This window comes from Sceloporus occidentalis, unplaced genomic scaffold, assembly GCF_023333645.1.
Source record: "Sceloporus occidentalis isolate IW3139 unplaced genomic scaffold, rSceOcc1.0.p SCAF_4, whole genome shotgun sequence".
NCBI lineage: Eukaryota > Metazoa > Chordata > Lepidosauria > Squamata > Phrynosomatidae > Sceloporus > Sceloporus occidentalis.
Window position 1 is genome coordinate 71,773,852 of NW_028316984.1, and position 144,179 is coordinate 71,918,030.

General features: G+C 41.0%; 1 protein-coding gene across 5 annotated transcripts; it reads right to left on the reverse strand.

Moving 5' to 3' along the window:
* Positions 1–3,980: 3,980 nt before the first annotated feature.
* On the reverse strand, positions 3,981–60,438 carry LOC149313990 (ras-related protein M-Ras). Of its 5 annotated transcripts, none has more exons than XM_089520314.1 (6): positions 60,325–60,438; positions 27,802–28,012; positions 16,332–16,485; positions 14,774–14,873; positions 12,261–12,340; positions 3,981–4,989 (listed from the first exon to the last, which is right to left on the reverse strand). In XM_089520314.1, exons 2-6 carry the CDS (start codon positions 27,992–27,994, stop codon positions 4,890–4,892), a joined length of 627 nt encoding a protein of 208 aa, XP_089376440.1. In that variant the 5' UTR covers positions 27,995–28,012; positions 60,325–60,438; the 3' UTR covers positions 3,981–4,889. The 5 variants fall into 5 exon arrangements, with proteins under 5 accessions (XP_089376440.1, XP_089376441.1, XP_089376442.1 ...); XM_089520315.1 differs by having other exon boundaries at positions 60,246–60,326; XM_089520316.1 differs by lacking the exon at positions 60,325–60,438 and adding an exon at positions 59,503–59,690.
* Positions 60,439–144,179: the final 83,741 nt, after the last annotated feature.

The following is a 144,179-nucleotide window of genomic DNA, read 5'->3' on the forward strand; positions in this document are numbered from 1 at the left end:
GGAGGGTTCTGCTGGTGCCCAGTTGGCATAACAGTGTTTTGTTCCCACTCCACAATGGTGTGAACTGGGACTAGAGCACCAACCCCACACTTTTTAGTTTCCTGCCTTTTTTTTCCTGGTTTTTGCTTGGCATCCTGAATACTTCTCCGGCTCCCTTTGCAAAAGTCAATTCTGATTCTGAAGCATGCTGAAAAGACTGCTCTTGTACAAGAAGCATGAGCCCAGACTTTTTGGCGAGTTCTCACAGCTTAGCTATTGGGGCTGCTGACAGCAGAAAAGGCACTGTTGCTATTGAGATGCAAAGAGTGCATGCAATATTCTCACACTCCCGTGTCAGAATTCCTTGCTCTAATTGCCTAGAGGCAGAGAGCCGGTTCCCATAAGCTGCTGCATATTAACTACTCCTTTGTCTGGAAGAGCCATTGTTTTAAATGGATAGAGAAAAACAATCCTGAAATGTGTACATATCTCTCACATGGGCACTGAATACACCCTTCCTAGCCAGAGTCTTACTAGATTCAAAGCAGATGTACAGAAAAACAGCTGTAGCGTGGAAGCTGCTTTAAATTGTTCCCCGTAGCTTCTGTCTCCATGCAGAAAAACTATGCATGCATCAGCTCACTTCAAGGACTCAGGGATTTCTTACTAGGCAAAGCTCCACAAATGCCAAAAACAATTTGAGGTAGTCCACATAAATTCTCTGACCCACATTTTCAGTTTATGCACATTTTGTTATATGGAAATGTACCACATGGGCTAGGTATCGAGTGGCCATTATAAAATGGCCTCCCTGTTCTTTCTGTGCACAAGCCCAGAGTTGTAGTACAATATGGAGAGCAATGACAAGTCAGCACTCTGTTGAAAATGTCTTCCATATTTCTTCTTCAGTTTAATAGGAAAGAAATTGCTTCTGAGAAAAAGTTCTAAAAAGAAAAATGTTTAGTAATTCTTATGGATAGGGTTTCTGTGCTTATCTTAGTGAGTTGGCTGAGGAATGTGTGTGTGCATATACACACTTGTTTGTGTCTTGCCTTTTATTGTAGAAACATATTTTTAGGATCCTTCAAACTTCATGTACTTAGGGCCCTACACAATTATAGCACTATGATTCCACTTTAACCAAATTGGCTGAAGCCAAAGAATATAGGACCTTCCTCAGTAATTGTTCCAAGTCCATGATGTTTTCCACTAGTATTTACGGTGTCACCCTTATATCTAAGATTGTTGATGTTCCTTTCTCCTGTCTTCACTTCTTCTTCTAAGTCTAAGCCTGCTCTTCGTATGATGTTTTCTGTGTACAACTGGAACAAATAGGGTGATAGAATGCAGCCTTGCCTGACCCCCTTGCCAATTGAGAACCATTCTGTTTCTCCCTATTCTGTTCTTACAGTGACCTCTTGTCCAGAATATAGATTTCTCATCAGAACTCTCAAATGTAGTGGCGCTCCCATGTCTTTGAGAGTATTTCATAGCTTTTTGTGATTTATGCAAAGGCTTTTCTACAGGCTATAAAGCAAATGCTGATTTTCTTTTGGAACTCCTTTGTGCACTCCATTAATCATTGTATGTTTGCAATGTGGCCCTGCTTCTCCTTAAACTGCATAGTCCAGAATTCCATAGGAGGAAGCCATGACAGTAAAAGTAGAATTGTGCTATGCTCGTAAAGTATGAGAAGGCCCTCAGCCAACTTTATAACAATGACAGATAAGGCATAAAAACAAGACAAAAGCAGTCCTAGCAAAAACAACAACTGCACTGTACTTCAGCTAAAGTCAAGAGGATACATTATGGGGTAACTCCTGCCTTGTCCATCTTTTTCAGATCAGGAGGTCCAGGCAGCCAGGGAGGATATGGAATGAGGAATAATGTATTATAAATAGTGGGAAATATCACTCTTGGCCCATTTCGAATGATAAGGTAAGTATAAGAACAGAACTAAAGGAAAAATTTTAAAACACTTTGAAATGAGGCGTGAAAACAGAAACCTCTCTCATGAGGGAAGAAAAATGTTCAGGAAATTGATGGACTGATTTTGGCACAGCAAAACTTCACCACTTCCATGCAGGTGAAAAAAACCTCTCTCCTTCTCACATTTGGGACTACTGGGCAGAATTATTATAAACTTCTGCGTTGGAGTCAAAATTTACCCATGGCACTTGATGAACCAAGCTGCAATGACTGTATAATATGGATATACCCCAGATATTATACTATCCTAATAACTGGGGTAGAGAATTTTAGGCCCTTCAGGTGGCTTTGACGTCAGCTCCTACAAGTCCCAGCCAGCATGGTCCATGGTAAGGGATAATAGGAGTTGTAGTCTAAAACATATGGAAGGCCAAAGGCTTTTGCCTTCTGAGCTCCCATTTGGAATGTGCCAGAGTGAAGCAGTTTTAAATAGCACTCCAGTGTCAATAAATTTTATACTTGAGGCCAGTATGAGGCAATAAAAACAGAAAGGGTAATGCTGCTGAGTCATCTAGTCAGACATGGAACTGAAACAGAGGCAGCTCTGTGTAGTACCTCCTTACCCTCTTCATCTTGACTGAGAAGCTGTGGGAATCCATTTTCATGAGCTTTGTGTGTTATTCAAGTGCATTGCCACCCCCATTCTGTCTGTTCTCTTCTTTCTGATCACTAGAGGATTTCTCAAACATTGATTAATTCAGGCAGCTTGCAATGTCAGCCTTCTCCAACCTGATGCTCTCCAGATGTTGTGAACTACAATGCCTGGCACTTACAGGGAAGAGCCCAGGTTGAGAAAGGCCTCACTAGGACCTTTGGCTAGAAACATGTCTCCTTGAGTTCCAAGAATCAAAATATAATGGTCCATAGTGAGTTTATTTTGCTCAGCTAGTCAGAAGAAATGGCAAGAAAAATCTTGCTTCTCATCTTGCCTCTGTGTCTCATTGATTGCATTTGACTTTTATGCTCTAGGAAAGCCCATCATTTCTGGTTTATCTTTCCCAATATGTTATCATACTGTAAAGGTTCTGGAACGAAAGGGAAAAAAATAAATGTGATTTGGAAATTATATACTCTTACTAACAGGTGCTGGTTACAGGGAGCACCCAACTCCCTTGTTGCACCAGCTCCACTTGTTGCTGGTTCATTTACAGGCACAATTCAAAGTGTTGGTTATGATCTTTAAAGCCCTATATGGCTCAGGTCCAGGCTATTTGAAAAACCGTATTCTCCTTCACGAACCAGAGCATGCTCTGATATGTGATTGGGAGGCCCTTTTCTCTGTCCCACCTCCCTCACAAGTACATTTGGTGGGAACACAAAGAGGGCCTTTTCAGTGGCTTTTTCCAGGCTCTGGAACTACCTTCCCAGAGAAGGTAGACTGTCACCTTCCCTATTTATTTACTTTTCAACCCAAGCAAAGACTTTTCTATTCCGACAGGCATTGATGAAGGCCCATCTTACACAATACACTGTGTATGTGTTTTAATTATATGGTTCTATATTTTTTATTGTTTAACTGTATTTTAACTGTTGACTCGTGTGGATTTTAACTCTTTTTAATCATTGTAAGCCACTTTGAGTCACTATCTGAAAAACGGTGGGATAGAAATAAATATATTACTACTAGTACCATTACCAACACCACTACTACTAATACACTAACACTGTACAGATAAGGGTGTGCATTACATTAAAACTTTTAATTTAAAATATTTAATATTTTAGTGTGTTTTTTTTTAAAAAATAGGCAGGTTTATGAAAAACAGATGTAATGTGAGAACTTAATTTAGAAGAAATAGAGTAAAGCTCATTTGAATTTAGGAATGTATTCCTGGAATGCAAAGCAGCCACTACTTTACTGTCATTCCAAAAACTCTAAGGCTATTTTGTCTTAAAAATTAAAGTAAAGCAAAAGGCATCAAGATTCAAGTTTGGTGTCAAAAGGTAAAGGAGCTAATATGATAGCTCCTTTACCTTTTGACACCAAACTTCATAGTCAAGGATCCACTGTATTCAGTTTACATCTGCCTAACATTTCTTACATTAAAAATATATATTCTGACTCACATTTTGTAAATAATGTTTAATTTAAATATTTTCAGGATTAGCAAAATGGCTACCCCTTCCTCCCCTCCCACACGACAGCCTTGACATGCTAATAAAACAAAACAAGACAAGACAAGACAAGACAAAATTATACCCCACCTCCCTTGCGATTAACAACAAGGACAAGGACAACCAACCAACCAACTAACCAACCCCATTCCTCCATCCTCTTTGCTGGCGTTTTTACAGATGGAGAGCTGGCTCCTCTCCAGCCTCTGACACAATGTCTGGAGTCCCCAGAGCAGCTGGAATTCATTTTCTTGCTTCAAACCTATGTACTTTTTCATATAAAGTTGCAGTTTGGCATTACTGACTATATCTGGGAGTGTCCAATGCAAGAAAAAAAACACACACAAATCCCACTGTATTTCTTTCTCAGTTGCTGGCTGAGCAAGGAAGTACATACCCCCCCCCCCCCGTACAAAATCTAGTCAGTTCTCACTGTTTAGAAATGAGCCATGCTTAGAAATCTTGGCCTGTTAGCTCATACCCCCTCCCTCCCTATTACAAAATAAAGATTTTTGAGATGGTCGACATTCATAAAACTCCAGTCCTAAGTTTTGCTCCCTTCTTTCCTAGGGCACATTTCCCCCTTCTATAAACCATCCTTCACCATTTGCCAAGCAGTCATTTGGCCGAGCTTCAAGAAATGCCTGAGGCTCTGCTTCTTGTCAAGGCTCCCCCCCCCCCCCCCAGTGCACGAATCACTGTTCTTGAAATGTTAACACTGACGGTGTTTCAAGGGTTGGTTTTCTTCTTTTAGTTCAAATTAGGTTCAAGTTGGAATGAATACAGCAAAACAAGGAAGAGGCAGGTCACAAAATCACACACTGTAGTTTGTGGGAAGTGGCTGTTCTATCTCCTCGCCATTTTGTCTTTTTCTTTTTCTTCTGACTTTTCTCTGGGACTTGTTGCCTGTCAAGGAAAATAAAAGAAGCCATCAGTGTGTGTATATGTGTGTACCTCCAGGTTGCGTGTTGATTTATGGAAACCCCATGAATTTCATAGTCTTCTTAGGCAAAGAATACTCACAGGTGGTTTTGTCAGTTCCTTCTCTTGAAATATAGTCTACAGCACTTGGTATACATTGGTGGTCTCCCATCCAAGTACTAACCAGACCGGACGCTGCTTAGCATCCAATATAAGATGGGATCTGGTGCATTTAGAGTATTTAGGCCATGCTGGAGTCCTCCCCCCCACTCCTGCTTAAAAACGGAGATTTATATTAGTTATGTGTGCTTGGAACTTTGCATGCACAACTGCAACAATTGTATGGGAGAAACCTGGAGTAGGAAAATGGTGAACAAAGAAAGTGTGAGGAACTCTTCCATCTCCAACTCTCTTGAAATAGTTTTTATCTATTTAAGAAGTGATTGCCAGTGTTGGACATTACATGCATTTATACAAAATTTGGAAAAGTGACTTTTTGGGACTGCAACCCTCCGAACCTTTCAGCCACTGGCTCTACCGCCTGAGGGATTCTAAGAGCTGCAGTCCAAAAGTTTACTTTATCAAGCTCTGGCTTTATGTCTATATTTCTAGGGAAGCCTTGAGCCTTTTGTCCCTAGCATTAAGAGATGAAACAAATTTTCCTGTTTAACAGCTGGTGCAGAGTTGTGCCTTGCAGGGAAAACAGATTAATCTTTATGCTAAGTGCTCTACTAGTTAGATTTCAGCTCAATGGTAGTACATGCGGTGGTTAAATTAGCTCAATATGAAAAGTGTATCCAGTTTGCTCCCCTGCACTAGCTTTTTGGGAGGGAAAGTCCATCTTTTTAGTTGCTGGCATTACAAAATCACTTGCCCTAGCTGCTTTTCTCTGTATGGAGTAATAGCCTTGGGTACCATTATTTTTTTCTCTCTGAGGAAAAAGAAACTGGGATGGGACTTAAGAGCTATATTCTGGATGGAAAGACAATGAATTAATGAATCACCACCTGAGTGTGGTGTTTCCAAAATGTGCAAAACTGCTCCGAGCACCCATAGGACAGGCATACACCAAAGAGATTATCAGCTCTCCCATACTACTATCATTTACTACCATGTCTCATAAACATTGTTTTATGTGCTCCACCAACTTTTGTGTTTAGGTCAATATTTGAACACTGGCAATCAAGAAAACCCTATTTTATCAAGCCAGGGTTCTAATTTTGCTGGACTGCAGCTTCCATTGGCCGTAGCCTAGCCAACATAGTCTGGGATGATGGGAGTTGAAGTCCAACATCTTCTGGAGAGGCATGTGTTGCCTAGCTTTGTTGTAAGTTATGAGAGGTGCAATACTATCTATCACTACCCAAAAGTATGCCTCATCAAGTGCTGGTCCAGTGCTGTTGTTTGTAATGTGCTACAGCAAGCCAGCATCTCAAATTGTTTCTTCTTCTTCTTCTTCTAAAAATGAATGTACATATTCGAAGTGTATGCCTCTGACCTATAGCCTGTCCCTACCTGTTTTGTTCTCTGTCACTTAAACTTTTGTCGCTTAAGTTGGCCCAAGTACTTAGTCAATGGGACACATTAAAAATTTTACTGTAGACAATTTTATTTTGGGGGAGAACACTGAAGCGTGGCATGGCATGGCATAGCATGGCATGGTTACAGCTCTGGTTCTCAAATGTTATTTAGGTGTCAGTCTCAGAAAAGCATAATTTATCCTGCTTCCCCCACCACACCACACCAAATTGTCTTTTGCTGTCGTGCCAGGGGGAAAAAAATACAGCCGGAAGAATCTGTAATGACTGAAAAGCTTGTGTGCCATAGATGTCAAGTTTATGCAGCCTATTTTGTGCAACTGGGGCTGGCAGGCACACAGAGACCCTATTCTAGCAAGACTTCCTGGAGAACACAACTGCAAGGCAAGGATGGGTATCCTTTCCTGGCTGAATGATCAGGGTAGCATTAAACTTATAACAAACAGCCAAAGCCTACTGTATATACTATGATTCTATGTATAAGTCTAGAAATTTTAGTCAAATAATTGACCACAAAAACCTGAGTTGACTTATCCACTGGATTAAGATCTAGAGTGGATTCAAATGCACACACAACCACACATTGTAAGCCACCATCCACTACAGAGATCCCCATGGGCTGAATGGATAATCAGGGGTGAAAGGACTCAGCTGCATTGCCAAAGTCATGACGTATGAGAGTTAGGAATGGTGGCAGCCCAGAGTGATTCGTCTAGAGCAGTGATGGCGAATCTATGGCACGTGTGCCAGGGGTGGCACTCAGAGCCTTCTCTGGGGGCACTTGTGCCATCGCCCCAGCACAGAGTTTGCCAGAGTTTGTTACTAGAAAGCCAGAGGGACATGGCACTTTGCAATAAATAAGTGGGTTTTGGGTTGCAGTTTGTGCACTCGGCCTCTGAAAGGTTCACCATCACTGGTCTATAGTCTGGCAGTTGGTGTCCAAAAATATTACTATTTTGAGCTTTTGGTGGACTGTGGTGCTATTTTAGTACTTCAAGTTGAGGACACTGAAGAGCAACCTGGGTTGGCCAGGGACATTTTGCAGCTCAGGTAATGGTGTCCCCACTCCTCCACTCCAAAGGCAGACTTGACAGGCAGAGGGATCTTACTGGCAGCTGGGTAGCATACCCTGCACGAGGGCAGTAGAATAATTTACAAAAGGCAGCACAGGTGGCACACTGAGTTTTGTCTTCCATGAGAGGAAGTAGACCTCTCAAAGTGCTGTGGTTATGAGTGTTGAGAAAATGAGAGCTGTTGTTGCCCATCCCAAACTGCCACACAGGGTGCTTGTCTCACTTTATCTAATGGCATCATAGGCATGTTAAAGTGAAGACTGGCCTTTTAAAAAACCAAAACAAATATGAGAATGCATGAGATCTTTGTTAGCCGCAACCTAACCAGACAGGTGACTCTGATAAGCAGTGAATATAATTACCAGCTTGGTGTTAATCAGAGATACAGGGAAAAGCATGTATTCAGCATTGCTCCCAGTTCTTGTCAATTTTGGTGACAGATATTCTTTCTAATGGGTTCTGGGGGAAAATATTTCTATTTATGTAGTAGTAAGAAGTAGTCAGTTTTAGCCTCCCCTCCTCCACAATATTAGATACGTATTCAGAAAAATGTGATCGGCGAAACGCTCTTGCTAACCTCCCAACTGGATAAAAAGAACATCAACTGCTTGTCTTTACAGATACAGCAGAGCATTCTAATCACACAGGCACAGTATCAAATCCCCATGAAAATCTAATTGGATCTGTAGGAATTCTTGATGAGTCACATGGAAAAATAGGAGGACACATTTCTAGTATTTATATTCAGAATGGAATAGAGCTAGACTCCCCCCTCCTCCTGATCTTATGGATGAGAACAACATCTTTCACAAGCAGCCTTGTTGTGCTAGTATGATTTACTAAAGCTTGGGAAAAAATATTGGGGTGGGGATTGCAGCTCCCAGAACACTTCCCAGCTGCCAGCCATTCTGACTGGGAGCAGGAGTGTCACTAAGAGGGCATCTGGACCACACCAGATGACACCTTGGTGTGGGGGTGAACACCCCATGAAGCAGTCACTCCTGTCTGCTCCAAGCCCCCCTGCCACCCCTCTCTGCTAGCTAGGGTGCCTTCACCATCCAATGGTTGCAGTCACAGGTGGGGGTGAGGTGTTGGGAAAGGGATACAACTTGCTTTCATGATTGACCAGCAGCCCTACCAGACCTGCAAGAGGCTTTTGGGTAGCGTCAGCACCCCAATTCCAGCTCATCAGAGGTGGCCTGGCTGTTGGAAGGCAGGGCTGAGGTGTGTTCTAGGAAGCCTGGGGGGTGACAGCATAAATTACCTCATTGGGGTGACAGTGACCTTAGGGACTTGACTGGCTGGGAAACTTTGGGAATTGTAGTTGAAAGCTTTTCCAAGCTCTATATGCAAGCCCAGGGACTTGAGGAGGTCACCACACTACACTTTTATAGTGCCATTATTCTACTTTTACTTCTCTGGCTGCCTGCTGTTGCTTTCTGGGGTTTGTAGTTCAGTGAGGCCTAAAAGCTCTTTGGCTGAGAATTTTAAATGCTCCTCTCTAAACTGCAAATCTAAGGGCCCAAACAGACAGGTCAAAATAAAACTGCTTCGAGCCACTTTGGAGGAATGCTGTTTAAATGACACACACATCTTAAGAGGCCAGAAGCTGCACCAGAGTTGTGCTCCAGTCCTGCAACAGGAGGCACCAGAGCAGCTGAAGTGGAATAGCAGTGCTATAAGAGTGTTGTGTGGTAAATGCTTAGTCCCAGCTAGGGTAAACTAATTGCATTCCAGCTAGGGTCAACTTATACACAGCCCTTTAGACATTGTATCATCTAAAGAAGCCCACACAAGAGGGTTAAAGCTCTGCTTGCTTCATTCAGGTTTATGAATACAGTATTGAACTGTCAGTGTGCAGTGCTTCTTTGTGTTGACATATGAACATTGTTCTCTGTTGTATTTTCCTGTGCATGAACACTGAGCATATGTTAAAACAAAGAGGAGGCAGGAGACTCAAAGTGAATTTAAGGAGATCACATGAGGAAGCGGCCCAGGATTAGAATTGTCATGCTGGAGACTTGATCTCACTTGGAACCAGGACTGGCATCAAAGCAGCCATTTGAATTTCTCTTGCCATCTCTTGCCTCCTTCTTGCTATATTGCTCAGGACAGCATCTGTGGAAACATCGAATGAGTCAAGGCAACCAGGAAGGGTTTTTAAAAATCCATTTCTCTCCAAAACAGTACAAGTGTTACAGCAGAGAAAGGCTGCTGAAAGGCTGCTAAGGGATGGAAAAAATGAGCCAGCCTCATATCTCACTTTCTCCAGCACATGTTGGAGAATCAACCTAGGAGGAAGCTTCTTCAGGCAGAACTGAAGCACTCTGCCCAATTGCCACAAAGCCACTGGTGCTTCTGCAGATGACATATTATTTCAAAAGATTTGGCTGCACACTCTCAAATATGTTCTATTTCTTTGTGCCAGGTTTGATCTGAAAAATACTTGCATCTGTATTACCCAAGTGACTCCCCAACCCCTTTCCACTTCATTTTTGGTGAGATTATCTAAGTCTTGGATTCTAGAATGAGTGGGTAATACACCTGCTTTTCTGAAAAAGAGAAATGGCCAGGAAATCACTGCATATTCCTACTTCTAGGAATGGTTATGTCCCTAGAGCAAGGGCAAGGAAACATTGGCCCTCCAGATGTTGTTGAACTTCAACTCCCAGAGGCCACACCAAGCATATCCAATGATAAAGGACTTTGAGAATTGTAGTCCAGAACTGCTGGAGGGCCAATGATTCCTCACCTTTATCAGAGTGTATCTTCGTAGAATGACCAGGTAAGTTTCTCCTTATGCAATTCAACTGAATGCCATGTGGACATGCATTTAAAAAACAACAACAATTAAGCATCCCACGGTACTCTCATTTCAACTCTCTTGCACTTCCAATAACGAAAGATCAAAGGAAATGGTAAAAATGCAGAAGAACCAAGGTATCAACAGTGGCATTTGATCTAACATTTTAGTTTTACTAAACTCAACAAGGAAACAATCGTTTCACCACTGAACTATCATCTTAAAAGCCAACAAGCATGTCCCATGATGTGGAACAGCTGCTAAACCCTGTGGAAGAGCTAATCTGCTCTGTAAGTGACACTGGGATATCTAGTAAAAATGACAGAAACACATATCAGAAGCTCTCAAGGACACTGAGGCAAAAATAAGCACTAGGTGGTATGTAACAATTATGCCAAAACAGACCATCAAAGAAAACCTGTGGCCAAGATGGAAAAACTCTGAACACAGAAGGAACAGATGCAGTATTCCTCCCGCTCACCACAGTGATTTCTCAAGTGAATTGGGCCAGGTTCTGCCTCCTCAGTGGATAAGTAAATCATCAGTAAATGGACAAAAACATCCAGCACCTATGGACTTTGCCAAAAAATATTTTAAAAAGAGGAAAACCAGACACTGTAATACAAGTAAGAGTAATGGAAACTTAATCACCAAGCTACACTTCCAGGTTCTTCAGTAAAACTGAACTGGAAAATTTCAAAAGAGCAGGAGGGCTAAATCCATCTTTATGATTTTTCTGTATGCACCATCCAACTTTATTCTGTGCCCTTTATTTTGTTTGAGGAATACTGTTCTCTCATCATTTGGTACACTATGTTAGTCGGGTATTGTTACAAGGATGTGGCAATGCTTTAAGACACTGAAGAATGTTTTGAAGAAGTAGGTATTTGAAGTGTGGATAAACTCTTCAACACACTTTTTCAGAGAGTCCTTACAGGGAACTGTACTACCTAGTCACTTCTCTCAGAGCTTGGAAAAACATGGTCAGCAGGTGGATGATTCTGGAAGATTTTGTCCAAAAAGTTATTTCTCTGAGCTCTGAGTTTGCCATTGGCTTCTCTCCTCAGTTCCTTGTTTAAGGGGTTTCAGAAAGCAGACTGGCATAGAGCACCATTCCTCCTAATTAATGATTTATGAAACCTGGAGTTCCTCTGAAAAATGCCAGTGGTTTCTAGATGAGAATATCTACAAATGGGAATAGCCTTCACTGTAAATCAGCTTGCCTACCATGGATGATTTATGTGCAACCAGAAGATAGTGCTGGGAATGCTCTGAGGTACACCATAATTTTGGCTGGAAGTGATAGCCAAACATAAGAAATGTGAATAATGCCTAGTAAACAGCGATCATATATCTTAGATCCACCTTTTAGATTTTTCTAAAATCACCAAAGGGACAAGATTCCACAGACTGGCATGAAATAGGTTCCCAGAGAGAAGGAAGTTTTAAAATCACTATTGGAGACCATCTAAGGAGGCATCAGCTTCGAAGTCATCAGGTGATATAATGTCTTGAGCTAGAAAAGGTATGAATACTTATTTCGTGAAGCCATTTCATTTAAACTAAACTAGACAAGCTTGTTCAGTGCTGATCACCATTTGTGAAGGAGAAATGGATGTTTTCCAGAATAACCTCCATATAAGTTTGAACTGATCCTCTGAAAAAAAATATGATTACTTGTATAGTGAAATATATGTCTAAGTAGATGATGGTTGTGGGTGTTGTTGTAATAAACTGGTAATTACACGAGATGTAAGCAAGCTTTTGCTCCAGCATATGGCTACTCAATTGATTAATGAACTTTTTGCAAATCATGCTGGTTTTTGACCAACTATAGCTTACCTGATTACACGAACAAGATCATGGAAAGCTTTGTCAACATTTAGTGGGGGGTCCTTAGCACTGGTTTCTATATATGGAATCTAGAAAACAAAGGTCCAGTAACTTTTAAATACATATATTATAGGGAAAATGTCTTATTTGAAGATTCAAAAAAGAAAGAAAGAAAGAAAGAAAGGGGAAAGTTGAATGCACAGTAAGGATGCCATTACAACAGAGGAAGCAGAAAGGCTATGTTAAATTATCTGTATCATTATCCTTACATTTCCCAATAAATCTGAACACCATTAGATGACCGGAAATTCAGAAAAATGAAGTAATTATTTGGGGAAAGCTACATTTATACACAAAATGGGACAATGACAATAGCAGCAGCAGCAGAAGCAATACATTCAGAATCATTTCTGTAGTTACATAGCAGAAGATATTTTGATAGGACTTTGTTTATGCAGCACAGTTCCACAATAATTTTGAATCAATGTGATATCTGTGAGCATTATAACCCTCCAGCCCGCTCCCCTCCAGCCAAATCCTTGGAATGGTAGTTTGGTGAGGGTGGTATGGATCCCCCCATGAAATTACAGTTCCTCAGGTATTTTGAAGAAAAGGGATTTATTTATTTATTTATTTATTTACAGTATTTATACTCCACCCTTCAGCCCTAAAAGCTCTCAGAGCAGCTGTTAAGTCATTATAAAACCTAAATCCAATTGTTAGTTCAGAAATTTGGTAAGTCATGACTTATATAAAGTCCAGTAATTAAAAAAAAAAATTTTTTTTTTGAGTTGGGACTAAAAATTGTTTCAGGCCTAATTCTGTACACTAGAGATGTACTTACTCAAGGATATCCATATCAATAGAGGTAAAAAAAGGATATCATTCAAATATTTATATTTGGCACATACAAAGTAGTTCATATCCAAAGAATAACTCTCTAGGGTGCATCTACACTGCAGAAATAATGCATTTTGACATCACTTTTAACTGACATGGCTGCCTCTTTCAGAATTCTGGGATTTGTGGCTTTGTGAGACACCAGCACCCTGGCAGAGAAGGGTAAAGACCTTGCAAAACTACAAATCCCAGGATTCCACAGGATGGATCTATTTCTACAGTGTACACTCTGTTATCTGAGCATGGATATGTACTTTGGTAGGACTGATGTATAATTATACTTGTGTGCCTACACAAACAGTCAAATCTATTTATCAGAAAGTATTTTTTAATTGCAATCATGATTATCCTGTAGTATGAAAAAGACAACATTTTTTAAAACGTACTACTACTTCATTCAATTATATGGCCAAGTTCTAATAAATTAAGATCAATACAATAATTTGAATTCTCTCTCTCTTATATCTATATACAGTATGTCCATCATTCTGCTTGTTATTTTTTCCAAGCTAATCCCCTACTTCTCAAAGCTTTCTTAACAGAGGAGATGTTCTTTTTATAGATATCCTTTCTACACATTTTGTTCAGCTCTGATCTATCCCCTTCTAAAGAGATGGAACTATCACAAAAAGGCATTGTATCTGAAATGTGCTTACATATTTACATTAGGGTATTTGATGTTATTTTACATCTTCTAATGAAAGAAATCTTTAATATGTTTGACAGAGCCTTCCTCTACCCTGCAAATGTTATCCAGTACCTAATATATCCAGGTCTTTCTCCATCTTATTGATGTACAGTGTTTGCAGCTCTGTCAAGCTAGCCCTGAAGGAGGAAGTGTTAAACGAAGATGCCATTTTAGTAGAAATGAACTCCAGATTTGCCTCATGAGTTTATTACTCCACATAGTAATGCTTGAAGAATTTGATCTTTCTAGTTCCTATGTGAACTGACCTCTTGTTTACCTCTTGGATTAATGTCTTTGAATGCTGCAGAGTAGTTTGTGCCAGTTTAAATATATCCGAACACATATTAAACACTTATTTTGAGAGCAATTTGTGGCTTTTTAACAAACCACAGATTAATGTGAAAACAGAAGAGAATTATGAGTAAAACATGTGCAAGTGATACAGACTGAAAAGCAGTCTTATTATTCCATTCTGATTCTGGCAAGCAGCCAAATGTACCCCCTCCTCATTTAGTCCCTTCCTTGAACTCTATGGATGGGAGGCAAGTAGCCCTTTAAATGAAGTTGGACTGCAACTCCCATAACCCCTCAGAACTGGCCTTCCCAACTAGTGGGAATACAGTAACATCTCAAGGGCCACATGTTTCTCTATCTGTGCTGTCATAAGGTATCACAGTGTTTTGTGACAACCATGCAATGCACCGCAAAGCCAATATGCATAAATTCCACTACTGATTAACCCTCCTACTAGGATCCCACCAATAAGTGAACATCATCTCCTTGAGTGGTAGCTGATCTTATGCTAGAGTTTTATCAGCCCTGTTACCAGTGACCATGCTGAAGGGACTGAGTGAACCAGGGACTTTAGCCACTTAAGACTATAATGGCAATGTTACAAAATACAATTGTACAAGAAACTGCTGAAAGGACGTACATTGTGCTTTGCTGCCATTTCCTTTCCTTGTTCCCGAGTGATTTTTCTCAAATGCATTAGATCAACTTTGTTGGCCACTAAAATCATTGGAAAAGATTCTCTGGAAGGTAAAAAGAACAGGACAGCATCAATACAAAATTCTCAATTTCTGCTTTCTTCAATTACAACAACATGCCATTTGAGCAAAGAATCTCATACCCATTTCTATAGATGGTTGTGGTTTTAAATCTCACTTTCATTGGCCAATTTCTAACTAATGTGAGGGAATATGATCCATAGTATTATATTTAAAACATAACCAAAATCTAGTTTATATCAGTGAATCTATCCTAAGCACCACTAAAGCTGCATCTACACTACAGAAATAATCCAGTTTGACACCACTTTAACTACCATAGTTCAATGCTATGGAATTTTGAGAACTGTAGCCTGTTATGGCACCAGAGCTCTCTGACAGAGAAGGATAATAATAATAATAATAATAATAATAATAATAAAATTTATTTATAGCCCGCTAAATGTCTTGCAAAGCTACAATTCCCAGAATTCCAAAGCATTGTTAGAAGTAATTGACATCTGTAATATATTCAAAGTGCTAAGAGCCATGGCAAAGTAATGTCAAACTGGATTATTTCTGTAGTGCAGATGCAGCCGTTGACTCTTGATCCCAGTCAATGTTTTAAAAACATGGATAGTTTAAGAATGCAGATGCCAGGCACTTGACTTCGTCTGGGGACATAGCACAAATGAGGAGTGTTATATATACTGGAATCCCAGTGGTTAAATCTTAGCACTTTGAATGTATTATGGCTGTCAATTACTTCTAACAATAGATGGTAACTCTTGCTTATTTAATTTACAATATCTCACTCATTAAGACACTATCCAATTATATTAAAAATGTCAGGGAGATACCTATAAAAACCTCAAGAAGGAACTTTATTTTGGAATGTGTCGATTTAGTTTAATTTCATAATGGAGTGATTCTCAAATGGTGGGGTGGGATCCCCGAGGAGGCTCAAGGGGGGCATAAGACTTGTAGGTTCTAATCCCTCTTTGCCCCCCCCCCCCAACTTTTTTTATGTGTAAAATTGACACATGCATTGAATTTAAATATTGAATTTACTTAAATAAAGCTGATCTAATAAATGATGTTATTTCTGTATAAAATGTCAAAATATGAATATATATGAATGTGCAAATGAAAATATGCAACTAAATAAACAAAATATTTTAATCATGTACTACGCTGAGTAGGAGAGGTCATGATATCCATATATAGATATAAAGGGGGGGGGGGATCCCAAGGGTAAAAAATTTGAGTACCACTGTCATATTGTATTAAAATAGGCAAGTAATGGGTCATACCAAATTAAAGTCCTCTCAAGTGATGGCACGACTATCAAAAATATCAGAGATCAGCTCAGGAACTAAAATCAGTGACTTGCTCTATAGGAGTCATATAAGGAAAATATTTCAAAGTCAGATATGAAGAAGGTATTGACTCCTGAACATCACACATTTTTGTTTAAAGCCCCCATTGCTCCAAGACACCCACCTGTCTTTGACTCGGAGAATAAGTTGATGAAATCTGTCCACGTGCTCAAAGCTGGCTTTATCTGTGACTGAATAGACTATAAGGAACCCATCCCCTGTCCTCATGTACTGCTCTCTCATTGCGCTGAATTCTTCTTGGCCTGCAGTATCTAGGACTAATAAGAGCAAGGAAGTAAGGGAAAAACACCAAACAGATGTTTTAATTATCTTGCCCCAAATATCACCTTATACCGAACAATCCATCCCATTCAAAGTGTTTCTACTTGAAAGCAAACCCTGCCTCACACATATCCCCATCTGTATGCTAAGCACATGGAGGAAGATATAAGTCTTGTTTGCCCATCCACATGAAAAGGAAAGCCTGAATGTGTGTAAATGTACATCCACAGCAGATCCTTATCACAGGATGTGGGGCTATTGGGGATAAGGTGCTGTTTCACCTCTTCTAGGGGTTGGCTGTAAGCATAGAGGCATGTATAGAAAGGGCCTTTCAGCTGTTTAATCCTTCACAGTAGGCTGTGCTAGCTAGGATTGATAGGAATTTTATAGGCTAAAAGCATCTGGAGAACCATTAATGTATATTCCTGGCTACATAGGCAATTTGACCTGGTATAAGGCAGTTATCTAGGTTCCAAACTTGACATACTACTATTTTCAGTGGGATTTATTAAAATTGAAAGAATGAATGAGTGTGATTCAGTCATACTGAAATTAGTTGATGTTTTAGGACAGTCCATTTTCTTTGACTATGACAACACTTTTGCTCCTTTTTTGGTTTACAGATATAAATTCTCCTCCAAAGCCAGTATTTGGCTAGATCACACGTTGTGTCAGAGCTCACATGAAAGGCAATACAGTACTTCTGAATCTGGAGAGAAAGACATGCCAGGCTATTTGAGAGTGAGGGGTTGTCTACACTGCTGAAATAATCCTCACTTGCCCCTGGCTGAACATATGAGATTTTGCTCATTCTAGGGTAAATGCAAGTTTTTTCAGGCAAAATCCACAGTTGTGAGAGTGGCAAGGATTAAAAAGAAAAAAAAATCCTGCAGTAAAGGGTTAATAAGCTATAGAGAGAAGTGAATACTTGGTGGCTGTAACCTGAAGGCATAAGTAATAAATCTCACTGAAAATAGCAGTATGTCAAGTTTGGAACCTAGATAACTGCCTTATACAGGGTCAAATTGCCTGTGTAGCCAGGGATACACAGTAAAGGTTCTCCAGATGCTTTTAGCCTATAAAATTCCCATCAACCCTAGTTATCACAGCCTATTGTGAAGGATTATGGGACTGCAACCCAAAAACATCTGGAAGGTCACACTAGTTCACCCCCTTGGGCTAGCTCAATACTATTCTCTTTGATGGACAGCAGCCCTATATGTTTTCAGGAACAGGTTTTTCATACAATCTGCTATTTGATCCTTTTAAGCAGACACACAAATGCTCCTCTGCCTCCCTGTGATCTATCACATACTCTAAAAGTGTGCCATTATGCTGATTGCTTATATTTATACTCTTCAGCCTTTTCCCATTGAAGCTATAGGAGTTTTTTTTTCTACTTGTAGAAATGGCTAAAATGGAAGGCAAATAGTATTCTACTCATCCTCGCTATAACAAAATCTGATTCCATTTAACTTTTGAGGGATTGTGCCAAATGAATTCCAAATGCTTTTTGGAAATCCTTACATTTCCAGACTTGTTCTTACTGCCCTAAGGACCTCAGACATAAAAAAGAAGTAGAGAAATGTGAGAGACCCTTAAAAGATGATGGATGACCATAGGCACTTATCCCAGTATGCTCCATGAGTCACCTATCTTGATTTTTCAAAGTCATGAGAAACTGGTCCCTTGGGTCAAATAGGACTTACTAGTGCTTAGTGATAGGAGTTTCCACACAAAGCAGTGAAAACCAGTGTCAACAGGATGGATTGCAGGTGACATATCTTATGTGCAAACAGGATTACCTCTTCAAGAATATTCTCCCTTCCATTTATTATCATAACAAGTTTATCCTTGGCATATGATTTCCACTGTTTTAAGAAACAAGATTCCATTGTTTTAAGAAATTAAAACAATCAACAGGTATTGTTATTGTTTTTGTGTGCCTTTAAGTTGTTTCTGACTTATGGTGACCATAAAGTGAATCTATCATGGGGATTTCTTGGCATGTTTCTTCTACCATTTTATTTTAAAAAGGAACACATGGTGAGGAAATGGGGCCAGTTCCACCCTTTGCCATTCCAGGAAGCCACCAGGGACCCAAATGTTTTCTATTCTTAATGAAGGATGAGGCAAATGAATGATGTTTAGACCCATATGAAATATCTCTCCTATAAAGAATCAGTGTTCAAAGTTGGAATCTGATATTTTGCTATCTGAGGCAAAGACAAGATGACATTCTCCCATGGTTCCATGTGAAGAAAACTGACTAGAATGGCATTTAAATGTTACTTGAACAGTGACAATGGAATAGGGATGTGAAAAATTCTAGTCTATACAACATCACATTACACTGTTAGAGTGCTATTAGTCCACTTTAACAGCTGTGGCTGCCTTCTGTGGAATTCTGGGGTTTGTAGTTTATTGAGGCCTAAGTTGAGATTTTTAAATGCCCCTCCCTAAACTGCAAATCACAGGATTCTGCAGGAGGCAGCCATAGCGGTTAAAGTGGAATAGTAGTGCTATAACAGTGCAGTGTGAATTTCTGCATTTCTCTGTGTCACAAACCAATACTGGAAAGCACGTATTCGGCTATACAAGCAAAAGAAGAAACAGATCTCCATGTAATCAGAAATATGTGTAATCCTTTCTAAATTCTAATTTATTATTGTTATTTACGTTTACTTGTAGTATAGCCCCTGAAGAAGGCCATTCAGTATAGGCCAAAATGAGTTGGGATTATAACGAAACAAAATCATCATAAACCTTTTTAAAATAATAAAATACAGTAATAAATAAGCACATGAGGACTTGTTCCTTCTTTTTCTTGTGCACATCTCTAAATCCCATCTGCTTTCCTGTCTGATTTTGTTATCAGGTTGCATAGAAAGACTTTATTTTTAATTTCTTTCCTGGAAATCTGCATTTATTCACACACATTTACTGCATTTATTCACACACTTTTGTTTTCAGGTTACACAGACTTTATTTTTAATTTCTTTCCTGGAAATCTGCATTTATTCACACACATTTACTGCATTTATTCACATGCTTTTTCTAAACCTTTTTTGTACATATATTTCCCATTGGCTAAAGTATGTTTGTGTGCATCCATGTTTTTAAAATGAAAAGACTCTTGCCAGTCTTGCAAATGTAGCGATTTGTGAGGCCAGATGTTATTCCATGAGTCTCAAGAGGTGCAAAATGCAGGGACGTAGCCAAGGTGGGGGTCCTTGGGGTCCAGACCCCCCCTCCATTAGAAAAATGAATGGTGCGTGCTGCTGCGCCGCCGCACCCAAGCCCCAATATAATGGTGGCACTTAGTCTGGACCCCCCTTCCTAAAATCCTGGCTACGTCCCTGCAAAATGGATAATTGTGGCCAGAATCTCCAAAACAGTCACCTCCTTCCTTCTCTACAAAGGAACAGCATTCTTCACCATGACAAGCAGGCACACATGGGGGCTAGGCTGTGTGTCACACATAGCCCTGCCCTCCAGTAGAGGAAAACAGCTGAAAATTTCAGAGGTACAGCCAAAAGGCTAATCTCTGTGGCCCTCCAGTATCTGCTGTCTGAGGTGGCCAATACACTCTGCACAATGGTAGCACAGGCCCTGGTTCAGAGACAGAATCCCAGTTGTGACTGGAGAAAAGTCAGGAAGGGTTTTATGCTTCATGAATGCCAACCACCATTGGAAACACTGGTCTAGAGGTGAACTTTTTCAAAGAGGATTGTTCTTACATTGTAATTCCAGTGTGCCTTTGTAGAGTATTTTTCGCAAAACAAATGGCTACTATTATGATGATTAATTCTGTACGTTTAGTTTTCCCCCACTGAAACATGAGCTTTTTCTTCTTGCAGAAATGGCTGACAGGAAAGCAAATACTGTGCCATACATTAGCACTCTGCATAGGTCTGATTATAAGGCCACACTTTAGGGACCATGTGCTGAGAACATTCGTCCCTTGACAGAAAAGAAAGCAAAGGTCTTTCTGTAATTCTTCATCATTAGATTGAGGGGGGAACAATTCAAATGCCACACCTAAGCAACTGTTCTAAAGCCGTTAAGCAAAGCAAAGCATGGGAAGAGAAAGGGTTTACTATATATACTCATGTATGTCTAGAAATATTAGTCAAAAAATTGACCAAAAAAACCGGTCAACATCCACTGGCCAATGTTGGTATTATACTTTAACTTCTATATAAAAAGGAACTGTCCCCTGGTAAAAGCAAGAGGGTAATCTGTCCTGGAAACTGCCACCCCTTCTATTCTCTCATCCATCCAGCCTTTAGTATGAGCACAGGCAGTTATGCTTGCTGAAATTTTGTAAGTTCTTTTGCATTGTCTTCCTTTGCTCTTGTAGAGAATTTACTGGGAGACAAATACACAAGACAAAATGAGTCCCCATTTCTTTGAAGAACAAAAAGTCTCTCTTTTCCAGATTGTCAGGGGAAAAGTCCCTCTTTTCAAGACTGGAAGAAAATAGTATCAAATACAGAAATAAACCTTGGGTTTCAAGATTACCACTCTCTTTTATAGGCTGAGAAAGAACAGAATCTCTGTTGCATTGAGGTCCTTATGATACAAAGCAAAAGATTTGGGGAGCTATGAAGATATTCCTATCCCAAAGGGCAAAGTCTACTAGGCGTATTCTTGAAAGAGCTCACTGAAAAGAACAAGGGCTAAGAAAAGCAGTGAGTAGTTCATTTTAATGAGGCCTGTAGTGTAGAACTTCTGGGTATACTGTACTCCATGTTAATTAATGAAAGGGGTGGGGGCCTTTTGAGATTTTCTGCCTCAGTCTTACTTTGGCCCTTTTCTATGAAGGAACATTTCCTCCCCTTTTCTAAAAAATAAAGAAAAGAAAAGAGGGGAGGATGGCAAAGCTTTTACAATAAACCACAAGTGTTAATTTTTCTTTTTCAGAAGAACTGCAGAATATAGGCAAACTCTTGACTGAAAATACTGTATAACACAGGGAAAGTTGATTTTTTTCCTCTTCTTCTCAAGGAAAATAAAAACAAGCTACTCAGTGACAACTATGCAAGACTGGAGACTTTCAAAATGATCTTTGACCCTTTAGCTTTTGGTCAGTTCATCCCCAAGCTGTTTTTCCTATTTGTACAGACATGAACAGCCAAGACACTACAATTTTATTGTGAGGCATTAGTACAAATCGAGGTGGGCCAAGCAAAACACAGCAAAAAATGCTGACAGAGCTTATGGGAAGAATTTAAGCTACAACCTTATGTACACTTGTTTGGGACTTGATTCAGCCAAACAAAGTGGAATTCACTTCAGAGCAAACATAGATATATGTATCTAGTTCCTATGCTTCTGCCTAGTACAACAGCAGAAATGCCTATGACTGAATTAAATTTTACATTTACCATATGATTATGGTCTCAAGACAGAACAGCTTGCCCAGAATTACATACATTAAAGTTTGATTTATTTCAGTTAGGGTTGCCATAAGTGAGGACCTCCAAACCGGGACAAATGTAGGACAAATGCAGGACAACATTTTCAAATGTAGGACACATTTTTTAAAAATGGAGGACATGCAAAAAAATTGAGGCTTTTTTAGAAATGTTAATATAAATCCATGTTTCTTAGGCATGATCAAAATGGAGGACGTTTTGACATTATTCGTAGACAGATCACGGAAATGTACTTCCCTTTCTGGCCACCCCCCTCTCCCCATTCCAAACAGCACATTTGAGCATTGAACATGGCTTTATTTTAACATTGCCTCTTGCATATTTCAGAGGCTTATTCCACAAACAAACCCTTTGGTCAAGGGACTTTGGTTTTTCTTCATTTTGACTTGTTTTGTCTGTATTCCTCCCCACTAAATAAAGGAGACATGAAATGGAGTTAATGGGTACAAGTTGTTCAACAAAAAAGTCTTGTGAGACTCTGTAGGCAAGAGGTACACCATGTTAAGAACTGCATTAAGCACACTTAGGCTGCTGCCACACTGCTTTCACTCTCATCACTCCATCCTATGGAATCCTGGGATTTGTAGTTTGTTGTGGTGCCAAGGCTGGGCTTTGAAATCTCAGGCATAAGAGAGGCAAAAGGCTTGGGCTGCATCTACACTGGAGAAATAATCTGGTTTGAGACCACATTAACTGTCTTGGCTGAATGCTATGGAATTCTGGGAATGGTGGTCTGTTCCAGCTCCACAGCAGAATGGCAGTTAACCCCTGGAAAGCTCTCTGACCAAGGTGACCAATGCCCTCACCCCAAAATGTAGGGCACCCAAGCAAAAATATGTAGGACATGGCCAAAAATAAAAGCTAAAAACACCCATGTAATTATAAATCCATGCTTCTTAGCCATGATCCAAATGGAGGACATTTTGAAATTTGACAGAAGAGGACATGTCCTGGAAAAGGAGGAGGATGTCTGGTCACCTTGTCTCTGGTCCAAAACACACTGCAGAAATAAAACAATGCTGGACTGAAATGCCCAGAGTTCCTCACCAAAGCTGCATCCACACTGAGGAAATAATCCAGTTCGAGAGTGACTTAACTGTCCTGGGTTAGTGCTGGGGAATGCTGGGAACTGTAGTACATTGTGGCCCCAGAGCTATCTCTGACAGGGAGTCCCATAACCCTCCAAACGTAGTTGAACTGCAGTGCCCAGAATGCCTCCCCAGGTGCATCCACACTGAGGAAATGGTCCAGTTTGAGACTGCTCAGTGCTGGGGAATCCTGGGAATTGTAGTCTATTGTGGCCTCAGAGCCATGACTGACAGAGAAGTCTCAATGTCTCCCAAACACTCGCATTCCCAGGATTCCCTAGCACTGAGTTAAAGCAGTCTCAAAGTGGGTTATTCCTGCAGTGTGTGTGAGAGATATAAAAGCTAGGGACTGGATTCATTTGAAGGATCTCTGTGTCCAAAACACACTGCTTGGACTGCCAGGGCTCAGTGCTATGGAATCCTGGGAATTGTAGTTTATTGTGGCACCAGAGCTCTCTGACAGAGAAGGCCAAATGCCTCACAGACCCCAGAACTCCAGAGCATTGAGCTTTGGCAGTTAAAGGGGTCTCAAAGTGCGGGGGGGGGGGGGGGAGAGAAAAGCCAGGGAGTGTGAATGAGCTCTGAGAGGAGGAGGAGGAGGAGGAGGAGGAGGAGGGAGGGAGCCAAGGGAAGTGACCAGGACCACCAGAGGAGCCCCTGCTTTTCCTCATCATCGCAGCCTTCTCACTGCTGGCAAGAGGCTCTGCCCCCAGCCAGGCAACGCCTCCTCTGTGAATCATTCAGTCTCCTTTTGTCAAAAGAGCTCTGGTGCCACAAGAAACTACAATTCCCAGAATCCCATAGCACTGAGCCATGGATGTTTAAGGGGGGGGGGGTCAAACTATTTCTGCAGCCTTTTGCTATCCCAAAGCCCTTCCTATTTACAAGCAAGGCAAAATCTCTTCCTTCCAAGCCATTGAAAACCAACCCAAGGGGAGGGCTGATTGCTTCTTTCCCATTGGTCAGCTTCGGGAGAAATTTGCATATTACAAGTAAAGGTGTTTAGGGCCTCAAAAACGACCCTGTGATAAAGAATTACAATACTGAGTGGTAGACATTTAAAAGATGAGGCATTTAGACTCCCAGGGAAACAGGAACGATTTATGGCCTTTTTTTTTCCTCACTGTAACCTGAAAGTAATGCCTTTTGCAGGGTATATATACTGTACCAAGTGGGCTGGCAATAGCTCTGAGTAGCCGATGTCTTTAAGACCTGCTCTCTAGGCTAAGCCAGGCAGGGAGGCGGGGAGGGTGGCACACAGCCATGGGGAGGGCTGGAGCTGCCTCCAGGGCCTTGCTGGGGGGGGAGGTCCCGGGGGAGGGGCTAAACCGGGGTGGGACCGTGTGGCCCCGCCCCAAACCGGGAAAGTCCCGCCCCCAGGCGGGATATGGCAAGCCTAATTTCAGTGGAATTTATTTCTAGTTAAGGAAGTTTAGGATTTTGGTCATAAAGTCATAGGGTTGTGAAGATGCCTGATGGATAATGCAATAGTACTAGCTGTGTAGAGCTTAAGTTGCAAGACCTACATTTTTAAAAAACTGCCTCTTCCTTCCTGACCACTTTCTACAGTGTCGACTTTTCTTTCCTCTCTTATATGAGCAAGGAGTTTGATAGCCTTCCTTAATTCTTGCCTTATTAAAGCATTTTGCTTGAATTCCAGGCTGAAACATTTCCAGATTATCTTCTATCCATGAAAGATTATTATTTTTTATAAAATTAACCCACCTTTTAATAGCATCTGACTGAAAGATGATTGCCATAGCAGTATTTCTTGAAAACTGGGATTAAATTGAATTATCTAACTGAAACTGTGTAAAGCTAGAGTTGAACTAACTAGTCTAGCAAGAACAATTCTTGGATTTGATCTGTGTATGCATACACATGGCATGAGTATAAATGCATCTAACTCATTAGCAATGGGCTGTGCTGAACCAAGGAGAGAAATAATGAAAATAACAGCATGCAGAGAAAGTGTGACTAATATAAAACATTTCTTGAATAATAATCCATAGTTTATGGAATGAATCTACCTTGTTATAATAATCTCCTACACAGATCACAAGGGAAAAAATAAATATTTGTCTGATTTCTTTTCAGAGTCAATAGAGTGCTTTCTAAATGTACATTTTAAAAAGTGTATACCACTGAGCCCAAAGCTGAGTTGATGTCAGGGATGGTTTCAAACATATGTTATTACTTTTTCTCTTCGTTTTTCATGCATGTGTGAAAACAGAGGCAACTTGCTTGAGGGCTGAACACGGATTAAGGAGCCTTGGATTCACATCCCTGCTCTCCATGAAGCTCATGGATGACCTTTAAAAAGTCACTCTTGCTGCCTTAATGACTCCACAGCCTAACCACATATGTTTCATTTAGAGCTCTTTAGAGAAAGAGTTAGCATTTCAGTGTGCAAATAAATGTGTAGATGTTATCTTTTATCCCTTCACACTGCTTGTATCAGAGCATCCTTAACTGTTACTGTGCTGGAACTTTCCCCTGGAACATAACAGGAATTGTTCCAATCGAACTAGAGTAGGCATAATATGAGACCACTTGTCCTCTCTCTTGTTGCTGTATCATATCATCAGTTTTTAACCCGGTGGATGTGTGCAGTTGTAAGGAATGTTGGCCAGAATTGTTGGTAAATAGTGATGACAGGCCTTTGCATTACTTTTGTAACTCCACTAAAATCCAGTCAGTAATCTGTGTGCCTCCCTGGAGACAATTACTATCGTTCCGCTACCTTCCCAGTTAGCACTTCCAGAGATCTAAACCTGAAGACTCTTTTCTGATTACAGACTTTACTGGCAAAGATATAGCACAAGCATTTTGGTTTTATCTCCCCAAAGACTCACAGCCCTTTGAGGTCTGCTGCCTCCAACGCATAAGCTGTCCTTTGCTTTACTGTGTGGAACTGCTACTATACTCTTCTCCCAACAGATCTCCTTAGCTTCTGCCTTCACAAATTTTTGCTTTGCTGTCCTGCTCACTGCTATTCTGATCTTTTAGCCCCCAGTTGGAGTCTTTAGTGTCTTTCTCCAGGCTGAGCTGCCTTCTTCCTTAGGCTCTGCTCTGTCTTGCTCTCCTGATTGATGCCAACTGCCAATGGCTCTTACAATGCAAATTCTTAATCTTTCTATGATTTCTGGTGAGGAACTTTATAACTAATCATATATTATCATTTGACAATCTTACACTCCATCTGCCTATACAGGGTAAATGAATAAAGACAGAGTGTTCTCTCATGGACCTATCACCATCTGTTCTTATTGTACTGTCCTGTATAAAAGCAATGGGCACAACTACAAATGGCACATAGCCCCCTTCTCTTATTAAAATTTGATAAAATTGATAAACATAAAAGGGTACACTCAGTGAATAAAATCATCTAATATATTACAACAATAAAATCCGCATCATGACAATATTTATTTTAGGCAACTAGGGCAGTTCCAAAAGATTTGTCTTCCTTATCACAAGAATTTGTTATAATATCTGACGAGACTTTGAGATGGGACTGAGGTGGTCTCACAGTTTGCAAGGTTGATTCACATATTCTATAAATGGAAGGCATTTTCAACAAAGTATCATGATTTACTGGTCCTTTATATATTTTCATATTATCTGACATTTTCTCTAAAAAGCATAGATCCCATATCTCTTCCATCAGGTCTCAAAGGAAATATTTCCAGTTTTCCAACAACTAGTGATTTCCATTCAAGCAACAGTAAGGAAGAAAGCAATCAAATTTTTATGTTTGAAATGTCTATTTTCTTCAGAAGATAAAAGTTGATGACATTTTTCAACATTTTGTCTATAATTATTGCAATTTGTTATAGCCTGTCTCTTAATAACTGTTATCTCTTTGGACACAGCCAAGTATAGGCCACATACATAATGTAATTTTCAGGGATCTGCTGCATGTGAACTGAAACGGTAGCATTTTTACCTAATCTACATTAATAGTTTACAATCCAAAAAACTTCATAAAATAAGAACAAAAACCAAAATTTTAATTATTGATCTACAACATGTGGGAAACTTTCCTTTTCATGTCTTGCTGATTCCCTATGAAGCAGAAAACCAATTGTCCAATGAAATTTGAATACCTGTGTTCTGAATTAGGACTGCATTTAATCGCTGGCCTAGAAGTGACAAGAACTGAATGGAGGTATGTGAACAAGTCAGAATAGGTGGAACACAAGATTGTGATACTTTTCTCCCCATCACTGAACCAAGCAAACTTGCAGAGGATGGAAGTTCCATCCCTTGCAACTGGCTCAAGAATATGAAAGGCAGCTGCAGAAAGGAAAAAAGTTCTCTGTCCTTCCTCTGTTGGCTAGTAAAATTTTGTACAGGCTACTAATTTTTGTGGACTTATTTGCAAGGCCAGTCTGGAGGAATTAAGGACAAACCAAAACTGGTCCAGTTGATTTTGTCCAGAGATCAAGAATCTATATGCAGAAAATAAAGTAAATGGAGTGAGCCAGCATGGTGTAGTGGTTTGATAAGTTTGATTAGGATTCTGGGAGAGCAGGGTTCAAATCTGTGCTCAGTCATAGAAACCCTTGGGGTGACCTTGGGCAAGTCATCTTTTCTCACCTTCAGATCAAGTCACTGGCAAAATCTTTCTGAATAAATCTTGCAAAGAAAGCTCTGTGATAGGATCACTTTAGAGTTGCCATAAGTTGGAAATGACTTGAAGGCACGCAAACAACAAAAGTAAATGGAAATTATACACTTACAATATTAAAAGTGAATCAAATTAGAATATGTGGCTCACCATCCAGAATTGCCCATTGCCCATCTATTTCTGTATGCTTCAGGTATGAATCTTCAATGGTTGGGTCATAGTCTGGCACAAATATCTTCTGGAAAAACTGAATGGTGAGGGCACTCTTTCCCACACCTCCGTCCCCAACCACTACCAGCTTGTATGTAGGGAGGTTTTCACTTGGAACAGCACTTGTAGCCATGGTGCTAACAATTCAGACCTGGGAAGGAAAGAGAAAACTTATCAGATCATACATTGGGTACAGAAAATGTTACATCAATATAAAATGAAAGAAACAAAAAACCAGGATAGCAGAGATAGTATGGCATTTTAAATTATGTTCTATGAGCTGCCTATTCTTGCTATTATTTTGAAATTTGTTTTCAAATTTGCTTTTTTCATTTACTGTAATGTATTTTATTCTGCTATGATTAGTTTGGGGCCTAAATATCCTAAAGGCACCAGATCCTGTCTGATCTTGGAAGCGAGATGGGCTCAGCCTTGATTAGTACTTAGATGGGAGACTGTCAACGAATAGCAGGTACTCTAGGGTATATTTCAGAGAAAGGAACTGCAAAAACCACCTTTGAGAATTCCTTGCCTAAGAAAATCCTATGAAATTCATGGGGAACCATAAGTCAACAGGTGACTTGAAAGTGGATACCCATACATTATTTAGTTTCAGCAAGTCCTTTATATAGTACTCTGGCACATGTAAGAATATGTAAGCATGGGTTGGAAAGGGGTTGTTTAGAAATATAACCAAGTTCCCTTTACAAAATACCACAGAGTCCACACTGACTTATACAAGGTAACCAAGGAAAGGCCTTTTTTTAATGGCTAAGGCCTGTTACAGACTGCCAAAATAAAGCTGCTTCGGGTCTCTTTGGAGGTATGCTGTTAATGATGCATGCATCCTAAGAATCCGGAAGCTACACCAAAGCTGCACTCCAGTGCTTAAGAATGGAGTGTGGCTTTGGCGCGACCTCCAGACTCTTAGGACTCATGCATCATTTAAATAGCATATCTCCAAAGAGACCCGAAGCAGCTTTATTTTGGCAGTCTGTAACAGGCCTAAATTTTGTAGCCACACAGGGCAGGAGATTTATGAAGATGAAGAGGAAAAGGATAAATTCCTTCCCATCTGATACCCCAAGATACAATTATGGTTCTAGTTAAAGAGCGTAGTCCAGATCTCACAGAGTCCAATCTCCAATCCTGATGCAAACTGTCATGATGGACAGCCAGTTCAGCATCTTGATCATTGCTCAGCCAGTTGTTCAGTTTCTGCTTCCAAGGTGACTGGATGTAAAGGGAGAAGCTTCTTTCTCCCTGGTGAAGAGTCTCAATCCTTCTTTGCTGAGGTGGAGAGAAGAACTGCTGACTTCCCATTTTTCTTCCTGGTGAGTGGTGAGGAAAGACTCTCAGTCCTTCACTGAGGCAGGTAGGGACACAGCCAGTGTGTGCATAGGGATTTTACAGAGAACACATGCTCTATACTGGAGACTGGTATGGAAGGGGAAATCACCAATGTCACCCTTGCCATAGAAGTTTCATGACAGCTGATTTTGAAGAATGGTTCAAAATCATCCTTCAGAATCAGCTGCTAGGAATGGCTGGGGAACAGCTTGGGTTCTCTGGGTGGCATTCTCCTGTACAGTAACACACATTTCCCCCCTTTTCTGTTCCGTTCTGTTCCTGTTCCTGTAAGTGCCGTGCAATATGTTTACTAGTCCCAGTTAGCAATCTCACAGCATGTTGTTGACTAATAAGTACTTCTGGATCATTTTTAACCCCAGCCTCAGATACTTCACATTGCAATAATCCAACTGAGAAGTTACTAGCTCACTAAATCACTGAAGCAAGGCTGTTCTCTCTTAGTTAAGGTCATAGCTAGTACCTCAGTCTAAACTACTAAGAAAAAAACTGTACCATCAAGGCTGCTTGATCAAGAAAGATCAGTGAGGATTCTCAAACTATGATCAGGTCCTTTGTGCCCCCCAGAATAGCTTAAATAGTACTCATTTGGGCAGGGATGACCACTAGTAACAGAGCGATAGCAAACATTTGAACTTCCAGATGCCGGGGAACCATTAGTCAGACTAATTTGAGTTCATGGGAACTGGAGTTCGGTATTATCCAAGAGGCTCAAACTTGTCCTGCCCTAAACTAAAACTACCTCTGTCTTGTCTGAACTGAGCTTTACTGCACTGATCAGCATTTCATTGCATAGTTTTAGCACTCCCACAACAGTGTCGAAGTATGTTCAAAGACAGGATCTGTCTGGCTCTCTCTACATAGAAGTCTACCCTGATTCAAGCCTGTTAAGAGGTGCTGGTGGTGTTGGTGGCTATGGGCAGAAGACAAATGTGCCAATTTTGTTTTCCTTGGTTCTAGTTAGCAAGGAAGCCAGAAATTTTAAAATGGCATATGAATCTCAGAATCAAAAAGTCTTTTCTTACCAAAGGGGAAAAATATCTGTAAAATAAGGAGTCTATGTCCAGAAAGTCTCCTTAACTGAAAAGCTGCACATGACAATGATTTACAGTAGCCATGGTAATGTGGGTGACGTTGAAATTGCTTAATCCTGTTATGAAACTCACAGGAAACACACACACAACTCACACAACAGCTGCTGGGGTTATTTTGGTGCTTCTGTGGGAGCTTTCTTCCAGCTAGCCTATTCACACTGTTGCTCCTATTAAGCAACAGTTACGAGATCCAAGCCTGCCCCTATTTCTTTTACCTATGGGTATCTCTTTCTAGGGTGTCTTTCACAATGCAGTCATAACACTTTGATACCCTTTTAACTGCCATGGCTGCATCCTATGGAGTCTTGGGATCTGTAGTTGATGAGGCACTAGAACTCTCTGATTGAATTTTTTTTGTTCTAAGAAATTGCAAATTCCAGGATGCCAAAGGACGGAGCTATGGCAGTTAAAGGGGTATTAAAATGCTATAACTGACAAATTAGAAAGAGACTCTAGACATTAACAGTAAAATCCTAGCTGAGTTCACTTGGAATTAAGTAATAATGACAATTATTTAGTAATGATGAAGTATTTTCAGGATCAAACCTGAGACAACATGTCCGAGGCTACAAACGATGCCAGTTTTCCCCATTCTGATGTCCTTCAGATGTTTTGTACTGCTCCTGCTTTAATTTGTGACCACTATCCATGCCAGATGGGGTATTTGGGAGTTGTAGTCTAAATCAGGGTTGGGATGAATCACATTGGGGAGACCATGCACTGCATTCCCATAAGAAAATAGCAATGTCAAGGCCAGTGGCATCACTGGGGTGAGTGGGTGGGCAGCACCAGGTGACACCCCTAGAAGAGGGTGGTGACACCATGTCAGCCCCTGCCCCCAGCAGGGACTTCTTTGGCTCACATATGCCCCTTGGGCTGTGCAGGTGCCGCTCTGGGCCTTGGGGGGGGGGTCTCTGGCCTGGGTGGGCAGCCATTTCCATGGCCTGTGTGGTGCTTCCCCTGCCCAGCTGGTCATTTTTCCCACCTGCGTGGCTGTTTCTCCAGCCTCAGAAGTCCCACCAGAAGTACTGCCCCCCAGTAGTCCCATCCTCCCACACCAGGTGATGCCTGGTGCTAGATCCCCACTGGGCAAGGCTACAGTATACACGTCTTTTCTTGGGAGCTGGATAAACAAGCCTCTGTTTCCTGAAATGCTCCCTGTCTCAGCTCAATTAGACAGTTGGTGAGGATGACAAGTAGCCAATGGAGACCTTCTATGGCAAGGGTAACATTAGTGATTAGTCATACAAATAGCTTTGTCAAACCACCGAAGTAACTCATAGAATCATAGAGTTGGAAAAGACCACAAGAGCCATCCAGTCCAACACTCTGCCATGCAGGAACACAGAATCAAAGCAACCCTGAGAGATGGCCATTTAGCCTCTTTTTAAAAACCTTCAAAGAAGGAGACTCCACCACCCTGTGAGGCAGCATATTCCACTGTTGAACAACTCTCACTGTCAGGATGTTCTTCCTAATGTTGAGGTGGAATCTCTTTTCCTGTATCTTGAATCCATTGCTCTGTGTCCTAGTCTCACATGAGTGAGTTAAGCTGGAAAATGAAAAGAAAAAGCCCATTTTAAAAAAATCCAGAGCTTTCTATGTAATCTAACTGGAACAATGCAGTCTTGGCATGTGATCCTTATTTCAAGAAACAGTTTCACATGTCATGGATCTGTTCCATCTGTTCCTTGAAATAAGGAACAGTAGCAGTGCTAAAGCTAGGGATGGACAGGGCTAGAGAAATGCAGAAGGAAGATACTCAAGAAATATCGTATATACTTGAGTATAAGTCGACATTATCAAGTTGAGGTCAGGTTTTGGGGCCAAAATCAGGGATTTTGAGATGACCCGTGGATAAGTCGAGGGTAAAATTTGGGTCTCTGTACCCTTCCTCCCCACTGCAGCCTGGCTGTCCCTTTGGGAGACAGCCAAGCTAGGGAGGACACTTCAGGGGTGAGCACTCGCTCTTCCTCCTCCTCTACAGCTCAGCTGTCACTGTGAGAGACACCCAGATTGGGGAACATGAAGGGAGGCAAGCCTTTCCCACCTAAGCCTTTCCTCAGCCCAGATATGCTCCTGCCTTCATAGGATACCCAGACTGGGGAAAAGGACAGAGGCAAGCCTCCCCCCACCAAGCCTTTCCCCAATCTGGCTGTCCCTTTGGGAGACAGCCAGGCTGTAGAAGAGGCTCCGGGGCCCAGCCTACTACTGCATTGATCCATGTATACATTGAAACATGTTTTTTTTTTTGGTCAAAGTTTTAACAATATTTTTCAACGTATACACGAGTATATATGGTACCTATAATGGGAGTGCACAGACCAAATTAATAATGTGTGCTCTTTAAAAGTGCTCAAAAGATTTTTTTTAAAAAAATGTTCAGTAAATGGCTCAATAGCTCCCACTGCAGAAATTTCTCTCAAGTTTGATTCTAAGGAGCCCCCTAAAGAAGGCCCTCAGAAGACACAAAGGCTGTAATGTGTTGGACTTTTGTGCCTGTTAAACAATAATTCCCTGAGCATTCTGAGATGTGTCTCTTGTTTCTTCAGTAGATTCCAGTGGATGCTCCCCAGTTTTTGCTTCTTTTCCTTTTCAATAGTGCTAGACTGAGGAGATAACTCCTCAGTTTTCCCTCATTTGTCCAAGTCTAGACAGAAAAGACTCAGGAGACAGCAGGGAAAAAAAACATCATACAGGTTAGTAACATGGAGGGGGAGGGAGATGCAAAGTGGCCTCTCACGTCCAGTCTCACCACTTCTTGGCATACTAAGGATGGAACACACTTGTTTTCTGCTGCCCCAGAGATCAGGGCACATAGCAATGGATTGAAGCTGCAAGAAAAGATATCCCACCTAAATATTAGGAAGAACTTCCTGACAGTAAGAGCTGTTTGACAGTAGAACACACTCCCTAAGAATGTGGGGGTGTCTCCTTCTTTGGAGGTTTATAAACAGAGACTGGATGGCCATCTGTTGGGAGTGCTTTGATTCTTTCCCCCTACATGACAGGGGATTGGACTGGATGGCTTTTGTGGTCTCTTCCAACTCTATGATTCTATCATTCTATGTGACTATTGGGCACTTTCTAGAGTAAGGGTAGGCAAAATCCACCCAGGCTGTTTTTCTGGCTTCCACTCCTCTAATTGCCCTTTTTTTCTACATACACACCTTTGTCAGAAAGAGGGTAAGCTGCCTTTCCTGGAAGACTTCACAAGGAGCAACCCACCTTTTACATTTGTTGCAGTCATCCTTGTTACTGTTTCATTTTAAAAGATAATTATTTTTTAAAAAGAAAAATAAATATCTTCTGGTCACTTCTATTTTTATGTGTACTGGGGGGGGGGGTTAGCAGTACAATGTGGCCCTCAGCAAGTCCTGGGACAGAAAGTGGCCCCTAAAGCTACTTCAGGTGCTTTCTGTTGCTCCAGTGCTACCTTTTAGAACAAGAATAACAATGACACACCACATGAGCAAAGTGCATGTCCTAGGCTGGAGGAGGCTAGTCACTCCAAATAAAGTATTTTGGGCTTCAGTTTTCACCAACTCTCACCACTGTCCATGCTGGCTGGGGCTGATGGGAACAACTAGAGGCGTGTCTGTTGCCCAACTCACAATATTGTACAAAGCATTCTTGTTTTAAAGCACAGGCACAAGAAGAGCCATGCTGGATAGAACCAAAGTTCACCATGATGTTAATCCAGTTGTCAGCCAGTTGGCTATGGGAAAGTCATGGGAAATATCTTCTCACTAAGGTTTCCTTAGCAACTGGTGCTGAGAGGCTTATTGCCTCTCCTATGGGAAGCAATACATAGCTCTCATTACCAATAGCCATAGATACTCTCAGTCCTAATCCTCCACAGGGAACCTAAAATGGAGAGATCAATATAGAAAGAGTGCAGGAAAGGAGTCTTGAGAACTGCTGGCTCTAATCTAGTGGTAGACAATTTTGAAGGTTATGGGTCCACCACATGCCCTATTGTTGAACCCTAAAGTGGCCAGTAGGGATGTGATTCTTCACTAATTTCATTCTTGAAGTATGCATTGAGTAATTTTAGCAAGAAAGTATTCAAAAACTGCAGTTTACAAAGACTACTTGCAGTCTAGAATATCTGCACAAAATTCACTTTGTGGGTTTTGTTGTTATTGTTGCCGCTGCTGCATAAAAACAGTGTTTTTTCCTCAGGAAACAGTATTATGTACACAGAAAATAGTATTTCTGTAGATATTCTTTCCATCCCTAATGGCCAGAAGTCAGCTTCTAGTTTTCAGAAACTGACACACAAAGAGAGTGAGAGAGAGAGCAGGAGTTAGGGTATGGAAACCATATGCAGCTTAGTTCCTGGAGCATGATTTCCCATGTTTTAACAAAAAGATTGGTAGATGGAGGGACCTTCAGGGATCACAAAAAGAGGTGGGAGTTGTGCGAGGCTCATGGGTTGCTTATCCTTGCGGTTCAGGCTCAGCATCTTAAACTGAGCCTAACCTTGTATGGTGCCCATTTCTAAAATCCTTGAAGCAAACCTTGTAGCTGAAATGATGACACTTCTGTAAATGATCTTGTGGAGAGTGATTAACTCTTTGGAAGCCATATGGTGCAATTCTTAGCCTCATTTTATGGTTGACATTTCCCCCCCTTTTTAAACCTCATGTGAGGGAGTCAGAACTGCATACCAGAACTATTCTTCATCTCTTCTGGAAGGGAAACAGAATACTCTTGGATGCATGTGTGCACACACATGATATGAAATACCGCATTTGAACTGAACAACAAGATTGCCAAAGGCATCTGCTCCTTGATAGATGTTTGAACAGTTATTTCAGGAAACACAGAATTATAGTCTCAGCAAATAAAACCTGCGTCACTGTACTGTATAACACATTGGTAGGCAGGAGCAGAGTGTTGCTGTGCTGCAAACTTTCCGTAACAACAGGCAGCAGTAAGGGCTGAGCAGAGTACAATGCCCTTCTCCCACTCACATTCATAGGTTAATTAGCAAGGCTAAGACTGTCAGTAGACTTCCCAGGACCGACAAGGTGGGGGGGATGGTGGCTGAAAAATGCTATTGGCCCATGGGAAGGGAACAACTTAAAAAACTTCTCCTTTAAGATACAGAATTCTTTACATTGTTAACTGATTGATTAAAAATGTAAATTTCAGCTGGAGTACTATTTTAAGAATAGATAGGGTGACACTATCCACCATCAACAAAGTTGAATCTCTACTGATTGTCTCTGTTGATCCAAAAAGCATCAGTTGCAATTTAGTGTAGCAGGGTCATCTTTTCCTCTGCTACTCATGTCTGGGTGACATAAACTGGTGCAAAGGGCAAAAAAAGGAGAAGAAAAAAAAAAAGACTAATAAGCACATAACAACATGTGCAGCTATCCAATCTGAGTAATGTATTAGTTTTTCCACTTTGGGGATTTCTGTGTCTCAGTGGAAGAATACTGAAGTTGACTATTGCTGAATTGTTTCTGTAGTTTTAGTACATTCACACTGCAATCTTTCTCCAAGGCACTCAGGACATACATATGTATATAGGTGTTCCTATATGGCAAATGGGTATAGATCCAATCTTATCAGGTAGGTTAGCTGTGAGTTCCATGGCCCAGCTGGAATTAGAGCCAAAGTCCTTGCAGTGAGTCTAATGATTACATTAGACTACTTCTAATGATTACATTAGACTACTACTCTTGTTCAAATCCTTCAGTCCCTGTATCTCTCAATAACAAGGGTAAGAAGTTTGTACTTCCACCTCTCCTACTGAAATAAATGACACTTAAATGTACTTATCTATGGCTGAATTGTGCCCTATTTTATTTTTATAAAAACCTTATTCCATTATTATTTGCTTCTATGGAGATTTTTAAGTGCCTCTCCTCCTCCTCCTCCTCCTCTTCTTCTTCTTCTTCTTCAGCATAAAAATGCCTCCCTCATGTAATCATGGAAACAATGAATGTGTATTAGGTATGCAGCAGAAAGAAATCAGATACTCACAAGGTCTACTGCCTGCTTATGTAGATATAAGAGAACGAAAACTAATCCAAACAAGGAGGAAATGGTTTGGATTATTTTTTTAAAAAAATATACCCTCTCTTTCCTTTTAGCACAATCCCTGGAAATGGGCAAGTTCCCTCTGAGAAATTATGGCTCTTGAGCACCTTTGGCTGCTCCAGCTCAAACTTCCACAAAGCACAGGGAAATTCAAGGAAACCTTTTAATTACCTTTGATCATGGTTATAATGACCAATTGATATTTATTTGGTTGCCATTCAAAACAAAAGGACACCAAGAAATGGCCAGATGTGTTCTATAACAGAGGGCTGCAATGTCTGAGGGAATGACCTCAAGCTAGTCAAAACAGAAAACAGGCTTTAACAACTCCATGAACATAGGAAAGTTACTTTGGGTGCTACTATGCTAAATACATACATGGATGCTGCTGCTAGTCTAGCTGCTAATATGCTTTTGATCTACATTCAAGGAGCTTATGGTGACATTTAACGTGCTAAAGGGCTTGAGACAATGACATTTCAGGGAGCATCTCTCCCTATCTGCACCTGCCCAAGGATTAAGATCTGCTGGAGTGGGGGCTCTCCTCTGTTTCTCACCAATGTGATCAATACACTGTGTGGGGATGTGGAGGAAGGCGTTTTCAGCTGTCACACCCCAATAATGGAATGCTCTCCCCTTGGAGACCTGATTGGTGCTAACACTGATTTCATTTCAGTGCCAAGTGATTGATCATCAAAGCTTTTGAGCCTCATCGACTTCTCTGAAACAGATGGTTTTGAACTGTTTTAATATCTTAAATATGTTTTAACTTCTTAATTGCATTTAGTATGTTTTAATGTTCACTTTAAATTATTTTTGTTGCTTTAAATGGTTTTGTCTCGTGTAGGTTTCATTAGGAAGATTGCTTGGAGAGAAAGCAGAATTGATTCCCTTCCCCTTCTCAGTCATGACAACTATGTTTTGTAAAACAAAAGGAGCATGTAAAACGAATCACTGATATACATGTACATTATAGGGCTGGAACAGATGGGCAGGAAAAAGCAGTTCGATTCTTCTTTTTCCAAAAGTGGTTTGAACCCCTGCTGTCCACATGACCCACTTCCAAAGCAGGCTGAATACGCACAGACTGACTGCATGACACAGTGTCAAGCCGTGCCGCTGGCTAATTTGTTTTGTTGCCTTGTCATCATGCATGCACACTGTTGCACAAACACACCGCCTGTGACCTCCCATGTCTGCCCAGATGCCATCCCACTGCATGGCCATCCCTTTGATCAGTCACACACTCACACGTGCACTGCTCCATCTATATATCTGTGTACAAATGATATATTGGCAAAGCACAATCATGGTGGCCCTTCCATACATGCCCCTTCAACCCCCTTCACCCTCCCCCCCCCCCCCCCGTTGGACTGTTTGGTTGTGTGTGTTCTAATTACATCCATTGGATGCTTGCACTTTCATTTTTTGCTTTGCTGCAGCCCCACACTCACACTGGGGCATTTATATGCAGGTGCAAAAATGCTCATTTTCCAGGGTATCCCAGTTTCTTTTTGCTCTGATTTTTAGCCCTAGACTGTGGCTTCATTTCATTTTCCACCTGTTGTGGAGACATGTGTCATATAAACTTCAAAGTGGCTGGAAGCTGCTTTATTTTGCCCATTTGTTTCGCCCCATAGATAGTGGAGAAGAAGTACCAAAAATGAGTAACAAAAAAGCAACATGATTACTTTATTAAACTAGAGTCCCTCTGCTGTTTGGAAATAGAGATGAGACTGCAAAAATGCAGCACAAATGATCTTTGAAGCCACTTACATGCTGTAAGAGAATCACTTTGAAATATTTCAGTCTCTCTTTAGAATTAGAAAGAAAGATACATTAAATGCAGGTCTGTATAACTTGTGATTCACATGAGCCAAATAAGCATCAGTTTTTTCATAAGCATGGGCTGTAAACAGGGCGGGAGGAAGAGAGAGAGAGAAACAGAGAGGGATACCATAACACCCATATGAGATGAATGTACAACATCATTGGCTAATAGTTTCCAGGATCAAAAAATGTAACAGCGTCTTTTCCCAGCAAGACAGACATATTGCTATGCTGCTCCTTGAGTCCTGTTCACATAAATAATAGTAATCACAAATATCACTTATTAGTTCCTTAAAGACTAGCATGTGGAATTCTGCCAACAGCATAAGCACATGCTTGTGGGCAGGCACATAAGAGAAATTCACTTCTCTTCCTACCCTTCAATCACATACACTTCTTTTTTGTGTTCAGAGAAGCTTCTAAGCTTCACAAACACAGCACAGATCTGTCTCAAGAGGTTTGTTTCCTTCTGCCCTTCACTGATGTAGACAGCATCCTATATTTCACCTTCACCACTAACTCAAGAAGGCCAACTCTAAAAAAATTCTTGACAAATTTCAGAACAGGAAATCCTCTGAGCTGAAAAGCACGTAAGAAACAAAGAAGGGTGTCACTGCTTTAAAGACAAGAAACCCTTAAAACAAATACAAGAAATAACACAAAAATCTTCTGAGGGGATAATTGGGAAAGGAATTCCTCTTAGCATAACACAATGTTTTCCCCTCAATCACTATCCAAATTCATTGCAGAAAAAAATGATAATGCTGGGAAAAATGGAAGGCAGTAGGAAAAGAAGACTACCACATTACAGATGAATTGCTTCAACCATGAAAGCCATGGCTGCCCTGAATTTGTAAAATCAGAGCAAAAGTTCTCATGACTGGGAGATCTTTCATTCATACCAAAAGTTGATTTGATGGCAAATCACACACACACACACACACACACACACACCTCAGTTATTCACAGTCTAAATTCAGTATACAATCAACACATTCATTTATTTTAATTTCTCTTTTGCTATTACCTAGAAGCTGGGTTTTGTGTCTGCAGAATACATGTGCAAATTTAAGGCCTGCTACCCTGCACCAGATTCTGTTTTATCATAGAAGCTAAACAGGGTCAGCCCTGCTTAATATTTGGATGGGAGACTGCCAAGGAATAGCAAGTGCTGTAGGCTATATTTCAGAGGAAGGAACTGACAAAACCACATCTGAGGATTCCTTGCCTAAGAAAACCTAAGAAATTACTATAAATTGACAGGCAACTTGTAGGCACACACATGCAGATGCTACACTACTACATTAATCTTGGTCATGACCTTATCTCCTTAGGATCATGTGTTTAAAAAAACTGCAAAACAGTTCTCAAAAATGCAGTTCTACACACACACACACACACACACACACACACAGCATGTGAAGTAGTAAATATTCAAATCAGAACTCCTAACAGAACTAGTGATAAAACATTCTTCAAAAATACTTTTCAAAAGACTGGCAACAAAAGCTGTTCCTATGTTGGTATTCTATTGTATCCTCACTGACAATGGGATGTCTGACAAGGTGTTTAGCGCCAGACGCGCTGTTAGGACTAGGGATAGGATAACCTTAAATTCTGTCACGTATGTATGATAAATTCTCTATTTTGCTTTCGATGTCTAAAAAAGTCAATAATGGTCTGGAAGGCACATTAGCTAGGGAACAGGAGCAGACAGAATCTTCTATGTTATTTAATAATTCAAATCCCAAATGCTTAATTAAAACAGTTTTACTAGATAAGGGGGGAAAAAAGAAGAAAGAAAGTGAATGAGAAGCTACATCTTGCTTCACAGGCTCTACTGACTGATATCAAAGATGTGTTTCCCCTTTTTTTCCAGCACGACATTGAACATGAATTGGAGGAAGAGGACTTCTCTGAGAAACTGAGCACAACACTATATTTGCTTATTCTTCACCAAGCAGTCTTATGGCACTTTTCTGTGCCTTCAAAGTATACATTGTTGAGATGCTTATAGATATATTAGCTTAGGTTTTTAAAAACTCTCTGTAGCTGTCATAAATAGAATCACATGTACCACATGGTGAATGTAAACAAAAAAACCCTAAGTATGATTATTGCTGTTTTGTCCCTATATGCATAATGACGTGCACATCATCTTCTACTGAACGTGCTGCCCAATAATACATTGGCCTCAGATCAGATCACAATATCTAACATTAAGAAGTTAATGTCAGAAAAACTCTCTCTGGCATGAAAGTCAGCATGACTGTAATTCTTCTGAAATTCTCCCTTTCCTGCTCCTGCTGAGCAGGATAGGACCTCTAGAGAGCACCTATCCTATCTGCCACCACCCACTGATTTGAGTTCTCCCTTTAGAGCAATGTTACTGGGATTCCACTGGCACATCATGTCTCTGATGCTGCAGAGATGTTTCTTTCCCTCCCCCAACCCTGGTGAAGGGACTAGAATGGCTAAAGCTATATGAAAGAGGAATATGAGAGATAGAGTACTTTTAAAGGAAAACCTTTTATTCTCCATAGTAAGAGGGTATCCCTTTACATGAAGGACCATCTTTTTTCTACAGGCACAATATTAGAAGTTACAAGTTACAGTCAGGTTAGATCATTTCAGCCAAGCCAGGAAAAGTAATAAAAGCCCCTGACATGACTTGCTAATACATTTTCCTATTCTACTCACAGATCAGATAGGATTTGTAGTCTTTGATGTTGATGGGGTAGCTGAGAGTCTGGACTCCTTCATCCAGTTTCCCCAGAGTGGGACAGGCACCCTTTGTTAGAGTCTTGGGGGGCTCCTTTTTGCGGTTGCCGCAACCCCAATCTGGAGAAGTTGGAGGAGGCTGAAGGCCACTCCTTAGGGGCGGACTGCATAGCCCCTAAATTAGATTGACTTTACAGATTTTATTTGAAATTATATATCCCTGTTTTTGTTCTTTCCTTGCTTTCCATTTTTCCCCTCAAATAATCTCCCTTTTGTTTTGGCTTTGTTGTTTTCAATTTGGTTCTGTTGTTTTAAAAAGAGAAATTCCTCATAAACCTTTCCTGTGTGAAGAGTGATATTGTTGTAAAACTACCACTGGCATTTTGAGGACTTTCATCAGGTTTTGATGTTCTGTGTTACAGAGCTTTCTGCAAAAAATTAGTGGTACAAACTGGCTGCTGTTTTATTACTTCCTAGAACTGGGGTGAAGGGAGGGTTTTTAAAAAAATTTTGGCATTAGGATTACCAAAAATCCTCAAGAATCTGGACAGACTGACTATATGTCAGCAGGTAGAGCCTGACTGGTGGCAGCCTATCTCTAATTCCTTTTGAGAAAACTCTTGCAAAGAAATTACTTTCCTACCTATATCACTCTCCAGATTTCTAGCACTGCAGAGAGTGAGAGAGTTACGTTGCAGAGAGTGAGACACTGAATATAGTTCACACCTAGAACTTGCATAGTTTTTGTGTCCACATTCCCTTGGTAGCTTTGCCTTTTCTTTGGATGTTCAAATGCTCAGTTAAAGTTTTAAGCTACTCTAGTGCTAGAAGCTGGGAACATTCAATCATGTGACTGGGGCTGCTGTTTCTATCATGCTTTCTACCTGACTCTCCCTTTATTCCATCCCCTGCTCTATGCCCTATCCAACATGCATTTTGGTTATTTTTTATTTTTATACATGATTCTGAAGCCCTGCTACTCCATGCAAGTCAAGTTTAAAAAAAGAAATAGATTTTTTAAAAGGGGAATCAGGCTACTTGGGAGTAGTGAGGGAGTGGGGGACAGGGGGAGAGAAGGGGACATCAACACCACCAATCTCGCAACTGCCCCACTAGTGATGTTTCGTACCTGGGGACTTCTGCAATTGCCAGGTCATTGACATGTTTTCACTCTCAATGAAAAGGGATGAAAAGCAGCCTGAAGTCATACTGAAGCCACACTTTGGTCCTTTGGCCTGGAGCAAAAAGGAGCCAGGATAATCCGGCTCCTGGTGGTGCAGTTGGGCCTGCATCCTCAGCCCACTCTGGTGCAGCATCCACGGAGCTACTTGAGATTCAGAAGGCAGAGGGATGAAGAAGTTTTTGAACAACTCAACTCTCTGGTATTATTTTGAGTCAACCTGGTGACGGCAGATTTCACATAACTACTGCTAAGAAAGAAGGGGGTTTGAATGTTGCCATGGTTTTAATGAGAACATTGAAGAAAAAGAGAAGCAGCTGTCCTTTTTTTTTTTTGGTAAGAATATTTTTTTAAGGAGAATAAACCATCTCCACATTAATCCTCCCACCAATATAAACCACGAATATATCTGGAAGCGCACATTACTCCTACATGATACCATCTGTGCAGTTTGCAGCAACTGCCCACCCCCACCCTGCCTGCCATAGTTTGATGAAAAAATTGTATTACACTGTTGTATTGAGTTACACCTCAACTATTAGGAAAGCCCCCCCCCCCCCCAAAAAAAAAAAAAAAAGCAAATAAACACCCCAGACCTCTCATGATTTCAGGCATGGAAATCTGGTGCAAAACCAAGGTTTTTATTATCCAAAGACTGTCCAGGAATCACAAATCTAGCACCAGCTGAACCCTCAGGGCAACCTGAGGCATTCTTTTCTTTGGTCAGAAAAACAGAGGGAAAGACATTGTTGTGAAAATGAATAAGCTGTACACCAAATGAGCTGAACGGATAATATCAGGAGCAATGGCACTGCTAGGGTTGGCATCACCTGGATCAGTAACTCATGGCTTCACCTCTCACTGACCTTTTCCTATACCATGCTATTTTTATTTTACTAATGTTAATCATAAATCGTAGTTCTCATATCTCGCTGCATGTAATGGCAATAGTTGTGACATAAACAACTACCTTTAAATTACACTGTCGTATGCATGGTCTAAATGTATTTACATGTAGTCCCATGTAGTTAAAGTGAACATTTGGTAAGATATGATGTTTTTAAAGAAAATGGTAAAAGCATAAAAATTCAAAATTTAATTTAAAAAACCCTGTGGGGCCTCTCTTTTCTCCTCCCACTGTGCCTCACTCCACTCACCCCATCTTTTCCACTGAGCTCCAGCATTTTAAAGGGACGCCCTTGCCGTTGCTCCTGGCTTTTCAGTGCAGCTGTATTGCTGAAATAAAACACATACACAAACACCTTCCTGTTGAGCCAGAGTACTTGTATCTGCTGGAAACAAACCTGCCTCACAAGAAGCCTTGCAAGCAGACTTATTCCTCTCACACAACAACACTGAGAGCCTTACTGCATCAGAAAAGAAGGCTGAAACAGAGCAGGAGAGTAGCGGCTTTCTTCATGACATTCTGCATGACACTGTAGCACTTCCTTTCTCTTCCTGGGGGAGATGGCTGTAAAAGTGTATCTTTTGTCATGCTGGAAAAATCTATTAGACAAAAGGCATGCTTTTACAACCATCTCCCTCTCAAAGCTACAGAAAGGCAATGATGGCGTGTGTAGAGGCACAGGAAAGCTGCTATTCTCTCGCTTTGTTTCAGCTTTCTTTTCTCATGTGATAACGCTCTAACTGACCATTGTAAAGACCTGAGTGACCACTAACTGAAAGATCTTGCACAGCCCTTTGAAAATTTAGGGAAAGCATCATAATTTGCATCCTTCTGGGTCCCATTACATTTGGCACTTCATATCTGCAGGGGTTCCGTTCCAGACCCTTTCTGCAGATGCCCAAAACTGCAGGATCTCAAGTCCCATTGGTTTTAATGGTGGCTTATCATTTGAGTGGCCATGGTGGCATGACCGCATGCACACATCACCACTGGGGTGAATGGGGCAGGGCTATCTGTGGATGCCCCAATCCATGGATGGAAAGCTTGCAGTTGGGGTGGGTCAACTCTACATTCTATCCCACTCTGATAACTGTACAAATAGGATTTATATCTGAGGCCTTAACACCATTCTGTGCTGTATCTGAAGAAGTGGGTCCGTATCCATGGAAGCTCATGCTAAGTTAGCCTTAACAGTACTGCCACATTCCTTTTTCTCTCTCCCTCTCTTCCTCCTTTTTATATCACAAGAAACAGAGGGACAAACTGATTGCTTCCAGGGCTATGCAGTTATTTATTATATATACAGTATATATTTTGCCTTTCCTCCAATGAATGCTAAGTTGCATATAAGTATATGCTGCAGGAGTCAAAGGTGCAGATAATTTTTTACCTTCCCCTGCTTTGAAGAGTGTTAAGAAACTATAGGCATCAAGACTGCTTTTCTAGTTATAATTTAAACACTTAAAAAAGTAAAAAGCAATCCAGCTAAACCTTGACAAACCCCACAAATCTGACAACCAAATGCCAATAAGTCAACCAATGCATGCCATCTAATAAATTCTATAATAACCTGCTGTTTTACATCAAACAACAGTTCTGTAGAATTTCTTCTATGTTGTGAACTTTGGAAGTTATATCACAAATTATCAGCAACAATTCCCCTATCCCCTGGAGTGCCTAATTCTAAGATTTGCCTTGGGTTTCTGTAAGTGAAAGTGCTTGCTGCAGCATGGCGACTGGGGTTCTCTCCAAGGTTGCCACAGTTCCTGATCACAGGCAGGCATATAGTTTGCCCAACTAAAGATAGCTTGTCCAGTCCCTCACCCATCCAATGCACATCATGTAGGCCTAGCCCAATTAAAATGTTCCTATCAATTACACACGCTAGGTTCACTCAGTGTACAAGGTATTCCACTTTTAAAGACCATTCAGACTGTGTTACATGGTTGACTGAAATTTATGCACCCCACCATGCTGTTTGGCCCATTAGTTAAAAACAAATGAAACAGATCAGGAAAAGGGGAATTTCCAGTGATAAAACAGTACAAGGATTACAGTCCTCTTCCCCTTAATCTGGATCGGATCCTCCTCTAGCCACTGTTGGCAGGAATGTTAGCGGCATCTTCACATTGCAATGCATAGTTGGATTCTTATTTGCTTTAACAAATATTCAAACTTCCTTCTCCCACTTCCAGAACAGGCCTTCCAGAACACTGTCTTCGGACTATCAGAGCACTGATATTTCTTTCTTCTACAGCCATTATAACATAAAACTTTTTGTCTTCTTGCCTCCATTCTCTGTTTTGACTGTCTTTTCCCTTAAGCTTCATTCCCAGTGTTGCCAATTATCCTTGAAGATATTCCCTGGAGTGGTTCCCTGGATTCCCCAGAATCCCCCCAAATTACCCAGAAGGGGGTGCAACTTTTGGGACAGGGGCAACAAGGCAGTATGGGAAGGCCTCAAGGGGACAGGACTTCTGGGACGGGGAAGATATGTTTGGACGGGAATTTCAAAATTCCCAGGAAAGTCAAAGAGAATTTTGAATACCTAAATTATTCAAAATCCCCTGAAACTCCACGGAAATTTTGAAAACACGGAAATTTAACAGAAAGAGATTAAATTCCCCGGATTCCAGGGAATTCCCTGGAAATTGGCAACACTGTTCATTCTTTACCTGTTCTTCCTTTTGGTTTCAATTCATGCCACTGCGTCTTTGTCATTCTTCTTTACTCCTGTTGTGTGTTGGCTTCATTTTCATCATGAAGTTGGAAGAGACCTTTCCTTTTGTCTTGGGACCTGTTCTTGTTCTAATTTTTCTCTTGTGTCATAAAAGAGTACTTTTTGCTAAGCTGGAAAAATCAATTTGGCAAAAGGAACTTTTTTATTCCCCTCTCCCATGCTTTTATGACTGGAAAAGAATGAAAGTGCTTTAAGCCCATCTGGAGACAGAAAGATAAACGTGCTTCATTCCTCTCGCCTGCCAGGTTTGCTTTTAATGCGGTAAGGCTCCTAGACACTGCCTTAAGGCTGGACAAAAATACAGTGCTTGTTATAACTCGCAAAGTCCTATGTGACTCAGGTCCAGGCAAGGTTGGTGTCACCTGGTGTGGTAACTCATGGTGTCACCCACCCTGTTGACTTCCTCCCATACCACACCATATGGATTCCTTAGTAATGTTTTTTGTACTAATGTTATTCATAAATCATAATTCCTGTATATCACCCAATGTAATGGAAATAGTTATGACATAAACAACTAGCAAAATTAAATTTATATCTTTAAATTACAATATCAAATGTACAGCCTAAATGTATTTCCATGTACATAGTTTCATGTGGTTAAAGTGAAAATTTAGTAAGATGTGGTTTTTTTAAAAAAAATGAGACAATAAAAAGAAAAAAAGTTTAAAAATTATATTTTTTTAAAAAAACATATATTTTTTAAAAAAACTAAACATTGATTTTAAAACCTGGAGCTCTCCTCTTCCCTCCCACTGAGCCTCACCCCACTCACATAATCTCTTCAGCGTTTTGAATTGATGCAGGTGAACGCCAGAGCCCTTTTCTGACAAAGGGCACAGCCCACAGCCTTGCACCCCTGGCTCTAGGCTATCTGAAAACTTGCATCTTCCTATATGACCTTGCACAGACTCTAAGAACTTTGGAGGAGGCCCTTTTCTCATTCTCTCCACCTTGCCAAGCACATTTGAAGGGAGCAAAGTTGATGGTCTTCTTGGTGGCTCCTCCTAGTGACTCACTATCCTTCTGTTGGCAAGTGAAAACATTTCTTTTCTAAGAAGTTTTTACAAACTGACTGCAATAGGTTTTTAGTGATGTGCTTCTTGTGGACTTCTCAATTTTGCTGGATTTTTAAATGGTTCTAATTTGATAGGTTTAACTGGATAACTTTGGCATGCTTTTACTCAGAAGTTTATCACATGGGCCCTGAAACGAGCCCGTTGCATTCCAAAACGGGGGTTGGCACAGGTGTGCACAGAATGGGATGGGGCTAGGAACACATCTTACTGCACAAGGGAATATTGCCGCTACCGCCAGGTGTTCGAATCACACCCTACATCAATTCCAGAGGGCACAATTTCTGAGAGCTGTTCCAAAGCGTTCTCAGAAACTGCGCCCTCTGGAAAAGATGTAGGACACTATTGGAACGCCCGGCGGCAGCAGTAGCATTCCCTTGTGCAGTAAGATGCGTTCCTAGCCCCATCCCGTTCCGTGCGCGCCCCCGTTTTGGAACGCAACGGGCCCATTTCAGGGCCCGTGTGATAAACTTCTCATTTTTAGATGTACTTTTTATGTTTAAAATTTCTATATTGCCTTAAATCCTAGTATTGGGGGAAAGGTGGGATATAAATGAATTAACAACATCTTCAACAACAATAATAACAGGCTTCACTTTGCACATGAAGGCAGGAAGTCTTCTGTTTTGTTTTGTTTTATCTTGCTTTTCTGTGTATGAGGTCTGATTTTTGTTATTGCTGTTCTGATGTTTTTTCTTCTGATTACTGTTGCTGAATTGTTCCGATCTTGCTGCTGCTGAATTGTTTTTATTGGGCTGTTTTATGACTTAATATGATTTTATGTTTTTAAGATATATTGCTAGCTACTCTGGGGAGCCTATTTAGGATGGAAGATGCAGGCTATAAATGAACCTATAAATAATGTTTGCACCAGTGCCACTATTATACTTTTCCTATGTTAAAAGCCCTACAAGATGCTTGAGCCATGAAAGGGAAGAATCATGACAGCAATCATGTCCTCCAAGAAAGTTCTTTTTCTTATTCCCCTGTCCCCACAAGACATTTCACTTATTAGTCTTCCTCAAATAGTTAGAAAACACAGAAAGTCCATATAGCTTCAATTTAACTCAGTGAAAAAGCTATTATTTCCTTCTAGCAGGATAAAAGCACATCCATAGCTACAATTCTATGACAGAAACCACTTAGGGTCTAATGAGTGTTACACTACATAAAAGTATATATGGGTGTTACACTACATATATGCATAATGTAAACAGAGTGCCTGCATGTCCCTTCAACTCTACTATAAACAGGGGGACATTGAAACAGGAAAACTAGGTGAAGGAATGCTTAACTTTTCCCTTATTCTATCCCCATTGAAACCCATTTCCAAAAGTGGCTTTTTCTCTCTCTGTGGGATTCCAGACCACCAACAGTTCTAAAAAAGTCTCCCCTAGTTTGGTGCTCTTAGGTATGCTGAATGACAATTTCCATCATTCTCAGACAGCCTGGAGATGTTACATGGCATGTGTAATCTTGGAGGAAAAAAGACTGGTCTAGAACACAGGTAAAAGGAATTAAATGGCCATGGGAAACTGTCTTACACCATGTTACGTACTTTGAGAGGCAGCAATTCTTCAAAATCCTAGGCTACCTTATCTTTTTGATTAGAGATATCAGCTATTTATCATGGCTGGGATCTTCTGGATGCAAATTATGAGTTTAACCACTGAGCCACAGCTGCTTTATAATATGGCTGGATAGTCCTAATGAGGAATTTGTACTCAGGACAAGAGGTTACTGTCAGAACAAAACACAGAGAAAGATAGTGGTCATATTGCCCTCCTTTCCTCCACCTTATACTTTCTCAAGCTTTCTGTTTCCAAGTAGAACTCAGTCCCTTATGTTTGTTACTTTCTCAGCATTTTAGATCAGTCCAGCTTCTTTGATCTTTTAAGCAACACTTTTGAGGTGTGTTTCCTTAACCTTTCAAGTTATGTCTCTCTTTCTGAGAATAATATCCTCTTGCAGCCTTGAAAGTGAATTCCTTATCAGATTTGCTTTCCTGGAATATACACACATTTGTTATTGCAGGGCAGGCTAGAAAAACACTTTCTCCATCCCTCCCTTTATTATTTCCAGAGCTCAAGTGACTCTTCAAAATGAAGTATACTGTATATACTCGACTATAAATCGACCTCATGTATAAGTCGAGGACAGGTTCTGGGGCCAAAATTATGGATTTTTATATAACCCATGGATAAGTCGAGGGTAAAATTTAACAGCATGTAACAAAGGATGAAGCCAAGGAAAATGATACTAAAGATCTTTAAAATTTTTGACAGGCATAACTGTTCGTGCTCACCCTAAAGGCTGGATGGGTGAAATAGTAGAGGGGTTGATGCTTCTTTTAGATGATCTGAGAAGAGATTAATCTTTCACCAGGGCATGGTCCTCTTTTCATAAAAGTTAAAGGACAGTACTTACATTGACCCATGGATAAGTCGACCCAGGTTTCTGGGGTCAATTTTTTGACTAAAATTTGTAGACTTATACATGAGTATATACAGTAAATAGAATACCTTTTACAGCTTTCCATAAGGAAAACACAACTGCTCTTTTACATTTGGTTGGCAGAGCTTGGTATTCATGCCAACATACCATAGTTATATATTTTTAAACAGCTTTGTGCAACACCGGTTAAGCATCCACACATTACAACTCTTCACAAGCTCCTTAAAGCTACTAACCTGTGCATAGTTTCTAGTCTGTACTGAATTCAGTAGCAGAACTATGTGCTTTATGTGTTGGATGTTAATCCACAGAAGCTCCATTTGTTGGTATTCAGCTTTTGTTAAAAGGTTGTAATTCATTTCTTTGCAGCATCAAGACCACCCTCACAGTTTCACCTGACTCTGATGACAAGGAGAAATACAGCAGACTCTCACCAATATATTTGTGGAACCCAGTGCTAGATTCTCTGATGACCTCACTGAATAGTTTCGTATAGATTTGGAACAGCCTAGGGGATAGAACATAACCGTTCCACACTTCACAGCTTAAAACACATGGGGCTGAACGGCACTGCCCCAATAATAGTATTGTAACTGGCTCTGCAGGTCAGAACATTGTTCTTCCTACAACTGGGTCACAGAGTTAGTCCAATAGGATACTGTGGTTGATGGTATCAAAAGCCATGAACCTGAAGAAGATCAACAGGGTAGCACTCCTCCTCAAATTCTTCTGAAATGTGTCATCCATCATAGCTACCAAGGTTGTTTCGGTGTGACCTAAAATCTACTTGAAGCAAAGCTAGATAATCTTTTTCCTTCAAAAATGAGTGAAGCTGCCTAGCCACCATACCCTCTGTCCAAAAAGGGAGATCTGGAATAGACTGGACATTTTTTGCATCCAAAGATGTAAACTTCAGGAAAGAGAATACTAATACCTCTTTCAAGGCACTCCTGGACTTGGTGGGGGGGGAGGGGGGACTCTCATCATATCACTTTAAACATGTTTGACCTGCGCCTTGAATGGCCAGTTCTGTAATACTGAAACCAATCCCACCCCTCCACTGAATTTAGGTCTCCTGAATCCTAAGTACCTTCTCGTCTCCTTATCAGGCAAACCATAGTCTGACACATCTTGTCTTTTCCTTACCACTGCTGTTAGCAACTGTAAGGAAAGAAACTCTTAGCCTCCATCTCCTAAGGTGACTTACAATATAAGTTAAAACACAATACAGATAAAGCAAGGCATAATGCAAGGTTAAAAACAATTAAATGAACTGTTATAATAAAAACACTAATTTACAACATTTTAAAAAGCAGTTAAAAGTTAACAATATTAATACATTTTTAATACACACCATTTTAAAGACCTCCTTATACAGCCAGTTAGTGATCAAAGCCCTGGGTCTTTACTTGTTTGTAGAAAGGGAGCAGAGAGAGGGCCAAGCAAACCTCACAAGGGAGGAAATTCCACTGGAAATGTCTTCTCACCAAACATGCCTATGATGGTGGTGGGATCTAGAGAAACCCCTTCCCCCAGGATCTTAAAACTGCAACAGGCTCAAAGTAACCAGCCAGCCTTTTCTGTGTAAATATTTGTGGCAATGAGGTCTGTATTCTGTAATTTTAAGCCTTCTTAGTGTTCCTATGTGTCTAATAAAAGGTATAATCTACCACACCTCTGCCAATGATTCTGTTACTTCCAGGTCAGTTGAGTACATGTGTACAGATATGTGTTTACATGACTGTTTTAATGGAACTATAAAATAGTTCATGGAACAGAAAGAAATGTTTACATGCCTGTGTGATGGAAGACACACAACAGCAGTCTGAACAAAGCACCTCTTTAGATAGTCCAGAGTTAAACTATGGAAGTCACTACCACATGAGGAGATGGCCATCATGTGAGACAGCTTTGAAAGGGGGATTATTCAGGTTTCTAAAGGACAAAACTATCCAGGTCCAACTTGTCATGGCTATGTACCACTGCTTCCTGGACCAGAAGCAACATGCCTCTGCATACAAATTACTGGGGAATCACAAGTGGGATGGTGCCGCTATTGTGCAATGTCCTGCTTGTGGGGCTTCCTCATAGAGTCTCTATGGTCTCTGGAAACAGGGTTGGGCCCACAGAAGACACTGCTTGGACTCAAGACACATCCTGTAACATACAGACAGAATCTGGCAATTTGATTAAACCCAAAAGAATCCTTGTGCTCAAAAACAACAGTGCAAGGAGGAGATGCCTTTCTTTATCAAGAGGAAAAAGAACATACCTGAAGGAAAGTGAACAAAAAGCAGAGGTTTGCTTCTCACTCCCTTCTATTGCTCTAGGAGTAAGCATCGTCCCACCTAAGAAAGGTTATTGACATCTCACAGAATGCTATGGAGTTCTTGCTCTATAGTACTATAACTGTTGACCTGCCACTGCCTCCCGCCCCAGCCCTTTTGCTAGGAAACACACAAGGCACAATGCCAGCTATGAGGATGATTCATCATCTCCACATTTGTTCCTCACTTACATCACAATGAGAGCTGCCAATTAAAAGCATAAGATTGTGTATGGCAGGGCAGCCAGCCAGCTGCCTGGGCAGACGGACCTCATCAGGTTGAATTTTAAAAAATAAATAAATTTCTCTCTTGCATCTCTTTGACAGCTCCACCCTTGCACTGTTAACATCTCCACAGTGATAAAGTCTCAGTTGAACAGATGGGTAGGGTTTATGTTGTCCATCCAGCCACTTTCACTTTTGTAAAGTTCCACCCAGATTTTTTTTTAAAAAATCTTTAAAGAAAAAAAAAGCAGCTTGATTTTTGCAATGTTCATTTCCTCTTTGAGTAAGTAAAATCAGCCCACAAGCAAGCTGGTAAACAGAAACTGGGCTTCATGTCTTTCCTGAGGAGAAAAGTGCCTTGGTATGTGAGTGGGCACATCAATGTCTATTGGTAAGCCTTTTAGTTGATTTGAAACTAGGATTTCAGTCTTCCAGCTCTTGAACAAGCAATAACTACACCTCTCTCCCACTGCTGAAACAATGAAAAGTTGTGGAGAATGAGAATAAGAAGCAGATTTTTGCATATATATGTGAGAAGGCTGAGAACGCAATTCTGGTATTGAAAACAAATTCCTAAGCTGGATTCAAAAGTATGGTTTACACTTTTAAAATTCAAAATGTACAGTATGTCTTTCCCAGTATGTCACTTTGCAAAAACCCGACTCCAGCTGGCAAATTTGGGAGATCTAGCAAAATACACTATATGGTTTAGTGGTTAAGTTGCCAGTTCTGATGATCGGAAGATCGGAAGGTTGGCAGTCCAAGGCCCAAGTGCTGCATGATGGGGTGAGCTCCTATCACTAGTCCCAGCTTCTGCCAACCTAGCAGTTTGAAAGCATGCAAATGCAAGTAGATAGATAAGCACCATTTTGGTGGGAAGGTAACAGCGTTCGATGGAGTCATGCTGGTCACATGACCACCAGAACAGTCCTCGGACAAGGCTGGCTCTTCGGCTTAGAAACAGAGATAAGCACTGCCCCCTACAGTCGGTTACAATTAGACATTCGTGTCAAGGGACTACCTTTACCTTTAGTGAAACACACTCAATAAAATCTGTGTAACTTTAGATGAGACATTTGTGGTCTCTTCCAACTGTATGATTCTGTGATTCTATAAGGCTGCTACTTGATGGACATAGGACAAAGTGGCCTCCAAACATAGGATTGCCTCAGACAGCCATTGAGCAGGAGATATCCTTGACTTACATTTTGCCTCTATATGCAAGAAAGAATCATAGAATCACAGAACTGGAAGAGAGTCATCCAGTCCAATCCCCTGCCATGCAGGAATACAGAATCAAAGCACTCCTGATAGATGGCCATCCAGCCTCTGTATAAAAACCTCCAAAGAAGGAGACTTCACCACATTCTGAGGGAGTGTGTACCACTGTTGAACAGCTCTTCCTGTCAGGAATTTCCTCCTAATGTTGAGCTGGAATCTCTTTTTCCTGTAGTTTGAATCCATTGCTCTGGATCCTATTCTCTGGAACAGCAGAAAACAAGCTTGCTCCAGCCTCAATATGACATCCCTTCAAATATTTAAACAGGACTATCACACCATCCCTCAACCCTCTCCTCTCTAAGCTAAAAACACCCAGCTCCCTAAGTTGCTCCTCATAGGGTATGGCCCCCAGACCCTTCACAACCCCAGTTGCCCTCCTCTGGATGTGCTCCAGCTCCCCAACATCCCTGTTCCTGAACGATGGTGCCCAGAACTGACATAGCAAGGCTGTGAATATCTCAATTTTCATGCTCAGACCACTTACTGGTGAGATTTGGCCTTATGTCATTTCCCAGTCTGTCCCTGGAGATGTATGGAACCTGATGGATTACTGAATACTCAGGGCATTTCCTTGTGGACCGAGCTTGTGACGTGATTGAAGCCCTGGTCTCACCTTGGAATGGTTGACATAATAACTGAATGCCTTCTCTGAATGCATGCAGGAGGGGAAAGTGCTAAAACATACCCAAAAGTGGCTAGCAATGATGAGACAAAGAATTTAGCACAAAGGCAAAGAAATGCATCAAGAACATAGAGCTGTATTGATGCATGGCAGGGAAGGCTACCAAATAATTCTTTTTTAAAAAAAAGTGTGAAAGATTTATTTGGCCATTTCCACTGCATTTATGGATATCTGATTGCCAGAACTATTCACTGTATTTGGGTGGTTGTTAACATCTACCCTGGAGAATATGGTACTCAAACCTGTATTTGTTTGCTTGAATACTCTATGGGTAATAATTTGATGTTGCTTTGGTCATCTGAAATCTGGCAACTAAGTACACTTTCACTGTGTGAGCATCCTTGCTTCAGTTCATGTAAACTGATTCCAGGTATACATTACCCACTAGAGCTCAAAACCATGGTAAGTTCTGTTCACCCCTCAGTCTTTCCCCCAAGGGAAAATGAACTTGCCTTGAAGGAAGACTAAGGAATTGATAGAAAAGAACTATAATGTAAATAGTAAAAGGCCCAGTGACACCCAATTCTTTGGCTTTGATTCTCATCCCATCCACCCAGTGCTTATTTTCTAGTAAATATATAGGACTGGTTGATAAATGAAGACATAATGTGACATTCAGAGAGTCAGCAAGGTGTAAACATTTGAGTGTTTGATTAGGACTCTAGAGACAAGGGTTTGAATTTCCGCTCAACTATGGAAACCCACTGGGTAACCTTGCACAAGTCACTCTCTTTCAGCCTCTGGGAGACGCAAAGGCAAATCCCCTCTAAACAAATCTTGCCAAGAAAACTCCATGATAGGTTCCTTTTAGGGTTAACATAAATTGGAAATGATTTGAAGGCACACAAATACAACAACATTCATTGTCTTTATATAGGCTGTAATGTCTCAGACTTTGCTATTCCAGTATGAACAACTGGAGGATAATCAAGGGCCCCTAAATCTGAGGAAGTGGATTTCCTTCCTTCACTCTCTGATAGAATGCAGAAAATAATCCAATTCCACCAACATCATCCAAGCCATGCTGGAGATTAAAATTACACCCATAGAATCACAGAGTTGGAAGAGATGACAAGGGCCATCCAGTCCATTACTTTTCCCAAATTCAGTGCTAATTCAGGAGGCAGCTAGGTCCTATCACACAGAAATCACCACCGAATCGCTGCCCAGGTCAATCCCGGATGCTGCTCAGGTCCTGTAAGCAGCTTCAGTGGCCCCTTTTAAAAAACTGGAAGCTTCTGACTTCTAAAAATGGCCACCGAAGTGGCTTAGATGACCCAGGATGCATCCGGGATGGACCCGGGTTGTGATTTGGTGGTGATTTCTGTGTGCTAGGACCTGGCTGCCTCCCGAATTAGTACTGAATTTGGGAAAAGTAAGTCCCATGCGGTAGGGTTCTTAAACAGAGGCTGGGTGGCCATCTCTCAGGAGTGATTCACCAGGAATTCCTTATGGAGGCAGCCGTGGCAGTTAAAGTGCAATCATAGTGTTATAACTGTGAAAGAGTCCTAAGAGCTCCTCTGATGCATCAGCCCCAAAAAGAAGGTAGTTAAGCAAGACAGTCCAAGTGTGGACAACTTCCAAATTTGTTATCCCTAGTCAAAACAGCCAGTGGTGAAAGATGCTGAGAGATGCAGCCCAACAACATCTATAGGATGTCACATTTACCACCCTGACTTAACCCACAGAATGGCGTCAGAAGCGTTTATGCCCTATGATCACCATTATGGTAAATTAGGCTTACTCGCAAATAAGGACCAAGCAGCACTATCCATTTCCCATAACAATGCTTTAATTCTTCCCTTGCTTATTTTCCTTAATTGCATCTACCTTAGACTTAAGTTAATTCCAAATTGATCTTTATATCCACTAATTTTTTCTCATTGATTTCAAGTGAATACTATGGGGAGACTCAGTTTCAGGGTCAAGACCTTGCATGTTGTTTGTTCACATCTAGGAGATGCAGACTTTGTGTTTGACCCTTACCATCTCTTTAAAGCTGAACAAAAATCTTAAATTTACCATGTAAGATGTAGAAAAGAGATAATAGCAACAAGATAGCAATACAAAATAGGATATTTTTTTAAAAATAGTACAACACATGTAAATAATTTTCCAGAGGTTAAAAGCTCTCAAATACATATACACACCACAGATAAGCCTAACAGACAGAATTCAGAAGCCATTTAGTTGCAAGAAAAATAAAGCCATGAAACTCACAGAGAGGGTGGGTGGGCAAGTGGCCTTAGGTTAGTCACCCTTTATCAGACTAAGCTATTTCACAGGGCTGTTGTAAGCATGAAGTGGAAACTATGAAATTTCACTGGAGGAATATTGGGTTAAAATGCAGTAAGCACCTATTGTGAACTGCAACTACAATGGCTGCTTTTATTACCAGATCCTGGGGGATTAAGAGGTGTGAGTTCTTATGATGCAAAGACTTTCTTTCCTTTGGAAAATTAACCACCTGTTATATTCCGTAGCTAAATTGTACTAAGGAACTCTTGCATAGGGAAAGAATATTCTTCCCTTAGAGGGAATGGCCCAAAGGCCATTATGGGAATACAGAATACCTCCAGTACTTCTGTATTAATTTCTAGATACATTACATATGATTGGCATGGAGATGCCATACTTCTCAGCATTTTGTTCCAATGAAGCAAAAAGATGGACGTAATACTGCAGTATTACAGAGAAGCCACTCTCCCTGAAATGTCTATATAGTCGTCTCTCTGGTTTCGTGGCTATGGGATTCGATTATTCGCAAATCCCTAGCTGTGTGCAAAAGCCCTCTTCCCTTTCCGTCCCCCCCAGGCTTTTCCCCTGTGAGTGAGGGAAAAGCCAAGGATGGAGGGAACATCCAGAGGGTGTGTGTGCACACAGCTAGGGACTCAGGAATAATTGAGTTCCCTCAAGCCTTGGGATTGAAGGAGGAAGCGGCCAAAGCACTCTCCACTCCCAAGGTTTAGGAGAGGTCCCCAGATTCTCTCATACCTTGGGACTGAAGGAGTAAGCAGCCAGCACACGCTCCCCTGCCCTTCGGAAGGGAAATGCTCTTGCACACTATTCCACACTATTCCATTATTCATGAATTTTTTTGATTCACGAGGGTCCTCTGCCCCTAACTCCTGCGAATTGGAGGGAAGACTGTATATGATTTGGAGATATAAAGCTTTGCCTGGAAGTATACAATGTAAAATTACATTGTAAATATATACAATTGAGTACTAAAGTTAAAATTGTGCAAGCTACTGTATTGCCCATCACCATGGTATGTATGGGAGAGCTGGATAGTGAAGAAAGCAGATAGGAAGAAAATCAACTCATTTGAGAAGTGGAGTTGGAGAAGAGTGCTGAGGACACTGTGGATGGCCAAAACGACAAACAAATGGGTCCTAGAACAGATCAAGCCAGAAATATCCCTGGAAGCCAAGATGACCCAAATGAGGCTGTTATATTTTGGCCATGTCATGACGAGGCAAGACTCATTATAAAAGACAATAACGCTAGGTAAGATAGATGGATAGACTCAATCAGCCATAAAATGGGCATGGAGGATAGGGGGTCTTGGAGATGTCTTATCCACAGGGTCGCTATAAATCAGGGTCGACTTGGAGGCAGTTATCAATAAGAAAATGCACATCCCAGACCCTCCTTTCATGGGACACTCAGCATTATTAGTATGGGAGCACCGTACTGGAGACACTACATAAAACTACACATATGCTGCAAGTCTACAATCTATTTTCCAATTAATGGGGTGCTGACCTTGTTCAACATCACACTCAGCACAGATGGTGGGAACTGTTGTCTTTGTTCATTTATCAGTCTTCTGTGCCCTGGGGAACATTCTTAACTGGGATCAATAGCAGAAATATTCAGTATGGGTCAATATATGTTATACATTGTACAGGGGTGTGAAGTTTCACACTTTTAACACAAAGTGTACAGTTTTAAGTTACTCTGCCTGCAGTAAGGCAACCATGGATCACTGACCAAAACATTTAGCGTCTGCTCTAAATCCAAGAACATTCTGGCTTTTCAGTAGCATGTCAACCTAGCTGCTCAAAGTTTGCAGGCTGAAAAATCTGCTATAAATCCAGATGCAATGAATCCATACATAATTCATCAAACTGCACAGTTTCTTCTCCATGTGCAGTTTTCAGCTTTGTCCACAATGTCCTGTGGGCTACCACCAAACGGGTGAAATATCATCATGACAGAGCGATGACAGCTTCCATTCGCCAGACACATACCACCACAGGTGATGAAAGCATATGAAAAAGAAACACAATGTACTACTCATTTTTCCCCCTGTGTGGAAGTCCTATTTGTGCTGGAAAAATGTCACAAGCAAAGCAACCCCACAGTGTTGCAAGCTGGATATGTGGCAAAGCTATCACATGACCCTGTGTTGAAGAGCCAGCTCACATGCTCCTTTTTTGAGATGAAAAGTTCATCCCAAGGTGATTAGCTTTCAATTAGTTCACAGTATGGACTTTTCAGAGGGAGAAGGGTCTCCGTGGGGTCACCATAATTCAGAAATGACTTGAAGGCACACAGCTCTCTCATACACCGCCATGGAAGTCTCTTATTCACAGACAACACAAAAGAGAGTCATGTGGCCCTTTTGAAAGTCTCACTGATTTACTGTGGCATCAGCTTCTGAGTACCAAAATTCACTTCATTGGTGGCATCAACAGGTTAGTCTCTCCTTTTTGTTATTTCATTGTTAAGAACATTATCAACTATGAATTTAACTAACTGTTCTCCTTCTTAAATGTTACCAGTGCCAGCTGATTTATTAAACCCATGCATGAAAGCCAGCAACTAGGAAGTAAACTCCTCTTTCTTATTTCAATTGTAGTTATTCTTTCACTTTCCAGAGTCCATAGTACCAGAATCTGGTATTGACTCCAACACAACAGTCTTTATCTGTTGAATCAGCCTCACTCTGACCATGCCAATGGGCTTTTGAAGAACTGATCTCAGCAGCCCAACTACTCATTACTTTTGGGAATTCTCTTTGCATATTTGCCATCATGTTCTCCTTTTGCACCTGACTGGGTACTTGCTTCTCACAACCAGCTCACCACTAGCTCTGGGCCATGCAAAGATGTGCTTCTTTAAAGCTATTATTATTCATTATGTTTATTGGACACTTTTCCTATGCAGCATCATTTTCACATTTTGATTATGCAGCTTTCTGACCAATAGCTTTAAACTTGGGGCATTCACCTTTGAGATGCTGATCTTTTCAAAAGCTAAGCATTGTAAAAAAGCATCTTTGTGTAAGGATTCTGCAAGACATTTTTTTTTCCTGAGAGAGAAGAAGATCAAAAAGCATGTTTTTATAAGCAGTCTGCAAGGCAACATCTTGCATGGATTCATGGGTTCATCTTAAGTCATGAAACCCACTGGGTGACCCCATTCTCAGCCGGAGGGAAATAAACCTTGCTAAGAAAACCCCAGTATAGGTTTACTTTAGGGTCGCCATAAGTCAGAAATGGTGTGAACTGAAGGCACACAACAACAACATCTTAAGCCCACAGGTGACTTGAAGGCACACTCATACACACAACACAGCCTGCAATATGCTTCTTTGGGGGGGGGGGCAAGTCACATTTAACTGAGTTACCCTTAGTTTTGAGCAAACGGAGAAAAGGACGATCTGTGTCAAAAGAGAAAGGTGCAACTTACCTATGGCAGGAAAGTTCAAGAAAATGCTCCTTTCTCATGCCAAGCAGTTCCCAAAAAGGATGCTTGGTCCCTAACTTCTCAATCGACTTAAAAGGGGAAAAAACAACCCCCACAAACCCCCAAAACAAATCCAGTCTGCATGATCTAACTGTCTCGCCCAAGTGCGAACTGGCACTGGCCAAGTTCTTCCAGTCCCAGGCTGCCCCCTCTCTCTCTCTTGAGAGGAGACGAACTCCTCTTGCTGGGTGTCCCACGCTGGCCAGCCGAGGAGGAGGAGGAGGAGGAGGAGGAGGAAGGAACTGCCCTTGGGGCTTAGCGGGGCTAACTGGTTCCTGCCGAAGCAGCTGGGGCTGCATCCACACGGGAGAAATAGCCCGGTTTGGCACCGCTCTGGCTCTTTCTGGCTCACGGCTATGGAATTCTGGGAGTTAGAAAGGTCTCGAAGGTACACAACAACCAAAAAGTCAAGACCTGAAGGCACACAACAACCACAAAGTCAGAAACGACCTGAAGGCACACTATTCAATCACCAAGTCACGACTTCAAGGCACACTATTGAGTCACAAAGTCAAGTCCTGAAGGCACCCCCCAACCAAGAGGGGTGGACAGGGCAGAGGGAGGGAGCCCTGCCCCGGAGCTCCGATCGGGACTCGAAGCCTTCCCCTGCCTCCCTCCCTCCCTCCCTCCCTCCCTCATCTCTTACAAAAGACCCCCAGAACAGGACCATAAGGAGAATCCCATGCCTTGCCACGAGGAGGTCTCCCATCACCACCACCACCACCACCACCACCAGCAGCAGCAGCAGCAGCAGAGCTGACTCACCCGCCAAGGGCCCCTTGAGGCTCCTCTGGAGGGAGCTTGCGGGGCGCCTGGGCTCCCTGCTGGGCGCGCCTTCTCCTCCGGAGCGCATCCAGCCCCGTGGAAGGAGGAGAAGGAGAAGGAAGGAGAAGCCGGGAGGGAATAATAAGAGAAGGAGAAAGAGGAGGAGGAGGAGGAGGAGGAGAGGGGCAGGGAGCGGGACGCCCCCTCGGCTCTCTTAAAGGGGCAGCGCCGCCGCCACCAGCCCCAGCCCCCCCTCCCTCTGCGCCAAGCATTCTTCGCAGTGCAACTAAGGCAGGCTCAGGGCAAGCAGCTGGGGAGCAGAAGGCCAGGCCCTGCAGGATGATGAGGGAAGGAAAAGTGGAGGCCAGCAGCAGGGCAGAAGGAAAGCTCCACAGTGCACTCCTAGACATGGGGATGGCTGCTGCTTAGTCCTGGTCGGAATGGATTCCCTCCTGGGGACAGAAGGTTGAGATGGAGGGCAAAAGGAGAAGGACGCCCTGCTCAGCCTGGTGCCAAGAGGAAAGCCCCAAACAGGGCACCAGCCCGGCTGCAAAGAGGAGGGAGGGCTGGATTTCTTTTCTCTTCTCCTTCAGCAAAACAGCACACACAAAACAGGAGCTCCCCCCCCCACCCACCCACCGCTGGCAGTCTTGGGAGGGTGGCCAGATCGCCTCGCCCCAAAGGAGGACAAGGCACCCCAAGATGTAGGGCATGCAAGGCAAAAATGTAGCACGTTACAAAACAAAAGCTTCAAACACGAATATAAAGACATGCTTCAGGGAGAGCATTGTGGAATTCCTCCTGGGCAGAAGGAAGTGGAAAGGGAGGGCATGTCCTGGAAAAGGAGGACGCCCTCTGGCCAGCCCCTGTGGGCCTTAGCCATCCTGGGGCAACTCCACTCCTCCAATGGGCTCTCGCTCTTTCCCCACTCTCCCGCCTTTTCTCATCTAGGAAGGAAGAGGAATGGCTGCTCACCCTCCTGGAGCAAATGGTCCTGTCCTGTCCCAAGTCTCTCTTTCCTCAGCAGTGCAAACCATTCGCCTTGAAGAAGGGGGACCTGGACAGTGGCCCCTTGGAGGGAAGCCCTTTGTGTCTTTGGCCCTTCAAGCCTCAGAGGGGCAGCCAAGGCTGAGAGCAAAGAAAGGCTGCTGAGGGAGGAGGAAGGCCCCATATTCCTTAACAGAACACAATAGGAACCTGTAGTTGTCTTTGTTGTGTGCCTTCAAGTTGTTTTGACGACTTATGGTGACCCTTAGGTTTTCTAATAATAAAAATTATTATTATTATTATTATTATTATTATTATTATTATACCCTGCTCTTCTAGGCAAGAAGTGTTCAGAGGAGGTTTGCCCTTGCCTTCCTCTGGGGCTGAGAGAGTGTGACTTGCCCAAGGGCACCCAGTGGGTTTCCATGGCCAAGCCAGGACTTAAACCTTGGTCTGTAGAGTCATAGTCCAACATGCAAACCACGAGGCCACACTGGCTCATCAATAGGAACTTAGCAATATGTTATTAGCGTCTAAGAAAATTTAACAGCAACAAGCTTTCCCTTATTAACCTGTTCTCTGTCGCTGTCTGTTTCTCCCTCTGTGGTTGGCCTTCCCAGGGCTTCAGGGGGTTTTGTTGTTGCTGTTGTATTCCTTGAAGTCATTTTTTGACTTATGGCGACCCTGAGGTGAATTTATCATAGGGGCTTTCTCTGTAAGTTTCTTCTGCTTAGCAAATAATGCTGAGTCCTGTAGCCCACTTTTCCTTTATTCTCTAGGAATTCTGACATTTGACACGGTCCTTGTTGACCTGGAAACAATTGATCCAGTATGGGATTTATTTTTCTGGTTGTGTGTGTGTGTGTGTACATGTATGCCCTCAAGTTGATTGAACTTATGGTGACCCTATCATGGGGTTTTCTTGGCAAGGTTTGTTCAGAAAGACTTTGCCAGTGACTTCCTCTGAGAGAGTGTGACTTGGCCAAGCATACGATTTCACACCATATATACTCATGTTTGGGCACTTATAGTGTGGCTCCTCAGTAAAAGCTTGTCTCCTTTGGGAGACTCATCAGCATAACATCTTGCTTTGCAGGAGCACACAACCCCATGTAATGCCAAGTGAGAAAAGAAAACAACTGTGGCTCCAGTGGTGATAGGTGCACTGGGAGCAAATCCAAACAGACTAAAAGAACACCCAAGTGAAATCATAATAGTATAATAACAACAAAAAAATTACACTACTTGGAACATGCCACATTAACCAAGGATACAGCATTCATTCCTAGTTTCTTAAGAGTTGAATCAACGGAAGTAATAGCACCACTCTTGTTAGCCATAGTGCATTTTTCTAAATTTTGGTGTGTGTGGTATTCCACATGACCCCAGATGGGCCCTGCCTTATAGTCCACCATAATCTCCTAAACAGCAGGACATGTATGCACTGAGGTCAGCCTCATGGGACCTCTTGAGAACAATACCCCTTGGACTTGCCCAAAAGGTAGTTTGGGAGTCAATAGTGGGACTACCATCACCTCCAATAATCAGAAGAATGGGCGATGATTGTCTAGATGTCTCACCTGATGAGCTGGCTATCAACTCCCTTCCTATTTCCCTTGATTATTGTCAGACCAGATTGCCTCACCCCAGACAATCATACACCTTTGCCCAGTGGCTAGTTTTTGCCCTTAAAACCCCCAGAAAACTCCCTCAGTGTGTTAGTTTAGATTTCATAGGAACTCTATGTCACTGTGATTTCTAGTCTAGCTTCGGCACTTCCGTTCAACCAATGTGCTCGGAACAGCTGTGTCTCACCCTACTTCACCCAGTTGGATTCCACCTCATCTGTAGGTAAGTATCACCCATAGTTCTGGCTCAAACCTTTTCCTAACCCCTGATTTCCTGGGCCTTGAATGAATGAGTGGTGTGATAGTTAATTGTGCGTGTTTTCCCTTTTAAATAAAAATATACTTTAATTGGAGACGTTTGCCTCTGTGACATTTCTTAGATCCACCGGTCTCTTGGTATACAGACAGGAAACAATTTCATAGGGTCCTTGTAGCTGTCCCCCTCTTAATTTGAGCTAAGAAAAATTTCCCTACATAGATTTTGGCTACACTCTGTTCTGCTTTGGTCAGGCCTCACCTGAAATACTGTGTCCAGTTCTAGGCACCACAGTTCAAAAGAGGCTGACAAGCTGGAGTGTGTCAAGAGGAGGAAGACCAAAATGATGAAGGGTCTGGAAACCATGCCCTATGATGAGAGAGAGCTAGTTATGTTTAACCTGGAGAAGAGATGGTTAAGAAGGGATATGATAACCATTTTTACATATTTGAAGTGGTGTCATGTTGAGGATGGAGCAAGCTTGTTTTCTGCTGCTCTCGAATTAGAGCAATCGATTCAAACTACAGGAAAAGAGATTCCACCTCAACATTAGAAAGAACTTTCTGACAGTAAGAGCTGTTTGACAGTGGACCATACTCCCTTGGAGAGTGGTGGAGTCTCCTTCTTTGGAGGTTTTTAAAAAGAGGCTGGATGGCCATCTGTCAGAGGTGTTTTGATTCTGTGTTCCTGCATGGCAGGGGGTAGGACTGGATGGCAAGTACATTTATGACAAGTATATCTCTATATCACTAATCGATGCACTTCAGCACTCCCTAAGGGGTTTGCCCCCAACAATCTGGGTACTCGTTTTAGCAACCTCGGAAGGATGTAAGCCTAAGTTGAGCTTAAGCCCTTAGCTGCTATTGAACTTGCAAGCTTGCGGTTTTTGAGTAAGTGGCTGCAGTACAGGCATTTAACCACTGTGCCACCAGGATGGCCCTTGTGGTCTCTTCCAGCTCTATGATTCTATGAATCACTGATGTTCCAAAATCCCAGTCAGTAACAGTAGACAGTGAAACTGAGGGCCCGTACAGACTGGCTAAAATAAAGCTGCTTTGAGTCACATTGGAGGTATGCTGTTTAAATGATGTATGCATCCTAAGAGTCCGGAAGCTGCATCAAAGCCACACTCCAGTCCTTGCTCCAGCGGCATGCTTTGGCAATCTTTTCCTTTGCTATGCCCTTTACATCCTTTGTTACATCCCCTATATTTTACCTTCAACTTATATATGGAATATATCAAAATCTGTAATTTTGGCCAAAACCCTGCCCTCGACTTACACATGATGTCAACTTATAGCTGAGTATATACAGTAATTATACTTAACATATAACCTTCCAAGTTCTAAGACAAGTGCTATACACAATTTCAGTGAAATACAACATTACCCACAATATTCATAAACGGCTTGTCAAAGTAGTTGAGTGGGTAGATCTGATTCATCCCCATGCAGGCTAAATGAGGAGGAACTGTCATATAACTCAATAGAACCTGTTTTCCAGTCCTCATTCTCAGCTGCAATATCAGGATATGAGATGCTGTGTAAAGGAAGAAGGGAACACAGGGTGTATGAGCCCTCTGTCAGTTCTGTCCTACATGTCCATGAATGCACCATGTTCCAAGATTTTATGAGTCACTTTTTCCTAGGTAAGCCTAAGCAGCTCAGATGCTAAATAAAATATAGCGCAGAAAAATTGACCCAAGGTTCTTTCACACTATACTGTTAAAGCACCAGGGGCTGAAGCAGATGGCCAGAAAAAGCGGCCAGAGGTCGCTCTGGACCCGATTCAATAGGGACTGTGGCAACTGCACAGGCCATTCCTGAAGCAGGCTGCCATTGCAGTCCTAAATATGCTACCAGAATTAAATCAGCTCCTGAAAAGTCTGGCTCCTGCTGCCTCAGGGTAGCTTTAGAGTGGCTTCCAGCCACATTGGGGGCTGGCATCATCTGAACATCTTTCCTGAATAAAAGTGCCCGGCCACAGAATGACTGCTCCCCACATTATGTATCAGCCCACCGCTCTGTCCTCGCTGTATTTTATTGTGTTTTTAATAGATGTTTTAATTGTAATTTGTTTAATCCTATTTTAAGGGGGGGGGATTTGGGACATAAATTTGTAAATGTGGATTTTAACATGTTGTAGCCTCTTTGATTGTCCTGTCACAGAAAAGCGGGATATAAATAAAAGTTTTACTTATTATTTATAATGTCATGCCCCGAAGCAGCCAGAAACCGCTTCTTTTGGCCTATCTGTTTCAGGCCTATGATTCCACTTCAACTGTCATGGTAGCATCCTGTGGCATTCTAGTGTTTGTAATTTGGTAGCACATTGAGCTCCCTGGCTTAAAATCTAAATGCCCTCCTCCCACAACTGCTTATCTCAGAATTAAATAGGATGTAGCCATGGCAGTCAAAAATGGAAGCATAGTACTATAATTCTATTGTCTGAAAGAGTGACAGAATGAAGTGAGTATTGCAAGAGGTCCGCTGTATTAATAGAGGTGGTTCCATTAATAAGATTTTGGAAGTTTTATGACTTAGAAGAAGAGGGCTAGATTCTCAGCTCATCCATGAAACCCACAGGGTGACCTTCGGCAAGACATACACTCTCAGGCTCAGGGGAAGGCAATAGCAAACCTCTGAACAAATCTTGCCAGGAAAACCTCATGATAGGTTTGTCTTAGGGTCACCATGTCAGAAATGACTTGAAAGCACAACATAACTTTAGAGTGACTGTGGGCATCTTATCCTCCCCTACCCCAGGGGGGGGGCACTATTAATTCAATAATGTTAAAATAATGGCACATTGGCGGGTTACAGACCGCCATTTAGTACGTATTCTATACGTACTAGGGTTAGGAAGGGGCGGTGCTTCCGCACCCCCCTAACCCTAGTACGTATAGAATACGTACAAGATGGCGGTGCCCTGTTCATACGGGCGCCTCCATCTTTACGTATCGGATGCTGTGCGTCCGAACGTGTCGCGGCGCTAATGACGTCGCGAATGCGCCCCTGGCGCCTCGTGACGTCATTAGGGTGCCGCAAGAAGAAGCTCCATTTTGGAGCTTCTTTTTTGCTCCGTAACGGAGCCGCGCGGTTTGGCTGCGACGGCTCCCTTACGGAGCAAACGGCGGTGGCGGCAGACCGCCTCAAAGCGGCGGTCTATAACCCGCCATTGTGACATTCCAGCACTAACCAAACTTCATCAGTGCTCCCACTTCAGACAATCCTGGATTAACATTTTGGAAAGTAGGGACAGGAAACCTTCCAAAATAAGGACTATTGTTATTGCACAGCCTCCTGCTAGGATTGTAGTGTTGCTGTTGAAAATATGGAAGCCTTTTTGCTGCTGTAGCATGAGATAGGAAAAACTACCTTGGTGTGTAATTTTCACCCACTCAGATACAGAAGCCAAGGAAAAAGAAAGAGATTCCCTGGGTCATTGCTGGAGCCCTCCAGGTCTAGTTATGTCACAACTCCCATCAGCCCCAGCTAGCATAGCCAATGGAGGAAATTATTGGAATTGGTGCACAAAAATATCTTGAGGGCCACACCTTCCACACCCCAACTCAGAGGATCTACCTACACTACAAATATATGTAGTCAGTGCTTCTTTTAGGTTCTCCTGCGATGACTAAGCTCTTGCCTTTCACCACTCTACTCAGAGAAGTGCATTGTTTCTATTTTGATAAGAGTTAAGGTATACTATTTACACTGACCCATGGATACGTTGACCCAAGATTTTTGGGTTGTTGTTGGGTTGGACTAATTATTAATTAATTAAATTACTTTGAGAAAAAACAGAATATTATAAAATGCTGGTAAGCAGTGAAAAACCTACCCAAATTGTAAAGCCACATGATGCTGTTACTGTAACAGTAAGTAAAGCAATTATAGTCAGTGGTGACTGGTAGCTTCCATATTAGAGGGAATCTATTTTGTGTTTTAATCCATACTTTAAAGGAGCTATCTGAGGTGCTGAATTTTATTCCCTGCCCCAAACTGGTTGAATAGCTCCTTTAAAATTCCACTGATCAGTCTCCATCACTTATGATTTTGTAGCAAAATGGTGACATCATTTACATTATAGTTTTAATGAAATTTAGTTATGCTTTAATTGATGGAGGGGAAAATAATAAATTACAAATTATTCACGATTTGTAAGGAGTTATAGTGGGTCCTCCACATTCGCTGCAGTTAGGTGCACAAGACTTGCATGAAAGTTTTAAAAAACACACACACACAAATAAAAAAAGCCCACTCTTTTTTTTTTTTAACCTGAGAGAATACCTATCTAGGAATCTCTAGGTCCTCCAACAGAAGTTGACCATAGAATTGCACTGGAGAACCTACAAATGCCTAGAGAAGTGTTTTCTCTAGGAATCTCAGTCCTCCAGTGAGACTTCATGGTTAACCTTTGGCAGAGTTACACCTAGAGATTCCTAGAGAGAACATATTAATCCAATCCATGAATAATCAAATCCACAAAAGTCAAAACTGAAGATATGGAGGGTCATCTGTACTTAATTCAGGCCTATTTCCCTCTTTTGTATCATGTTCTTATCGAGCCACACAGAGAGAAACATCTGTGGAAGGTGACAGCTTGATTATTTGGTGAGAGTACCACCACTCCCAACAAAGGGCAACCATCCATCTGTTGGCGTTTGTGTGTTTGTGTCCATAAATGTGTGTGTGTTTGCTAGTATGGGTTATGCAGATACGCTGCTGCACAACCAGATGTAGCATAAGATCTTTGATCACAGCACAGCACATAGGAAACATAAACTGTGATTGGAGAAATCATACTCAGAGTAAATGTGAAGCTTTCTTTTGTTGTGAAGACTGCCTAGAACAAGAAGACACCTAGTGGCCTTTGCCAGTAACTGCAAATACACCCCAAGATAAATTAGCATAGAAAAAATAGAATTCAAACAATATGTGTCAGAAAGCTATGGGGATCATACACCTTTAATGGAGATTAGGGGGCATATGGCATAGCTCCTTTGTATGACAAAAGGAGGAGGGTGATTCATATACACAAAGTGCTTTCTGAATACCAGCTTCAAAATGGTGAAAGGTAATAGATTTTTGGATTAATCCTTTGGCTGAACAAGACATAAGGAAGTCACAGAGTTTATTGGCATGTTCTGTGAGGTACAGTCAGTAAATTCTGTGGATGCAGGTTTCTGTCACACACACCAGCCTATGCCATTGTGCTATATGAGATGGCATATGGTTTAATTCTCCACTTGGGCATGGAACCCACTGGGTGACCTTGGATAAGTCACATGCTCTCACACTCAGGGGAAGGCAATGACAAACCTCCTCTGAACAAATCTAGTCAAGAAAACCCCATGATAGCTTTGTAAGTCAGAAACAACTTGAAGGCACATAGCAACAACATCAACAAATGGTACTCAACGATGACCATGTTTACTAGCACAAGAAACAACAAAATGTTACAAGCATGTATTTCCCACTCTGGCACTAAAAATAGAAGAACAGTACATTAAATAATTTACATTTACTGCCTTTTTATGCAGCAAATATGTCAGCTGCTTGCCATGGCAGTATCACTTTGCCTAATGGTACAGTTGGACAATATTAAATATTGGTCACAAAGAGAAATTGCCTGTAAAAGAATGATAAGTTTTAGAAAGAAATGTGCAAACCAGTCCTGATTCTGTCCCCCTCCCCAGAAACTGAATTACAGTTCTTGCCAGCCAAGTACATAGTGGGTTGGGAACACAAAAAACGTGACACATCCCAAGAGGTTCTTAATAGCAATAATACATTTGATTTGCCTCAATCTTCTGCCATTAAGCTCTGAAAGCCTTAGTAAGATTGGCACATCCTTTGTAGTGTTCAGAGAATCATATTAGTCTATCATGTGGGTAGAAAGACAAAGGAGATGTGGAAATTTAATGATGTAAAGAGAACAGAAGTGATCTATGATACTTCCACATTGATCTATGATACTTTCCACACAGTTTGTTTCCACTATCTTCAATGAGCCCCACCTCCCCAGCTGAGGAAGAATTTTGTTCAGGACCAAAATGCTATGATACACATTTGGATAAGGCTGACGTTATTATGCTCCAACAGTTGAAATAATGTTTGGTTTGCTTTAGCTACTTTTAAAAATTAGCTGCTGTCAGTCCTAATGTTTCTAAATGAACGAGACATTATCTCCTGTCTTAGAAAATGAGGATCACATGAAGGGTTAAGGCCTTAATGGAACAATAATTTTGAGGGGAATTCTTGCATACATAGTTGGCAATTACTTTCTGAACTGACTGAAATCTTACTGCTGGCTTTCAAATTTGCTTGAATATTCTAATTTTTAAAAATCTTATAGATACTTTTGTTATCACCAGTGGATACAATTATCATTTTTTTAAATGGAGGAGGAGGGATCAAGGTCTCCAAGTCTTGCCCCCCCCCCCCCCTTGAGCAACTCTCATGCCTCTCTGGAGGTCCTGTTTGAAAAACACTGTGATAGATAGAAAGAACTGCTCATTTCCATATCATCAGCCCATCTATACAATAAGGTCATCATCTGCTAGTCTTTCCTACCTGAGATGAGTCAGTTAGCATTTTTGTAGCGGGCCTCATGGGTTTTGGCACCCTGTTTGTGGAACTCTCTTCCCTATGACATTGAGTCAAACTGCTGCAGCCAGGCTACTAACTGGGATTGGTTACAGGAAACACATACATCCCTTGCTGAAACAGCTGCATTGGCCACCAGTCTGTTTCAGGGCAGAATTTAAACTACTGGTTATGACCATAAAAGCTCTATAAAGCTTGGGTCCAGGCTATCTGAAAGTCTCTATCTCCTTATATGAGCCTGCCTGAGGTTTAAGATCCTCAGGGATGTTTTTCTCTCAGTCCCACCACCACTAGAGGCCAATCTTGTGGGGACACAGGAGAGAGCCTTCTCACTGGCTGCTCCAAGCTTGTGAAATTCCCTCCCATGGGAAATTCAACCCTACCTCTTCTTTGTTTCAGCCAGCAAGTAAGGACTTTATTTATTTAGGCAAGTCATTGGCTCTTAGTTCATGTGGCAGAAGTTCATGTGTGTGTGTGTGTGTGTGTGTGTGTATTATGTTTTATGTGTGTTCTAAATTGTTTTAACTTTGTGTTCATAGTAAAAATTGTTTAGTTTTTAAAAACTTTTGTACCAATAGTCTTTTTTAGCTCTACATTGTTTTAAGCTCCCTTAAGTCTTGTGCAGGGAGGAAGGTGGGAGATGATAGATAGATAGATAGATAGATAGATAGATAGATAGATGGATGGATGATAGGCAGGCAGGCAGGCAGGCAGGCAGGCACATTTGGCACTAATCCTGTTATCTTTTACGGTCCAACATTCACAGATTAAAACCAGGATGTGCATGGTAAAGCAAATACAGAAAAGTGCTGTCATGGTGTATGTGTGTGTGGTGGTGGTGATGGTGCAAGCTGCACCAGGTGACATCCTAGAAAAGGGGTGATACCCAATTGAGCCCTCCCCCCACACACTGTCCCCACGCGCTCTCCCTTCCTGCATGTTCCCTCTGTGTGTGCTGTTACTGTGTGCTTCCCCCATCAGGAAAAGGATGGGGCAGCACAGGGGGAGGGAGCATGCACCACTCCCAGAGGCCCCACCCCCTGGAATCCCCACCCCCCAGAATCTTCATCCCCTGCGCTGGGTGACATCAGGTGCGGGGACATTACTGTATCAGAATGGTCAAGATGGCAAAAGTAATTAAGCAAGAAGGAAAAAAAGTGAGGGCCTCATTCCCACTATCTTTTAAACTGGATTGTGATTCGGTAAGAACCAGTTTAAAAGAGAATGATTCCCACTTAATTCGAATTGCTGAAGCGATTCTAAAGGGGGGGGGGATGCTTTTGACCCATTTAACCTGCTTCAAAAAGACGCTAGTTTTTTTGGGTTCTTTTGAGCTGAAATGATTTCTCCTTTTGCTCCTTCCGACCTGGCCTTCTCTGTCCCTGGCTTCCTTTTGTCTCCTTCTGACTCGGCCTTCTCCGTCCCTGGCCTCTCTCAGTGTAAATGTAATGGGAACCACACTCTGCTGCTGAACCTATTCATCAGTTTGTATCTGTTACTGAAATCAGTAGGAGAGGCTTTTGCCTGAGACTACTGAGAAGGGCAAGATTCTCCTCACCTTCCTGATACGTTAAGTGAGTAAAAAATAATTTTGTATTTTGTACTCAATTTGCAGAAATTAAAACTGAGGGAGAAAAAAAGCAGAAAGTGGGAGCAGGAAAGAAAAACTGGGTCATTTTTAAAGCATCTAAAATTACCATAACAGAACTTTAATTGGGACTATCCCTGTCAAATTGGGACTGTTGGATGGTATGTCTTTTGAGTGCTTGCTACATACCTTATTCTTCTTCTTTGTCTTTAAAACAGTTTTATTGTGGCTTTATTCTTTTAACAATTTTTACTGACTGAACTGTATTTTTTTATGGTGCTGTAATTTTATTGCAGAAACTCTGCTGAAGATCAGTATAGAAATTTTGTAAATAATTAAATAGATAGTGGAATTATTGTAGCTAAGCAGTGTGAACCCAGTACATGAACTTCTGCTGAAACAAATTCACCCAGAGTACATTTCACATCTCTCCTTTGTTCAGATTATCATGTATATAGGTTGTCTTTAAGCATTTTCTTCTTGTACCAGCAAAAGAAGTGTAATCAGAAACTGTACTCATTTTTTAAACATTTCTGTCATACAAAATACTGTTGACATCGTAAAAAAAATAGCATCTCCCTTTCTGCCATCCACTCCTTTATTCTCAAAGCACCCAGTTTGAAGAGAAGCCAAGACTGAAAACTGGATCGCATACTACCCTGGTGTGTTGACTGAACACATGATGGTGGGTGTTTTGGCAGCTGTTATACTCCATGTTGCATGTAAAATGGAATATGTACATAACATGTATGCAGTCTGTGTGCATCATTCACCCTGTTCCAGAATTATGGTATTTTTTTTTCTCATTAGTGACTCGGAATAACTACCCCACTAGACTGAGTAATGCCAATGCTTGGCATTACATTCAGTAAGTAGTTCCAGACTCACAGTTCCAAGCACTGCCAGTCAGAATCAAAACATATCTGTGCAGCTGTTCCTTCATTTCCTCCTTAGCAGATTTTCTTTTTGTTTTTTGTTTGGAAAGAAAGGGATGGACGAATTGGTTAGAAAACATTGGAAGATTGGAAAAAGAAGACCTCATTGTTTGGATCCAGTGTAAAATTCTAGGAAGAAGGCAGGGTGATAGCTCAGTAGAAAAGACATACAGAAGCACACGGTTATCTTGACATTTCATTCCATTGTTTAGTGGGAGTGGCTTCTTTATAACTCTTAAATCACTATTTCTAAACGGAAAGGTAATAAGGGATAGGCAGATGAATTTGTCCTGTCAAAGTTTCTTGATAATTCAGAGTACAGATTTTGGCATGTGTATGTACATTCAAGTCACTTGCTGACTTATGCTGATCCCATGAATTTCATAGGGTTTTCTTAGGCAACAAATTTTCAAAGGTGGCTTTGCCAGCAACTTCCTCTGAAATATAGCCCAATACATTTTGTTGGCAGTCTCCCATCCAAGTACTAACTTGGGCTAACCCTGTTTATCCTCCAAGCTCAGGGATCGAGTGTCTTTAGGATACTTAGGCTAGATTTCAGTACTTCTGGCAAAGTCTTCTTAGCTGTTTTGTGATGAATAATATGGGCAAGTACCTATCTCAGTTACAGTCTCTACACGTGCTGTATGTCAGGGCCCATCCATCTCCAAAAAAATTATTCTGATATTTGTTTGACAGTCCCACTAACATAGAGTAGAAGAGCCTGACTAGAACATCACAGCACATGGAATAATAGAATTCAAGCTAAGTTAATTGATGATAGCAGTTCTGATCTTAACAATGTATGAATCTCTCGCTAGTTGTGGATGTCTAAAGACATGAATGACAATGGAACTGAATCTTAGGGAGGAAGGGAGAAAAAAAAAAGAGAGGGAGAGAGAGAATGGCTCTTGACAGGTTCTCTGTGGCTAGAATAAGGCCATTATTAAGTTCTGCCAGAATGAATGAGCTTGAGTGAAATGTAAAAAAATCACAGAATAGAAGTCAGATCACATGGCCCTCTCCATTGTAGCTCCTGGCTAGCTGTGACATGAATGAAATATGTAGGATCCATAGGTTGAAGATCCCCATTAGCCAAGTGTAGGCAAGCAGAAAAGAATAGACATGTGCATGTCCCTTCCAGGGAAGAGACCTGTCAAGATGCATCTATTGGCTACTGCTGCCAAGCCATTTCCCCACTTTGTGTGTTGCATGATCAAAATATAGCCTTTAAAATCCAAGTGAAGGTACAAATCATGAAACTGGTGATGTCAGGGTGCCCAACCCGCAGTTCCAAATATGTTTGTGGCCCTTGGCTGTTCCATATTTGGCCCATGAAACCCATGGGAACCCATCTACTTTCCCCATTGCCCATCTAATCAGCTGGCTAGCTGGGAAAACCTACACCCTTCCCTGGTTTCTAATATGACTAGTTACACACTGTTAGTCACAAATATTGGTCTACAAGTCTCAACAGCCCCTGGTCAGTATAACCAGTAGTGAAGAGTACTGGGAGTAGCATTCCAATAACATCTAGAAGCTCATGTGATTCCTACTCTTTCTCTACTGAGTCCTTTTAGTTATAATCTGAATACCGCTCACCCGCCATACTGTCAGATGATGTGCACCAAGACATAAAGTAAGGCACATGCCAATTATTAAAGCCCCAGCTATTGCATTCAGTAGGCAGTGATCACATGAGAAATCTGAAAAAGTCATGCAGACGTTAGTAAAAAGTGTCCACCCATTTCCCTCCCCTGTCCAACAATTTCTGCTGCTTTTGAAAAGACTAATGTTTTGATCCTCACAGTTCAAGTGAAAGTACTGACCTTGTCACATTAGCTTGGCGCGTCGTCTTCCATATATGAAGAATGTTTGATTCAAAATTCATAGTGGTTAAATAAATTGTCATCATTTTTGCCTTCTCTTATAGAGTGCTTCCCTGCTAGCTTAAAAGCATTCAGAGAACTGTTTCCTAGGGTTTGACTATATCAGAGTGAGGAACTATTTTTGACTTCAAGTGGCCTGTGTTAAGACAGTGGGACTGTATGCCTTCCAATATTTTTTACACACACACACCGACACACAGTTACATCCCAATCATATATAAGCACACCCTATTATTTTCCTTCTCTTCTTGCACACCACACACATAACATTTTCCAGACTCATCATTCATATTCAGTATACCAATCACAAAGTTAATTAACAATATGCTGCCACTGGCCAACATATGAATTAATAAATTGGTGTGTTTGTATGTGTGCCTTTGCACCTGTCCATCTGTGAAGAAACAGAAAGAGCATTTAAATACTAAAATTCGAAGCATGGTTGCTTCTGCCTATGTGTGGCTTACTTTTGTCATAGCATGTTATAAATGGCTTCAGCATATTATATTCATTCATCTTAAAAATAATTTTTGAAGCTGTTCATTGTGGATCCGTATGGACACACAGAGTCAGGGATCAGGGTATTACCAGCAGTTCAAATATAGTCTGTGAATATATTGGATCATTTCAGTTCATGTAAGATTGGTATTGGCTGCCTCACTCCTACTAATATGTTGGTGGCTGTATTTTGTACCAGTAGTAGCTTCTGAAGTCTTTAAAGGGATCCCAGTGGAGAGAGAAAACTGGAATAGACCAAATATACCTTACTAAATTAGAGCCAGAGTGGACGAACCAGTGAAAATAGTAGGAAATGCTCCTAACTACCAATGCTTTTTTCACATTCAAGGCTAACCAGGATCCATACTTGATTCTTCAGGATGATGATGATGATTATTATTTTATTATTTTATTCATTTATATGCTACCATTTCCCAATAATGGGACAAGACAGTTTATAAATTATTAAAACCAGTACAGATTAAAAATATCACAAAAGGTCAGCATAAAATGTATGTGTGTATGTAAAATTTAAAAACAATAGAGTTAAAACCATTTAAAATTCATCAAAAGAAGATATAAAAAAAACAACAAAACAGCACAACACACTTAAAAGCCAAGCACAGTTGATTCCTAAACATATGACAAAATAGGAAAGTTTTTAACTTGCTGGCAGAAGTAGAGCAAGGAGGGAGCCAAACAAGCCTCCCTAGAGAGGAAGTTACAAACTCTAGAGGCAGCCACCAAGAAAGCCTTTTCCGATGTTCCCAGCAAATGAGTATGGGAAAGTAGCAGGGCACAGAGAAGGACCTCTCATAATGATCTTAGACCTTGAAGCTCATACAAGGAGAGAAAGCCCCTCAAATAACTTGGACCTGACCCCACTCCCTTAACATCAGAATGTATATTTCTACCCAGGTCAGCATAATCCCAGCGAAAATAATCCATTTTGTCAAGGGGAAAGGCTGCTATGTTCAGACCATGACTTTTTGATTCCTGTTGCTCAGCCACATCTGTCCCCATACTTCCAGAAAATCATCTCATGAACTGATGCAATAAAAATTAGTAGAGGACACTTCTAACTGGATAAGATGGCCAAGAATCACCTGAGCCAACATACGGCAGTTGAAGCTGTGCTAGATCTAAACCCCTCCTAAGCCAGGTGTGTTTGCAATTAAATTACAGCATCCCTCAGTTTGGCCTAACTGCTAGTATTGTGGCTGTGTGGTTAGAACTTGCTCCTCACTTCCTTCACCCACTTTCTATCATTTTTTGGGTTCATCTGTTAATTGATTTTATCCAGCAAAGCAGTTCTGCAGGCAGAATGGTCTGTTGGCAGATCTCTGAGATCAGCCAGTAGAGGGGGTTTCTGCTGACAGAAAAGCTTTTCTTAAGGCAGAAAGGAATTTCTGACAGAAGTAATCTGTGCCTTTTCTAATACCGTATACCTTACACATTTTTGAGTCATGATGGCACTGTCTTAGTAGTTTTTGGTCTTGTTGTCTCAATTCTCCTTTCTCACTCCTTCACTTTCCTGTTTTCCCTTTGTCTTTGTTTGTCTCCATAGGTTAGTCTTCGAAGGATCATTTACAGTAATAGTATTTAAATAATTGATAACAAAATAAGTGTAATGGATTGTGGATATTCGATAAGTACTCGCACAAAAAGTAGATTTCATTTGAAAATGATGCCGGAGGCCTATTATCTTTGATGACACATGTGTTTTCATGAAGTCAAGTTATTCCAAATTGAATTGCCCTTTAGCATCTATGGCTGTAATCTGATTTATCATTCCCACTTCTGGACTTGGAAGTGGAACTTTTGGCTACATCAACAGTTCTGTCCTCAGTTCCTTTTTTACAAAATAGAAGTGGTAATAACAGAATCAGTAGGTATGAGAGCTGTTATGAAAATAAAATAAAATTAAAAATAAAATCTGTGATGCTTCTGAACATGACAAGTATTGCCTAAATCAGTGCTTTTTTTTTAGCTATCTGATATGAGGGACCAGCAATTTCACCCCCTATTGTGCCAAAGGCCAGTACCACATTTAGGCCTATTGGCTACAAGCCTACAATTGTTTCTTTCTGTCCTGAAAACTTATCAGCAGCTGATGAATTGTGGATTGGAACACGTCACTGGATCTCCACTCTGAACAGTGTTGGTTGAATTATTAAATAAAATAATATTTACAGTTTTCAATTTAAAGTTATCATGATGTTAAATGTGTTGGTCCTATCCTGATTTTTCTTATTATGTCTCAGAGGATAATGGGCATGGTTTAGAAATGCAAATGTGTAATGTCAGAAACTATAGCTGGGGAAATAAATATTTAATTAAAAAACTGAAAATGAACATATTACAAAAACTGGAAGCAACAGTTCAGCAATTAAAAAAACAACAACAGGAGGAACATCGTATGGTATCATTTGTAAGGACTGACTGACAATGACCTTTAAGATCCTAAATTGCATGGTCTGCCCTGGCATTAGGCTGCCTGTGAGGGAGCATCAAATGGCCCTTCCCTGTCTACATCAAAGTGCATAGCAGCACCCATGGGAGAACATCCCACAATCACATGTTCCCATACCTGACCGTAACAATTATTTAACTGACAATGTGCCACTCTCTTGTCAAACAAACCTTACTACTTGACCCTACAAAATGGTAGGGTCAGTTAGGCTGAATGATTTAGCACTTGATATTTGAAGGGCTACTTTCTCCCATATGAATGTGTCTATCTTCATAGGGTCTCTTTTATGCCATAAGTCCTGACACCCCAGCTAGGGTGGCAGAGAGGCTTTCCAATGATTATGCTTAAATTCTGGAATTCCCTCTTGGGGAATGTGTTTTACTTCATGGAAGGTAACCCTCCCCTAGTGGATGTAACCTTGGATCCTGTCTGTCTAGTGTTAATGGATACTGGAATGGAATGTGTTCAACCTCAGGATGTGGACAGGATCCTTGAAGAGGTAGAAGCCACCACATGTGTCTTGGACCCTTGTCCTTGGCTGATTAAACAGGCCAGAGCGGGACTGGCTGAGTGGGTGAAGGAAGTAGTCAGTGCCTCCCTACAACAAGGCAGAATCCCATTTTCGCTAAAAGAGGCAGTTGTGAGGCCTCTGTTAAAAAATCCATTCCTGGATCCCACAATAATGAATAATTATTGGCCAGTATCTAATCTACCATTTTTGGGTGAGGTTTTGGAACATGTGGTGGCTTCCCAACTCCAGGGATTTCTGGATGAAATGGGCACATTTAAAACTTGTGTGCCATCTGCACCCGTTCCTTGAGACACTGGATCTGGCCTCAGTAATACATGCCTTGGTTACATCCCGTTTGGACTACTGTAATGCGCTTTACATGGGGCTGCCTTGAAAGTGTCCAGAACCTTCAGCTGGTCCAAACAGCTGTAGCCAGGCTGCTAACAGGGGCAGGTTATAGAGAGCACACAACATCCCTGTTGAAACAGCTCCACTGGCTGCAAATTTGTTTCTGGGCACAATTCAAAGTGCTGGTGATGACCTATAAAGCCCTGTATGGCTCAGGTCCAGGCTATTTTGCAGACTGTATCTCCCTATATGAGCCAGCCCAGGCTTTGAGATCTGCAGGGGAAGCTCTTTTCTCCATCCCACCACCATCACAAGCATGGTTGGTGGTGATGAGAGAGGGCCTTTTGTGTGGCTGCCCCTAGACTCTGGAACTCCCCGCCTAGGGAGACCGGAATGGTCTCTTCTTTGATGGCCTTCTATCGACAGGCGAAAACCTTCCTCTTCAAGACAGAATGCTTTTAAAGAATGGCCAGGGGTACTATATTGTTTTAATGTATTTTAAGCATTTTTATCTTTTTAAAGTATTTGATATTTTGGCATTGAATTTGTTTTAATTATTGTAGTAATTTAATCCTATTTTAATGTATTGTTTCTGTAAGTTTTAAAACTGTATGGTGCTTTTTAATGTTGTAAGCTGCCCTAAGTCCCAGTCTTGGGAGAAGAATGGGAAATAATAATAATAATAATAATAATAATAATAGACAAGAAACCAGAGGACATCCCTCTGTTTGGAGGCCTTCTCTTTTTGAAGTCCTGTCTAGTCTAAATCAGGTTTGAAGATTAAAATCAACATAAGAAGGGAGAGGAACAGAGGGCTTGAAGATGCCCATTAACCCCTACTAGACACAAAGGTCACTCTCCACCACAAATCACGACCTTTTACTCTCTAAGCTTGGCAGGATGGTGAGATCAAATTTCTCAACATGCATTTGTAGGTTAGTATGAGTAGGTACTATGCAGTCTATGCTTCTTTTAACTGGTTTATGATTCAGTTCCTTTGCATCTACATCCAATAGAGGTTCTCTCACATCCACATTATTTACCTACTTGAAGCTCCTGCTGTTTTTTTTTTCTCCTAAAGCAGTGATGTTGAACATTTTAGAGACTGAGTGCCCAAACGACAACCCAAAACCCACTTATTTATTGCAAAGTGCTGCATCTCTCTGGCTTTCTAGTGACAAACTATGGTGAACTCTGTCTTGGGACAATGGTACGCGTGCCCACAGAGAGGGCTCTGAGTGCCACCTCTGGCACACATGACATAGGTTCACCACCACTGTCCTAAAGGAAGGGAGGTGTTTAAAACAAGAGTCAGCATAGTGTACTGGTTTGATAATTGGGCTATGTTCCTGGAGACCAGGGTTCAAATCTTGGCTTGGCCATGGAAACCCATTGGGTAATCTTGGATAAGCTGAACTCTCTCAACCTCGGAGGGTGGCAATAGGGGGTTCTGGTGACCATTTTTTCAAGCTAGAAAACTCCTGGATCTGGAAAGAGCTGCAAAGAGCGGCTCTGAAAGCAGGGATGGACTCGGGATGTATTTGGGCAGAAAAATTGGAGCCAAAAACCTTGCGATAATATCAGGATGCCACCTGAGACTGAAGGGTTAAACTGGATTGAGGTAAACTGATTTAAATATCCATGCGATAAGCTCCCTAGAGTCCTAGTCCAACATTTAACTACACCACACTGGCCTTTTTACCCCTTTTACTGCACAAATATTAGAAAAAGAAACAGAAGTTTTTATAGCCTATGATACAGAAGGTAAGCAAACCTTTCACAATATTGGCTGTGTAGGAATATACATAATGTTTGGGTTTCTCTTTGCAACATATTCTTTAAGTGAAGAGATCTGAAGTTGTATCTCAAATATAACACATTTGTATTCTCCAGTACATGCCAGAATCGAGCTAAACAAAAGCTACTGGTTTGATGATGGCTATCTCCCAAGTTGCCCTCCAGGAGCGTTGCAGAAATCTTTTCTATTTTGCTTACTATGAAGTTGGAAATATAATGTCTTGACCTTTTTAATTGGAAGAAAAGCTTCTGTTTAATTCTCTGCCTCAAGCATCTTGCTACGAATAGTTTTCCAAACAGTTTCCTACTGAATGGCATGTTCTCTGTTTCTTTTTTCCCCCTTTCAGGGAAGAAAAATCACTACATGTCTACTTTGTTGATTAAAAAATCAATGAAATCTATAGTGAAGGGGCAATATTGCATAAGAGCAGGCTAATGAAAGCAAGGCCTGCTATGAGAGAGCATCAAGAGTTTGACATCTCGCCACATAGAGCTTTCAAAATAATTATATTAGCCATACATAATTTAGATGTACTGCTCTTTCATGAATTCAAAATTAAATCCAAAGTACAGGATACTTTACAGATAAATATAGTAGCATTTTTATGCTAAAAAAATTCAAATGAAAATTAAAACAAAACAAAACAAAACAAAACAAAACAAAAACCCTAAAAGAGAAACACTGTGTTCCTTCTGCTGGAAGAAGTCATGCTAAAATAATATGACCTGTTTTGCTCTGACAGATTGTCTGCACACATACTGGAGTTGGCAGTAAATATAGTAGCACACTAACACCATCTTCACACTGAATAAAACATCTATGTATACACAATTGCTGCCATAGTAATATGTTTTGTTAGAAAAGGAAGAAATTTGAAAGTCAGATTTAATATTTGATGAACATATGGAATGAGATAGTGTACACTTACTGCAATGCATGTATGTCTGAGTCCCTGATGCCGCAGTGTGCAGGGCCATTCCATGCCCTCACATACACTTAGTCTCAATTTGATTCAGACTATGAATCTTTTGAAGTTCCCATGTTAGGGTATGAGCTCTCTTGGTAGCCCCAACAGCCCATGATCTAGGGAACAGGTGCCTTATCATGCACTGGAACCTTTTCCTCTTCACATCATGGCCTCCCAATGCTTAGAATGTGTGATCACATCAATATATGAGCATATATCTCAAGGCAATGTGCTCAATGTGCATGATTCTTCCAACTCCTTTGAGCAAAAGAAGGGCAAGTTATGCCTTGAGAAGTTATCTTTTCAGACTTCAGCTCCCAGAATCCTCAGCAATCATGCTGGCTGGGAGCTGTAGTCCAAAATCCATGAATATTCGGAGGACTGACTATGCATGATTTCCTATCTCACATTTCCACCAACAAGGCACATTGCCACCAGTCCCATGTTCTTAGTGTTGCCACAGATCTGACAGCATTCATAATAGCAAATCAAAGCCTTCATAGTTGTCTTTGGTGCTTCCAGGTGAGGCTTATGTTGTACTGTACACTGCTTCATGGTTTTCAGTTGTGAACAGAAGAAGTCCCCTGTCTATAAGCACACTTGATTTCATAGGCATGGGAACAAGCAGTCAAGCTCTCCTTTTGACTTTCTAGCTTTCGAGTCACACACAACACACAGATTTTCGATGTTAGATTTATGCTTTTTTTTTTTAAATTAAACTAACCAGGTTGCTCTTCCAGGATATGATGTTTCCCCATTTCTGACAGGTTGCTATTTACCTAAGCACATCTTCAACCTTCCAGCATCACGATGGAGCAAATGAGTTGAAACATTAATTTAATTACAAAAAGACCCTGCTGATTAAAAAAAGAAACCCAAACAAATATAAAGACCCACTAGGGATAAATCTCTTCATGGATTTGCCTAACTGAGCTGAAATCCAATTAGCTTCAGTCAGCTTGCTAAGGAACTTATATTGTCCTAGTAAAAACATATGATAAGATAGTAGAGCTAACAAAAAATATTTTGTTGCCTTGGGTGAAAAAGATGGCAGCCCTTCTTCTTCAGTATTCAGAGGATGACTGGACTGCCAGTAGAACCTTCACTTGGATTAAGTACTGGTGATATCCTGACTTTTTCGATTACTTGAAGGGAGGGAGCATGGCAGGTTTTTTTATTTATTTTTTTTGAGAAGAGGATGGAGGTGGGAATTTTATGATAGGCTATGGGATACAATTGACCTTCCATATCCACAGATTCTGAATTCCTGATTCCATCATCCACACCTTGAAAATATGCCCTCCCAAATACAAAAAGCAAACCTTGATTTTGGCATTTTATATAAGGGACATCTTTTTACTACTCCATTGTCTATACAGTGGGCCCTTGCTATCTACTGGGGTTTGGTTCCGGGATCCTCCCATGGATACCAAAATCTGTGGATGCTCAAGTCCCATTAAATACAGTGGCACAGTAAAATGGTGTCCCTCATATAAAATGGCAAAGACAAGGTTAGTTTTTGGAATTTATATTATTTTTGAATATTTTCAAGCTGTGAATGGTTGAATTTGTGGATAAAAAATCCATAGAGCTGTGGGTGAAAAATATAAAGGACCGCCTGTAATGGAATGTGAACATCCACAGATTTTGGTATCCTGTGTGTTTGTGTCTAGAAATCAAATCCCAGGAGTTACCAAGGGCCCACTGTACACTCATTTCTGTCCTCCAATCGATATGAAGCCTAGAAAAGCAAAGAAAGTTTGCTAAAATAAACCATTCTTGGGCCTCATTTACACTAGGAAATAACCCGGTGTGGAAACCGGTTATTTCCATAATTCTGCCTTGATCAAATCTCTCCATGGCATTTTCTCCCAATATCCTGGGAACAGAATAAAAAGCCATGGAGAGATTTGATCCTGGCAAAGAGGAAGAGAAGGGAGGAAGGTGAGGAAGAGGAGAGGAGGAATGACAGACTGATGGCAGGTGCGGGGAGATGAAGGTAGATGCAGCGGCAAGAAGAGGAAGAGGGGGAAGTAGAAAGAGGTGGAAGGGGGACGCAGCAGTGGGGGCACAGGAAGGGGAGGAAGAGGACAAAGAGTGGAAGAGAAGGAGGGCAGACATGTCAGTGAGGGCAAGAGAAAGAGGAGGTAGGAGGAAGAGAAAGATCAGGGGTGGTGAGGGGAGAGGAGGAGGAGGAAGAGCGAAGGTAATGGGATGCTCCTAATGGATTGACTTTGAGTTCCCATTGGTGGCTCCCACAAAAATAACAGTTCTTTTGGAAAGAACTGTTAAAATCCCTGTTTCCCAAAAACCCGGGTTAAGGGGGGATTTGCACCACCCCCGAATTTAGGTCAGAAAAACATGGCACAAGTGTGGATGACTCCAATTTAAACCAGTTTGCAAACCGGTTTAAAACGTAGTGTGAACAGGCCCTTGGTGGATCAAGCTGTCTATAGCCACTGAGATTCTGTCAAGAGTTCATGGAGCACTTGCCCCCCACCTTCCACTGAAGTTTCTTCTGGCCAAAACTAATCTCTTTTCTGTGTGAAGCAAAGCACACCTACCCACAGCATGTACAGGAAGACTTGCTAGTTGTTCCGAAAAATCAGGCAAACCATTCAATGCTTATAATTTCTAGGCAACAACGTAGCAGCTGTCATGGTTTAGTAACTCCGTTGATGTAATTTATGCCCCAAAGTAATTTTGGCAAAAGTAAAAATTCCCCTAAAACCAACAGAAAATATTTCACTGTCTCATAGCTGAAAGGGGGGGGGGGTTAGTTTGTTGTTCTTCCATGTAAAAAAAGAACAAGTGAAATTTTTCACCTTTAATGTAACCATGATACCACATCCAGCAAGAAGATGTAAACTTTTGCCTTCTCCCTCACCTCCAGAAAGCAGATTTTAAATGCCCCAGAGAGCTGTGCCCCTGCTGCTTATTGGCTGGAGAGGAGGAGGAAGGTGAGGAGGTGACTAGAGAGCACCTGCCTGTACCTTTCTGCCAAGAGAGGAAGAGAGTTGAGGTTGATCTGTCAGATCTGCACTGACTTTCTGGAGATGCAAGAAGGTGAGGTCAGTGTTCTTACCTTGGCTACAGAACCACATCCAGAATGGGTGCTGCCTGGCTGCTACTTTCCCTTTCAGTAAATAGATAGGGCACCATGCTCCAGGGCGTTTGAAAGCTGGTGACATGCAGTGTGTGTGTCTGTGTGTGCAATGTGTGCAGTATGCTAATTGGTTATGCATTCTTCCCTCCATGCTGTATTTTTTAAAAAATGAGCACATTATTGCAAAAATTAACTGACAGTTGGGCCTTGAACTACTTAATGATTCAAGTAGCAATTGTAGCCTGTATCTGAGTACACAATTTTTGCCCCTTCTTTGGGGCAAATCACATTTGAATTATTCTATGAAAAATAGTTTGTGTGTGCTTTATAAATTAAATTATAAGTAATGAATCCTATACTAAGTCCTATATCCTATACCCAATTAGAGGACTGCAACCCTGAAGAAAACCCCACATGTATAAGAATGCATTGCAAAACAGATTTTAAAAAATGGTTCCTTCAATTAGATGTGGGTGTCCTACATTGTTCTGGGTTCCTCAGTTTCTAAAGAGAGTAAATGAGGACACCAAGTGGAGCAGCAGAGCAATGACATGCTACAGCTAGGAAAATTTTCAGCAGCATCTTACACGGAAAATGCAATAAGTTGAAAAGGATTTTTTCCAGCTAATTTCAAATGGGAAGAGGAAATAGATTTTTTTTTAAAAAAAGAGACAGAGATAGAAAGAATCCATAATGGTTCAGAAGGTAATTGAAATATACAAATGAATTAATGGACTGCTCTCTAAAATAATAGATTGTTGGACTGAAGCATAAAATGTGACCATATAGTGTGTTTAACAGAAGAACAAAGTTTTTTTGAAATCCTTATAATCAACCTGTACTTCAGTCAGTCAGTCAATCAATCAATCAAGGCTCTTAGCATTGCTCTCAGACTGTGGACATACTTTCTTTAGTTACTGGCATGACTTTTAAGAAGTATGTAAAGAAACACATCTGTTCAGTCTTGCCTTTTAAATTCTTTTGTCATTTATTGATGGTTGAATTAGCATTTTGATTTCATTTGTTTTCAGTGATGGCCCAATTCCCACTGGCTCATAAAGTGGATCAAGACTCGGATTATGGGGGCATTGTTCCCATTTGAGTGCGCATTCGATCCTCATTGCGCCAATTTTGTTCCCATTGGAATTCGGATCTGGTCCCCATGTAATCGATTTTTCCAGGGAAAACCCAAATCCGGGGGGCTTGAACCCAGGTTAATTTGACTGTACTTTTTTGGAGGTTTTTCCTGCACCTCCTGTGTCCGATCCGGGGCAAATGAATGGGAACGACAAGGGTGTCCGATTCGGGAACTTGGGGATGGGAGGAGCAGTGCTCAAGGGGTTGGCCTGGGGGTGTCACCCACTTTGTTCTCTTTCCTGCATTACCGGTGCCATTTTCTCCAATTCATGTAGCCTTTCCCCCGGTGGAGTGGGAAGCAGGGTAAGGCGATTGCATGTGTAGACAAATTTATTTTTTTAAAAATTAAGCTTTCAGTCGCCTGGGTGCTCTGTTGGGTGTCCAAACATAGCAAATTGCTACATTGACCTCCAAACGCGGTAAACACATCACGTCCCCCTGCAACCTCCACCCTGCTTCACATTCATAGACCGATATGTGAGGAGACCCACTGAACACCATTTTAAATCTATTATTACATGTGAAGTCAAAGGATTCATGGCTGGCATCCATGGTTTTTTGTGGGTTTTTCAGGCTATGTGGCCATGTTCTAGAAGATTTTCTTCCTGACGTTTCGCCAGCATCTGTGGCTGGCATCTTCAGAGAATGCTTGCCTGGAAAAAGTGGGTTTATATATACTGTGTGAGCCTGAGAATGCAGAAGTGATTTGCATGTGTATTGTTCTGTGCTGATGGCAGACCCCAGGCTGGGAGACTAATGCAAAAGAGGATTAATGTCTGCTAATTGGTGATCATTATCTGCTGAGAAAGCCCCTGACTCTGAATAGTTTCCCATTTGCATTTGCTGAGTCCTCCTTTAGTTATTCCTCAGGACTGGTAGCCAAATTTTGTTCTCTTTAAGAGTTTCTTCTTTCCAGTTGAAATTATCCAGATGTTTATGGATTTCAATGGCTTCCCTGTGCATCCTGACATGGTAGTGGTTGGCATGGTCCAGAATTTCAGTGTTTTCAAACAGTATTTTATGTCCAGGATGGTTTGTGACATGTTTTTCTACTGCTGGTTTTTCTGGCTGGCTCAGTCTGCAGTGTCTCTCGTGTTCCTTGATTCTTGTTTGCACACTGCATTTGGTGATCCCTATGTAGATTTGTCCGCAGCTGCATGGCACCAGATAGCAAAATAAGATAGGGAATCACAGAACCTCACTTGTGGTAACATACAGCTTCCAGCCAAGACCACCTAGACATATTATCAATGAACTACAACTATTCTGGACAATAATGCTGTCCTCTCAAGGGCTCTTGATAGCAAGCCTGTACTTTCCTACAGATAGCTTCCCAATCTCAAACAGCTTATTCATGGGAAGACACATAACATGGATGGGGAGACCCTGCTACAAACCCACATGCCAACTCTACCCAGACATCTGTTCAGTAAATGTCATCACAAAACCTAATCACATCACCCACAATATGAGAGGTACTTTTACTTCCTCATCCTCTAAATGTGATATATGCCATCCTTTGTCAACTCTGCTTGCAGTTCTGCAGCAGTTACACATTGTGTATATATTCATCTGGAAAGGTTGTTGTGAAATGAGGAATTGAATCTCTCCATCAAGCAAACATACATATTGATCATAATGGAAAGTGAAAGATATTTGTGGTAACCACCACACCACCACTATGTCACAGATTGTACACCCAGAGTGATACTCTTCTGCCATAACTTATAAGTAATTCTAGGTAGTATGTGCCCTTAGTGTTTAGGACATGCACCTCTTGCTTCATCCCAAAGCTGTCTCCCATGATCTAATAAGACTGCTATGCTGTATGGCCCTGAAGCACATTTGGGGAAATAAATGAGCAGTGACAGCCCTCCCTTTCTCTTTAAGTGAGCAGTTTTGCATTGAAGGCTGGCAGTTCTGGTTATCTGCATCACCAGCCACAGGACTGACAAGAGCATTTGTGCTGACATGCCAAAGGAACCCCAGGAGATTTGATAAGTGGCCTTTGTGCCGCTGTACATGCCTCTCCAGCCTTCAGCTGAAATGATATTCTTCTGCCTTTAACATCATCATTATCCTTCCTTGGAACATACAGTACAACAGGATAAAAAAACCCCCTTTCCCTCCCTTTTCAGACCATATGAGCCAAATAACCTTCATGCCCGCTTCAATAAACATCATATGGAATCAGGACTGGGATTGTACTGCCAAGAGGATAATGAATGTGCAGAGGAAGTTGACCAAAATGCTGAATGGTCTGGAAACCATGCCCTATGAGGAGAGACTTAGGGAGCTGGGTATGTTTCTCCTGGAGAAGAGACAATTAAGAGGCGATATGATAGCCCTGTTTAAGTATTTGAAGGGGTGTCATATTGAGGATGGAGCAAGCTTGTTTTCTGCTGCTCCAGAGAATAGGACACAGAACAATGGATGCAAGGAACAGGAAAAGAAATTCCATCTAAACATTAGGAGGAACTTCCTGACAGTAAGAGTTGTTCAACAGTGGGGCACATTCCCCTACAATGTGGTGGAATATCTTTCTTTGGAGATTTTTAAACAGAGGCTGGATTGCCATCTTTTGGGGTTGCTCTGATTGTGTGTTCCTTCATGGCAGAGGGTTGGACTGGATGGTCCTTGTGGCCTCTTCAGACTCTGTGATTCTATGACTAAGCTCACAATCCAGTCCAGATGCATTTAAACAGTTACAGAGAAGTTCTTGGGGTTACATTTCTGTGATGGACTAAGGACAAAGGCAAAAGGGTGGGACCAAGAGTAGCAGTTTATTCTACCTCAGAGCTTTTACCACAAGTAACTTTGCTTGCCTTTGTGAATAGGAAATGTCTTGTTTTAAGTGCTCATGAATAGTAAACATTACTATCTGCATAAAGGTAATGATCTGGTTAAGGCACACACTGCTGCGCTCAATTGTTGTAACTGTGCTTTGTGCTACAAGGCAGCTTGGAAGAACTAATAAGATGTGAGGAAAAGGTCTGTGTGCAGCCACAACCCACAGTTCCATTTCTGTGGCCAAATTTGACCAGCCTCTAGTCCTCCTCCCATTTGCAGAAGAAAAATTGCCCTCAGTAAAAAATATATCATGTTTTACCATGCTACACATGGTCTCCCAGTCCCCCCAAAACTGGAAACTAGAAATGATTTCTGCTTATTTCTGGACTGTATTTTCAGTTGATTAAAAAATACAGCTATATGGGATGGATGAGGCCAAATAAACTGAATCTAGATATGATGGAGGCTTTGTGGACTGATGGTTCTTGAGTCTGGCAAGTGAGTAAACAATCTGCCTGGATGGAGGTTTGCATGCCTCCTGAAGGAAATTCCTGTAGGAATTAATTCTTCTTCCCTGTGTCTGTAGGGATCACCCAAACCTACTTAGGCTGTTATCATATGAGGGAAATGTACCCCCATCCTGAAAGGGAAAGTAAACCCAATTTGAAAGTAAGCCAATTCACATGATTAACTATCACACATGAAGAGCGAAATTGTGGTAATTCCAAAGGTAAAGCGGAGCGAGTGCAAAATAAATTATCACAACAGTACATACCATGCGGATTCACCAATTCAAATTGGCACCCTTTCGCATGCTCAGTGAACCTTTGCACTTCCGGGGTTAAGAAGGGGACCACTTCCTGGTTCCTGTTTCATGTTAATGCTAGCTTTGCGTGAATGATTGCTTCGCATTTCTTCTTCTCCATGCATATATGCATGGGCACGTGGAAGCACACGCACACATGCACATAGATTTGTGTGCACACATAACCCCCCCTCTCTCTCCCAAATGACCGACCTCCCCTTAGTTTGTTTTCCCTTCAGGAAGAAACTGAAGGGAAGACAAATGAAGGGAAGGCTGGCTGTCACTCAAGAGGGAACTCTGGGATGCATAGGCCATGGCTTCCTTCCCTTCAGGAAGAAACCAAAGGAAAGACAAGCGAAGGGAAGGCGGCTGTCACTCATTTGGGAGAGTGAGGCCGATACTTCCCAGAGTTTCCTGTGGGATGCATCGGCAGCATTCTCCCAAATTGGTGACCTTCCCTTCCCTTCCCTTCCCTTCCCTTCCCTTCCCTTCCCTTCCCTTCCCTTCCCTTCCCTTCCCTTCCCTTCCCTTCCCTTCCTCCTCTCCTTCTATTCCTTGCTAGGTGGAGAGCCCTCTCTTTCCGGCAAGGAACAGAAGGATATTGGATGGTCGCCCATTTGGGAGAATGCTGGCGATGCATCCCTTGTCTTCTCTTCGGTTTCTTCTCAGGTGACAGCTCGGGTGCACACATACATATGCACGCACACATAAACCACCCCCCAATGGGCGAGTCATAGACATGGGCGGGCATATACATATATGGAAATATAAACATCTCTGTGTGTGTGTGTGTGTGTGTGTGTGTGTATATGCATGCATATATATGTGCGCGTGTGTATACACACACACACACACACACACACACACACATACGTGTATGCTCTGTTCTTTCATCCAACCAAGCTGCCTTTCCATGGGCTTTATGTTCCATTTTTTTTTTTTTTGCAACTAAACAAGCTGCCATTCTATGGGTCTCTGCGTTCTTTCCTCTGAGGCATCATGGGCACAAACCATGCAATGCTCTGTCCACGTTAAAACGTGAATATGTTCTTTCTGCAGTAGCCTTTTCCCCAGCGGCATGGGAAACAGCTGCTTTTCCCCTCCTCACCAGCACTGGAAGCAGAAGGACTACTGGATGCAAAATGGTGCAAAATTGCAACACTGTACCATGGGAGATGTGGTACCTTCGAGGGTGAGGGGGGGGGGATTCCAGAGCCAATGCAAACTTGCATTCCACACCAGCACCACATCGAATTGACTGTGAATTAATAATAATAATAATAATAATAATAATAATAATAAAAATGATTTATTTGTAGTCCACCCAATCACAAGAATCTGGGCGGGTTACAGCAATAAAAGTACATAAATGTAAAATACATAAAAATAAAAATACACTCTTCTTCTTGAGGCTAGCCCTGATGGAGATGGGCCAGCCTTTTCACTCCTTGGAATTAACCTTGGAATAAGATTTGTGAATACGCTAGTTCACTGAATTTACCTATTTTTGGGATTGACCTAGGATCAGGCCCAGAATGACTGTGACAGCAATTGCATCTGATAATCTCTTGCGAATTAACATGAATACGCATGATTGGGCTCGGAATGGCATTGTATTGGCATTGGTTTGCCTGGAAATTTTTGTCGTGTGATAACGGCCTTAGATAAGATGTTCCAGCTTCTTTCCTACTCCCACTTTCCCCCCTTTACTCTGAACTTATGTCCGATGCTGTGAACTGAGTTCAAAGTGCAAGAATAGGTTAAATCCAGTTCATTCAGCCAATGGGCATGAAGAGAGGTGGGAGTGGAATCTTACCTTTCCCAATTGTTGCTGTTGCTGTTGTTTTTGTGTGCCTTCAAGTCATTTCTTACTTATAGCGACCCTAAGGCTAACCTATCTTGGTGTATTCTTGGCAAGATTTTTTGAGAGGAGGTTTGCTATTGCCTTCCTCTGAGGCTTGCCCAAGGTCACCCAATGGGTTTACACAGTTGAGCCAGGTTTCATCTCTGGTCTCCAGAGTCGCATTCCAACGCTCAAACCACTACACCATGCTAGCTCTGCCTTTTCCAGTAGGACTGGACAAAAACAAACTGCTGCAGCCTCTCTTAGTTTATATGTTCTTCCCCATTAATAACATTTGCCAATTTGCACTTTAATGTTGCTTAGCCAAACACATCCTGGTTTTGATCTGAAAAATGGTGCAGGGTATGTGCATTCAAGCTTTTCTCCTAACACCTGCAAGGTGCACCCCTGATCCTCTGACCTGACACTTTTAGTACCTGTGATTTCTTACAAAATAAACATGCAATGGATAAGCTACCATGCTTGGCTGTGATTTTCTCCCCATAAAATGTAGCAGCTGGATGTAGGAAACCAGGAAGGAAATTTATTGGGACATGACTCCAAAAGTTTCAGAGAAGCCATGCCTTGAGTGGAGCAACACCAGAGCTAATTTGATATAAAGGGTTTTGTTTTGTCCCAAGAGCAATGCTATGGACTTTGGGTGTAGTAAGGCCTCTGGCTCTCAGGAAACAGCCTGAACAAAAGACTTGTCCACAAATTTCTTAAGTTTTCAAAGGTTTTACTGGTTATAAACACAAATAACATGAAACTGATCTCTTCTCTCTCAATAGTCTTTCTTAAATACCTTGTTCTCTCCTTTTTGTGGGTTTTATCTTTTTTTCAATGATGGACTTTATCTTTATCAAAGGAAAATACTCTCTCCAGGTCTGACTTGGCTGAAATCTCACTACACAGAACTGAAACTAGCTGGAGAGGTAGTATAAGACCCTAGGATTTCCCACAATCCTTGTCTTTCTTAAAGCTATAGATCTCTATTTCCCCTCCTAAACTAATACATAGAAAAGCCTATTATAATCTCAACTAAATATATGTCTCAAGAGCATCAAAGATGTTCTGGAGGCATGACAGGTTTTAAAGCCTGAATGAGTTCTTGCTGCTTGAACTGACTATGTTTCCTGCTTCATCATAACATGGCTGAAGAATGCACAGTTTGAACATCAGTCGACATTTCAAAGTGGGCTGAGCTGGATGATTTTTTTTTTGAGTCTGTGTTTTGTTCTAGAAGAAGAATTCCTAATCTACTAATCTCTAGTGTAAACCCCACCTCCCCAAGCCAAGGCACCCTGTAAGTCTGAGCTAAATAATAATAATAATAATAATAATAATAATAATAACTAGTGCATCCTTTCTGCTGCCATTCTAGGAGATCCTTTGAGGCTTCATCTGCACTGCAGAAATAATGCAGTTTGACATTGGTTTAACTGACATGACTCAATGCTATGGAATTCTGGGATCTGTAGTTTTGGAAGGTATTTAGTCTTCTCTGTCAGAGAGCTCTGGTGCCCCACCAAACTACAAATCCCAGGATTCCACAGGATGGGGCCATGGTAGTTAAAGGAGTGCCAAACTGTATTATTTCTGCAGTGCATATGAGGCCTGAGTCAACTGTTGGAACCTTTTAGGTTTCTTATGTTCTTCTCAAGACATTTCATAGATGATTTTTCAGGCTGACTGAAGGAGAATTAGTATGACCTAATGTTTACATATCTGAAGATGAGTTCACAGTGTTTCTTAGCTCTTCTGCTACATAGCTAAGCATACATAAAGTTATGCAATATAGCCCATAATAGAGGATTCTGGCCAATATTATTAAAACCATGGTTAAAACAGTTAAAACACATTTAATACATAATTACTAATAAAAGATTAAGAATAAAATAAAATACAGCTCACCACTTCACACACACTACTGCACACAATTTAAAACTCAAAGGCTGACCTGAATAAAAAAGATCTTCAGGGAGGAGGCCAGCTGGACTTCCCATGGAAGGGTTTTAACAGCCTAGGAGCAGCCACTGAAGAAGCTCTCTCCTGTGTCCTCATCAAACATGCTTGTAAAGGTTGTGGGACTGAGAGAAATACTTTCTGTGCAGATCATAAAGATCATGCTGTCTTGTAATTCTGTTTAAATCATAAACATAGAATCATAGAAGTCTAGAGTTGGAAGGGCCCCCATGGACTATCAAATCCAACCCCTTGTTCAAATGCAGGATCTCCAGCTAGAGCATTCAACATCTCTGAATTTTTCTATCTATATACATATTAGCTTATGCAGTTTTATGCCAATTGGTGTCCTCCTGTTTTAGCGGTATTGTGGTAGAATGGTTAAAATCCAGAATTTCACTTACTCAGGAGCTGAAGATTATAGTGCTGAAAATTATAAAGCAAAGCTTGGTATTGTAGGTCATGTCAAATTCTCTGTTTAGGAATGTAAACAATTTGGAAATGGCTCCTAATTTAAGATTCTAACCCAAATAAAAGAAAGTACTGCATAGACCGTTTGAGGATAGTGAAAAAAAACCATATAGATAAAAGATGGATTGATGGCTAACCCACCAGGGATAGAGACCTATGTTAGGACATCCATGGATATACAGGGGTGTAAATGTTTAATTCAGTGTAATTAATGAAATGTGATTTGCAGTTTTCTTTGTTCAAAATGTTATAAAAACTTGGTTCATTTTGAATTCGGTGTCTCAGTAATTTGGATGAACCTCCTACTAGGAACGCTGCAGCTAAAAATAAAAATGTTTCCTTTCCAATCCTTGGTCTCCCTGTGGATTTCTGGTTAAAATTCTGGGTTTAAAATGATCAATAATCAATAATCTATAACAGCATATGTCTTCTTTTTTTGTTGCTGGATGGTTAAGCGAGCATTCTAACTCTTATTAAAACTTTAGGCTAGTTCTCCCTCAAAGCAGCTGCCTCTCTTAGAGAGGGACAGATTCACTAAGCCTTATTCATTACTGATTTAAAAATCAAGAATTCTAGGATTAATTAAGCCTTCAATAGCCAGATGCCAGAAAAATAATTAATGAATTGGCTATTCCTCTTAATGATGTCATCAGATGGTGCACAAATTAGCCTGTAGGATTTCTCATGCCCAGCAGAAATTCTGGTATAAGTTGGATCCCACCTTTTGATTTAGTAGAGTAGATCATCACAAATATAAATTCCAAAGCATTCTAACACATCTACAAGCCCTGAACATATCTTTGTGTAAATGTGTGGGCTATCAGAATTACAGACTAGTGAAACATCACCAGTCCAATATTACATCATCAAAATAGCCAGATATTTACATTTTGTTCCAGACTACTGTGTATTTCTACAATAGAAATGAACAGCTTGTCCCTCTCCAGATAGTTGTTGCACTGGAACTCTCAAAATCCCTTTGCTATTGGCTATGATGGCTACGAAGCTGCAGTCTAAAAATGTCTGGAGGGCTACAAGTTGTGTAGAGAGCCGGCATGGTGTAGTGTTTTGAATGTTGGACTAGGGCCTTGAGCAGATGGGCTGAGAAAACTGAGTCAGGACCGCACTGGCACTGTTTGTGCTGAGGCTGTGGCAACCACATACACCCAGCCCTCATCTGAGACAGCACTAAAATTTTGAACCAGGATGGCAAAAGGAGCGTTTTTTTGTCAGTTCCTTTTTGACCCAGTTCTTTTGTCTTGGAGTGGTGTCAGGGTGGCTTCCGGCCACATTAGGGCCATGCATTGTCTAAATGCCATGCCCCCAATGTGGCCTGACAGTGGTCCTTTTGGTCCATCTTTTTTGGTCCTAGGACTCTGGGAGACATCCACACTCAGTCTGTTTCAGTCCTATGACTCTGCGAGACCAGAGTTCACATCCCCACTCAGCTACTGGCTGACCATGGGCAAGTCACACTCACTCAGCCTTAAAGGAAGACAATGACAAACCTCCTCTGAACAAATCTTCCCAGGAAAATTGTGTTATAAATTGGAATCAACATGAAGGCAAAATAGACATAGGCAATTCTAGGCTAATTGACATATTAGTCAAAATGAAAGGATTGCTTGGGGATCTTACAATCTTCCTGTGTCACTGCCACAGCCTAGAGTTCATTAACACTTTCCCTATGTCACTACCCCAAACTATCAATTGGTTGTGTAATGTCTTTTACATATGATCCAGAATTAAACTTCCAACCATCATCAACCACAAGAAGAAGAAGAAGAAGAAGAAAAGGAAGGTGCTGGTAGATGAGGATTCATTGATCAGGGATACAGAAACACGTGTGAGCCAGCCTGACAAGGTGAATTGGAAAGTGTGCTGTCTTCCTGGTGCACATATCCAGGATGTCATTGATAACTTGCCAAAAATAATCAAGAACACAGATCATTATCCCTTTCTCTTTATTCATGTAGGCACCAGTGACACTGCCAAGAACACCTTTGGACAGATCATCTCTATGAAACTTTGGGCGGGAAGTTGAAGAGATATGAGGTACAGGTAGCATTCTCATCAGTCCTACCAGTGCAGCATAATGGATGATACAGGGACAAGAAGATAATAAAAATTAGCTATGTAGATGATGTAGATAAGAGAGGTTTGGCTTGTGAGACCATGATATTCACTTCTTAGACAAAGGACTACTGGCTACAGATGGGCTGCACCTCATGAAGCTTGGGAAAAATGTCTGTTTGGCAGGTTTGATCAAGAGGACTTTAAACAAAATCCTTGCGGGGAGGGGCTCTGGAGATGATAGTTCAAATATCAGCCCAAAGGTAAGCTCTGGATGCAGGGTTGTGAATTCTGAAGGAGAAGCTGAGGGACCCACAGGAAATCTGAGCGTAAATGAATAAGTGAGAACAAACAAAGTTTCAGATGTCTATACACTAAGGCACAGAGTTTGGAAAACAAACAAGATGAGCTTGAAATCCTAATGCAGGAAGATAAATATGACTTTATAGAAATAACAGAAACATGATGTGATGACATCCATGATTGGAATATTACAATTGCAGGGTATAAACTATTCAAAAAGAATAGATGTGGCAATAAAGTGGCATTATAGGTCAAAGGCAAATTCCATTGTACAGAAATCAATGAAAGTGATCAGAGTGGAGCTGTTGAGAGCATTTGGGTGAAAATAAATTAAGAAATAAATAAAAACAATACAGATTTTGTATCCACGTATTCAAGCATCCATGGTTTGAAAATGGTCAAAAATATATAAATTCCAAAAAGGAAACCTTAATTTTGCCATTTTATATAAGGGACATCATTTATTATTATTTACTTATTGTTAAAGACCAATGTATTTTTTAAAACTTTCTAATTAAATTTTTATTGAGTTTTTACAACAAAACACATAAAATCTGTAGAACAATGGTATCCACAAGGTCCTGGAACCAAACCCCAGCAGATAACAAGGGCCAACTGTCATCATATATAGGACAGCACTGTGAGACTTTTCATATTATGTAGACAAAAATGTATCCTAGAATCCAGTGTGGGATGGATTTCATCATGTGTTAGTTCTTCATGATTATTTTTAGCATTTCTAAAATGTCTAATATGCAAGTCTGAATGTAAGCCAATATGAATATGAAATTGAAATTGCCTGTATCTTGTTGATTGTGTTAGTTAGATGTACACATCACAGCCCCTCTCACACATCACAGCCTCTCTCAATTTATTTTCACATTCATTATAAAAAGAGATGGGTGGGGTGAGCATCTATAAACATGAGAAAGGGGTTGTACAGATAAATGAAAATACATATTTTGGCTTTTAAGAGGTTTCTACACAGAAATTAGCAGGTTATTGAGAAATAAATTCTTTTTACATTAAATTGGTTGAGTAGGGGGCTTGGGGAAAAGATCCTTGAGGACTTCTAAACCCGTTTCCTCATTTCGAAAGAATAAATTCTGTTTAGCTCATTTGAAGCCCCAAATGCTAATATATCAGAACCGAGGACTAATGTGGTAGAAACAGTTACACTGTTGGACTGTCTCAGACACAATTATCTTGTCATGAATTATAACATTGGACTGATTTAATTTAACATTGGACTGTCTCCTTCCTGGGATGATGTATTTCAGGATCTTCAGTGTCTCCCTATATGAGTTTTGGCTCCCTATATGAATACTTTTAAAATGACCATCAACAGCAGCCCATATATATAAAAAAATTCTTTAAAGGGAAAGATGGCTTGTCAGTTTCTGACTATACCTGTTCTCCCACCTTTAATTATCCAACTAGACTTCATTTGAATGCAAGAGGACAGGGATTGAGTAATAACAGCCACTACAAAATGATACCACAATCTCCATGCTCTGCCTCTAGGTCCAAGCCTCCAATGGCTGAGAACATAAACAGTTCTGTCAGCTCAAACCAAAGGTGCATCTGATCCAACAGCCTGTTTTTCATAATGGTCAATCACACACTCCTAGAAAACCAGCAAGAGGGGCAAAAAGACAACAGCCCTCTTTTGTTGGTGGTGTCTTGCAATTGATAGAGAGCGTTGTTAGAAATTGATTGTGGTTTTGATTATTTGTGGTTAAGAAAGTTTAGCAGCAGCAACAACACAGCAACAAGCATGGACTCCACAGGTATTTGATAAAAACAACTAGATCTGAGCTTCTGGTAAATAAACAGGATACATTGGTAGGTAAACAGAAACTTACTTTATTGCTACATCTAGGTTCTACAAAGTAACTAATCAGTAGAGAAAACTTGGTAGAAGAGTCCCTAGGACTGACTCTTATGTGGGCAAGTAAGAAGAAAAACATCTTTAGTAGCACAACCTGGTTTCTGCTTCCATGCTTGGTGAGAGCAGAGAGAGGAAAAGAGGACAGAGGACAAAGGACAATAAATTTTATTGACCTCCAGGAAGGGAGGGATATGGGAAGTGACCTCTTCACAAGCAACATTGACCAAATGACCATAGAGATATACATCAGTGTTCCTGTTAGAAGACATCCCCCTTCTCAAGGAAAAAAAACCCCATAGATCAACAAAACAAGCATTGATGCTAATATTCCAACAAGTGTAATGTCTCTAAACCTGGAATCCCATACTGGCCTCAGGTTAGCTATGATTTAATTCTCTATACAGTAGGGATGGTGAACCTATAATCCTTCATACTGCTGGAGTTCATCCAACATCTTGTAGTGAGCTGTCTTGAGTTCCAGTTTTCGGAGAATGGTAGGATATGAATCAAAATAATGAAACAATGATGACAACAATGCTGCTGCTGTTCATGTAGCATAGTGTTCCATATATATATATATATATATATATATATATCTATATATATCCCCCGCATAGATAATGGTTTCAACTTCAGTAAACTAGAAGTGGTAAATCTGACAGCACAGATGGAACTTGTTGGACTGGTTCCTATCAGTGCCAGCCATAATAGCTAAAGTTCATGAATTGTACTATCATTTTTGTAGCATCTGTTATTATTCAGTCCCTGTTCCCTTGGTTTGGAATGAAGACTTATTCCTCCATCCAATATGGCAGTATTGTGTCATTGCCTACTGGTTATCTATCAAAAACTATTATTATTATTATTATTATTATTATTATTATTATTTAATAACCCCCATCTTTATAACACACAAGAATCTGTGACAGTTTTTTTTTAAAAAAACCCTCAAGCAAATGGTCAAGCAAAACCATAGTAGAAAAAGTTGTCTGCTTGCTAAGGTGGTTGCTTGTATTGGGTCATAGATGGTTGCCTGTAGAAGCAGAGCTTCTCTTTTGTTGCAGCTCCAGCTGTAAAACTGCAGTGTATAAATGCTATGACAAAACCAACAGGCAGCTAGGTCTCTTCCACACTATTCAACTGTAGCACATGATTAACACTTAAATGGCTACAGCTCCATTGTATGGAATACTGGGATTTGTAGTTTTGTGAGATACAGTGTGCCCATAATTTGTTTTTTGTTTTATTTATATACCGCTATTCCAAAGATCATAGCGGTGAACAGCAAGTAATCTAATTAGCAAGTAAGCTAATTTGCCCCCAACAGTCTGGGTACTCATTTTAGCTCCCTCCTCGGAAGGATGCAAGCCTGAGTCGAGCTTGGGCCCTTTTGCTGGTCTTGAACTCGCAACCTTGTGGTTTTGAGTGAATGACTGCAGTACAGGCATTTAACCACTGCGCCACCAGGGCTCCATACATGCCATACATGGGCTTGCTTTATGTAGATTTCAGCTTATACATATGCAGTGGACAAAATGGTGTGGGTGCTGCAGACACCATGCACGGAAACATGCTGCCATAGAAAATAATAGGATTTAACCGTATGCAGCTTTTCCCATATGTGAGGTGGAGTGGGTCTGAAATGGATCCTCCGTGTATAGGAAGAGGCCACTGTTAAGTGTAGACAGTGTGTGTGTGGATGGGGATGTAAGGTAGCATGGGCAGATGGCAGCTTTTATGTTGGGTGTGTGGTACAATTGTTCCAGGCTTTATTCCACAATTTAAAGGAACTCTCTAAGGTGCTGAACCAATTTTGGCACTAGGGTTTGGCTTCATGACCAATTCCTTTAAAGACTGGAATAAAGCCCAGAGCGGATTCAACCTCATATCTAACATGGAAGCCACCAGTGGCCTCTGCTTTCAGATAAGGCTTTTATTAAGCAATCACACAGCCTCAATTGTGGAAGCTTGTGGGAGGTTTAGATGATGGCTTCTTCAATTTGTAGTTGTACTGTGTTTTCCTTTGTTTCTTCCAGCTTTTTTTTTCCTTACCAGAGGAAATCCATTAAGGGAAAATGATGGAATAGCAGCACAATACCTTTTAACTGTAAGCAGCAGGAGTTCTTTGCCTAGAAGCACACTTGGGTAGGCATCTAAGTACAGAAAAAGCACATGATCAAAAATCCTTCTGTCACCTTTACATGAAAAGTGACACAGCTTCATGTCTCCATGTTTTTTTTAAAAGGGGCAGAAGCTTGTGGTAAACATGTGGAAAACCACCAGCACACCAGGATGGAGACTTGCCTAAAACCATTCTTGCTGCAATACTAGCTTTCCTCTTGCTGATGTTTTTTTTAAAATAAAAAACACCAAAGACTTTTGTACTATTGTTAATTTCCTATAAAACTGTTTTAATATTGCATTGCTTTTATATGGTTTTTAGAAGTGTAGTTTAATATAAGACATTTAGAGATGTTAACTATGTAATATCCAAATATTATGGAAGGAAGGAAGGAAGGAAGGAAGGAAGGAAGAAGGAAAGAAGGGAGATTCCTTATTTACTGTAGCAATCTCACCCAGAAAAGACTCCATTGTATTCTTTTCGTTCATGTGCTTTTAACTGTCCCTGAGTTTGATCTATTTACCTGCTATATATGTAGGCAGCATAGATATTCCATATAAACAATATAGGGGTTCCATGGAAGAGCTAGCTGTCTTGTTTAGGAAGCAGAGACACTGAATTCTTATCACTAACAACTGAAAGGAACTGACCTGCTATTCTGCCTCCCCCACTCTGTCAGACAGAATAGAGTGATAGTGAAAACAACAACAACAGCAACAGCAGCAGCAACAACAACCATTCTAGTATGGTAAGAAAAAAGGCAGTAGATGATGGAAGGGCTAAAATGGAGAACACCATCATTTGGATCACCCATAAAATTCTGCAAATCAGGCAGGGCACCATCTAGAAGCATGCAGAAACTCTACTCAGTCATCATTCATGTGAAAAAACAGTCAGCCCTCCATTTTTAAAATATTTTTTTTTTCACAGATCCAAGAACCCATGGCTTGAAAGTATTTTGAAAATATATACATTTCAAAAAGCAAACCTTGATTTTGCCATTTTCTGTAAGGGACACCATTCTATTATGCCATTGTATTTAATGGCCCGTTACAAACGGGCCTTTTAGTACGGAGTCAGTCTGTACTAGGGTTAGGAAGGTGCAGTGCTTCCGCACCCCCTAACCCTAGTACGGACTGAGTCCGTACAAAATGGCGGCGCCCCATCTACATGGGGGCTTCCATGACGACGTCACGACCGCACTGCCTATATACGGGGAGGCGCAGATGTGACGTTGTCGCTCCGCACCAGGGCGCTTAGTGCGCCCTTTGCGCGGAGCAGGAAGGAGCTCCATTTCGGAGCTCCTTCCTGGTTTGCGCCGCTGGGCGCAGCTTTCACACGGCTGCGCCCAGCGACACAAAGGAGAAAGGGGCCAAGCGGCCCCTTTCTCCTCCTCCCCACCACCGTGGGGTGTCCTTGGGGCTTGAAGCCCCAAGGACACCCCTTTCCAGGCTGCGGGGAAGCGGCCTTTTGCCGCTTCCCCGCAGCTTGGAAAGCAGCGGATCGGGGCCCCAGCGGCTGCCGTTCTGGCCGCTGAGGCCCTGATACCCCGGGGAAAGGGGTGGGTACAGGCCGCCGCTTTTCGGTGGTCTGTAACGCACCAATGGGACTTGAGCACCCATGGATTTGGGTATCCACAGGGCATCCTGGAACCAAATCCAAGTGGATGCCAAGGCCCCTCTGTACAGTGCTTTTACAGAGGAGTTTATCACATTGGAGGGATTTCTCTTAATTTTGAATGAAAAGAAAGTGGGGCCAGAACTCATTCACGTGAATTCGCTAGTTCAGCGAATTTACATGAATTCAAATTGCATTCAAACTGACTTCCCATTGCCCGAAATTGCGTGTGGTAGTCTATCACGCTATAACGTTAAACCCCATGATTGCGTTAGGATTGCCATTGCATTATACTTCCAGTTTCCCTTGTCTGATAAACTCCAAAGAGATTATAGGCCTAAATCCTACCCTCCATGGTTGCAAAGTTCTTTCTGGTTTCCTACATGTTCAAGGTATCTATGCTCTACATGTGTAGACTCCACATGTGATTTAAAAATCTGAACTAAATGTGCAAAGAGTCTTCATGGATGTAGTCATGGGATGTCAAAAGAAACTACGTGGCATGGAGGCAAAAGGCACACTCCATACATTCCCTGTGTTTCTCATTCCTTTGGGTAATGCCTAAATAGAGCTATACTTAAGATAAAGCCAGAACCCAAATCAAATGCCCCATTTAATTAAGCACACTGGCTGGTGAATGGCTGGAAATATTTGTCCATCACTATATAGATCACAGAATTTTAGACCCTATTTTAGGAAGCAGTCTGACTACATGGGGAGCCATTGTGGTATAGTGGTTTGGGATTTGGAGTATGATTCTTATCTTATCATCCTGGTCAAGCTATTTGATAGGCAAAATAAATTTAATATCTTTGGCTGAAATACAAGCAGATAGAGGAACCAATACTTTACATCCCACACATAGCAAACACCCTGAAAGACTATTTTAAGGGTGAATATCAGGCCCCTTCAGATGCTTACCTCTGTGTCCTAAAAGAAAATATGGAAGGGAATCTGTATCTTGGCCTTATCTCTGGTGTGAATGTCTCTACTAGATCTTTCCCATAGATTTATGTGAAAATGTAAAGGGAGAGCCTATGTGTGGAGAGAATTTCTCATGTATTTACAAGAAATGACCAGGGACGTAGCCAAGGGGTGTGTGTTCTTGGGGTCCGGACCCCTCCTCCATTAGAAAAATGAATGATGTGTGCTGCTGCGCCGCTGCACTCAAGCCCCATTATAATGGAGGCACTTAGTCTGGACCCCCCCCCCCCTTTCCTAAAATCCTAGCTGCGTCCCTGAAGTGACCAAAGCTGTATTCCATGACAACCAGGCCACTGTCTGAATGCATTTGTTAGAATATCTTTGTTAGAAAATTGCCATCCTCCTCCTTGCCATTTTATACCTGAACATAATTCTGGGAACCTTGTCCTTTCTCCTATTAAGGGCATAATCTGAAATCCCTGACATTATCTTCTATGAAGACATGCTGCCAAAATAGATTGCTAATGTTAGCTTATTTCAGGATGCCATCACAAGCAATTGATGTAATGAAAACAATCTTTCTCAGCAGTTAAGTCAATTTCATTTCTAGGATGCCACCAGAGTTAGTTTGGAATAGATAAGCATCACAGATTGCCTTTCTTTACCCAATGAATGAAGATTGGGCTGCATGCAGAAATTACACTTAGAAGAAATCTTAACTTTCTTGGTCCTGACATTATAATTGTTGTTTAAGAGTAGCAGTAGTTGATGTAGTTCAGTTGAAGTGCTAGGCTTTGAGGGAAGAGCTAATAATTTCACTTCATTGTATTTAACAAAAGTCTGGAGAGAATAAAGGTTAGCCAGAGACATCTGAATTCTCTATGGAAATCCTATCCACCCACTTACTTATCACACAGCAATCTTACCCTTAACTGTGATTATCTTGGTGAGTTGATGTTTGTAGAGGAAAGGGAATCAGAGGCTTCATGCTGAAACAAAATGTTCTTCATATTTGAAATTACATTATGGCTTGCTTCCCCCATGACTCTAAACACCCTCCTTTCTTTTATTTTTAAAAACATACATCCCAGTATGAAGAAGTATTTTATAAAGCTTTCGGACTATTTTGTAGCTTTTTGTTGTTTTAGTGCATTACCTGAGCCAGAATGAAACAGGCTTGTCTATTTTGAAAAACTTGATTATCCTTGTCTTTTTTCTGCTTTTATTGTTGTGTGCCTTCAAGTTGTTTCCAGCTTATGATGTCCCTGAAGTGAACCTATCATAGGGATTTCTTGGCAAGATTAGTTCAGAGGGTATTGGCCATTGTCTTCCTTTGAGGCTGAAAGAGTATGATTCAAGGTCATGTCTGAATGGGGATTTAAACCTTGGTCTCCAGGGTCCCAGTCCAACACCCAGACTTCTACACTACAATAGTTCTTTGTTCAGTCTCCTTATGTTTCTAGCAGATTTGTGTTTGTAGCCAGATATGACAGCATGCTATATGGGGGTGTGCATATATTTGTGTGTGTGTATGTGCATATGTGTTTTCAAGTTACCTGTTGATCTATGGTGACCTCATGAATTTCATTGGGCTTTCTTAGGCAAGGAATAATCAGAGGTAGTTTTTCCAGTTCCTTCATCTTAAATATAACATACAGTGCCTGGCATTCATTGGTAGTCTCCCATTCAGATACTAACCAGAAATGATCCTGCATAATTTCCAAGATCAGATGGGATCTGGTGCTGTTAGGGTATTTACTTGACATTTATTTACATATATCTGGGACCTTTACATCAACAATTTATGTCTCTATGGGATCAGTGTCTCTCCTTGATGATTATGCTCTCCGTTCTTGAAATGGCTCCCTTCTCTTTCTTATGTACAAGGAACCCTATGAGTGCCAATCCTTGAAAATACATATTATTTGGGGAAACATATTATTTTCTTTCACACAAGAGTCTTTCTGCATTATTCACATAGAGCAGTCTGATAGGACTTTAATTGCCATGGCTCTGTTATGTGAAATCCTCGGATTGAGGAACTCCTTAGAATTTCCTTCCTAGTGTGCATATTCAAGTAGGGACTAATAGTACCTCCTCATACAACACATCCCAGGATTCTGTAAAAAGGAGCCATGACTATTAGAGTAGCACCAAGCTACTGTAACTGAGTAGTGCAGCAAACTGCTGCAGCATCTTCTAGCTTATGTGTTCTTCCTCATTTGCCAACTTGATCACACTCTGTTGTTGTTTGGCCACAGTAGTCCTGGTTTTCATCTGTGAAAATAACAACAACAAAGACAACAACAACAATAATAAATTTTATTTCTTTCCCATCTCTCCTCATGGCTCGAGATGGGATACAACATATTAAAATACACAACACTGTTAAAAAACACACATAAAACCAACAGTTAAAATACAGTACTATAAAACCATTAAAATACATTCATATAATACATGCTTTGAAATTAAACCAATTAAAAAGTCATGATTTAAAATTGACTGGGTAGGCCTGCTGGAAGAGATATGACTTTAGTTCTTTTTAAAAAGCAGTCAGCATTTTCAGCTGTCATATCTCCTACAGCAGGTTGTTGCACAGTCTGGAGGAAGCATACGAAAAGGTCCTCTGGGAAACCATTGCCAGTCCTGTCCTGGCTGGTTGGGGCAAACATTTCCCAGATGACCTGAGTGTACAGGAAGGACTGAACAGGAGAAGGCAATCCTGTAAGTAACTTGGACCCAAACCATGTAGAACTTAAAAGGTAATAACCAACACTTTGTACTTTCCCCAGAAACTAATTTGTAGCTAGTGGAGTGTTTTTAAGATTGTTGTGATGTGATCACTCCTGGATATACCTATAATCAATCTAGTTGCCATATTCTGAACCAGTTGGACTTTCTGGACTTGGTACAAAGTTAGCCTAGCATAGGGCCTTATCACATGTTTTTTTTTGCAGCTCAGTTCCGACACGATTGCGGGTCCAACAATGCGAATTCATGCTAAAACGTGATGTATTATCTCACGTGATTGCTTTCTATGGGGATTTCTTATGAGGTGCTTCTGCATTCAATCTGCACTGACTCCTCATTTTGGTGAATTCAGAAACAAGCAAATTCACCAAAATTTGCTTCTAAGCTCACTTCGATTTCACTTCGAATTGGTCTGGTGTGGAAGATCACTTTGATGTCGCCCCGCTTGGCCCTCTGCATCCTGCTCCTTCATCAACCTCCTCCTCCTTCACCCTATCTCGCCCCCCTGCCATCTATCCCATCATCCCCTGCCTGTTCCTATACCCCGATCTGCCCTCTCCTTCACCCTGCCACCTACCCCATCATCCCCTGGCTGCTCCTGCATCCCGATTTGCACCCCTCCTTCACCCTGCCACCTATCCCATCATCCCCTGCCTGCTCAGACCTCCACTGAGCATGCACAAGGGTGCCAATTTGAATACTTGAATCCGCACTGGTGTGGTAATACAATTTGCACTCACTCCGCTTCCCTCTCAATTTGGAAAGGCAACCAGGTAGGATAAAACATTGCATTTTAACATGAATTCAAATTGTTGGATGTGCAGTCGCGTCAATACTGAGCTGCACAGACCTCCGTGTGATAAGGGCCATAGAGTGCATTGCAGACGTCCAGCCTTGAGGTTACCAGTGTGTGCACTACCATCTTTAGGTCCTCTGATTCTAAGAAGAGGCACAGTTGTTGTATCAGCTGACTGTCGCATCTATCTGAGCTGACATTTGGCTGTGTATCCAGGAGCACTCCCAAACTGCAAACACAGTGGATCAGGAGTGTAATGCTATCCTGAACTGGTTGACATACCTCCAGACACAAATTAAGACCCTTGATAGTAAGCACCTCTGTCTTGTCTGAATTCAGTTTCAATTTGTTTTTCTTCATCCAGCTCATTACCTCTTTGAAGCATTGTTGGTGCAGGGAACCCTGGTAGTATAGTGGTTAAATGCCAGTACTGTAGCTACAACATTGTGAGTTCTATCCTGAGGGGCTCCAAGGTCAACTCAGTCTTCCATCCTTTTGGAGCTTGGTGAAATGAGTACCCAGCATGTTGGGGGCAATTGGCTTACCCATTGTAAAGCACTTGGAGACTGCTTAGTTTAGTATGAAGTAGTACAGAAATGTAAATGTTATTGCAATTGCATACACATTAGCATGTTGGTGGATATACATTAGCAATTCATTATTCCAAATGTTGATTGTGTTGCTCTAGCACTGTTTCTGATTGGCTGCTGTAAATTCTGCCTGTAACCTTGGGCAGCGCATATATAGAGAAATTGTTTTCCATAAACAATGTCAAACATGCTTTAAAATTTGGAATAATTTCTTCCTCCAAATGGTAATGGTGCCTCAGGCAAGACTGACCTTTCCTGCCTATGTAGGTCCTGATGAAGTATAATCCCCCTGCCTTTCCATGCTTGGGTCTTGTGTTTGTAGAGTGTTGGGGTAAGAATTTAAAAAGTTCAGTAATAGATTCCAGGACATCTTGTTTCACTTTTATCTGCCCATGAATGGCATACCTTTGAGAATACATGGACATCCAAAGTCTTCTGGAATGGGAGAAAATTTGTAGGTTTATTGTAGCATAACTTTGTTTGGATTAAATACCTGTACCATCCTTCCTATCTATCTATCTATCTATCTATCTATCTATCTATCTATCTATCTAGATTAAACAGAGAGTTTGTGAACATCTATAAGGCAATTCTATAATCACAAAAAGTCAACATGGGTTTCAGAGAAACAAGCCATGCCAGACAAATCTAATATCTTTTTTTTTGATAAAATTACCAGCTTGGTAGATGAAGGGAATGCTGTGGATATAGTGTATATTTGTGGAGAAAATGTTCAGATGTGACAATGGTTGCTAAAGTTTTAAAAATTGGTTATAGCTGAAGGCCAAAAGCTTAGGCCGCAGACAGAATGTCCAAGGAGAATGGAACAAGACAAAATGTAAACAAGATATGTTTTCTGTCTGTACTGTGATTGGTTCCTATCTTGCATGGCAGCTTGTGGGAAGGAGGCTGGACTAAAGTGATCACAGCGTGGGAATGTTGTACTTATGAGAACAAAGACTGTTCTAGTGAATTCTGGGAGACTGGAGACTGAGAGAGTAAGACGTGTTGTACAGTTATAGCTATTAGCTCATGTATATAGCAACAAGACAATAAAAGCCCTCTTTAAGAGTGAACCTGCTGGAGTTTGTTTCTTTAATTAAGCAGCTGTTTCACTAGGCATTGTTCCAGCAAGCTGCAAAGCCTGTTCTGGAGTTTTGCTTTGATCCTGAGTTCCAGAGGAGCCTGCATCTGCATCCAGTTGGCACCAGACTGGGACCACGGGCAAGAAACATCACCTAAAACATTTCAACATTCAGTAAGGCCTTTGACAAGGTTTCCCATGACATTCTTGCAAACAAGCTTGTAAAATGTGGGCTAGACAAGGTAACTGTTACATGGATTTGTAATTGGTTGACTGGTCAAAACCAAAGGGTGCTCAACAATGGCTCCTTTTCATCCTGGAGAGAAGTGACCAATAGGGTCCCACAGGACTCTGCCCTGGGCCCAGTGCTATTCAACATCTTTATCTTTATCAATGACTTAGAAAACAGAATTGGGGCATACTTATCAAATTTGCAGATGATACCAAATTATGAGGAGTAGCAAATACCCCAGAGGACAGAATCAAAATTCAAAATGACCTTAATAGACTGACGTTTCTAAATCATCCTTCATCTATATGGTTCTATATAAATACTGTATAAAAATAATTTAAACAATAAAATAATTAAAAGACCAAATACCAAGATAAAGAGAAGCACCAAAAATGATAAATCTGGCAGTATAGGTTTTTTTCCCCTTGGTGCCAAAATGCTTGCAGTGTTGGCGCCAATCACACATCGAATAGGAGAATATTCTATAGCTGGGAGTCCACAGCTGAGAAGCTTCTCTCTCTGCCTTGATGAAGCACAGTCAGAGTGACCAGATATCATAACCACAAAGGAGAACAAGGCGCTGCACAGTGTGGCACTTTGAAGAAAATGTAACATATTTTAAATAAATATTTTACATATGATATTTTAAATAATTCTATGCATGAAACACAGTGTGTGTACATCAGAAAAGAAAGGTGTCACTACCTCAGCTACTTGTGAAAAAAGTTTGGTGTTTGGAATATTTCAGAGTTCAGAATTCAGCGTAAGGGAGGCTCAACCAGTATTTCTCAAGAAAGGCTTTAACTAAATGCTGACATTTTCCTAACTTTTTGTCACTAGTGCTTTTATGTTCCTCCTGTTTTCCTGGATGGTGCCAAGACCAATTGTTTTACCTTCAGGAGTTAAAAGTCCAGAAGACTGTTTCTTGGGAACTTAAATGGACAGTGACATATGAAGTCATCATCATGGGCCTTTAGAACAGAAAGTCTGCCAACTGGTCTTATGTTAGGTACAAATATATTATCGTGATGCTTCATAATAAGTGGGATTAGCCAGTGCTTGGCAGATGTAACTGACAAATAATGTTGAATCTATTTGGATGTCCTCATCCATATTCATCTCCATTTAAATGAATAGAATCCGCATGGAAAATTATCTCTTCTTCCCCTGGGCAAACCATTCAAAAGCTGTATTTGTGAGAACATGGTAGAAGTTCAAAGGTTCCCTTAAAAATATGCATAATTCCCTTAATGCAAAATTTGCATATCATAATGGCTATTTGCTTTCCATTCCTCGTTTTCCTTTTAGAAAAAGAGATACCCAACTCTCTGTTGTTTCTTTGGGTACCTCTGCAGGAAAGGCTGTTTTTAAGCAAGTCTGGTATCACAGTGCAGCTGCTGGGCCCAAGCACTCTACTGGAGTCCACTTATGGGCTTTGGGCATGTTACTTTTTTGGACCACAACTCCCAGAATTCCTCAGACAACATGGGACATGTGGTCCAAAGAAGTAACACATCCAACATCTGTTTCCTGATGAATGTCCACATGGGTCTGGCATCTTAATTTCCACAACTCTTCAAAGAGACACTGTTAAGTAGCCTTGTGGAAATTAGTGGACTAGTGGGATTCAAGTAATAAGTGGAAATTAGTGGCTTCTCAGTGGATGGTCCCAGGCTGTGGAACTATCTCCTACAGGAGGTTCAGTTGGCACCTCTGTGCCATTTTATTTAGACAGGTCTTAGGTTCTTATATCATGTGGCAGATAAATGCTCTTAATGTGGTGTGTGATGCTTTTATCTTTTAAATTATGTCTTTAATGTGCTTTAAATAAGGGCTGCTGTCACACTGCAGAATTAATGCAGTCTGAAACCACTTTAACTGCCATGGCTCCATGCTCTAGAATACTGGGATTTGTAGTCTGTTGTGGCACCAGAGCTTTTTGACAGAAATATCTCCCCAAACTACAAATCGAAGATTCCATAGCACTGAGTCATGGCAATTAAAGTAGTATCAAACTGCATTAATTCTGCACTGTAGATGCAGCCTATTTTTAATTATGTCCCTTTATAACAAAATTGTTTGCTTAACTGTTTTTTTAAATGTAAAATAATATTTTAGCACACCTTTGTTTTAAATTGTTTTAAGGAGCTTTGAGTCCAAAGCTGGAAGAAAGGCAGAATAATATTTAAATTAATGAAATAAATAAGAAAACGACCATGGTAGTTTCCCCAAGGGCAGCCGTGTGGTCATCAGAGGATCTCTGGTCACCACTATTGAGGCCCCCTTTTCTTAGCAGAACCAGGCAAGCTCTCCAGGAAGAGTTCATCCCACCTACATGGGATGGAACCTAGTTTTTCAAAGCTAGAGTTGCCCTTTTTAAAAAAGTTACAAGAAGAAACGAATCTGAGCTTTGAGACATTTGTTCCAATGGACGCCCAACAGAGAGAAGGATAGGGGAGTTAATGAAAAGAGTCACTTAGGTTAATTTTTTTTTAAAGGAAGTAGGTTAATTATGTTTAGGTTGAAAGATGTTTAGTGTGCTTAACCTAATACCAATTTGTCATTTAAATGTACTAAATATTACTAGAATGAAAGGGAAAAAATCCCATTCATGATTTTGGCCCTACCCAAATCCCTGTTCTGAACTTGGGAGAGAAGGAAACAGTGGCATGGACACACTCACTGCAGTGTCACCCAGTGGAGTGTTTATCCCTCACACCCCACTAGTGACACTACTACCCCCCCAATATGTGTCGACAGGTAAAAATACCCATTCTCCACCCCCACAAGCACTCCAGAACCCCAAACCACATCTAAATACCTCACCTTTTCTCTGCAATCCCTCTCAAAATGGCAACAGAAATGATGCAACAGCATTTCCAGTCATCATGTTGAGAGGAACTGAAGCACTCCCAGGATGCCTCATTGTGGACAATGGGCAGATAGAGCTGGTGCACCTGGAGGGTTCTCTGTGCCCCAGGGAACCCTTGTTGTCTTGGTCATTGCCAGTGGCAAGTGCTGAGGTGTGTGATGGTGGGTGCTGGACTGAAAGAAAGAAATTGGCAACATGAGCTTTTGTGGACTTCAGTCTACTTCCTCAGATGCATTTAAATTTATAAACACTCATGCTGCCAATTTCTTTCTTTCAGTTACTCTCAAAGGTGCTACAAGATCTCTTTACATACTGATTGTACAGACTAACATGGCTATATCTTTTTGTTTGAGGACATTCATGCTGATTGTCCAGTCATTCTTGCATATCTTGTTCCATTCTTCCCTCCTGGGGAAAGTAATTTAACTCCTTGATAAATTAAATCCTGAAACACTGTCCCAGGACCCATTACTTCTATAAATATACATGGGGTTTGGAAATAGTATACAAAGACTTAAGATTCCAGGCTTTACGTTATTGAAGTTTTATTGACTTACGAGTCAACACATAAGTAAATCACATTGATTTAGTGAGTCTACTCTAGTCAGGGTTAACAACCAGATTTAGGCCATTTATTTTATATAGGATAAGAATATCCTTTCTACCCACTGAAAATATGGTTTCAAAAATAGTTTTAGAGTGATCAGAGAACAAAGTGATTTTCAGATGTTGGAGCAAATTCACATGAACTGATCAGACACTGATGGATTTTAAAAGCTTTCTGCAGCCCATTCTAATAAATATTTGAATATTCTTTGGTCCATCTCTTTCCATCTGACATTTAGATATTTATTTAAAGTTTCATTTCAAACTTCTTAAGTTTTGTTTGATTTATTTTTTATAACAACAGGAATGCATGAATTAAATTAAGATGTCTTCTTGTAGTCTTGCACTTTCGGGATTTCCCCACAAGATGGCACAAAACACAAGTGAGTGTATAGTAAAGGTGTGGTTTTTGTTTTGTTTTCTTCTGTTTTTGCATACCAGAAAAGTAGAAAGATCTGCTGAAACTCCTGTGGACTATATATATATATATATGCACACAAATGGTTTCAATTATGTATGCGTATGCTTACAGAAGTGATTTTTCTCTTCCAGTGTTTATGTCTGTGTGTGTGTGTGTGTGTGTGTGTGTGCGTGTGAGAGAGAGAGAGAGAGAGAGCAAACCAAAATACCATAGAAATGTCAGAATATAAGAAAATAAATAAATAAATAAATGGGCACATACAAAAGAAGGCGCTGATGGGAAAATGGTGAATACAACTTCTTTAACAGCAACAAAGCATGTCAGAATAAAAGTGTTTAAATAGTGGACAGATTTGCAAATGCACTTGATTATTAAAATGGTACATAACTTGATTTGTATTTTTGCTCCTTTCACTAATTCTGGCCTGTCTGAAGGCCACACAACCATTTAGAGGCCCAATCCATTGTCTACACAAACATTTCAACCATGACAACTAGAAACGTCCAAATGTTGTGATTCATAGGTAGCTGAATTGAAGGGCCAACTCCACTTGTTGCAGCTTTCCTTGGTATATGTTTTTGGTATATGTAGATAACCTCCACTGATCCCCACTCCATCAAATGGTTGAATTATGTCATTTATGATGACTTAGGGTATAGCCATGCCCTGTGAAGTCATTGGCACCCTGGTTTTGTTTGGAACATTTACTGCAAATATTCAGCCAACTCAGCGAGAGCCAGTCAGTCCTGGCCTTGGGATGCAGCTACCCCCCAATGTGGCTGCTCAATGTACTTTCCTCCCCCCACATCACTTGCCTTTCCTTATGGGCATACTAAAGCCTTGTGGAGTGGGGGCTGCACCTCTGGACCTTCTATGAACCAGATATGGACCATCGGTGGAACAGATTAGGTCCATAGACTAGCGGTTCCATGCTTTGGGTGTATGTAAAGCCCTGGCCTATGGTTTTGGGTTCACAGTTCTTGGCAAGTATAACATCCATTTAAAGAATATGACCACTAGAATATTTTGAGATTTTAGACTTGCAGTCAATGTAGCTGAATTCACTGTTGCAAGGCTCCTTTCTACATTTTATTTGTCTACATGAGAGAAGACATTCATGGCCAAACCCTGGCCCCTGTCTTCACAGGCCAAATAAACTGGTTTCCCAGTTTATTTATCTTGGCAGGGAGTGTGTTTATCTTGGCAGGGAGGTAATGTGTTTATCTTGGCAATGTGTTTATCTTGCCAGGGAGACTGGACAATGAAGGTCCCAATCCCCGAGTCTGGCATTAACAGCCTTGATGACATCTAGGCTGTTCAATGTCAGTTCAAGGGTATACCCCTCTTACCACAGATCAAGGGTATTTGGCCAGTGGATTCGGCAGCAAATTATGTGTGATAGAACCAACTGCCTCCCAAATTAGAATAAAACTTGGGAGAGGTAAGATGGATTTTTAGCGGTGCAATAAGCTCCCTACTATAGCATCACAATAGCACTTTGAAGAGCTGTGCAAAAATGACTGGCCTCAAACCAGTATATTTGTGTTTCCTACATTAACATGATTGCTATATATTTTTTTAAAAAACATATTATATAAGTTTATTAATATAAACATCTTACCTTACAAGCCAACAAATTAATCACATCCTATCTCAAAAGTGTCCTCAGCTATTAACAAATGCCTCATACATACATATCATATTTCCTCTATGTATTTATTTTTTACCTCACCCACCCCAGGAATGGTGTTTTCTTTTAAATTTCTTTTTCCTCCCATGTGGAAAATCATTTTAACTGTTTCCTTAACAATTTCATACCCCTTCTCCTCAACTCAAACTTCTTTCAATTGACCAAAATAATCCCTCTTTTTTCCATTATAAAACCAAACATCATATATCCTGATACTAACATGATTGTGACATTTTAGCATCCTGGTGTGATATGGTCCTGTGATGTACATTCCTGTAGCTTGCATCATTTTAATGCTCTGCATGAGGTGCTGATGTTTGGAAGCTTCAGTGAGTACAGATTTCACTTGTGAGAATTCTGACTTTTCTAATCAGCCATCATATACCAGTTTTGAAAGCATTACATTGGTTGTGCTGGTGCTTACCTATAAAGCACATTGAAACCTAAATGCCCAAGAAAGCCCTGGTGGCGCAGTGGTTTAATGCCTGCACTGCAGCCATTCACTCAAAACCACAAGGTTGCGAGTTCAAGACCAGCAAAAGGGCCCAAGCTCGACTCAGGCTTGCATCCTTCCGAGGTTGCTAAAATGAGTACCCAGACTGTTGGGGGCAAATTAGCTTACTTGCTAATTAGCTTACTTGCTGTTCACCGCTATGATCTTTGGAATAGCGGTATAGAAATAAAACAAATTATTTATTATACCAAACGTGCCATGCATTATGATTATTATATGAGGTTTTTCCTCAGGTTCCAGTGATAAGAAGGGAGCATTATAAATAGATGAATGAGAATGGCTTTTCTGTAGAAAGACCCTGAAAGGCACATCTGAGCAGTCTTATGACCTGCACAAAATCACATGCTTTTCACCACCAGAAGGGAAAGATGTTTGAATTTGTCCTGGGTATGTTAAACTGATGGTGTAGATTCACCTGAGTAATCAGATTCCAGGGTTGTCCTCATGGGCCAAAAGGCCCATGTTCCCCTGGCCTCACATTGTCCTATTTGGACAATGCAGACCAAAATCCCAAGGCCAGGATTGCGCCAGATCCTGGCAGACTGGTCATGGAGCCAGCCAAGTCCCAGGGTATACAATACAGCCTTTACCTCAAGGCAATTTGACCATTTGCTTGTTGTGGAGTTTCCTGGAAATTCTATGACAAGCATAGCTGTTTAAATACACTCCCCTCCCCCATGTTCCTTACTTCACCATGGCCTTGCTTCTACTGAGAAGCCCCCTGTCTTCACATGTGATGCAGAAATGGGTGCTGGGCCATGGGGGTGCAGCCAAATGCCCCATTTCTACATCAGATGCAGTGATGGGGAAGGGGGGCTTCACAGTAGGAGCAATGGTGTGGCAAGGTAACCCTGGGGTGGCACAGGAACAGACGTGTAAACACATGCCTATCCCTGTGCCAGCCGGGGTGAGTATCTGAGCCAGAACAGCATGGACATCACTTGTGCTATCCCGGCCAGTTTGCTCAGCCCCTCCATCTAATTTTCTCAATGGAAGTGTTCATAATGCTTACTTTATATTGTTGTTTTAGTATTAGTAATTAGGGCTGCATTAGTATTGGTGATTTCAACCTGTATGCCTTTTATTGCTCTGGAATCCGTTTAAAAAATAAGGGCATGGCAAAGATTAAGCAAATTAACATAAATAAAAATAGTTATGCAAATTCAATATATCATTCTCATTATTTTTTAAAGCAATATTTTTATTGTCACAATAAAAAAATAAAAATAATTATCAGAAAAACAAACAAACACACAATCCCAAAACTTTCCCCCGAGAATTTGTACTATATACATGACTTTCCACACTCCGGTAGCCAAGACATATTTATAAACCTTTATATACTTCTTCAATAACATATTCACATCAACCTCCACTCCTTACATATATTAACAAGTGTTAACAGCACCTTCACACTTTGACTCAAAAGCTGCAAATACGGTCTTAACAAATTCCTCTTTTAACAAATTGAATAAATGTTTTTCACAAAGCTGCCAGATGATTTTTCTTTAATAATAGTGGATAATTTATCCATTCCCTCCAATTCTAAAGTGTTTAATGCCCATTCATCTTTAGATGAAATTTCTGAGCTCTTCCATTTGCTTGCTTAGAACAGTCAAGCTGCCAGTATCACATACTGTATCGTCTTATAATTTAGACCTTTGACATATCTAATAGAAACAATTCCAAGTTCAAGTTAATTTTTTTTAAAAAAAATATTCCACAAAAAAATTGCATTTGTTTCCACAGTTTCTTGGCTTTATCACATATACCGTAAGTGATGAAGGGATCCCATTTCCAACAAAGCTTCCTTGCCCTTTTAATATTTTGGCTACTTTTACTGGGGTAAAGTACGATCTGTATATCATTTTAAACAACTTTTTTTAAAGATCATAAGATAGTATGCCCTTGAACTCTTTGCTCTACATTCTTTCCCATTGATTTAAGTCAGTGCTATACCCAATGTACTGCACCCATTTTATCATATGATTTTTAATTTGTTCATCTGCCAGCTCCAGCTTCAATAACGTTTTATAAATTTTCCCAATTAGATGTTCATCATATGCACAGAGTTTATTCTCAAACTCTGTTTTCCCTAATTCTATACCTGGGCATTTTTATCTATATAAACTTCCTAATAGTGTCAACAGTCTTATGGTCCAAATTCAGATACTCGCCCAGAGTTGTTTTAATAAAGACAACAACAATAAAATATTTGGTAACCATATTTTAGATTTTGCAACTTTTTTTTGCCATTTTCTAAAAGTGACTGTTTGGTAATCCAGCTGTGAATCTGCCACATCTTGTCTCCTTTGGCCCTATGTCCACTTGAATGTTGAGTGAGATATTAAAAACCATGAAGGTTCAAGTTTTTAGCCAAAGCTACCAGGATCCAAACCAAGGGTTTGGTTTAGGACCTCTGAAAGGGTTCTCTTAGCTGATCCTTTTTGCATCGGTGTTTTCATTCTGTAAATTATCTGAACATGGAAAACAAGGACAACAAGAAGATGTTTTCTTTTCTAGGAATTCTTGCATTTCTAGTTTAGCACCAAAGGGGCCCAAATGGATGGATGCAGGAAGCTTTTGAATTAAGACAAGCAGCTCTTATTTACAAGAAATATTCTAACCTCTAGCTAGTATTGCAGCAAAGGTCAACACAAAGAGCTTCTTAGTTACCCCTTAGAAGGCTAAGACAAATAGCTAAAATAATGAAGTTGGGCTCATTTGTGCTCAAGTAATGAATTTGCTCTCCTAGGACACTCTGTCAGGGGTTTGAGCCACCATAACAAAAAAATTGCTCTCCTCCTTAGCAAAATTGATGTACTCCTGTGTCAGGCAGCTAGAGCAACGGAGTTTTCCCTGGCAGCTGACCTTCAGCTATGTTTTTTTTTGGCCTGGTGACAAGCAATTTCTTCTAACAATTATTTCTTCCTAATAGATTTTTTATTTTAAAACAGAAAAAGAACTGGCAAATACCTGAAGGAGCTTCTCTTCCCACATCTCATGCCTGAAATAACCCTGCTCATATCTCACATGTGAAAAAAAAAATCCTGCCTGTGCTTTAAGATCTTGTCAGTCAAGGCCTTTCTCCTGGTCTCTCTTTTGTTGGAGGTACATTATGTAACAGGGGAGAGAGCTTTCTCAGTTGTGGCCCCTGGCTCTGGTGTGCCACCCCCAAGGATCTCCATCTGCTCCTACATTGCAAACTTCTCTGTGTCAGACAAAAAGATTTCTATAGATTGAGACTGCTCAGTCTGCTTGTTTTTAATACAAGGTTTATATCTGACATTTCATTGTATAGGCTGAAATCTTGCATTGGGACATGTATGTGTGTTACATAGCTATGCACTTTATCAAACCAGTCTGTTCTCCTGTTAAACTCACTTTCTTTTCAAATGTGCTATGCAATCAGGACTCTTCTTTATTGATCCTTTGTAATGTTTCTGACATTACAGTCTTTGTTTGCACTAATACCTTACCACAAGCAGCATTTGGCACTCTCCATCCAGTACTACCCAAGTACTTCTCAGTGCGTGCCTACTTTGGCAGACATGCACACAGACATTCTCCAAAAGGAATCTTACATTTAAAAAGATATTTCTCCCCTGGATTAGGGGAAGACTTTCTAATTCAGAAGAGACTAGCATATATACGTGACTATAAATTGAGCTCATGTATAAATCAAGGGCAGATTTTGGGGCCAATATTATGAATTTTGATACGACCCACAAATAATGTGAGAGTAAAACCCAGAGGCATGCAACAAAGGATGAAGCAAAGGAAAAGAATGCCAAAAAAATTCCAAAATTCCAGCAGGCATATCTGTTTATACTCACCCTAAAGGCTGGATGGATCAGAGAACAGAGGGATAGTCAGTACTTCCAGAATACATTATGCTCTTCCCTGTCACCAGGGGATGGTTCCTTTCTAAAGTAAGAGTTACAGTACAATACTTACATTGATCTTTGGAGAAGTCAACTCAGGTTTTTGGGTCAGGTTTTTGACTAAAATTTCTAGAGTATATACAGTAATTGCTAGCAGATGAAAGCAACTAATCTGCCAGTGATTAATCTAGTCTGCTCCACAGGAACATCTTTGTCCTTGAACAATGATAGATAAAGGGTAAGCAACACCTAAAGCTCATCCACAGACCACCCAAAATCAGGATTAAAGCAGAGTGGATTTATCAAACTGCAAATACCAGCACCACAGAAGCAAAAAAGAAGGTCATTCATAGAGCAATACATGAATGAAAAGACGTGCCTGCCAAATGATCTCCCATCAAGATAACAGCAGAAAGAAGATGTTATGTGAAACGTCCCAGCAAAACACAGGGTTAACCAGCTGTTATTGCATCATGTGATAAAGTCCCATAATAATAATAATAATAATAATAATAATAATAGGTTTTATTTATATACCGCCCAATCACTGGGAATCCGAGCAGTTTACAACACAGGGGATAATAGACAGTTCCCTGCCCTCAGGCTTACAATCTAAAAGACATGACACAAAAGGAGAAGGGAATGGTGAGGGGGGGAGGGGATCAGGTCCAGCATTCTTCTCTCCCTCTGAGGCCTGGACCAAGGCAGATGGACCGGAGGGAGGGCTCTTCTTCTTCAGGCTAGCCCTGGTGGAACTGGGCCAGCCTATTCTCTCCCTCACAGGCCGAAAGATGACAGTTATGGAGGGAGGGCGCTCTATCTCCAGGCTAGCCCCTGATGATGCTGGGCCAGCCTGTTCTCTCCCTCACCGGCCGAAAGATGACAGTTATGGAGGGAGGGCGCTCTATCTTCAGGCTAGCCCCTGATGATGCTGGGCCAGCCTGTTCTCTCCCTCACCGGCCGAAAGATGACAGTTATGGAGGGAGGGCGCTCTATCTTCAGGCTAGCCCCTGATGATGCTGGGCCAGCCTGTTCTCTCCCTCACCGGCCGAAAGATGACAGTTATGGAGGGAGGGCGCTCTATCTTCAGTCTTCTTCTATGTCTCTATGCTCCCAGTGCTATCCCACAAACCCACCTTATGAGCAGTGCAGTATGGCTTGCTGTATGCTAGCTGGGCACAGTGTAAAGATATTATGTGCAGGGACATTCCCCCCCCCCCCCCGAGTTCCTTGTGGATGTCTGTTGCAGCATGCCCAGCTATAGGAAATTAGCTGTTTGGATCCTGGCTATGGATATGGACAAGCTGAAGCATTCTCAGAGGAGGCTGCCAAAATAGTAAAAGGTCTGAAAACTTTGCAATATGAGGAGCACCTTAAGGAGCTGGGTATGTTTAGTCTAGAGAAGAGAAGGTTTTGAGGGTGCAAAAAGGAGCCGCAAAAAGCAACTCTATTTTTCACCCTTGAGAGGGTGCCATAGCCACATTGCTGTGTCTATATGGTGCTCCTTCAGCGCTGCATAATATGAACACAGCACCGGAGAAGCACCATGATGCTTTGCGCCATGTGAAGCAGTGTGCAGTGTCAGGGCGCCCTGGAGGCGGAGTCAGGAATGTGTCATGGGGATACTACACCCTGACTCCGCCCCATGCAGGCCCTAATGGACAGTGTATACAGGGCCTCAGACATGGAGCAATGGATTCAAACTACAGGAAAAGAGATTCCACCTAAACATTCAGAATAACTTTCTGATGATAAGAGCAGTTCAACAGTGGAATACACTGCCTTGGAGTGTGGTGGAGTTTCCTTCTTTGGAGATTTCTAAAAAGAGGGTGTATGGCTATCTGCCGGGGGTGTATTGTGTATTCCTGTACAACAGGAGACTGGATTGGATGGCCCTTGTGATCTCTTCCAACTCTATGATCCTCTAGCTGATCCTAGTGCAGTCAGAATGATGCCATCATAATTCACTAAGTGGATGCCAGCCCATATTGACTATGCAACTCTGAATTAATAACAAGATGAATAGTGTTAGTAAATGTTTTAAAAGAAATTACCTTTTGTTTAGTGGAAGTTTGATCAAAATTTTTTAGAAACAGCCTTCTCCACTTCACATGTATTTCTTTTTTGTTAGAAGCCTAGTATAAATAATGTTATTTATTTATGATATTTATAATATAAACCAGTCCAAAAGGTCACAACACTAGCAATGCTAGTGCACAAGCCCAGAGCCTGAAAAGTTAATTTTGAGAAAAATGAATATAAAGACACTTTAGAGCCATGCTTAAATAAACATTTTTGGAGCATCATCCTACCACTGCTTATTTCAGATAGTTTCACTATGTCATTATATTCATCTTCTTAAAAGTCATTTTCCAAGCTCTGCACAATCCTTTGGGAAATGCTCATCTGCACAGTTGTACATGCACATGTGTAGTAAACAGAAACCATGGAAAAGCAGAGTGCAAAGTCGGAAGCATTTCAGTCTTGCACTTTCCTGCTTCTTATTTCTGGAATGGTTAACTGGTTAATATAAGAATAAGAGAAGGCTAGGTAAAGTATCAAGTTTTTAAACTTTCTTGCTTACTGAATTTAACTGCCAGGTTGAAGATATACTTCCAGATCTCTTTATCAAAGGAAGACTCAGTGGAAATGACCTCAAGGTCTATAACTAGAGGCATCACTGTCTTCAATAAATGAGAACATTCAGTGAGTTACTGAGAATGCCATCCTATGTGTGTGTCTGCCGAGAAGTAAGCCCGTTTAAGCCCAGTGGGACTTAGCTCCAGGTAGGTTGAGATATAATTATAGACTTGATAACATTTATGCTGATAAAGTTATTCTATGAACTAAAGAAAGTTGTAGCATATAATCTGTCAAAGTTTGGTTGCTTCTGACTTAAAGATTTGTAGCTGTTTAAAGAATTGAATTCTGTCAGGAGGGGGATGTAACTCCTCACTTTTTTCATCTTCACACATTTTTTAATAAACTGTTTTCATTTTAAAAGTGGTTTCCCCTGCTTGTGAGATTCTTGCTCTATTTTTGTTGTTGTTGTTGTTGAGATTTTGGGACCTTTTTTGGTGAAAATTTCCATGAAGTTATTTTTGTGCAAAAACTTTGGTTTTCTCCCCTTGCCCATTCCCCCCTCCCCCCCAGTTGTTAATGCTGCTGCTGCTAAGAAATTGCTGTTTTTCCTCACTCTCAAGTAATGGGCGAAACAGACCACCCTTTGCATCACTGTCCAGATGGCTTCAGAGTGCAACATTTTGATGCTGCATGCTCTGAAGCCGCCTGGAAGCCAGCTTCGAGCTGCCCAGCTGCCCACAGGTGGGCCAGCTTTTGGGCACTCTAGTGTGCGGTGTTTACATGCCGCACACTGCCAGAGCACCATAAAGCTGGCTTCTGTCCATAGCAGGGTGGGAAAAGCCAACTCTTTGCTGGCACAAAAAGGAGCGTCTTTCTGCTGCTCATTTTTCAGCCCCATTCTGTCTCTGGAAGGGGTGCCTGTCTTTTCGCCTCTAAGTTAGAACAAAAAAGTGCATAGTGGTTAACTTTCTTTCTTTTTTGTTTTAGTGTGATGTCTTCATATGGCAAGAGACCCTTTGGCATTAAGAGGGGGAATATTTACGAATATTACATCCTTATTTTCAGTACAATCAAAGAATCTAAAGCTCAGTACAGACTGCTGGTTTGCGGCAGCCTGGGGCCAATTCTAGGGTTCCGGAGTGCGCAGCATCCACATGCTCCTGAATCTTAGAATGTATGGGTGGTGCCATCTTTATGTGGCGTGATCCATACAGTACATGCATGCATGATGCAAGCACGGCACAGCTTTTGGACCTCCAGGTGCCATGCTTCCATTATGGATGCGTCACAGTGTGCCAATGGTCCAGGCGCGCCAAAAAGAACCCAGTTTTTCCAGGTTCCTTTTGGTCTGGAGGCACGCTGCACGGTTTGGCTGCCGTGGCATCCCTCTGGAGGGAAACTGGATGCCTCCAGCCCACCCATTTGTTGCTGTCTGGAGAGCCTCTATGATTAGCCACTTCTTGTTTTTCTATGGAAGTTTCTGTTTTCATTTTCAGCTGTCTTATGACATCATTTCTAGATATATTTTGATTACCCATCTTTAAACACTGTTGTCAAAATTACTAAGATTCATCTTCATTTCTTCTACATTAAACTTTCCACCTGATTTCTACTGGAGGTTAGGACTTTAAGTTTGAAGCCCAACCTTGTTCTACAAAGAAAAAAAAAATGCTCCTCCCCCACTTTCAAGTAACTCTTGAATTATAATTTCCAAGCTTCCAGCTAGCATGCCCAATACTGGGGGAACCTGGGAGTTTTAGTCCAAAAGTAACTTTTCCAAGAACCTGAGGTCTACCAGAAAGAGGGAACTGCAAAATAGTGTTGATGGCAGGTGGTGCAACCAGAATTAAAAAACAGGTTGCATGTCCCAGAACCATCATTATCAATCTACAACTAAAACCCAACCAATTTCTGTTTTTCTTCCAATCTTTCTTCATTTTAAAATTGTGGGATGAGAAGAGAGGAGGGAAGCATTTCTTTGGTTTCTATTGTGGAAAACTTGGAAACCAGAAACGATAGGGTCAGCTTTACTGTTAGGTAGAGTGAGTCAGCTGCTTCACACACAGATTTTGGCTATCTCAGGGAGGGGCAACATATATTTTTTAATTGCTGTATTTTACTACAAGTTGCTTGTGGGATTTGCTGTCTCAGGTGCCAAACATTATTCACTGTTCATTCTATGTAACTGTTTATATTCATTTGGTACTCATCACTCGAAGGTGTTTCAAACCACTGGGCCACTTTCAAGATCCTTATTCATACAGTGGAGAGTAAAGAGTATATGGTTGTGACTCAGCAATGTTTGCGATTAAGGTACTGTCAAGGTGGGATCTTGACAGATTTTCCAGTTTCCTTTAAGTAACCATTATAATGCATTCAAGGAAAGTTATTCATAAAGACAGCTCTGGAAAAAAAGTAAGGTTTATATGAAAAAAACCCCAAAGAATCCAAAGGATAATGGGATTTTCAAGAAAGAAAAATCAAGGGGTTTAAAAACAAACAAGCGAACACTTTTGGGGTTAAAAATAGTTTAATTTCCCTCAGAAAAGACAATGAAAATAGATTGATTGGCTTCTCTTTCAACTTCTAGTTGGTTTCATTTCCCAATTCTTATTCGTTTAGCACTAAGCTCTAGGGGATGGATGTTCAGCACTGCTACAGAGTGTTTAAATGCCCCCTAAAACCTCTTTCCATTTAATTTAGCTTTTAAACATGCCTGAAATATATTCTACTCATATTAGGTTTGACAGCTGCAGGTGATAAATTCATGGCTGATGTAACTCCATTGAAGCCAGTAATGGCATTCCACTTGGGACATATTTGGCCTGAAATATCTATTGGCTGTGTTCAAGTGTTGCTGGGTGTATCTCTATGGGTGATTCTGATGTTATTGACTGCACAATTGTCAGTGATAATGACACTAATGAGGTTTATTTACTTTCTTATATGCTACAATGTTCCGCTGACTTATCAAGCAGCAAAGTGGTGGTGACGCCTAATGGCACTTGATATGCACACAAAGCAATTAAAACAACATTGGAAATGTCTCCCTTAAGTGAGCAGAGGAAAGAAGACAAATGATCTGGTTTAATTATTTTTTTTTCCTGGGGAAAATGGGAAGTACATAAAATCAAATAAACAGCTACAAATATAAAACACAATGAATAATTTATCCCATTAACAGCACCTCCTTCTTATGGCTCATGGAATATGCACAAAGTAAAGCAAGACTTCCTTGGGTGTACTCATCACCTGAACCTAGCAACTTGACTCAGATTTTATTTAACTTTACGAGTTTGGAACAGGCACATTGGGAAAAGGAAGCATTGTTGTTTAGTTATAAAGTTACATGGGAATGTTTCCTTTTCTCATCTGAAAATATGGACAGATAGTCAGATATTTTTAAAAAACCCTATGGACACAAAAACTGGGATTTTCAAATACTTCTAAAGAAACATCCACCAAGCCCATGTATAATCAGGGCTTCTATTCAGCCATGTTAAGATTTGCACAAATGATCCATTGTCTCCAAAGACAGGCATGTACGTCATCTGGGTCTGCTCAAATCCATGGGAGTTGTGCCATTGGCTTCAGCGAGATGTGGATTACATTCATAGTAGTACTTCAAATGCCAAGTCCATTTGGCACTATCCTTTTTATTTTATTCATTATTGGCCTGGAAAAGAGAGTGGCAAAATTGGCAGATGATACTGTTAATTTCTTTTCTTTTTAAAAAAGCTACTACAGCTGTGAGGAGTTGGAAACCCCTTTCAAATGACTAGAGGATGATTAGTCAACCCATGCAAAAAGCCATGATACTGCAACCTGGAAAGAAACTAGATAGAGAGTGAACCTGAGTCATGCAAGAAGAACTGCACTCTTGGAACTTGCCCACTTTGACTCCTGGACCTTATCTCAGTATGACAGAAAAGAAACCACCTCAAGGCCCTTTGAACCATGCATGTACTGCACTGCTTAATAAAATGGAAATACCATAGCATCACAGTGGCACACTAGGCTCCATCAATAGAAGTAATAGTGCCACGCTATTCTGCTTTGTTCAGGCCTCATCTGGAAATCTATGATTCTATGATTCTAGACATTCAGGTGATTTGGCTTTGGATTACTGATTTTTCCAAAAACTAATAGTTGACATGGGCAGGTTCGATAATGGCTTTGGCTTCATCAAGACGGTTGTGTCAAGGAGAGGAAATTGAGATCTTATGTCATCCCAAATAAAATTGACATCCACACATAGCTATGTGTGCACCCGTTATTTGCAATAGGGCTAAATCTTTCCCTCTATTACTGCTGGAAACAGCAGGTCTACTGGGCAGATTATAGCAGAGGCAAAGAGTTAAAGTCCCCCTCCTCTGATGAATGTTTCTAATCTGGTTTCCCCTCCCCACATAGCAGCTCTTTGTTCAAAAATAGAAACTAGCCTCACAAGGCTAAATGACATGACTATTTTGCACACTGCAAACACCCACCAAAAATGTATGAACATATGCTTGCCAAATAGATTGGCTGCCACAGTCAGTAGGTTAGAGGCTTTTTTTTTACTTTGATAAATGCCAAATGGTGTGCATGGAGGGAGAAAGTTGTTGAGCAAGAATATCATTCTTCCAGAAACAGTGGGTGATTCTCTAGGGAAAAGGAGGAAGCTCAGGAAGCTGCAAATAGGGTGTTGGGGTTTTATTAGGAAGACAACAGTTCGTGTACAATTTGAAATACATCCCCTCATAAGGATTGTACAAAAATTAAAACAAATCATGAGTTCAGGATGATTTCAGAAGAGATGAATAAGAAATGTAGATATCTTCTACACCACTTAGTGGGTACTGCAGAAGATGACAGAAGTGAATACAGTGGCCCCTTGTTATACGCTGGGGTTTGGTTCCAAGATCCCCCGTGGATAACAAAATCCGTAGATGCTCAAGTCCCATTAAATATAACGACATATGGTGTTCCTTATAAAAATATGGAAAATCAAGGTTTGATATTTGAAATTTATGTTTTTTGAATGTTTTCAAACCATGGGTGCTTGAATCCGTGTATAGGAAATCCGTGTATAACAAGGGCCGACTGTATTACAGCTTTCCCATCAGCCCAAGGTGACAGATGATTTAGGATGAGCTTTAAAGGAGTTTTCCAAGGCATTGACTCTATTTGGATGGGTGGTTCAGCACATTGGTTAGATCCATTAAATTTCAGAATAAACCTTGGAGGAGGTCCATTACTCCATTCACATGGCATCCACCACTGGCTGAGCCACTAGCAACGCCACAGACACACCTCATCTGAGCCTAAGCTTGAGTCCAGCAGCATGAGACTCCTCTGAAGTGGAGGAGGCTGAATATGAACCCTCTAGAAGCCAAAGCTCCAAACTGGACCCCAATGAGAAACCAGACTCCTTGACACCAGCTTGCTAAGTGTCTGAAGCAGTGTGCCTGTCAAGAGGAAAATGAGGGATGGTGGGAATGCATAAACTTCAAGGATCCCCATTCTCCAATGAGGAATAGCTGAAAGATTATTTAAGAGGCCAACCAGCACTTAGTCTTTGGATTTTTTCACATCAGGCTGCTAAGAAACCACAATCACATAAGTGGAGGAAATACAAACCTACTGGTTTGGGGACAGTCATTTTCATACAGCTCTTCAAAAGTGCCATGGTGTTGCTATAGTTCCAGGTTCTGTCTTCAGCATACTAGCCTTCATAACCCTGCCTTCCTGGCCTATGCCCTTCCCAGCTTGTCTTTTGGTCTGTATTTTTAATTTTTATTTTCAATTGAGCTGTCACAGGAATTAAAAAAAAGACTGCATATTGAAATTGCAGCAGGAGGAACTTATCACTTGTGAATCAATAGTGGAAAAGTTGTGCGACTGGGAGGCATTGATGGGTTTTGCCCATCAGTGAAAAGGAATGCTCCAAGAACAGATGGAAGACAACACAGCTAAGGACATACACAGCATTGAGTGATAAGGTATGGCCACAAATGGGATAGCACAGATGTTGTAATTCCACTTTGACAGCTTCCTGTGATAAAGTCCTTTGTTAGAGCAAGTTGTCTGTTTCCTTAGATCTGTTCATGATCTTGAATGACTTGCCTTATTCTTTTTTTTTAAAGTTTATTGAATTTAAAACATACACATTAAAACTATAAAAACATACATATAGTACATACAACCACAAACAGATCAAACCTATGATAGTACCTCAAAATATATTGCCTTACTAATATAATTTCTAATTGCATTGCTTCAATCCTTTATGACCTGCTTCATACCAACATATCTTTCTTTATCCTTTCTTACTTTCTTTATCCTTCTTTTCCTCTCTTTATTCCTCTTCCCCTTTGTAATTATTCAAATTCTTCCCTTCCTTTCACTTTCTTTTATTCACCTCTCTTCTTTACCCCTCTCAAACCTTCTAATCTCTCCACTTCTATCACTTTTCACCTCATATCTCTTCTTTTCAGTCTCTCAATTAACCTCTTCTCGAACCTTCATTCACATACTCTGACCATCTTCTCACTTCTTTAATCCTTCTAACAGCCATTCTTCCTAACTTCCTCTTCCTTTGGCCACTGTTTGTTTTATTCATCCTTCACTGACTTTTCTTCACTGGATTCGTGTAATTCCATCTACCTTTTCCCATACTTTAACTATTCCTAGCTACATTGTGAGCTTAATTTACTTTAATCTCTTAATAGTGAAACTTCATCAAATCATCCTTTCCCTTAGCGATTCCCCGAATAAAGTTTAAGTCATTAATTCATAGACAAAGTCAAGATTTCTTCCTGTTATGTTATATTGTTCTAAAACTTCTTTAAATAATCCGTCACTTTCTTCTATACCTTATTTACCTCGTATGCTGCCACTGCCTTAATATTAGTGTCAATTTATCCATTTCAATGGTATCATATAATTTTAACAACCAATCATTTTTTCTGGAATTTCTTCTGTTTTCTGTTTTTGAGCTAGGGTTATTCTTGCCTTAGTGGTTGCATAAAAGATAATTTTTCCATAGTCTTTTTTCCAAGCTGCCATTCATCATGTTCAGTAAGTACAATTCAGGCTGTATTTGTATTATAAATTCTAACATTTCTAATATTAACATTTTGTATTGTAAATTCTAACATACTGGCCAGGGATGCTGGGAGATGTAGTCCAACAATATCTGGAGGATGTTGCTTTACCTGCTCTACATGGTCCTGAAAAACTATAGCACTCACCATAGCAATAAAGCTATGGTTTACCAAGCGGATGTGTAATAAAATAATTAGAAGCAGCTCTCAAGTTTCTTTATAAAAAAGGAAATAAAAACAAAAACACCAATGCTGTTTCTAGATGATGAGCATAGTTCCTTTTCTGATTCTTTTGAGGAAAAGAAAATAATAATGAATCACTAGATCAAAGGACTGTTCATCTGCCACACGTATCTCCAGGCCCTCATTTGTTTCCTCCAAATCCAAAGTGTGAACATCACTCATTCACATGGGGAGCGAAGAGGAGATGTGGAGCGCCAAAGGATGATAGGAAGGCTCACACTTCCTAGAAGCCCATTTTGTTGTGGATAGGAGTATGTGAAACCACAGTAAATCTGATTGCTTTTCAATCTCAAGTGAACCAATTATAACATGGAGATTTATTGAAATGTGGAAAGGAGAAATAAAAATGTGAATTCAAAGTTACAGTTTTGTATCTGCTCAGTCTCTTTACAATTGTGTTCCAAGATAATTCGCTTGATGTACTGTAGATATGGTACTTGATAATAGTTAATAGTAGTTCAAATTATGAGCTGTTCATCCTGGTGTATTTCCTAGTGTCAAAACCAATTTGTTTAACATGCTCTTGAGATATAACCTATCCTATTTCTGTTGCTATTTGGCAACATTATGATACCGACCTGCCTGCCCCATCAACTTGCTCTATCATTCTTTGGCTTCCTTCAAAGAAGCCACTATAGAGGTAATTTTTTTCTTTGACATCCTTTCCTTGTGCCAAAAATTCTATGGAAGAAGCCCCAGTTGAATACACTGGCAGTTACTTCTAGAGATGGAAAGATCTCTTGGTCTTGACTTCTGCTTTTGGTTTTTTTAAGCCTTAAAAGTTAGAATCATAAAATCATAGAGTTGGAAGAGACCGCAAGGGCCATTCAGTCCAACCCCCAGCTATGCAGGAAATCGAAATGAAAGCATCCTGGGCAGATATCCACCCAGCCTCTGTTTAAAGACCTCCAAGGAAGGAGACTCCACCATACTCTGAGCGAGTGTGTTCCTCTGTCGAACAGCCCTTACTGTCAGGAAGTTCCTCCTAATGTTGAGGTGGAATCTCTTTTCCTGGAGCTTGCATCCATTGCTCTGGGTCCTGTTCTCTGGAGCAGCAGAAAACAAGCTTGCTCCCTCCTCAATATGACATCCCTTTAAGTATTTAAACAGGGCTATCACATATCACCTCTTAACCTTCTTTTCTCCAGGCTAAACATCCCCAGCTCCCTAAGTCGTTCCTCAGAGGGCATGCACAGTTTGCAAGTTTTGGTATATTCTTCAAACATGAACTGAACTGGAATCCTTCTCCTCTCGCAGGGTATAGTGTCATCATGGCTCACCAGGTCAACGTACTGGGACTTTATGGTTAGCCAAGATGATGGCAACAGCATCATGATGACCATCATTGTTTTATTCATAAAATTATTGGTAAAGTGTGAGGAAAAGATGAACAGGCTCCCCTCCATATTCCCAGATTCTGAAACCACAGATTCAACCATCTCACACACACACACACACACACACACACTTTATATGTGTGTGTGTGTACACACAGAGCAAATCTTGATATTGCCATTTTATATAAGTAAACCCCTTTACTACTTCATTGTATATAATGGGGGTCAAGCATGCACAGATTTTGGTATTCATGGGAGGTGGGGTCCTGCAACTAAACCCCAGTAGATACCAATGGCCCACTGTACAAAACAACTGGCTGCATTTTTGACACTCTTTAGGAGGGCAAATGCTTCAAAACATACCACTGCACTACTTCCCATCTGCATTGGCCAAAGTCAGTAGTTCCCAGTATGGTTGAGGCTATGTTGCACTTGCCTGTCATATAGGAGTTAAAATAAAAGGGAAAATTGTCAGTCACCATCCTTGCTAGTGTATCACTGTATTCCACAAGCCTAGGACAAGCAAGTGAATGTGATCCTGTCTAGCCTAATGGATGTCACTCCAAGACAGGACTGTTCTATTAGTTTAAATCCAATTTCAATCACAATTGGAATAGACCCATTCAAATCAATGGGACTTCTATGGCTGTTGCCTAATCAGTTCCAGTAATTTCCAAGGGTCTGCTGTAGTTCAGATTAAAATTGGATCTAACTCATCCATTCTTTTCAAAATTCCCATCTGGAATTCTGTTCTTTAAAGAAACCTAGTTATTGGCTTGATGAATACAGTAATTCTCAAATTTCTAGGTAGCAGGAGAAAATTGCCTTTTGGGTATGATGTCACATACACCTCTCTAAACAAATATTAACGGAAGCATTACAAGCAGATTTTAGCACTGCGGTATTTGTTGTTTGAAACTGTCAGCAGCCTAACAACTCCCACAGCTTCCTTTTCGATTTCATCAGATTAAGTGAAAGAAGCAGTCTGGCTAGAGCTGCCCTAGGCCATGGTGTCTTTCTAGAGCTGTGGATTTTTTAAACTTAAAACAAAAATCTTGTAGCTCTAATGGGCTTTAAATTTCACTCCTGGTAACCATTAAATCCATCCGTTCGGAACAATCAAGATAATTTAAAAGTTGCCTCAATTGTTTCTTTTATTTATAAGACATTTTTAGTATGGAATTTAATCAAAGAGATTAAATGTCAAACCACCTAGTACCTCTACGTTAAGATATTAATTCTATAGCAAGATGTATCAAACTATGGATTAATTGAAAATGAAGTGACTGAGAGCCACCGTAAAAAGATGTCCCATTTCATAAAATATGCACCTGCTTGGAGAGTGAAAATGATTCTCCCTGATGTCACCTGATATCTGAGGTTTTAGTTTTAAAAAGAGAGCAAATATGCTTTCCAAAAATGTAGTCTTAACTTTATTGTCATTTTGTGCATTTTGATTGGTCCAATAAAGGTATCACTGTTTTGTGGCTATTGGATGTTATTGCACTTTGCAATATGGCCAACATGGCTATCCATATTGTTGTTAACTGCCTATTATTTATTTAAAGTATTTCTGTACTGCCTCCCAATCCAGAAAGTGATAAACAAATAAAAAGTTGGCTTCAACGTAAGGCAACCCTATGAATGAGAGACGTCAGCCTATAATCAAAGGTTTATGAACTCAAGACCATGGTTTGCTTGGGTCCATCTGAATTCCTGTTTTCTAAAGCAGTCTTCCTCTGTTCTTACTGCCTTCTGCCTAAAACCAGCTTGTTTGGAAATAGTGCAGGTGAGTGGAGGAAGAGGAGGAGACTGACACCACATGACTGGCCAATCTCAGAACTGCTACAGGAGGGACTTATCACATCTGATGACTTTATTGATGGTTTTGACTGTGAATGAAAAGCTGCACTCTAACCACACTTCAGAGGCACAGCAGTGATGGGTTGGAGGCTACGTCATGTGATATATATCACCAAAGGCACTATTTTCCAACTTTAATTGTGGTTTAAAAGCCATGTGTGATGAAGTCCTCAGTTTACATCACAGTGAACAAGAAAGGAAGACACCCACATCATCCTGACTATCTATTATGATTGTGCCCTGCAGGCTTTCTTGATTCTTGTTTGAAGTCTGACTGTAAATCCTCTCTTTCATTTTCTTTTCATTTCCAAAATTGGATTGCTGTTCTCAAGCACAGTTTGGATTGTTTCTAGTTGCTTGGTTGTTGTTGTGTGACTTCAAGTCCTTCCTGACTTCTAGTAACTCTATCATAGGTTTTTCTTGGCAAGATTTCTTCAGAGGGTTGGCCTTTCCCTTCCAATGAGAGAATTCAAGTTGCCCAAGGTCAACCAATGGGTTTCCATGGCTGAGTCAGGATTTGAACCCTGGTCTCCTGAGTCATACTCCAACACTCAAGTAAAAACATCCTTTGACTGCCATCCAGTTGGCTTTTGTATGTGGACTTGGGTAGGGTGGGGAGAAGGGACATCACCTTCCTCCTCATTTCAAGGACAGCAAAATGTCTTGGGACAGCCCTACCTTCTAATATCTAAAGTACACGAAGAGATCCCTTCTTTATGTAGTCCACTTAAGATAGGACATAACTGTTTTCAAAGAAACTTCTGTCATGTGGGAAATCATAACCCAGTTCTCTATTCAGAACTTATCTCCCAGGATATTACATACCACAAACCCCGATTTTCAAAATTGAGGACATTACCAGCTTATCAGTTAGTACATTAATTCTCAGAATGACACTGACAAATTTGCATTTTAAAATGTTATTCAGAGTGAGAGACCTTTGTCTATTTATGTTCTTCTTTTAGACAAAATAGTACCTGTGAAAAATGCTCTTCATTATGTGCTGATTGCTCCAAGTCATGGGTTTTACAGAAGGAAAGTGAAATACTAGGTCAAAAGTTTCTTCCCAGTTTAAAGAGGGATGGGTTAGTTTACTCTCCATATGTCAGAAAAGAACACCTTGTGGCCATTCAGAGTACTATCTCTATAATCCCTGGCCACTGAACCTGCTGGATGGGGATACAGAAGGTGGAGTACAAAATAATAATAATAATAATAATAATAATAATAATAATAATAATAATGATTTATTTCTAGCCCGCCCAATCACGAAGAATCTGGGCGGGTTACAACAGTAAAATACCTCAAATTACAATAGAGTTAAAAAAAAATCAAACCTACCCCCCCCATTCCCAGTACTAAAACAGAATTAAACAGTAATAGTATAAAAACGTTAAAGACATTAAACAAAAAAATAGGCAGAAAGATAGGCGGTGAAGAATAGACAGATGAGGGGACAAATATCTCTATATCTGGGGAGGGTAACTAAGTTGGAAAGGCCTGCCAGAAGAGCTGAAGGTTCCCCAACTGTGGCTTATGTCTATCAAAGTTGACATATGAGCCATCAATTAGCAGAAATTTATAAGTTAAAGTTGACTTGATGGTAATTAACAGGAACAATGCCAGCATTACAACAGAGTCGATAAGAGAGGCATCCAGTGACTCCGTGGACTGTATTAAACTGGATCACTTTGAGTCTGTAAATATTGATGAAGTGGACAAGCTCCTTGGAAGTGTAAGGAGGACAACATGCCCTCTCGAGCCCTGCCCATCTTGGTTGACCATTCAGGGAGGAGATGCCACAAAAACATTACTACAACTTATAATAAATGCATCCTTGTGGGAGGAGATATTTCCATCTAGACCACCTATTAAGAAACAACTACAGACTAGTCTCCTTTTTACCATTCATGGGCAAAGTGATTGAAAGGGCAGTTGCCTTCCAACCCTTGGGCTTACAATCTAAAAAGACATGACACAGAAGGAGAAGGGAGTGGTGGAGGGAAAGGGTAAGAGGTCCAGCAGTTCCTCTCTACCTCCAAGGCCTGGACCAAGGCAGATGGACTGGAGGGAGGGCTTGGCTTCATAATGGATGGTTAATCTTCATCCAGGAAAAATACATACTCTCAAGTAGGATAATACAAATACAATACATGGCAATACAGGAAATGGTTCGATAAACAGGCAACAAAAGAACATCAGATAGTAAGCGACAATTATGCAATGCCTGGGAAGGCTTCTCTGAACAGGATGGTTTTCAACTCTGTTTTGAAGCTAGTTAAAGAAGTGATGGCTCTTGCCTGTGGGGGAAGAAGGTTTCAGGAGTGAGGGGCAGCAAGTGAAAAGGGGCAAATCCAGGATGGATCACTGAACCAATGATGAAATTTGAATGAAACTGAAGAAGAGAGAACATGTGGCACACCTCTCCATCATAGGGACAAGTGAAAAGACATTTCTGTGTGGAGGCAGTGTTTGACAAGGATGCTGGACTTGGTGTTTTGAACTCCATTGTCAGTGGAAAGAACTGGAGCTATGGGAAGTGGTCTAACTTGCTGCTTTAACAACAACCTTTTAATTCCCCCCCTCACACTTATTTAAGAACAATTTATGCTGCTTCTCAGTTAAACAAAAATGCAAGAACAACTCTTTATATTAAAACCAATATTTAAATATGAAACACTAAAATGATAAAAAATATTACAAACAATTGCATAAATGCCAGGAGTAACCAACAGTCAGGAAAATAATCAGGAAAATGGCCAGGCAAACAAATAGATTTCAGTTGGTAGAAGAAACACCCTATGTTAGGTGCTCACCTAGTTACGGTGTGGAGCCCATTCCACATGGTGGGCATTACAACAGAGAAGGCCTTGTTCTGATCTGCTACCAAGCAAGCTCTGTGGTACAGCCTCCCCAGTCTCCTAGTAATCCTCGTTACCTATTTCATTGAGATCATCTGCTCAGTTGCAACACCTTTAGTTTCTCATTTTGAAGAAATGCAGGATTCTGTGTCAAATTTTTATTTCTGGGTTATTGGATTAGAACAGAAATACTGAAAATGGTTTGATGAAAAAAGAAGTGGAATAGATTCTAAAACTGAAATCTCTAGTTCAATTAGGTCTGAATGAGACCTACAGTCCTTAATATATATATAAAAACATTGTAGTATAATTATAAAATAATACCATATCTACCTAAGTAATTGCACTGATAGATTGCAATCAGACATTCTTGTGATTGATTTCAGCACATATTATTGATTCTGCCTTGGTGGACTTCCATCCAAGTACTAACTAAGACTAATTCTGTTTGTGCCTATAGGATTTTTAGAGCAGACAGGCTATATAGGGACTATGAAAGCCCCCTAATCCCCATTTATCAGTAAGCAGCCACTTGGATCAACAGGGGGCCCTGTTCTCTTATTATCTGGAAGCAGCTGACAGAAGGTTCCATCCCCCTCATACAAATGATCTCCAGTGCAAGGAAGAATTTCAACAGGGGTCCAGCTTCTGCCTGTTGCAGTAGAGATAGGGTGGTTGGGTGGAAACATCAGACAGTTGTTTTTCTGAATGACAGGCAAATGGGTCACCATCAACTGCTGCAACTGCAGTAAGTGGGGACTGAAGGGACAGGAATAGGATTCAGTGCACGATGCTGGAACTATAGTATTTATGCAAATATAAATTCCCAACAGGATTCTCTCCACCACTTTCAGGCTCCTTACCTAACAAATGGATTGATCATGAAGAAAAGCATAGATGGGAAGAAACTTCTTTCCTCCAGAGTTGCCTGGTTCTGACTCACCTGTCAACCAAATGAGCTAGTATATGTGTTAATTTCTTCCCCTTGGTGTTTTCACCCTTCAATCTCTTATACTGATACAAATACTTTTGTATTATTAATGAAGTGTCTAATGCAAACACACACATGAACACTGAATAACCCTACATTTGCTATGAATATTCATAAAAAGAAAGAGCTTTTCTACAGTCATGTGTGCAGCCTTTGTGTTTGCCTACCTGATTTTTTTTTTGGAAGTGTCAACTCTAAGTAATGTACACAAAGAAGTCACAAAAATAATGTTAGCATAATAAGAAGCGTAGCATAGCAGATAAGAGTGAGAGGGGGATGTTTCCAATACAAATCATAGCTTCCAAATGAATTCAAGCAAGCCACCATTTTTGGGTATCTCCACCTAGCCCACATCTCCAATACCAGAAAACTAATAACTTTACAAGATCCATTTTATGAGATTGCTTGATGGATTATCAAGACAGGTAATTTAGATGATGAATTCTGAGTGCTGAGAAAAATCTTCCTCAATCTGGTTTCCTTTGGATATTTTGGAATTCAGCTTCCGTGATCCCTCACCATTTATGAAGTTGGCTGGAAGCCTGTCAGGGAATTTGAACAACAGTATACCCATTTAATGAACTGGTGAATGGTAAGTCACCATATAGCAAAATCCTATTGATTTGTTGGGTCTACTTTAGGTAGGACTAGTAACAGAATTTAGGGCATTAACTGTAGCCAGTGGGAGTTATATAAGACTCCATAGCTGAATAAGGCTTCAGAAATTCTTCCGTTCTCATGATCTTTTACCATTAACCCTGAAAGCTTGGGGAAGATGGGTGGACACGAATTTGGGGAAGCCTGACTTAGAGAAAATAAAGAAATAGATTATGGACCAATATAATTAGATATATGGTTGCACACAGCTGCTTGGTAATGCAAAAAGTTGGCATTGTGTCCAGATAGACAGGAAAAGGGGAACTGGATCAATTGTCCTCCATCCATGTAGAGGTGGTTGGGAATGAGTAGGCCAGGTAGCATTAAAGCCTCCTGGCAGGGGGGTGGTCACAGTTTCCAGCTCAACAGGAATTAGCAAAGCTTGGGAAAAGTTACTGTTTGGACTACATCTTCAAGAATCCCACAATCATTATGGCCATCCTGGCCAGAGGATTCTGGGAGTTGTAGTATGAAACTTAATGTTCCCAAACTGGAAATCAGTTATGAGATCTCACAGGTTAGAAAAAAAGAGAGAACAAATAAATAAATGTGTCTTAGAGGAAATTAACTCTGAATTTTCATTGGAAGTGAGGTGCAAAACGCACTGCAGAAATACCCCAGTTTGAGTCCGCTTATAACTGACCTGACTCAGTGCTAGGGAATTCTGGAAACGGTAGTTTTGTGAGATATTTAGCCTTCTCTGTTAAAGAGCTCTAGTGCCCCAATAAACTACAATTCCCGGGATTCCTTAGCACTGAGCCAGGTCACTTAAAGAGGTCTCAAACTGGATTATTTCTGTGGTATGTTTTGGACCTGAGCCAGTTATACCTGAGATGACCCATTAGAAAGAACAATAAGGCTTAGTAAAGTTGAGGGTGGTAGGAAAACTGGAAGACTGCATTACTGGTGGACTGACTCAATTAAAGAAGCCAAAGAAGTTTGCAAGATTTGAACAAGGATATAAATAACAAGGTCTCTTATGTGCATTTTCTTATTCAGAGGGCTGCCATAAGTCAAAACTGGTTTGATAACAACAACAAAGGTTGAAAGTACCTTGGTATCCCATGTACAGCAATCATTTGCCCTGACAGCTTAGGCAATAGCTGCTCTTATTTATGATTTGCTCTGACTGGTTTAGAATAGTAGTCTGACATTGGACCACAAATTATCATCAAAATTATCACATTGATCTTTTTCAGCCAATCAAAATGAACAGCCTAGCTGAAATTTTCAAATAGTTTACATTCAGAAGAAATGCCAAATCATGATACCTGTCTGATGGTGAACAGAACAATCGTTTATTTGCGTGCTGAGTTTTCACGACAATAGAGCAGTTGGAATATTCATAAACAATGTACTATATTGCACTACTTGACACAAAAGTTTGGAAGGGCTAATTTCAATCTTAAAAAGCCAGTTTTTCCCCCAGGCAATCACTATGGGACATTAAACATTGGACCTTCAATTATTTTTGTTATGTTTACTTTATTTCAGTTTGTGGCTACAAAAATCTGGCTAAGTATCTTCCATGCTAAAACAAACTGATCTCACCACTTGAACTATAACATTCCCTAAAAATTACCCAAGTCAGTTTTACTTATCTGTAAGCCTCATAGCCAGTCAAGATTCCAGGAAAACTTGAACTTTAATATTATTTCTCAGGCAACAGTATCTTTCCACATTATTTGACACTTATAACCATGTTTATAAAACCTTCCAAGAAATATTGTATTTTTCAATACCTAAAGATGAAATTGCCAATTCATCTTAAACATATTTCCACGATTAGCAGCCTCCCATATTGTGGCTAATTATTATTATTTAGTGTTAGCTGTTTGTGTTTTATTTAGCTGTGGGGCCATGCAACATCTACGGTATTTATTGATTTCCCTCAAAAACTATAATATTGTGGGCTGTTCCTTTGCACTGGAACACAAAATTGCAGCAAACAGATTGTGTTCAGGTGATGCTGTTTGGGTGTAAGTGCTGTTTAAACAACTGATTGCACTCAGCAATGATTCAGGGATCATGGAGGAATGGGGCCTACTAAGTACTGTAAAGCAAAGGAGCACAGTACTGAAACAGTTGCTTCACTGACCTAGAGAGTTTTATTGTAGGGGAAATGAACTTACTGCCTTTTTGCTGTTTAAAGAATATAGTTGATGAGCAACACTGGGGCCCCATTTGCTTCCAGCTAATTTAAGGGTCTTAGTTCTTACCTTTAAAGTCCTGTAAAGCCTGGAGCTGTGTCAAGTGATAAAAGCAAGTGCAAAAATATGAGTTTTGATGACATAATCCATGTAGGACATCATCATAACATGGAAAAGTTCTTTTATCGACTACAACCCTATCCCTGGATACAATGCTAGGTGAGAGAGTCTGAAAGTTGTAAAGTAATGCCAGAGACATCAAATAGCAGTTTGAACATTCCCTGCAAAGTGGGACTGTTCCTCCATCTGGCCTGTATTGAACTCTCAAACCAGTTGCCCAACTGATCAAACTACGGTGCTGAACAGACCGCCCCAAGGGGTGGCCTGCAGCCACTTCTTTGTTCGTCAGATGAGGGCTGTGGCAACTACCTGCCATGGCCCTGATCTGGCCTTTCCACAGTGCAAAAAGGAGCCGCAAAAGGTGGTGCCTTTTTGTGCCATGGAAAGGGCACATAGCTGACAGCACCATGGCTTTTCAGTGCTCCTTTGGTGCTGTGTCATCTTGATGTACCGCCACAGGAGCCCAGTGCTGCCGCCTGCCATGTGGTGGAGTGCACATTGTGTGGTGGGGCAGAGTTGGTCTGTACATCCTCTAATTCTCTAATGGAGCTCCTAAATAAGCATCTTTTGCTGCATTAATAAGTCCTGCCATTATCCGTATAAACATTTTGTAGTGGATTCTATCCAGACCTTTTCCCCAAATCCAACTTCCTGTTAAGCAGATGCTAGAATTAATGAAGGTCTATTCACCTGTTGATCATGGAAAGGCTTCTTGATATTCACAGCCTGTCCTGTGAGTGGTCACCATCATGACATTTAGAAAAAGGACCCCTGTTGCAAATCACCCTTGGGCTGGAGATCTCTCATGCAAGGGGATGGTAACTGCTTCTTGACTGACAGGGGAACAGACCTCAATTTGATCCAAGTGACCATTACCCGGTAAGTGGGATTTGGGGGACTTTCACAGTACCTACATAGGCTTTAAACCAAGGGCTATGTAGAGCTTGTGAATTGTTAGCAATTACAAATGTGTTATGTAACTTGGGCGGGTTACAAACCGCCATTAAAGTACGGACTCAGTCCATACTAGGGTTAGGAAGGTGCGGTGCTTCCGCACCCCCCTAACCCTAGTACGGACTGAGTCCGTACAAAATGGTGACTCCCCTTCCACAAGGGGGCCGCCATGACGACGTCACGACCGCGCCACCTCTACACAGGGCGGCGCAGATGTGATGTCGTCGGTCCGCGCCAGGGCGCCTAGGGTGCCCTTTCCGCGGACCAGGAAGGAGCTCTGTTTCGGAGCTCCTTCCTGGTTTGCGGCGGCGCTTTGCTTCGCTGGGCGCAGCCTTCAGACGGCTGCACCCAGCAAAGCAATGGAGAAAGGGGCCAAGCGGCCCCTTTCTCCTTCTCCCCGCCGCCGCGGGGTGTCCTTGGGGCTTGAAGCCCCAGGGACACCCCATTTCAGGCTGCGGGGAAGCGGCATTTTGCTGCTTCCCCGCAGCCTGAAAAGCGGCGGATCGGGGCCTCAGTGGCTGCTGTTCTGGCAGCTGAGGCCCCAATACACCGGGGAAAGGGGCGGGTGCAGCCCGCCCCAAATGGGCGGTCTATAACCCGCCTGTGTGATGTGTGAACAAAGAGACCTGGTGTGGGTGGAGTAATAAAATGCACACATGTCAAAAAGAATGAAATGGCAAAGCAAAGATTTGTTGAAATCCTTCAAAATCTGATTCTTTTTGGTGCTCCTGTGAGGGGAAGCAGCAAAGAGATTCCCCTCATGGCATTTCATTTCACTGCCATCATTTTCCCACCCTGGCAGTCAAAAAGCTCAGAAGTTGCACTGTGGCTGAGGGAGCAGAGGGGATCTGTGCCTCTTTTCAGTGGTCCCAGGATGGACTAAGCTCTCACCATTCTATTCAGAGAAGAGGAGGATTCCTGTTTTGTTAACAGTTAAAGCATAGTACTTACATTGACCCATGGATAAGTCAACCCATTTTTTGTGGTCAATTTTTAAACTAAAATTTCTAGATTTATGCATGAGTATATGCAGTAATTTCCCAATCTTTTAAAAAAATGTTTTCAGTTTAGGTGGGTCCTGTGATCCTTTTAGGAAAATGAAACTGTTGGTTGCTTATATATGTGTCATTCCATACTCTTCCCATGTCATCTTAGAAACAACCCTTAAATATTGGCCTTTGTGAGAGATCATTATTCTAGGAACTCCAAAGCAAAGGTGGCTGTAAAATGTATAATAGTACTGCTCCGACTGATCCCATCGATACATGGCAGTTTTCCATTATAAACCCCCTCTGTTCCGAAGTTTATATCCTGGCCATAAAAGTTTCCCCTGAGCTAAAAGTTGGCATAAAAGATCTTATCCCTGAAGTGAATCATTTTAGAAAACTAGATAACAGCTTGCAGTACATTTATGGGGTCTTTTTTCATCCCAAGAGACTAGACTTCTCCCCAAGCAATATACTGGGATTACATTATCCACAACTGAAAGGCAGCATCTGTTTAATAACCACGCTAACCAGGAGGTTAAAATATCTTGTTATGTTTGGAAGAAGCAAAACTCAAGCCTGCAAAAATGTGCTCTATAAAAATGAACCACAGTTTGACCAGGGTGGTTGAGCAAGGTTGCTGTTAAGTCTTTTTTACTGTTGCTTAGCTCTGTGTGATTCAGAAACACATGGTAAGAATCATAACCCCCAAAATATCAGAGCTGTGCCTACATTTTCACAGGGAACTTTTCTGCTGAAATTTGGTGCTCTTGCGGGATGGGTGTGGGGGGAAAAGAGTTACAAATGGCTGTGGAACATAATTTATGTTTATATTTGTTCTTATATTTTCATTTGTGTCTTAACCATAAAAATATATTTTTGGTCAAACCACAAAACAACTTTGAAAGATAATTAATTTTGCCATCTGTTGAGATGCTTAATTACTGTAATATGATGGGCTTGATGAGAACATTGTATTAGGATCCAGGGCCAGTAGGATACTTGGTATGATTGGAAAAACTGTAGTCATAGTGGATTTAGGCCCTGTATAGATGGGCCCTTTGCAGCGCGTCCACGATGTGCTAGGATTGCCTCGGGGCAGCGTGTGCACACGCCCCGCAACCCTAGCATGTCGTCAGCGCACCGCAGTTGTGCAGCGCCATACAAATGGGTTGTGCAATGATTATGTCATAGCTGCGCTGCCTACAAACGCCACTGCGCAGCTGCGACGTAATGGAACTGTCTCTGGTGCTTTGTGGTGCCACAAAAAGGAGCTGCTTTTTGTGGCTCCTTCTTTGCTGTGCAGTTGTGCAGCGCCGTTTGTAGGCAGCGGCACTCCTGTGCAGCAAAGAGAGGTGCCGAGGAGGCGCCTCTTTTTGGCGGTCTGCATCCCGCCTCAGTTACACTTAGAAATGTTAGTTATGACTAACAGAAGTGCTGTTGATTTTAAAAGCATACTTTAGGTATGACCATATTTGGAGATAATGTACTGTATGAGAATAATAAACTAAAATGATGTAGCTATCGTTGAATTGGGAGTGGCATTGCCTCTGGGTCATCAACTACCTGCCCAGTCTTCATTCCATCAAATTAAATGTAACCCATCATTTTGAACATCTTTCCCCTTCAGCATGTTGGGAACTGTGAGAGATAGTACTGGATCTCTCTAGCAGAATAATCAGACTGGCAAGGCAGAAGCTGAACAACTAGTCCCATGCCCATTCCTATTGACATAGAGGTTAGCCTAGAAGAAACAAGGGAAGAGGAAGTGGTTGCAGAAAGAGACCATTGTAGCAAAGAAACAAAAAGTCTGCAAATATGCAAATTGGCAATTAGTATAGATATATAAAGGTTGCTGACTCTAATGCAGCAAGAGGCTGAGAAGATAGATCTTGCTTCAGGAACTCCTGTGTGATTTTGGACAGCAGTTGAAAAGAACCTCATGCTCAGTCACAACAGGCTGAACTGACATGTGCTATTTTTTATCAACTGAAAATTGGCTGAGCAGAATTGCCAGGTGAAATAAGGTGAACACCTGCTGAAATTCCTTCTTCTACACAACCTCAAAGGGTCATGAGCTCTGTCCTTTATTTTACCTGGCAATCCTATGACTGAGACAAAACAAGTGCCATTCCAGTTTTGGCAACTTAATTCTTTGTACTTGTTTAGTAGGGAGCAAATTTTGACCATCACCCAGGACTGAGGCACACAATGTGGTTAATCTGCCAATTTATGGCAGAGTAGAAAAAGACACACCTATGGGGCCCCCATTCTATTTTACATATCCTTAAGAATTTCCCCTCACCCAACCCAACCTTTAATTTGAAGAAAGAGCTCATTGGGAGCTCTTGGGTAGTTCCCATACTGTTGTAAACTGTTCTTTCCTCCCTTGTCAAAATCTGCATGATGCTATGTAATAGAGGATGACAAAATTTGCTTCTGAGCAAATCCATGGCAAGGATCCTGAAGTGATGGCATGCATATATATGATCTTGTTCATAAGAGGCAATAGGCTTAAAGCCAATGTGACACTAGTGAAGTAAAAATCCCCACAGCTGCAGTTGTTTTGGGTTACACATTTATGCAAGTGGTTGTGAAAAGCAATTGTGGATGTGCAAGATACGAGTCACTTTGGAGGTATGGTATTTCAATGATGCATACGTCCTAAGAGTCCAAAAGCTGCACCAAAGCGACGCTCCAGTCCTAAGAATTGGAGTGCAGCTTTGGTGCAGCTTCCAGACTCTTAGGATTCATGTATCATTGAAATACCATACCTCCAAAGTGGCTCGAAGCAGCTTTATTTTGGCCTGTCTGTAACAGGCCATACTCTGCAAGATATTGTGCAACTTCTTGAGCAGGCACTTTAGCAGTAACACTGCATTACACCATCCTTCCATTAATTCTAAAATTGTGCAACCATTTGTTTTTGTCCTTGTGCACTCATACTTCAGTGCATGGCCATGAAACCCTGTAAATATTGTGGCATCTACTCACAAATATAAAATATAGATAAAGATCTACCTAGCATGCCAAATATTACATTAGACCTGGGCAGGTTTACCAAATTTTATTCTGTTTAGATGAACGAGACTGGATTGCAATAATGTCTGTGGAGCCAGATGGACCAGCAAACTCAGTTCTGCATGCTTGATTTTGGAAGCATTGCTAACATATAGCAGGTCTGAATGCAGAGGACTTGTGTGTGTTTTTACATATGTGCATGGGGAAGGAAGACAGACAAGTGTGATGTAAAATGCTAATGTATGATTTAACCATTTTTCATTTCTCTGTCAGAGGGATATGTATAGATTAAACTATCAGTTTTTCAAACTCTTTGGTTATTAGTAAGAATTCCAGGCTTGCCTCCTAAGAATCTGAGTGTTCAGCAGTTTTCTTTTGTACCCTTTAAGAAAAAAAGTAAGTTTCAGAGATAAAATGGTTCCTTAGAGATACTATTTTAAATAGAAGCGAATGTTATGTGTCCTTCATCAGGTAGAACTCCTGAGTTATTCTGAGGGAACTAAAACAAGAAAATGACATTTCTCTAGAGAGGTCTTGCATGATTTCACATTAACGTGAGAGTTTGGAGGTTTTTCTTCAGATGACAGGGAAATCAAGGGAATTTCAATAACATGGAATAACGCTAAGAAGCATTTTTCACATTCCTGAGTTTAAGGCTAACATCTTTCTATGTCTGATGTTTTGGTTTTGTTCTGAAATTGTGCTAATAGTGCAATGGTGGCTACTTTTCTTTCCTAGCCTGAAAAAGGTCTGTACATAGCTTAAAAGTTTGATTCTGTTCTAGAAGTTTGAATAGTTGCTTCCAATAACCACACTATCCACTTTGTGTTTCTGAGCTTCTGTGGGATTATCATGGTCTCTATAGTCATACACATGCAAGCCAAGATCCCAGATCAGCTACTTAGGCTACCTCTGCACTGCAGAAATGATGCAGTTTGACACTGTTTTAACTGCTATGGCTTTTTCCAGCTAGAAAAAAAAAATACTTGCTTTGACAACTGTCTCCCATGGAAAGGGAACTGAATGACTATGACCTCATGTTGTAAGACACAGACAAAACAGCTAATCTCCAGCTCTGTTTCTGCTTTGTTTTCTCATGCAATAAAACAGTTTCTCTATACCTATCAGTTAGGGATCTGTAACTCTAGGTAACTTCAGTGGACCCTTGTTATATGCTGGGGTTTGGTTTCAAGATTTCCCATGGATAACAAAATCCGTGGATGCTCAAGTCCCATTTAATATAATGACATAGCAAAATGGTGTGCCTTATAAATAATGGAAAATCGAGGTTTGATATTTGAAATTTATACTTTTTTTTGAACATTTTCAAACCATAGATGCTTGAATCTGTGCATAAGAAATATATGTAGAAGAAAGGCTGACTGTACAATACAGCTGACTGACCCTCTTTTCTCATGGGCTTGAGATCCGTGTTCTTGCTTATACATGGAGGGGCGACCTCCGTTAATCCCAGTGGGGCACACCTCATTCAAGCCTATGTGAGTCTCTGTTTCTGCAGGGGGTCCGGAACAGTTTGACTGCACTGAATTCCAGCAGCAGTCATTTTTCAGTCTTTGGATGTTACCATGGAGTACAAGTATGTGGGAATTTAATCCAGCTCATTTGTGGTAAGAATGGACCAAAATATATTAAAAAGTTCTATTTGGGATGGGGACATTAAAATTTAGACGTGAGACTGAAAGGAACATGTTTCATCTATCTAGATCCAGGGCTTTGAGTGCTTAAGTATTAAAAGTCTAGCTTTAGATTTTGGTGTATTAAACCATATTAAGGCTGAATTAGGATTGCCACCCCACCCCCAAGATTCTCCTCATCTTTAACAAGTAAATGGCATATAGGGCCAAAACACCCTGAAGAAATAATCCAGTTTGAGACTGGACGGAAATTGAAGTTTAAGAATCTAATACTGTGAGAAAGTAATCTGGTAGTCTTTCTCATAATGACCATATCATAAAGCTACTTGCATGAGGAGTCTTTGAAATATCATTTCAGTTGATGAGGAGA

Bases quoted from the DNA above. Each gene is read 5' to 3' on its own strand.
- LOC149313990 (XM_089520314.1), bottom strand. From the start codon at position 27,994: ATGGCTACAAGTGCTGTTCCAAGTGAAAACCTCCCTACATACAAGCTG. The intron at 16,486-27,801 runs GTGAGCCACATA...TGCTCTTATTAG, and splicing joins GCAATGGGCAATTCTGGATG to TCCTAGATACTGCAGGCCAA. The intron at 12,341-14,773 runs GTACGTCCTTTC...TTTGTTTTCTAG, and splicing joins AAATGGCAGCAAAGCACAAT to ATTCCATATATAGAAACCAG.